Here is a 120,462-nt window from a genome sequence, read left to right on the forward strand (position 1 = left end):
ACAGACACCTGCCAGCTCTCAAAGCCAACACATTCCTGAGCCAATGGCAGGCAAACAAACAAATACAACAATGACTTGCCCCAACAGCAACGTGGGGCAGGAGTCCCGGCTTGTCTCAAATATCAATACGTTGTTCTTCGGAAGGACATGGGGCTGATCTGCTCCAAGAACACCCACACAAATATTCGGGGGTATGTATTTCTCCTTAGCTTAGGAGTTATTGTAAAGCTTCACCCTATCACCATCCCTAGGCTTGCAGCCCATGGCAGTACTCCCCTGCCACGCTGCACTGCTCTGCATGCCATCATGTCCCCATGGGATCTTCCAACCGAGGTGCCCATCACAGAATACCAGGTTGGAAGGGACCTTAAGGATCATCTGGTCCAGCCTTTCAATCTAAGTGTGACCTAGACTAAATGTCCATCACCCCACATCAGATCATCTTCCAGTCTGTGAATAGATGCAAGATGCAGCCATGGCCCAGGAAATCTTGCACCAGTACAACCTCCACAGCACAATACCCAGCTAAAAACCCCTTCTATTTTCACCCTTTAATGCACATTTGAAAACAAGTCAAATATCTAATGTGAAGGCCTCTGTTCTCTCGGTTTTCTCCTCTCAAGCACTCCATGGGATAGTTGGTCACTATTTTCTTCACCAAGTCAGTTCTTTTCCTCTTGCTTTGCCAAGGTTTATACTCAAATCTCAGTTTTCCTCTGAATCCCAACTTGTATTACCATTGTTATCTAACTCTTTTTCAAGAGAAAGGAATGCCCCTTGGTCTTTAAATCAGCTCAGATTTGTGACCTGAGTTTAAAGACATTCAGCTGAAAGCCATTAGCAATTACTCGATTGCCTTTGCTGTAAAATAGCTTAAATTACTCAACTTTAGTCCATTATTTGAAGAAAAAATATCAATTAAACCTTCAGGCTTAGAGAACTTACATCTCTACATTAGAGGCATTCAGCAGTATTTGGATTTTAAACTTTTTCCACCAGCTTCAAGAAGAGGCCTTATTCAGAGCACAACTTTCCCACACCAGAGTGTGTTCCCATCTGAGATGATGCTGGGTGCTGGGTGTGCAGCATGCTTGGCCCAATGCTAGATCTAAGTGTGCCATGGACCTGAGGTGATGCTGGGTCTAATAGCATGGCTGGAACCATGGATAGGCTGCAGAGCGCATAACCCCAGGTCCATGTGTCCTACCATGGATATGTGTACCTCCCAGCTGAGTCATGCAGCAAAAGCTTTATTCAGTTCCACTGAACACTTTGCCCTGATGCTGTTGGCAGCACGGTTAGTGCCAGTGAAAGAAGGAGGTTGAGAAAAAGAGTTACTAAAGAAGGAAAGAGTCAAACAAATGGTTTGGTGGCAGTGCTGACCAGAGCATCGTTTCTGTGTATGCCTGCCCTCCTGCTGCTTCTTGGCAGTGAACAGGGCTTAATTTTCTCCCCTTCTGCTCTGAATTTGACTCTCCTTCATGGCTTGGGATGTTGAAATGCTCAGGTCCTGGCCATTAAAATCATCGGTTGTACACAGCACACCCATCTGGCACCGGCCACAAGAAAGGGTGGCTCTAATTTTAATGCAATCTATTTGATTTCAGGAATTCGTATTTTATTACCCTTCAGAAACTCTGAGCTGCATTTCCTAGGAACAGATATCGGAATTTGCCAAAAGAGGGAGCATTCCCTAAACACTCGGACACGGCGGAGGGTGTACGGTTCCTGCCGCCTCCATCCAGCCCCAAAGCCTGTGGGGTTTTGCAACAGGGGAGTGGACAAAAGCTTACACCCAGACACCATCATGACTACATATTCCAGCCTGTCGCTACTGCAGGGCACCAAGTCATCACCCCGCTCGTGAGTGAACAAACCAAGCAAGGTCTGCCAGCCTAATTCAGTGTGAAAGGGGCACGGATTGAGCTGAGGACCCTCTGCCACCCTGATGGAGACATCCAGGCACAGGTTCACCCTTTAGGGCAGCTTGGGCTAGGTACAACTGTTTGTGGGGAGCAGCCAGGAGCAACATGGGGTGGATATAAAGCAGGAGATGACTCCCTGCATGAGGTTTTGGGCCAATAGCACCTTCTTCCAGAAAGTTGGTCAGAAACCACCTTGCTTAGATAGCAACGTTCCCCTGGATCCATCTTCAATGCAATCTGAAGGCAGAAATAGCCAGTAATGTGATACAGGGCTAGTGTTAAATCTCTTTTGAAATGGAAGAAGGAAAGAGCAGGTAGATGCTATTACTGATGCCACAAGTGATGCCACTGCAGAGAAACACTTGGCTCACAAGTGCCTAACTCAAACACTGGGCCAAATTCAGACGTGGATTCTAAGTGGCATGGATGGAGAGACATTAAATGTTCAGAGAGAGGGAACGAAGTTTGCAGTGTGCAAACCTCCCCCCGGTACCCTCCTACCAACTCCATCTCGGATATTTTCTGAACAGCCTTTTCTGAGGCTGACAGTCAGTGCTGCAGAGGAGGCCAGCAGGAATCCCTGCACCGCAGTGGTGGTTTGGCAGCTTCATGATGTTTTACATCACTTTTGCAAAGAGCACCATGGCTATAAAATTTGTAGTTTTCCTAAACCCCTAGAATCCATTTAATCAAAACAGTCCGGTGGCCACACCAGGGCATTATGCAAGTGCATGGCTGCTTCTCCTTCAGCTGCAGGAGGAGGAATTTGCTGACAAGTCAAGATTAAACTCTCAGTTCCTTCTGCTCGGTCATTATGTGCAGTTAAGAAGAAATTTCAAGTTAATTAAGTCAATCTCAGGAGAGGGAAACACACGCAGGGTTTCTTTAACTTGGTGCAGCTATGGAAGGGAAAGGCTGAGTGTGTTTACTGCCGAGTGAAAAGCAGTTCATGTTCTTCGACACTCCCTTCTCATCTTCCACTGCACAGGGTGTTGTCATGGGGTAGCCTGGTGGGAAATCAGTTCACTTGAAATGAGTTTTGCAGCCCCTAAATGGATTTGTACCACCAAACCCCTTGATTTCTGAGCCACTTGCTGTCCTGCATTTTGTCTTCTTCCCAGGAACTGCCTGTATTCGCATTCCACAACTTGGCACAAGCGCCAGGAGCTGCACCTTGCCTCCTTCCAAGCCAGAAACTGGTAGGCAGGCAAGAGAGCCCTATAAAACACAATTAACCTTTTCATTAAACAACAGCTCCCCAAGTGAAAACCAGGCCATATTGGAAGGAATGAGACTGCTTTATGTTAACGGCGTGTCTCAAACCTTAAAATAAAATATTTGTGCTTACATAAATAGTTGGAAAGGTAAAAGTGTCATAACACTGGGTGTTTGTTATTGGAGCCGGAGCTTGCCTCCTGCTTGCAACAGAATGTCATAACAAAGCCCACATTGGGCTCGCTGCGTTTACTCCTCGCTGCAGTGTTTGAAAGTCAAAGACAATCCTGAGCTATAAACAGATTGTGTGATAGCCCACGTAAGGGTTCCTATCACAGGGGGGCTTATTTTAGTATGATGTGGACTTAGCGTGCCATAGACCTGAGATGATGCTGGGTTCAACCATGCCGTGGACCCTGCAGGCCTGCAAAGCTTTGCAACATCTGAGATGATGCTGAGCCTGCAGCACACTTGGAAACATGGCCCAGCTTGCGACACAATCATCTCAGGTTCACAGCACACTTGAGACCATGGCCCAACTTGGGACCTGAACCAACATCATCTCAGGTTGATCCACCTTGACCCAACTTAGTCATTCAAAGCCTGGATAAGAAGCAAGGAGAGATTTAGTGCTGTATAATCAAGGCAGGAAAACCCATTCTGCCACGGTATGACTGGACAGAAGGCAGATAAATTAAAAGACATCTGTGTCCAAGAAGTGGATAGGTATCCTTTTTCTTTCAAAATGGCTTAGGTAACCTACAGCTTATGACCTGCTTTGCTAGCACAGATAGGTACTGATCGCTTGTCTTGTGTAAGCTGCATTCAAGTGGTCTTAGAGAGCAACTGGCCTTTGGAATGAACCCCAGAGCAGGGACAGCCTGTACATCTGTGCCTTATCATGCAGCAGAACCTGTTCTTGGCATTGTCCCAGGTGTTGCCTGGGGACAGGACTGGATGATGGATTAGAGGACCAGGGTTGGAGGCTGTACTTGTGCTCTCAGTGTCTCTCTGGGGTCATTCAAGAGGTGGGTGATGATCACCAGGTCTCCAAAGGCTGGATCCTTTGGCACAAGCCACACTGCTGCCCAGAGGCTGATGCTATGAGTGGAGCTGATACCTTTATGCAAGCATCTCCCCACGGACAATGAGGTCCTCCCTGAGCTGAAGCATCTCTGTCACCCACCAGAGACCGTCTTGGGTAGGCAAGAAGGTCACCCTTGTACCTGCCCCCAGGACTGTCACCTTTTCAGCTGTACCTTCCCACTCCTTTCCCAACTGCTGCCCTTGGCATTTACTTTCAGAAGCAGGTGTCTATCTGGAGGCTTTTAAATCCACACAAAAGCCTCTTAAATTGCCTGATTTCCAGAATCCTGCCCACTCAGCAATTCACTCGAATCCCTGGAAAGGCATCAGTCATGGGTAGTGAGGATCCTACAGCTGGAACCCTTTCCTTCAGGAAAGCCACTGCTGGTTTATTTGCCCCGTGCAATCTGCAGCTGCACCGCATAGACCCTTTGGCTTCCCCCCTGACTTGTATGGGGCTGGGGAGCAGCTGTATGCTCATGTCTGGGTGGGGTGCAGGCAGCAGCAGAGCCATCAGCAGAACAAGCCAAGGTTTCTGTTGCCCTCTCCCAACCCACAGGAATTCAGGGTCATGCCGTTCCCAACGGGAGAGAACACCACAGCTGTCCTCCCGTGGGGCTTCACTGGGTCCAAGAACCGGACTCGCTGCAGCAGCACTTCAAAGGGCTTCACTCCTCACCACTGAGGAGCTGGGATCCAGCAATCCCAGGCTCCAGGGCTTTAGTAAGTGTCCCCAAGGGATGGAGGGAAACCCAGACGCACGGAACACTGGTGGGTGAAGGACTTTCCCATTCTCAGAGCTCAGCTCCCCATCTGGGAGCACCAGCACCAGCATCACCTGGTGCCTTGAGGTTTATGGGTGCAAGGCTCTGGCACAGCATCGGGGGGCTCAGGGGCCCCCGGGGCAAACACAGGCGCAGGTGAGGCCATGGGATGCCAGCACAGCCGGCTCAGGCGGGCAGGGAGCCATGGCCCTATCACTGCAATCAAACCCTCAGCTCCAGCAGGCTGGCACCTTCCTATGGAAAAATGTGTTTGGAAGCTCTCCAGCCATTGCTGCTCCATGAGTAACTGATAACCCTGCTGCCAGCAGATACCCTGGGATCATCCTTCTTCCTCCCCACTAGAGAAGGACGTTTCAAACCCCATCACTTCCCGGTCCAGCCTTTCAGTGCCTTTCTCTTTCTCAAAAGAAATTCCTGCACAGCCAGAAGACTTTACCACTTTGTTCTCGGAATATCATAATATTTTCTTTTTTAATTAAATCGCATTCTCCATCTGCCTTGCATACATGTTCCGGGTAGTCTACTTTTGCCAAACATAAGGTCAACATCCATGCTACTAACTTTCTATAAAAGAGCAATAATACTAAAACACTGTTTTATCTAAACCCGATGTTCTGCTCACAATTCTGACCGCACCCAGGCTAGGGCTATGTGACTTCACTGCCCTGGATCCCCATCAAGAGCCTTTTAACATGAGTATACTCATTTAGCGGCATACATTGTCCTGCTTTCTTCAAGAGCAAACTCAAACCTCCCAAGAATGACTTATAACATTTCCGTAACAATTATGAACTCGAGGAGAGCGGTTGCTGTGTTTGATTTGAGCTGCAAGGAAATGAGCAGGGATCTCCCAGGCTTTAGTTTTAAAGCTCCAGAACTGACTGAAATCAAGGGAATTCAAGAAAGCAAGGGTATTAATAAGGGAGACAGCCAGGAAAAGCAAATCCCAACCTGCAGAGTACAGACCAACAAAGTCTATACAGTTGGCCTGAAAGATGAACCACATAAATACAGATATAGCAGGGCTTCTGGGATAGACCCACTCAAATGAAAAAGCTCTCAGTACTTCCATAAGCTTCTTGTCCAAAGTTCCCAAGCTTTTCCCAGAGAGATTGTAACCTCCCAACTCTCCAATTTACAGAACTGAAGCACAAAGATTAATAATTCATACCAGCTTCCATCTATATCCTGCAGCATGGGATGGACAGAAATGAGCTTTCGGCCAGTGCATTACACCAGTCCAGAAGCTCTGTATAATTCATAAGGGAAGGATTTTGGACAAGAGCTCACCCATTCACATGCAGTTGGGAAGCACAGAGCTTTCCCTCCCCATCCTGAAGCTGAAGAAAAGGCTGCACTCAGCTATAAATCTGGACTAAGATCTGTAAGGCTAAATCAAGATAAGCACAAAGCAGAATGTCTGCAAGTATAAACTCATCTTCTTCAAAGCATTTCAGGCCCCAGCTGCAAATTGGTTTATTCCGAGAACAAATTGTTGCTCAACTACTTGGAAGCAAGCTTCGCAAAACTTCAGGCTAAGCATCTTTGATTGAAAAGAACATCATATCAGTGATAAATAATATCACGTGAGAACACAGGAGGAGGCCTCAGCCTCCCCCAGGAGTGAGAGAATTAACTGCAAGACGTGTTCTATCATTTGCTGTTCCATTCCAGCCAATAAGTTGCCCAAGAGTCTTCCCCATGGTATCGTACAGAGTGTCCTTCTTCCTCTGTGCAACTCGTAACAACCTTCCTCCACCAAGATAAACTCGCATTAAAGAAGGACAAATAATTGTGCTCTGTTAACAGAGGGTTGGCTGGCCCAGGAATTCCATGTGAGCTTCAAGGATGCAGAGGGGAAAAAATACATCCTGTCAGTATCAACTCCTGCCCTTGCCAAGGAGAGCACAGTCACATCTCAAGTACATAGCTCCCTATGGGAAAGGAGATGCTACACAAGGTCAGCTCGGGTCATCTGTGAATTGTGTGATTGGTGGCACTTTGGCTTCAGCATCAAAAACACTGAGGCCCCCCCGAGCACCCACCACCTCCCACTTGCACAGGCATGACTCCACTTCGGCAAGAGGAGAGATGGAGACCATGTCTCACCTACTGTAGCACTCAGTGTTGTCAACTGGAATCGTCTGAACACGTGTTTGGGAAGGCATGGTGCTGTGCAGTCAGATGGCACGATACTCCTGCAGGTTAATGTCTCATTTTTCCTTTTATTTTTTTCCTTCAGACTTAGAGAACTGCAAAAGAATGTTTTCCTTCCAACATTCTCAGTTTAAGGTGATAAACAAGGGTCAAACCTGTTCCTAAAAACACAGCCGTCTCTTTCTCTTCTATTCTGCACAGGGAAGGGTTGTGAGGAGGGACACAGAATGAGGGAGGGCCATGGGCGGTGAAGAAGAGTGAGGAGGAAAACAATGTGTGAAGGCAAGAACATAAATAGAAACACATGAGGTAAAACATCCCTCACTTCATCACTAGACAGCTCAGCAGGGTCACAGATGACATGAGGAACAAGCCTAGCAACCTCAACAAAACACCATCCAGGTTGTGTTAAGACAAGAAACTTCCCCTGGAGGCCATCACATGCTTGGGTTGGTCAGAAGTGATGCTGCTGCTTTGGGGGTTGCTCAGTCATACGCATCCCCTGCAAAGCAGAGCATGGAGCAGATGCCTGTGTCACCAGCAAACCCAGGTACCTCAAGTGCTCGCAGCAGATCCATATACCAGGGTTATGTGCATACAGCTTGACATCTGGGTCAATACTCTTGGGGAGCCAAGGACCATACTGCAGAGACTCACCATCAGCAGATAAGCTATTTGCATGCAGCACCGCAGCTGAAGGAGCAGCCCAGAAAAGCCTTTCCTTGCATTTTGCTGCTTGAGTTTATTAATTGAAGGAAACAAACAAGGCCATCTCCTGAGGTCAGGCTATGGGAGCTTTTCAGAGCAGCAGAACACCATCTCCCTGGAAATACTGTGGTTTTTATTAGGGAAATTAAAGACACAACAGAGCTGCCTGGTCCAGGGTGTCCATGGAAGGCCAGGGGCCACATCTGGGGAAGAGCATCCACCTGCACTGGATTACTCTATTGCATGTTGACCTCATTTTGGCTCTCCTGCTCAGTGTTTGAAGTTCCTCTGCAGAATCAGATTTAGCAAGGTCCATACCTGGGCTGAGAAATATATGTCCCGGGGGCAATTCCTCAGCTGTCCTGGCTTTCATTAACCAAGCTCCTCCAGTGTCCTTTTTTCACACCCATTAAACAGCACCAAAGGGAGCTGGCAATACATTTTCCATTGCCCTTCTCTTTTGTGCTTCTCCTTGATGAATGGCTAAAGCAGATGCACGGTTGTCTTTGAAGGCTCTGGTGGATGAGCATGTTGAATCAATGATGGATTGGACCAAATGAATCACAGTGTGGGAGAAAGCGCAAGGCTTAGTTTCTTAGTTTCTTAGTGGCCTTCACATCTTTGCACTTCAGAACTTGCTTTAAAAGCCCGTTTTCTTCTTTTTATCTGGTTCCAGTTTCTGCAGTGCCTTTGCATATGTTGAGGGAGGTAGGGGGGGGAAGGAGGAGAACCTTTACATATAAACAGAAGATTCCACTTCTCCATCAGACAATAATGAAGCATTGTCATTTAGGGAGTTCAAATAGCTGGGAAACCACTTCAAGGCCATGCAAAACAACTGGGTAGCATCAGAAAGAACAGCAGTTGGCAAACTGAGCAGCAGTTTAAAACTCCAGTATAGCAAACTAGCAAAAAAACCCCACAGCTGGTTCAATGGCCCACTTCCCCTCACTGGGACGTAAGAATGCTTCAGAAAACAGCTTTAATGAAATGACATTTTTAGGATACAGTGGATTGCCAGAGATTACTGGATATGTAACTGCTGCTGCTCATTCCCAACGGAAACCCTGCACATTCAGACAAGCCTTGTGTGTCCTTACCCGCAGCGAGCGGGAGGTCTCCAGTACCCATTCAGAGCATCAGTCATTTCCAGCTTGGCTGCTCTTGTGCCCTCCCTGTGACTGACGACACGACTGCGCTCATCAGACGGATGTTTTTCTCCCCACAGATACACCAGGATGGATACAGGAAATCAAAAGCATTGATTCTGCAGTGCTGGGCACAGGAGGGAGGCAGAGTTTGTGGGAAAAGGGGATTGACTTTTTGGGGCTGACAGCGGACAAGAGGGAGAAGAACATGTACATACACACACACCTGCAGGCTCAGACATCTGAAAAACCTCCTGCAAAAATCATACCCCAGGTTGGGTATTGGGTTTTATGGTTAAGCAACAAGCCACACACATTCACTTCCAGGTCTCCACCACTTCATCCTGCAATGTGTGCCCAGATGACACTACCACGAGGAGGACACTGGTGGCTGATCTCTGCCTGGGCAGAGGTCTTCCCACCCACAAGCCTCTGTGGGATCTGCTTTATGTTACCGCTTGGGATGATGCCATATGTGGAAATACAAGTGGAAGCTTGCTCAGACCACAGGATTTGCAAAGCCTGCTCGACTAACCAGAGCTAACCATGAGCCAAGGACAGCTTGGTTTGACTACTTTATACTGGATGCCCCACATGAAGTGCCGTGGCTCCTGCAGTAGCATGGAGAGGCTGTGGCAACAGTGCCAGTGCTGGGATGAACCTTGCGGAGAGAGCCATGGTTGACACAGATGGAAGAAGGACAAACTGGAAGCTGCTTCCAAGACCCTTCTTGGAGACGGAGACAAAGCAGAAAGCAGAGGAAACAGGGATTCATTCCTCCAGTGCCCTCTTCGCAGTGCCATTACTCCGCACTTGGTTGTATTTGCATAGAAGCTGCCCATCCACCTACAGCAGCAGCATCACTGTGCACTCTGCTCTCTGCCTCCTCACCAGTGGATCCAGTGAGGTACAAATCCCTCTGCTGCAGAGATAATGGACTTGGATGCATTAATTCCTCTGCAGGTTGCCGGCTTGCCCCAAGCAAACAGCAACTGCCAGCACTGGGCAGGGACAGATCCAGCTGCAGCTTCCCACTGAATAGTCAAAATCTCCATAGCCTGGCAAACAGGGCTCAGGAAAGCACCTCCTGCTCTCTGCACAGGCAGTGATATTTATTAAGTGCTGTGAGGTTGGAAGTAGAATTGTAGCCACAGACAATGGAAGTGGGGACAAGCTGAAACACAATTTGCTTGAGACACTTCCAGTGTCACACCAAGTTTACAATTAAAACAGTGGAAAGGGATGTACGAGCCTGTCTGTGGCCAGAGAACAGTACTGCAGACTGCTGCAAAGGGAAATGTGTGAAATAAAGGTGCTTAGGACAAAGGGAAGTCTGTTAAGGTAAGGAAAGCCTGAATAAACAGGTTTTTTCCCCAATTCCACTTTCAGCTTCATCCAGCCAGAGCTTAAAGATAAAAGAACAAGAAGCTGCTGATTTTTCAGCCAGTGGCTTCAGGGATGTGTTTATTGAGCATCACACTTGCACAGCCAATCTGGCAGGGACTCAGGCCCTGTGAAGCCAGTGTCAGGTGTTCACAAGGGTTAAATCTCCCTTGCTTTGCAGATCTCTCGAGCATTCAAAGAGAAATTAAATCTCTCCAGCTGGAAACCCACAGGAACACACTTTCCCCCGTAGCCCCACAGACAGAGGCCAGTGTCAGGATGAGCCAGGGATGCTGTGAGCTGCACAACCCTGTAAAACACAGTATCACTGTCCCAAGGCATCATTTACAGCCACCCCATCACGTCTGTCACTGGTTCTCTGTGCTTTCAGATGCACACACTGTAACCCAGTGGGATGCAGGCTCTGCTCAGCAACGCCCCACGCATCTGTTGGGCTGCATGGCACTTTGAAGTGCTGCTCCTCCAGCAAGAGCTCTGGTTGGTAGGAGAGCTCACATACGTATTAGGAGGGGGAGATGATTAATTGCCTCTCTCCCCCCTTCCCCTCCAAGGGGGGGCTCCTCGATGCTGTCTCACTGACAGTGATTTTTCAGGACCATATGGCACTTCCACATCCCATTAGTAACGCGCCTGCTGCACCCCGTCCGCTCCGCGATGAGTTTCATCTTTCACTGGGTTGGGGAATGTGAAATACCAAAGCTCCAGCCGAAAACTTGAAGGTCAGAAGTTGGGGATATAGGTTTCATGGAAAACTAAACTTCTTTCCTGCTGTTGGCAGTGCTGGTGTCACAGGGCACTGACCTCACCCAGAGAAGGGACCCATCTCCAGCAAGACTTCACATAGGCGCAGTGCTGAGATGCCCTATCAGAGACTCAGCTCTCCCTGGACAAAGGGCTGTTTTTAATCTGTCATTACAATATACTTTCATAGAAGCAACTGAAACCCTACTTTTGGCTCTTTTCCCTTTACCCCCCACATTATGGAGCTTCCCCTGGGGTGCACAGGGCAGACTGGCAGCAGTTGCAGGGAACATGCGCCGGTGCTCACAGCTCCAGGGAGCAGGAAACCTGCAGACTTCATGACCAGACACAGTATGGTGATGTAGTGTCAAGGTGCATGAAGCTGCAAAGCTATGGCTGTATTAACAGGTAGATCTAGATTAAAATGGCCTCAAGTTGTTCAGGTTGTTTCTTTATGTTTGGTTGGGTTTTTGCTCCAAGCTGTTCATTATTTCATGTCTCCAAGCCCCTCTAACAGTGCTCACGCCTACTTGGAGCGCATGCATTCATCTCATCATGGATGGTATAGAGGGCACCTATGAAAGCAAATGTACAGCAAAAGCAATTCCCACTCCCTGCTGCTCCTCCAAGCACACCTCAGGGACTTTTCCCACCTCATCTGCAGCAGAACAAAGCACACTTTACAGCCAGGCACCTGCAATAATGTGGGTGCTCTGGTCCCAGGGCTGGTGCGTGACAAAGCCCAGTTCCCCAGGAGAGCAGGATGCTGCAGTGAGTGCCGCGGCCGGTGCGAGAGCACACACACTGGCTCTCAATCACTGCTCCACAGTGCACAGCCCCCCTTGGCAGGCAGCGTGGAAAATGCCAGCACTCACAGATACGGTCTCTAAGGAGGACAGTTTCCATAACCTAAAGCAAAGCAGGAGCGGCTGCCACAGTGGCTGGGGGCCAGCACCCACCTCCCGATCTGCTGGCAGCTCCTGGTGGCAGCGGGCTGCGACACCCTGGTCCGAGCCAGGCAGGCGCTTGCCCTGCAAGTGTTTTGCTCACTTATGCTATCTCTGGTGGCTGTTTTTACAGAAGGAAAAGTCCAGCCAACTAAAAAATAAATAAATACAAAAGCTAAACAGAGAGCAGCTTCCAAATGACATTATTTCGCTCGGTCATCCAGTTCCCATCACAGACGGGAATTGTTTTCTTCCAAGAGAAGAAACAGTTGTTCACCTCAGCCCCATCCTCAACCTCCCCTGCGCAGGAGCTGGGCACCGCCATTGCCAGAGCCACCAGCAGTGCTTTGCCACCATCTCAGGGACCCCAAAGCATCTCAGAGCATCTCTGCAACCCCAGCAGGCCCTGCAAGGTCCTGAACTGGGATCTGCACAGGGATTTCCGCCCCATGGTCACTGGGGGCAAGGAGATGGGGCCCTTGTTCCGCCAAGCACCTGGCAAAGGGCACAGCTCCTCTGCTGTGACGCTACAGTCCCTCCATGGGTGAGGCTGGGAAAACCCTCCCTCAAAGACCTTCATTGCTATGTAAGGGGAAAAGGAGACAAAGAGATCAAGGGGAAACCAGACCTCTGCTGAACCATGGAAGATCCCCGCGGCTGAACCCCAGTGCCCACAGGACACATACCTTCCCCAGCCCCACGAACATGCCAGCAAACCTCGCTGCTGTCTATCTAATGTATTCCATATGGAGCATGCACCTCTGAAACATTACTTAAAATGGGAATAAATCCTTCAGGAGACCTCCCCGTGACAGATACCACTTGACTGAATTGCCAAGCGAGGAACTTTTACTTTAAGGAAAAACCTACAATTAACCTATTGTCACTCTGTAGCAGGGGGGGAAGCAATAAACTGTGTATGTCTGCTTTCTAGCCAAGTCCTAAAGGTTTATCCGCAAGCCCTTCTTAGCAGATCTCCTCCGCAAGTTCTTTTGATACCTTATAGATTTGTTAAACATTTATAACATGAAAGCGAGATTATTATACACACTGCCCTGGCATAAATCACAGGTCTGATCCTCTGTATATGCTGGCGATGGAAAGAGGGACCTGGAAGGAGTAACAAGGTTCTAGGCTGCAAAGTGAGTTGGGAGAGGTTTCTCTCATCCCTTCATTCAGTACTAAATGCACACCGAGGTATCATAAGGAGGTTGTTCTCCCCCAGCCCCTCCAGCTTCCCAAGTTTTACACCTAGGGGAAGAGGGATGAACAATGGCTGTTAGACATCGGCGAGGTGAGTGTGCAGGGACATTTAAGAAGTGGAAAAACATCTGTTTAGTCCAGATAGAAACCAGATGGAACGGGGCGGGAGGTGGAGGATGGAGGAACAGTCAAGAGGAAAACCAGGAATGCACTCAGGAAGAAGGCTGCAGGAGAAAAGAGGCGCTTCCAGGATGGAGAAGTATCACCTCAACAAGACCTGTATGTCCTTGTAATGGTGATGGGCGAACAGCAGAGCACAGCTCTGGCTCATACGGGGGACTGGGGGCCACTCAAAGGAGCTGATTTTGGAAGCTCAGATGCTGCCTGGCCACCCAGGACACCATATGGCCACTAACACTGGGAACTGCTAAGCCAAAGTCTCACTGGTGAGAAGGAAGTGAGACATGGTCTCATTTCCAGCCACAGACCCCCCTCGGTGTCTCCAGCTCTGCCTTCCAAAACACCCCAGTGGTGCCTGGCCCAGAAGCATTTCCTACAAGGAGCACATAGGACACATTCTTCTGCAAGTGTGGTGCTTTTAAAAGGTCACTTGGCACTATTCTGCAATCCTCTGTACCCTCACATGCACCACAGCAATCAAGTTGATCTGTTCTGCCACAGCACCGCTGATGCTAGGGCTTTCAGAGACACCAGTGTCTGGTGTTTTTATGGCTGCAGTAGGGGCAGTAAATGAAAGCAATGCCTGGGAGACAGGGTGCAGCAAGCAAAACCTAAAAGGTTATGGCACAAGGCCATGGCTAGTCTTTGGGAGGTGCTTCTAGTGCCTTCAGGCAGAGAACAGCAAGTAACTTCAGCAAGAGGACTGGAAATCCCCCAAGCTGAACCACCAGGATGCTGAGGAGAAACATCATTGCAGCACCAGGGACACGTTATCCATGGATGTGTCTGCAATGTCGACAGCCAAGTTGGAAAGATCACTAAAACAGGACAGCGAGATGTACTGCAAAAGGCGCCCTCAATAAGCTCTGTTTCCTTCTGGTTTTGTGTCTGACTTTGCTCACAGGTTCCACTTTGACTGGCAGAGCAGATGTAAGAAAAAGCAGCGATAGTTCTTTTTAAGCAGTGAAAGGCATCTCCAATAGCATCAAATGGTAAAACTGATGAGCAGTTTCCTCGTTATTCAGTATTTTCCCACCGAAAAAAACGATTGTCAAAGCAAACTTCTTCATTTGCAGAAAATGCTCAGCTCTGAGGCCATTTTGATCCATTTTTTCAATCCAAGTGAAGTGTCCCATTTCAGGCAAGTGCCAAAATTGAAGGTCTTTATGTTGCTGTTCAAAATGCATGCATTCCCAAAGTAAGAGAGGGATCTAAATACAGCCCTCCTTTACCCCCCGAACAAACCCCAAGTGTTTAAACATGGCCACCATGCAATCTAAGAATTACACCGTTCAAAGGTCTCCAAAATATTCCCTGTTTGAGAAAACTATTTCCCACTCCATTTTAAAGGAATGCATTACAAATGGCCTCAAGCTACCTGTTCGCTTGATGAAATGCTTTGCATTAAAGGAGACATCAAATGTCCAGCAGCAATTTGCTAAGAGGTGAGAGTAAATGAGCCCTCTTCTGACCAGATCCTGCAGAGAATAAGGTAGTAGTACAAGACTGGGTCAGGGAGAAGGAAGGATCGATGACTGCAGCAGCCAAAACAGAAAGGGAAAGAAGGAAGAAGAATATACGGGTACCCCAGAAGATGAGCAGACTGTGCTCATGGAAAGCCTAATTCCAGCCCACTGCAGCTGATCACTGCAGGCAGGGCACTTAGAGAGGTGACACTTTAGGCTGTGGTTTTGGACCATGAGCTGGACAAATGAAACCAGAGTTCTCCAATTTGGCAATCTCCAACAGGAGCTCACCCTACCTAACCAAGAGCATGTCCCTGCTGTTAGTCCTTCATTGCAGATGCAATGCCGCTGTGCATTTATCTTCTTTACCAGAGACAGAACACTGACATTCTCTTCTCTGCCCTGCTGCCTATTTGCAGGAAACCTATGCAAACCCAACTTTCCTGGAGCCCGGCACACGTACAAAGCCGCTCTCCCGCCAGCTTCCTCTCCGGCCGGTTCCCAATTTGTCTGCAAACCACAAGTTTAATTGGAGTTGGCAAGTGTTTTGACTTCAAAAACGCCTGTAACACCTGGAAGACAACGTTCAGGTTTAAGGGGGGAGGAAATGGGGTGATATCCAAATGCTATTGTCACGCTCACAGCTGCCTGCGCAAGGAGGAATGAGTAGCTGCAGGGTCTGGTGCTGCATGCAGGTTATATACAGGCACGCACACAGCTCTGCCTTCCTCCAGCTTCATACTGAAGCAGACTTTTGAGGTTAAAAACTAGTTTAAAAGCCCTTTTGCTGAAAAATAAATAGACACACTCTATAATGGTTGTGGAAAATGAATTCAAAAAACTAGGAAGAGATGTTGATGTGCCATTCCTAGCCAAAACTAGAGATCACGAAGCAGATGAATGATCCAGCAGCTAAGGGTAGCAAATGGGAAAGACTGTTCTGCTGAAGGACGTGGTGGGGAAATGATGACTCCCCTCCATGTATTCCTTCAGCATCCTTCCAAGCTAGACAGTTTGGATCAAATCCACAATGGTGCGAATCTGCACCATCCATTATCCCACAAGACGCAAGTTCCAGCTGCCTGGACACCAGTTTTATGGTCCTTCCCATTATGGTCGGCAATGATGTAGGAGAAGAGGCATACAAACCAGCCCGTCAGCTGGAGCTATGCCCTGGAAAGCTGTGCTGATGGTCTGGGTTTTGGAGCTTTCTCTGAATGACGTCAATGTCCACAGCTTGTTTGACCTGTTGCAGGAGGAATGGACCCAGCTCCCGTTGGAGCTGCCTGGGGTGCTGGTGTACCTGTGACTAGAGTTGGGCATCCAGTTTACTGCTTTTTAGGCAGGAAGCATTTATAGCCAAGTCTTTCTGAGTCTTTTAAAGACCAGCTTTGGAGGAAATATTTATTGCCAGTGGCTTTACCTTAGCTGAGGGTGGAGCAGATTTCTCCTCATTGTAGGTTCTTGCAGTTCCAATCAGTGATGCCCTGCTAATTACTGTGACCCTTCTTGCCAGCAAGGTACAGCTGAAAACCCGTTCCTCTCACACAGCTTGGGGGGTAACAAATATTAACCCTTAGAAGAGATCTAAACCAGGATAAAACTGCTATGATGCAGAAGAATTCTGCAGTTACACCATTTTTTATCACATTACATAGACCTGAGAAGAACACGTCCACTTCCCCCCATAAGTTTTACCTTTTACTTTCAGATACTACATTGCTGAAAGCCCCACTAGTTTGTTTCAGGTCAGTTTATTTGATAAATACCTACACACAGAGAAAATAACAAAATCTGATACGAAAGAGGTGAATCGACCATTTCTGGAAGTCCTTCACTCAAACCGTTGATCAAGCCCTTAATAACAGGCACTAACATATGAGAAATGTTAACAGAGAATGAATGCTAAAAAAGAAAGTAAATGGTTTGCAGGGTGTTCCAACTGCAGCCCCAGGGACCAGTGTGATTTGTGTAACAGATTTCCGCCCCTTTCAGGGAACCAGTGACTTTTGCATCCTTGCTGCAAAACGGTACTGACATATTCCTGGTGTAAAAGCAATGGGCAGTATTAGAAGCAAAGTAGTTGTTTTATTTTTACCCTGTGCATCACACACTGCATCTCATCTTTTATATCTTGCTGTATACCTGTGCGGTTTTAGCTGTTCTGTATTATATTGAGTGACTTTCTGAAACCCGGGCAAATTCTTATGAGACAGATTTTTGGAGCAAATCCAATCTGGAAAATGTGAGTGCTAATTAAGATTGTGACACTGGCATGATTGCTACGTGAAGGGATAGACTGTTCTGTTCATTAGGAAAAGACACCTCAAGAACTTGCGCAAGCAAGAGCAAGTACAGCAAAAGCATGCACTGAGCTGTCTCTTATTAACAGCACAGATCAAATGAGCCAATACAACTGCTTCTGCTTTGCCTAAATAAATGCCTGGATCAGTCATCAAAGTAGGATTGTTTTCCACAATACACTTCCTTGAGCAACCCAGATAGCCTTTGTGTTGGCCCCAGTAATGATGTAATGGGAAAAACTTACAGGCATTCTGTCAAAGCCATGCAGATTGCTCAAAATACTATTTCCCAAGGCTCCAGCTTCACAGGTGCAGGCTCAGCAGCCATCAGGACTTGCTGTGATTAATGACTTTTTCCAACGTGTTGCCTTACATTAATACAGCGAGCTAACCTTTATTAAATTATGGATGATCTATTAGAGGATTCTAATCACCTGCAGGCTGCCATATGCAAGGAAACTGTCAGAACCCATGCGATCTGGGTATCTCAGAGACAAGCCAGTTTAAGCTTTGCATTACCTATGTGCATTGTGGTACATATAGACCTCCTTTTTATATTGTATTCTCCCTGTTTGTCTTCTGTACAGCGGCCAAAGGAAGACATTTAGGAGAATTACGGCTCCAGTCTCAAAGCCATCAGCAAAAGAGGCAAGGAAAACCATCAGTCCTTATGGAAACCATCTGCAAATGCCACGTGTACTGGAACTAGCAACCCCTCCTGAACACACCCAAGACTGGGCTTGGTGCAGAAGCAAAGGAGGTATCTCAAATCCCAACGAAACACTTCACTCAGAGACACCAGTTCAAACAATACAGTAGCTCAGACAGAGTCACCCAGCCATTACTAGCCAAACTGGAAATAAAAAACCCAAACAAAATAGCGCTTAATAAAACATCATTCAACAAGGAAGGCAATTCTTATTCACTTACCCCTCATGTTGCAGCTTGGGACCACCACAGGTATTTCAAGTGTCACAAGGCTCTATTGTGCACTGAAAAAGAACACAGACACATTCCCTTCCACCTGAAACAAGGAGAAACCCTAGGGCTAGGAACAAGGAATCACCTGAGGTGCAGCTCTGATGCTTCTAGGAAAATAGCCAGCAAAGTCACCACATAAAAAAGATAGCACCCATTAGCTGCCAGTTTACCCTCAAACATCCCTCACAGGACAAAAGCCTGGTGCCTGATTGGCAGTTGATAAGTCACAGCTGATTTTTCTCAGGTGCAGCCCATATGGGTATTCCCATCCAGGGAACCACCACATACAGAGACACATAAACCCCATAAATGTAGGGGAAAGCAGACCTTATCTTTGCTGCAGATAGTCCTGTTTCTGAAAGGAGGGGTAGTACAGCCCATGTTCTAGTGCGTTATCAGAAGGGAAGGAGTTCAGTTTCCCTTTCTCCTCGCAGCAAGCCTGTGCTTGGGGATATGACTACTTACTGCATTTTTGTCAGTTGGATTCAGTGACTACAAAGACCTCTTCAAGAGATTGGGGTAAGCAGGAAGCAAAAGTGATATTTTTCCCTTCTTCCACATTCTCACTTTGGGGTTTCTGTTGGAGGTTGTCTCTTTTCTAATCTGCCCTTAGTAAGAACCCTCTCTCAATGCCCTGGCAATAGGTGATGCTGTCCTAGCTAGGTGAGGAGGCAGGGATGGCTGGTTGATATCTTCAAGGTGTCTGGTTATGGAGCTTCCAAAATAGAATAGATGATGCTATTGTCCAGGGTAGGTACAATAAAAAGGCTCTGGCTAAGTGAGATGGAAAGGGACTAATATAGCCTTCTTTGAGAACAGTATGGAAGCTAAAGAATAAAAGAAAGCCTGGCTGAATTTAGCTCCCATCTGGAGCAGCACAGTTGTGAGGCTAAAAGCTCTATGCAGTTCTCTCTAACCCACGGGGCAAATTACATCATACTGCAGTGCTTTTCCTTTTTTAAAGCTGGATGGCAGGGGGCACGAGGCATCTCATGTCCCTTCAAACAGCGCTGCCTCCAGAGCACAAGTTGGTACCAGGTTCAATCCCGTTACTCCTGTGTGAGCTCTTGAATTGCAGTGTGCCTTACTGCCAAGTTGATGGAAACCTCATCACAAAGGCAAAAGGAATGTAATCCTCTTGGGATACAACAGGAACAGTCATCCTACATCCCTGCAGCTTCCCGTGGTTGCTCACATCTTGTGGGAGATGGAGAATGCATGTATGAAATGGGTGTTGCTGTAGGCACACAGAGCTCATATAAATCCCAAACATCCACCAATGCATTTATGGATAAAGCTCTCCAACTACTGCAGTGCTGGTATGACGATGCTAAAAACTCTTTCATATGCCATGGCAAGCTCTAAGACAACTTTGAGACAGCTCCCATCTACTTGTTTCCCCACCCTGTTTCTAATTAGTTATGCCATCGGCATAAACCAGGATCTGTGTCTATTAAGTCTTCATCTGCTCCTCCTTATTTCCACATGAAGTCATAATCCTTCATGTCATCCCAACTGCGCTCTATGGAAGTGATTTAGGATGTCTCAAACCAGAGGGTAATAACCTCAGGTATTGAATAAATAGAATAACTGTGGGGGAAAATAAGCCTTGTGTCACACACTGCTGGTCAGAAGCACATGCGTTAGAGTGAGACAGAGAAGGGGAGGAGAGGCTGATGCATCCACAGAAGAATCTGAAGAACAATCATGAGATTTTACACATGGCAGATGTCTAAGATATTTTGAGAGATTCTTCTCGGGGCCTCTAAGCCACAGCAGGGCCCTGCCACATTTTTTGTTCTTCATATAATGATGCTTTGCCATTTGTATTGCACTATTGATGCACTCCTGGGTGGTACCAGCAGGACAAGAAGTGTGGTTAATAGCTGGCTTCAAGGGCCAAACAGAAATATCAGCCTGCCGTTCAGTCCCTAGCCAAGAATGAGGCACTCAAGAGCGAGGGAGCAGATTTCTTTCCCTAAACAAGGGATCAAAGTATGATGAAGCAGCAGACAAATCTGAGTATCTTCCAGCCAGATGAAGCAACAAGAGTCAGTTTGGTCGTAATAACCCATGGTAATCACAGAGGCAGTAACTGGGTACCAATAAAAGCTGTCACAAAGTATCTTGCCCCATTTTCAGTATGGATAAAGATCAAGTACAACAGTTAGAACAAACTAGCTCTGACCTGCAAGGCAATGCTTGTTTGCCAGATCCTTCCAAAGTCTGGCTGCTGTGGTCATTCTGCAGTCATCTTCCTTTAATTGTTATATGGGATTTAGACCTTTGAGAACAGCCGTAACTTGTGCAACTTTTAGCTAAACTTGCCTTGAAAATACTGCCAGGCAGAGACCACCCTTGCTGATGGTGCCCTTCATCTGCAGTATAAAGTCTTGACAGTGAGCTACTAAATAAATACTCAGCTTGACTACTTTTCGAGAGGGCACCCTGTGCTTGCTTCGCTTGGGTTTTTCCTTACCAACCATCCAAGCCCGCAGAGAGGTATGGGTTGTTATTTTTGGTAGTTACCTTTGTTTGCTATGAAACTAACTGGAAGTCAACAGCCATCATCAAGGAAATACAAGCTTTACTTTGGAAACACTTTTACTTTACATTGCTTTTACTTTAAACGCTTTACTTTTACATTACTTTTATTAAGCAAGCTGGTTGCTCATTTTCCCACTTACATTGAGGCAAGGGTTTGCAGTAAAATAAAGCATTTACTACTTTCAGATGCACCTTAAACCTCTCCTTTTCCTAGAGGAGGCTTGTCCAGAGTAAAGAAATAGTCTCAATTTAAAGCATCCCTTTCTGAAAGGGAAGTTAAACTCCTCCTCCTGTATTTCTAAATCATCTTCTATTATCCTCTGAGCAGGGGCAGGTGGTTCCACTTGCATGATTTCATCTAACACGTTCCTTTGGGGCTGCAAGAACTTCACGCTTCCATCTCAGCCTAGAGGTGAAAGCAAGGAAAAGAAGTTGCACCACATAATTATAGTTATTATGCCAGTTAATAGAGCTTTTCTAGCATAAACACTATTAGTGCTAGTCACTGTCGGGAATAGCTGTGGCTCCAGCTCTGCTCTTGTTATCGGAAGCTTGTCACAGATCTGATTCCAAGCCCAGATCTGAAGAGCAAACCCTAATACCTGCCAGCTCCTACACGGGGCCAAGTATCTCCCTGGGCTTGGGGAAACTTCTGGATTTTGGATCTCCAGCATGGTTAAGGGAGTGTAATGTCATGCAGAAATGTGTGATCCAAGCAGACAGCATTCAGACTTCAGGTCTACCAGCTTTCTTCCTACTCTTGGAGTTAGTCCATGGCCTTGTCTACAAAAACATGTTTTTAAGCAATGGAGTGTAAGCTCCAGGCTTACACTCAGTTACACAGGTACTACAGGTTTACCCTTAAACCCTTTCGCTTATCATGCATTTTGCCCATCCAAATGGCAGGTGATATTCTAGTGCTAACAGCCCTCTTGCTTTCCCCCTTCTCTGTTGACCATAAATCGCTGTCATGCTTTTCTGATAGTCTGCTTTTAAAAGGAAGACATAAGTACACATATGTTTATACCAAAGTTTTAAAACAAGTCTTTTGGGAGAGAAAAAGAAAAGGATCAGAGGTGGCAGCGTTGTGACAGAACATGGATTTAGTTAATTGGATCTAGCTATTTGCACCATCTTTTGCTAGCTGCCTGTGCCTGTCCCAGGCTGGGAAAGCAATTCAGCTCCTTGCCTGTGAAAAAAGAAATGACAGCAGCTACTCGAGTGAACTTTCACATTAATGAAGCATGATCTGGGCTTGATCAAAGACTCTATGTTCCTGCAGGACAGGGTTCAAGCATCACTCTCTAATTTTAAGAGAGAAGGCTTATGTGTCATTGCAAGGCAAACTCTTCAGAGTCTGAGCCCAAGCTAAACTTTCATGTCAGCACTGTAAGTGACCCCGTACTGAAGCTTGATGTGATCATCTCTTTAATTCTCACTGTCATATGCTGCCTCCCGCAAAGCTGAATTGGCTTCACCCATTATCACAGTGAGAAGTGATGTTATCGTTAGTCGTTGCTGGTAGGCACTTTTGGATCACGTCATACATCTCGCAGGTTGTTCCAACAAAATGAGCTCTGTGGAGCAGGATTGGGATCCAAGACACACAAATACCAGCTTTGGGTGGCAAGATGTCATAAAATTGTCCTTGCAGATCTGGTGTAACCAGATCAACTAATAGACCTCTGGAATGCTGATGCTTTGGTTGATCTGGTCATACCAGAGAAACCATCCCTTGCAACTTGGATGCTGGAAGCCAAACCATGCAGCTTACTGTAAGCATCTAATCCTAAAGACCACTGTTAGCTATGTATAAATGTGGCTGTTGCGGTGTTGCATAATCACTGTGATCTTGTATACTGTCCCCACAACACACCCTCTGTAACCTTTTTGAGCATTTGTCATCATCACAATATAGATTGACGCCTCAGTGCACCAGGATGATAGTATAAGGAATTGTGACCATGAGTATCAGACTTCTTGCATGTCTCAATGCCATCAGTGTTGGGTCAAAAGCCATCATGAGTGTTATGAGAAGAAGATAAATATTGTTACAAGGAGATTTGTGGCCCTTCAGATAGAAGCAGCAAGCTGAAGCAAAGGAAGATTGTCAAATGCAAGGGTGGTCAACATAAGCTAAGGCACATCCTCATCCTTTTCTGTTACACTGCCTCAAACTTTCAGCCTGCCCCTGGAGAAGTCAAATACATCCCTTACAACTATCATTTTCTATCCAGTGGGTCACATCTGCTGGGGTACTCTGCAGCCTCACCAGGGCTCCTGTTCAGTGCTGGGACTTGTTCTGAAATCCAAGGACTCTATGGAAATTGACTGGAGATCCATCCAAAAACACCTAGGTTAGAAGTTATTTGGAACCTCTAGCTTGCAAATCAAATTACAGAGATATACTTTCTGCAGGAGCCAGGAGACAGAAAATAACCTGATGTTAAAGACGAAGGATGCCCTGTGCTTGGGGCTCGTGTGAGTCCTGGCTGCACCCCAGGTACACAGGGTCACCTAAGGTGAGCCACTGGGGCTCCAGTTTCCCCCGCTGTAAGACAGGGATAATACTTCTGTTCTCACCTCAGTTTGTCTTCTCTGTTTAGATTTCAAGCTCCTCAGGGCTGTGTCTTGCTACATGTATGTACAGTTCCTAGCTTAATAGTCGTGATCCAAACTGAAGCCTCCAGGCACTCCTGTGTCTTATATCATTACTAATTTCACAAGAGGTTGCAATCAAATCCCTTTATTGGGCAAAAAGAAAAAAAAAATCCTAGAAAAGAATAAAGCAGGCTATTAAAAACTGAGGAGAATCTTTGCTGAAGTGGAAATAATGGTACTTTGTCCCAAAATGCATGAAATGCGTATTGCAATTAAATTCTCTATTGGCAAATTGCTCTACAATTAAAAAACACAGGAGCTTGAGTGAGGCAATTAGAATAATAGTAGAGTGTTAATTATAGCTTGATGGATTCTGCATGCTGTCAGCAATTACCTTCCAAGTGTGCACTTCTGAACCAACTCCAAATCCACAAAAAGACACCGGCAGAATTAGAAATATCTTCCTTGTTGGCATGCCTTTGCCACTCTAAAATTTGTTTTCATAAATACTTTTGTAAGCTACTTAATTAGATTTAATGAGGTTTGAGGAAGAAACATCCTCTATGCTGTACACAGACTTCTCCCTAGCAGAAGGATTGACTCAGATAGGAGGGAGAAAGTCTTATTTCCTAGCAACTGGCCTCGTTCAATTGTTTCCAGTGCACAGCCCAGTTTCTAGGAGAGCTGCTTCTAGATTTCTGTTTTATAAAGATTATCCAAGGCTTTCAGGTCTCTCTCCATGGGAAACCCCATGGCCAGCTTCTCACCCTTGTCACAGGGCAGAGTCTTTGGGCATAGGCACTGTAATGGCAATTGCATGGTGCAAGGTGAGTGTCCTCCACTGAGTGGGTGAGATGAAATCAGTGGGGTTTGAGGTCACGGGGCACAAGAATAATTAAAATATGTTTAATTATTACAATTAATTAAAAAGCTTGGTTTCAAATTTGGAAATACCAGGAAAGAACCAAAAGTTTTTTGTTTGCCCTACTGAGCAAGAGAAATCTGCTCCATGAAAGTGCTTTGCGCTTCTGACACGGAAGAACTAAAGACATAGTTTTGATTTTTTAACATCACACCAAGGTTCTGTTTCAGCTGGTGCGATCTGTTCTGCAGATGACACCAACCCAGGTTTGCTGCCTTTCAGGAGGCAGCATGTTTGTGCAGCTTGGGTACCGCCAAGCAAACCTGAGTGTGATTCCCTTTGTGCATGCTATTTTATATGAAGATATGCGATTCTTGGATGATGAGCAGCATGATCATTGTGGTACAATGCCCCATCCTGTTACCAAAAGGGAATACTGCTCTGGCCCTGCACCAGGGAGAAAACTGCAACAGAAAGACAGAAACCTAATCAAAGGCAGTTGAAGCAGGATCAGGCTGTGGTATGTGTTTCTGTCCCTAAAAGATCACACCCTTTCTTTGCATATAATTCCCAGTGTAAAGTTAGGCTGATGCCTTAGGGGTTAAACCCTGCTCTCGCTCCACTGAGCCCACCAAGAGCTTCCTCCCTAAATGCTATGTGGACCACATCCAAACTTGACCAAAGCCAGTTGGATGCTGTCCACTGAGCTCTAAATTCAGTCTTTAGAGTGTATCAATGCTCTAACATTAATTTTGCCCGTAATGATCTTGCTGCAGCTATCTAATGAGTCATGCTTCGACCCGTGCTGGACTGCTTGCTCCCTTGCATCTGCTGTTTGCTGGGCTTTCAGAAATAGGGGTAGGTTTGGGAAGCAAACCTCACCACTTTAGCCTGCAACACGCGTGGATGATTAATCCACTCCTGCGACGGGTGTGTGGGGGGACACGTTTGGGTTCTGGAGAAGGGCACATCGGGGCGTACTCTCGTCTTGCAGCAGGTTATTTACATCTGCAGGAGGGAGATGTTTAAATCGCTTTCCTCGCTTCAGAGCGGGGATGGGTTAAAGCGAACGCGGCCCCTTTAAGAGGGGTAGCGCGGGGGGGGCGAAAGGGGAGGAGGTGTTCGCCCCCGTTCACACCTGGAGTGGGAAAGAGGGGCGGGACTTAGCGCCTGTGATTGACAGCCCGGGAGTCCCTCCTGACCAATGGCAGCGGGCGCGGGCCCGCCGGAGGCCGCCTGCCAACCAATTGGCGAGCGCGCAGGGGGCGGTGCGGCTACATGTTGCGGTGTCGCCAACGTGGGTCCGCGGCGAGCGGCGCTCGGGCCGGGCGGGGAGCGGCGGGGTGGGCAGCGGCGCGGCAGCGCTACGGGAGCGGAGCGGCGGCAGTGGTGCTCAGCCCCGCGGGAGCGCACCGAGGACACGGAGCTCCAGCGGCCGCGGGGCCGGAGCTGTGCGGCGTGAAGGAGGAGGAGGCGCTTCGGGACGCGGACCCGACCCGCCCGGCGGAGCCCGCCCGCCCGCTCGCCGGCGGGTGGATGCTGGTGCCGTGAGCGCCCCACGCCGCCGGCGGCCGAGGCGATGGTGCGGGCGGCGGAACGGCGCTGAGCGGTCGCGGGGCCCCGCGGCGTTACCGCTGCGCTCCGCGCCGGGGCCGCTGCTGCCGCCTTCTCCCGCCTCGGACCTTCTCCGGTGCCGGATACAAAATGGCGGTGCCGTCACGGGCGGGCGGTGGGGCGGCGGCGCTGCTGCTGCTGCTGGGCTCGCTGCTGGGCTCGGCCGCCGCTGACTGCCCCGCCGGCTGCGCCTGCGGCGGGGAGCTGCTGAGCTGCGGGGGGCTGGCGCTGCCCGCCGTGCCCCAGGACCTGCCCCGCTGGCCGCGGCACGTGTGAGTACCGGCGGGGACCGGGGAGGTGAATCGGGGCTTTGGGCAGCACCCAACAGCTCGGGAAACAAACGGGCAAAGCTAAACAGAACAGCCGCAAAGCTGAGATTGGCTGTTTCGGAGGTGCGAAACTTGGGTCGTGATCCGGTGTCCCACCGCGGCGGGGATGGAGGCAGAGCGGCCGACGGTGCCGTGCTCGGGGCTCTCGGCCCGGCTCTGCTCTCCGGCCCCTCTGTTGGGTGTCCCGGAGGAGGAATAGCTGGAGTGGGGTTGGTCTGTCGATCAGCGGAGATAGCGGCTGGTCACTACTCGGCCACCCGGCTTGGCACCCGAAGGCGGACTGCAGCTCTCGGCTCTCCCTGCTCTGGAGCTCCCAGCCAGTGAGGTGTGAGAGCCGGGGAGGCAGCGGCCGTGAGCAGAAACAGTTGTAGGCTTTGGGTGTCTCAAGAAAAACCCGGCGCTATTTTCCAGTCAAAGCTGTGATTCCCTTGGCACTTGTCTATGGAAGTTATTAACCTGCGGTGTACCGTATGTCGGGATGGCAGTTGAGCTTATAGCCCAGCACCTGGTGGTTAGTACGGTGCTTTTATTCCCTAGAAGCGTGTTTTAAAGTGGTCAAGTAGCCGCCCGAGTACAGGACAGTGCGGTTGCCGTTTCCCTTAACGCGCATCGGGTATGCTCCGGTTGTGTGGCCACTGCTCTGACCTGGTGGGATCCATAGCGCAGCATCAGGCACTTGAAGCGCAGGAGATTGGGGGGGGGGGAAGTATGCTCAGCTTTGACAGCTCAATTCATTCGACAGTGACAGTGCAGGAGTGCTGTGAGTGTGTCTGTGTGCTCATAAACTTGTAAAAGTAAGTGTCCAACTCATAGCTAGCCTCGGGGAAATAGGGATCCAGAAAAGGAGGTGGAAAGTGACTTTTTGGTGCTTCTGTTGCTGGGCCCTTCTGCTGTCTGAACAGATTTATAGATTATTGAATCCATAAAACTCCCGGTTGTAATAGATACTCTTTAGCTCTGCCAGAGAGAGAACGGTCACTGAAGTGTTGCTGGAGATAATCCAGCTCCTTATTAAGAAGAATTATTAGAGGTTTGTCAGGTTCTCCCGGTACTATTCACTTTTGGCTGCAGGAATGCCTTGTTGTACATGAAATTATCAGGTGTCTACTGAGAGGAACGTGTGGCTGGTGTTAAAACCCTGACTCATCCCATTCACCTGTTGCTGTGTGCTCTGAAGGAGCCTTCCTTCAGCCTTTGGGCACATTTCGGAGCAAGTTTTTAGCCTTCTCAGCGTAATTCCAGCATATCCCCATGGACCTCTTAAAATAGGACAGTGTATCTTTTTGTTCATGCAGAGAAATGCGTTAATAGCCCAGCCTGAAGAAATTACTTCTTGTGGGTTTTTTGGGAGTGCTGATACCCAGGAGTGTCTCTTTCATATGGAACAGATTTCCAAGTGTCACGAGTTCAGTTTAAATTTTATTGGTGAAGTAATAGCACGTATAAATCTGCTGCTATGGACCTGTGGGGTGTTGATCTTGAACCACTTGGACACAATATGGTTGGTAACTTTGAATTCTAAATTAACAAAATATTAGTTAATGTGGCAATTTGTGATGGCTTTCATAGCTGGTAATGTAAAAATAGGGTGGTTTTCCTTCTCCATAACTAGTAAGAAAAAGCAGGCATTTAAGCTATTGGAGATGCTTTTGTTTTTAAAGTAATATTGTTTCTAACTGCTAAAAATCATTTGAATTGCTTATTTCAGTTTAGGGGCACAAAGCTGAAGCATGTTTTTCATGCTTGGTAGGATCATAAATGCTAAACTTTGGTGCAGAGAATTGCTAACCTGTTGTTTTAGGGGTTGTTTAATGTCCTCTATAAAAGCACCATGTGCTGGAGTAAAGTTCTCTCCGTGCAACATGCGCATTTAAAGGAACAGAAGGGAAACATGAAGGTTCGTGGTGGCCCTGGGCTGATGGAGGAGCACAGCTTGCAGGTCCCATGGCCATAAAGCAAGGTGAGATGAGTGATGTCTGGGCTGCGTGTCCCGTATCCCTACACTTCTGGGCAGGCTGTGTCTCCCGCTGGGGTGATAAGCTTGGGCATGTTCGATCACTAATAAGAGACAAGATAAATCCTGTTTTCAGTGGCTGTGCTTTACACTTCATTAAAGTGCTATTGAAAAACCCCTCCTTAGCAGTTTATCTCTTATTCCTAATGAAGAGCCACAACGCTGAAGCAGTGCTTGGGGTCAGTTTTCAGTGTGCTGGAGATAAAGCTTTTGTTTGTAGGGTTGGAAATGTGGCTGAGTGCATTGGGGAGGGCTCTGGAACAGACTTAATCGCGCCGTATATTTTGTCAACAGGACTGTGAGTGCTGAGGAAAAGCATTGGGATCTTTGGAAACTATTGTTATTTCTCTATTGGCGGCAGAGCTTGCAGTTGTAATTCTCCCTAGCTTGCAGAAGACATAACTGATGCACAGAAGGGCTGGAGTGCTGTGGTTGCTCACAGTTAATGCAGTGTGGCATAGATGTCAGGCATCTCAATACTGTGTGCCAGTTGAAGTGTGTGGGACTTGCTGGCTGAGCATGTGTAAGTAGGGCACGTTGCAACACTCCAGCATGCCCCATACTGTCCTTACCCTGCTGTGAAAAGTCCCTGGTCCGTCTGGGAATGCCGGGAGAATCCAACTCTGCAGGGCAGTTGCTGTTCAGGACTCCTTTGGAGTATCTCACTTTGAAGCTGCTGGAGATGCTTTGTGTTTGTCTGAAATTTGTTTTTACATTAGCGTGTAATACGTGGTGTAAACCTTAGAGCTGAGCTTAAGTACAAAACACTTTGTGCCTGGAAAAGCCAGATGCAGGGATCCAGCAGCGTTGGTGACTTGGGACATCCCCTGCACCCTGTCTCTCCATGCCTCTTAATTTTTGAGGAGTGATAGAAGAGACATTTCTTCCAGGCATCGTGCATGTGAGAGGGTTTTTTGTTCCTTTTTAGTGATGGAGCAATAGTATTTTATGTACAGACTTTAATGATGAGAAGACTTTGGGGCTGTGGAAGTGCAGTTGGATAGCTGATTCATTGCTGGTGTGTCCTGGAGGGGTAGAAGTTGTTCATTTTAAACATGTGTTGTGTGTTTCTGGCCCGAAGGACTAGAGGGGATTTTCAGGAATACTGGGTATCTGTTACATGGACCCTTCTGCCTATGGATCAGTGTGTGCCTGGCATGTCTGGGAACAAGGCAGAGTCCTCCAGTGCCTGGGGTAGAGCAGGACTGAGTGCTGCTTTTTGTTTCCTGGGGAGCCTCTGGGGTTTGGTTATATGGATAAGCTGTCCCCAGGCACCAGTTCTGTGGATATTGGCCATTATATGGTGCTGCTGTTGTATGCAGAGAGCGGGCAAAGTGAATGCTTCTGAGAATCCTGTGGGTGCCTGTCAGTGGGTTTAGAGCCTGGAAGCACATTTGAACTAGGAGTTGGGAACAGATTCTTGCTGTGCTAGAGCGTACACAAAGATTTTCTCAAAGGCAATGAAACTGCTCAAAGTTGCCTGTTAAATTTGTTGCTAAACTGGGCTTTTAATGTGCCAGGTCTCTGATCTGTTCTCACTTAGGTGTAGCTTCTTTGCTTGCTTGGTAGAATGGGGCTCTGCAGAACTTGCTGTACCGCTGCCTGCGTGCGTGGTGCTCCATGGAGATGGACATAGTTGCTCTCTGTCTGTGGAGTAACTGCTGTGCCTCTGCAGATGCTGGAAGGGCAGGCTGCGGAGGGACGGTCCTGCTGACAGCGCTGGGAGAGGGGAATGCTGCTGGCAGTTCCTCCCCTGCATGTCTTGCTTCAAGCCCTGCTGAAATAATGGAACAAAGATTAAGTAATCGTCACCCTGGGCTCATGCAGCTGCAGAGCCCTCACTGTGCGCTGCCCGCCTGGGGGGCTTGGGAGAGCGGGATGGGGATGGCTGCAGGTGGCTGGTCCCCCTCCCTCCTCCTGGGGAAAGGGAATGGAAAGCAGCGGCTCCCTCCTGGGTGGTGGTCCAGGAAAGGTTTCCTGCCCAATGTTGATGGGAGATGGTGGGGCTTGTGAAAGCAGTCCTGCTCAGCTTGTGATACACTTGCGTTTGGTGCTTCCTGGAGCATCATCCTCAGAAGTGGGCTGCTTTGGAAGGTCTCCATCCGCTATGTGCCTGGCCCTGGTGGGGTAACAGCAAAGCCTGCCATTGCAAACCAGTGCCTCTTCAGGCCTGCTGCTTAAGCACAGATAAATGCATGTGCTTGCACCCTTCCTGTGTGAGCATGTGTCTGTGGATTTGCTGATTACCCTCAGCATGCAGTGATATTTATTAGTGCTTAAACTGGAGGACAGCAGTTAACGGCAAGCCCTTTGCAACTGCTGTCTGAGTTGCTCATCTTAATTCCTGACTGAGCCACAGCTGGGGCAGAAATTATCTCAATCAGACTAGCATTGGAAATACATGTGAGATTCATAATGAAGCCTGAATGGGGTGAAATGTCCCTACCACGAAGCTTTTCTGGCTCTTGCAGAAGCTCCTGGCTTCAAGTGAAAGGTTCTAGGACCCCCTCAGCCTCTGCATATTCTTCTCTCCTTTTGAGAAACTTCATGGCATTTAATCACTTCGAGACTTTTCCTCTCTGCAGTGACTGCAATTTAAAACGCAGGGGTCCCATACAAAAGAACTAAGTGCTCAATGGGCTGTGTTAATATTCAGTGCCTTTTACAATGGGTGCAGTTTGAAAATGGGAGAATGGATGGTCTGGGAGCTGGGGGAGGAGGAACAGGAGTGGGAAAATTCCCAGGGCAGGGGAACTAGCATCTCAGTAGGCAGCCCAGGAATCAAACACACCATCAATTGTTCTATAGGAAGATCAACCATTTCTATGTTAGATACAGCTTAGTATTTCTTTTCTTTGCCAGTGCAGACTGCTCTGCAGTTCTGTGGCTGCAAGGCTTGCGGTGGCTGAGCCTTGCAGGAGTTCCTACTTGGAGTTTAAGGAGTGAATGTGAGGTTGATTGCTGGCATTGAGAGGCTAGAGGTGGTAAACCGATACGTTTGGGAGCCCAGGCGCTTCAATAAAGCACTTGAGGTACTTAAATGCGTTCTTGAGCATGGGTGAGATTTCACTTCCCTGCTTAAACTGATGCTGGAGTCTTCTCTGATGGGGATTTAGGTAGATGCAGCAGCACTTTGGGATGGGGTTTAGTTGGTGTGAGCCCTTCCTGGTGCAGGGAATTCCAAGAGGGATTCTTCCTTGTATACAGCTATAACAGAGTGTGCTGGAAGGGTTCAGGGTGGCTTCATGTTGAGGTGCTCCCCAGGTGATGGAGAAACTCCATCCTGACTCCATGCATCCCCCTGGGCTTATGAATATACATGTATATACAGCTCCCACTGGCTCTAAAGAACAGCTGGGAATTGCTGAGGACTTGGCCATGCCTAAGCAGTGCCTGCCTTTCGGTTCTGGTTGCTTTGATCCCCTGAAGAGGGGTTAAAGTTGTGTCTTGAAGTTTGAGTAGCTGTGAAATGGGATGATGGCTTTCATTCCTCAGTGGCCAGCTCTGATAAGAACTTGTGTATTGTCCCTGGCTGTATTGTCAGCGACACCCAGGATCTCTGTTAGGGCTACAGGGCTTTTAATTGATCACATTGGCTGCCCCTGGAGACACCTGGGATTGAGTTAGCTCAGCTCATCAGCTTTTAACATAATCATTTTGTGCTGCTAACCTAATCACCCAGTGTGACTCCCTTGTTTTGCAATGTGGAGCTGGATGGGGTCATGCGGATGAATGAAGCAGAGATAATTTAGGCTAATGCTGCTGGGAAGAGAATCCAGGCTCCAGGTTCATCAGTTCTGCAGGACCAGGGCTGGGCAGGAATTAGCACCTCCTTCAGGGTGAGGGGAGTGGATTAACATAAGGATGGCTTTGAGTAACAGTGCATAAACACAGCCCCTTGGGCTGCGTTGTGGTTTGGTGCAAGCCTGGGCACCCACTGGTGCTCTCCTTGCTAGTTGTCAGTGACATGTGAAGGAAGGAGCAAAGTGTGAGGCTGCAGGAAGAAACAGAAGGCGAAAAAACCCTCTTTCCTATTTCCTGGTGTGCCCAGCTATTAAATGATGTGCTACAAAGGTGGGCTTTCTTCCTGCCATGCACAGGGGCCCAAGTCAAGGACCAGGATGCCGTTGTGCTAATGCACAACATGAAATACCCATTACTATTATAGCTGAGTCATCCATTAATAGTTAACCAAGTCCTAGAGTCCTTCAACCCCGGCCTCTTCCAGCTTCAGAGCAGGACCACAACACATGTAATAGGTTACGCTCTCTCATTATATTTTCAGCGTGTTGTCTCTCAAGCCACAACCATATAATTTTGGAGAAGTCTAGGAGCTGGCCCTGCTATTTTGGGAGCACCTCACATCACATCAAGACCTGATGACGTGTCGCGTCCAGTTCCAGGAGCGTGGCTCACTTCTACGTGGTTGTGTTTTTGGTTTGAGTAGGAATTGAAGGATGGGTCTCAAACTGGAGCCATCTGCCTAGTTTTTAATGTGAACCATGCTGGACGTGCAGGCAGGATGGTTAGATGCGCTTGTTGTGGCAGTTCTGTGTTTTACAGTGACTTTGCATGGATCTCAGCAGAAGTATCGCAGCCCCTTCTATTGAAAGCACCTGATTTTAGATGAATCCTTTCGGGTTAGAAAACATCCTTTGAGTTCAGTGGTAATTTGGCTGTGAAATCTTGAACTAAGATGCTTTTTTCCTAGACCGCCTCCTCCAGCTGGCAAATTTCTTGCTCCCTGCAGGAAGACAGGACAAGCCCTGGGGTGCAAAAAGGAAATGAGAGATGCAAAATGCAAAGTTGGGGCTGTGCTGTTTCCTGCTTCCCCACATATAGGGACATAGATTCATCCTCACCACCAATGTGCCTCTCCCTGGTTACCCAAAGCCTGTGCTTTTGGGGTGGGCATGTTCCAGGATGAGACCCCGTTGTCTTTCAGTGCTGGAATACTTATGCTCCCTGGAGAATCTACCAGCACCAGCTACTAATGAACCTCCAGCTACTGCCTTGTGAGTTCAAAACACATTTTGCCTAGCTGGCATAGACTGGGCTGTTTTATAACTGCACTTAAAATCTGTTTTAGCCTGCTGTGTGCCAACATAAACACAGGTTTTCTATGTTATCTATCGTCTAAAACATACTTGTCAGAACTGCCGGCTGGCCAGCGGGCTGGTGCTTGCATTGTGCATGGCACTTGGCTAGTGCTATTTGATCACTGGTCCGGATGGGTACCAGGGTTGAAGGTGCTGAACTGGATGTGCCCAGGGCTTAGTGGGAGAGAGTCTGATGGAGATAGCAGGTTTACTGGACACTGTCATGTTAAGGATGCGATGCTGGAGGTGATGGGACATGTGGGTAATATCCCTATAGAAGTGGGGAGGTGGGAGACCTCATGGATGGGGGGAGCTCTTGGTCTGTGTGTTCTATCATGGGTAATAAAATGGCTATTGTAGGAAACAGCCTGGCTGGAGGCCCTGTGAAAAATCACCCCCTAAATGTGTTCCAGTTGTCCAAACATTGGTGCCTCTCCTTCCTCTGCTGCATGTGGGGGGAGGCTGGAGCTAGCTCTGCACCACCACTGCCTCGGGAGCAGCCCTCAGCAGCCTTTGCTTGCTTTCTGCTGTATCTTGTTCAGCTGCAGTCCGTCCATTCTTGAGAGCTGTGAAAAGGCACCAGAAGCCTTCCTTTAGCACAGACCTAAATAAATACCCTTTAGCAGCATGGGCTGTTGCTGCAGCAGCCCAGCCTGCGAGCAAATAACCTGAATTTGGCTTCTCATCCAGCACCGGGAGGTTGGTTTGAGTTAGAGCAGGAAGGTGCATGGAGCCATGGGATTTCCTCCTTTGCAGCCCTGGGGGGACGTAGGGATGGGGAGTATGGGAAGAATTGTGCATGGCCCATGTCAGTAGTGTCCTCCTTGTCATTTGCAGAGGGTGAGGAGGTATCTCTGGGTCATCTGGGTGGCACCTGGACACTTCCCTTCTCTCATACCCACTTACTTCATCAGGCAATGGCATGGGCAGTGCAGAAATGCCTGCACTGCTCACACAAAGTGGTCTGGCCTGCTGGTGAGCCAGGAGAGCATCCCATGCTATCTATCCCTGTAACTTGCCATAAACCTCTTGTCTCCTGAGCCGGGGAGGGCAGAGTCACGTCCACAGTTGTATTTCATTTGTTTTGGCAGAATGGGGCAATTTCTTCTGTTTCAGGAGATTTAAACAAGCCATATGATGTTTTATTTTGAAAGGTGTCATAATACTTTCCACTTTTCCTTTGCTAAGCATATTTTTGTGCTGTTCCTGTCTGTTAGTCTATAAACAGCTCTGTTCCTCCTTTCTTCCCCCACTTAAACAAGTCTAAGTCAGAATTTGTGGCTTTCAAACACGTGGAATAGGGCACACGTTCTGCATTAAACCAATAAATAAGATATAATGTGTATTTTTAGACCTCTCTAATTTGGAAGCATTTGTGAGAGTTGCGCTGTCTTTACTGTTTCACATGGTTGTAAACCTTTTGTATATCCTCCTTCCTGCTTTCCAACCTTGTTATTGAGATGGTGACCACCCAAAAGCTGTTGAGATCGATGGCGTTAAGGGGTTTGGATGATGGCTCATAAGAGCAGATGAATGAAGTCTTCCTTTTACAGTAGGATATGCTTCAGCTCCTGCAGTTCTAGGAAATGCATCTGTTTATCTCCATGGGGCTCAGTCCAGCTCCCCAGTGAGGTTGCTTGGGTTTTGACTTCTTGGTGGGCTGCACCACTTCCAGGAGCTCTGTTTTCATCCTTATCAGCAGAGACATGTCCTGGCCTTTGAGTTAATCTCCTTGGACAGAAAGCTATACAGATCTGACAGGGTGTGTTTGGCTTTTACATTCTACTTAAAACAGCGGTTGGCTTTGCTCCTCTGTGGTTTAATAGTCTCTGAGGCAGGTACTGCTTTTTACCGAGGTTTCCTGAGATAGGAGGCTGTGTTGATGGTGCATGTGTCTGTTTTCTCCCCCAGAGCTTTTGATGCTGTTGGCCAGCTTCAGGTTGAGGAGTGAACTCCAATTTGAAATGCCTACCACATTCATAGGCAGCAGGCTGGGGAGAGTGGCTGTATGCCCACCAAGGGAAGGGAAGCTGTGTGAGTTGATCCCATATGAGACATCAAAGAATCTCCATGGGGGAGAGCAGTGCTATTAAACCATCCCTGCAGGAAGAGTGGATAACGGAGACCCAGTTATGAGACATGGCTCTGCCAAGCACTGTGCAGGACCAGGAAGTTGGTGAAGTTCAGAGTCTTACTAGGATGGTGCTGTCACTGGTTGATATCTGTAGGCAGGAGTGGAGGGTTTGGTCCTGGGTTACCCTGTGTGTCATTCCTGTGAGCAGGAGGTGCCGTGAAGACAGCACCCAAATCCTGGCCTCTTTGGGGACCAGCGTGGTCCTTTATGTCAGAAGTGGTGTCACCCATGTGGTAGGCGAGTGTCTCAGCCAAAGCAGCAAACTGGGAATTGGTTTTGGTGGCTCTCTGCTCCTCTCTTGAAGCAGTTTCCAGGAAGAAAGTGCCTTTGCGGCCTGATGGGCATTGAGCTGGTGGGAAGCAGTGGCCCTGTGTGCCTGCATCTCCCTGGCGGCACTGGAGCAGGGCATGGACAGCTGCCAGGGGCTCATGGTGTCTAGTCTTCATAGCAATGTGGGGAGAAGGCAGAACCATGCAGCTGGGCAGCATCCTTGGGAGATGCCAAATCGCAGCCTGAGCTGTTTACTACAGTGCTTCTCTCTCATGGCTCCTAGCACTTGTGTCTCAAGTACTACCACTTTGTGGTCTGCTTAACAAGAGCCTGGCGAGTTGTCCTTTCAGCTGGCAGGGACACGGATGTGCTGCATCCCTCTGTGTCTCCCAGGCTCTCCTTTTGTTCTGACTGCAGAAGGTTCATTCCAACACCCCCTTTGCCCACCCCATCCTCAGGTCTGGGACCCTTTCAGCAGCCCCGGTGCTGGCTGGGCTCCCGTTACTGCTGTTTACTTTGTTGGCTTCACTCTCCAGCTGCAGATGCTGGAGCCAGCTCCAAGGCGAGGTTTTCAGGCACCCCGTGAGCAAGTCGTAATGCCAGCGTGGGGCTCGCTGTGTGTGATTAAGCCATTTAGGCTTGCCAGACTCTTTCTTTAAAGTCAAAACAACAAAACAACACAAATCCACCTCTTTTGGGGAAGGAGGAGGTGGCAGCTGAACACTTTTGGGGCTGCGTGCTAGTTAATGTTGCTTTGTTTGTGAGAGGCATGGCTAAAAGAGGAGGAATTCAGTGCAGACTTATGGGCCTGCACATTTGGAAATAGAATGGGGAAGTTTCCCTGTCCAACAATTTCCAATTGCTTCCTCTATGGCTTCCTGAGTAATTCTGACCTCCAATTATAAAAGGCTCTGCCTTGCTGCTGCAGGATACATCATCCCTCAAAGCTCTCCTTGACCCACTGTCTCCTTGGGCTGCTTCATCCTCTTCCTTTTGGCTCCCTGTGCCCTTTGCAGCTGGTGGCAGGAAACATTCCAACCCCTGGGAAAGCAGTTTCCTTACTGTGATAGACAATAACAGCAGTAGCACTCATGGGACTGGGGTGGGATTGGGAGTGGATTGAAAACGTGCTTTGAAATGTTTCAAGGAGTTTATGGACTGTAACAGTTGAAATGCCTTTTGATGGTTTTCCTGCTTTTAGGTTTGAAATGCAGAATCCCTGCTGGCTTGTTGGGATGGCTTTGGAGACACCTGGCTATACCTGTCCTTGAGGAGCAGAGCTGCTCCTTCTCCTGGCACTCCGGCGGTGTGGGATAAGGGGTTGCAGGATGCCCGCTTAGGTTTGGGTCTACATGGAGCAAATGGAGAGGACAAGCCAGGAAGGAGCTCTCCGGCACCTCTCCCTGTGCTGGCTCTTCACTGTTCTCTGTGGCACCTCCACTGAGTGCTTTCAAGCCCATGTGAACCAACCATATTCCCTTTGGGAGTGTTTGTCATATTTGATGGTGTTTTGGGGGCAGCATGTGTCTGTTTGACCCATGCCCAGCCTGCTGCAGTGGTTGCTTTCCACTCTCAGTCTGCACTGGGCAATGCTGTGATGCTGGTGTCTTGCAGTCAAGAGTCAAAAGCATCCCTCCAGCCCTCGTCTCATGATGTCTGTTGGACCTCAGTGGGGAGCAGGGCAGAAATAAATGACAAGCTGATGTGGCCAGTGTTGTCACAGCAGGAGCTGGGCCTTACTTTGGAAGGCACTGGCGGATTGCTGGCTTGGGGAGGGTTCCTTGGCTTAAAAATGGCCCTGTAATTACAGCAGTTAAGATCTGTTTCACCTAAGGTAAGTATTAGGCTTTATGGTAAGCTAGGGGTCTAGTTTTGTCAGTTTTGTGGAATGCAATGTCTATTTCCAGAGGACAACTTAAGTATTGTCCTGGGAGCTGTGCAAGCAGAAGACCAAGAACATGCTTGCCCTTTGGTGCTTGTGGACGGGAAGGCATTGGGAAGTGGGTGGATCCTGTCTGGGGAGAAGCAACTCAGAGCCCAGAGCTTTTATTCACAGCATGATCATCTCTGTGAAGGCCAAGAAAACTTGATCTGAAAGTCTGTTTTATTTATTCATTCCTAACTCCAGCCCTGCTTTGAGGGGAGCACATGGAGGCCATCAGCCTTGCTAGGCACGCAGGCTGTCCTGGCACGGCCACGTTCCCGTGCTGGAAGAGTGTGTTGGGGCGATGCTTGAAATGCAGCAGAAAACCCACACTTCCGTCAGGGTTTTTGACTCTTGCATTCTTCATCTTGGGCAGGCTTTAAAGCTCTGTGCGGCGTTCAGGGGAAGGTTTTGGTTTCCCTTTGCCCACATGTCAGCATTCCTGAACAAAGCAGCCTCAAGATTTGTGGAGCAGATTCTTGAAATTCTGGGAATGTTTTGAGCCAGAAGATGCTTCCATAAACTGCCTGGCCTAACAAAAAGAGTTGGTAGGACTTGGGCACAGGTTGGGGGGGGTGGGGGAGGAAGGGGGGAGGCAGGGAAATGAATGAGGCATTTTTATCCCTCTTTAAATGAGCATCATTCCGATCAAAACCACCATCCCTGGTTTGGGAACTGGTGAGCTCTGCCACCTTGTTGCTGTTGAACCACAGCTGTGCTCATGTGGGCAAACCAGATAAAGAAGATACGCACTTTAAAACTGAGGTTTGTTGCACTGACTTCCCTGGTGATCCTAGCGATGTCGTTTAAGGTTAGAGCTGAAAAAGGGGCTTAGACACCTAAAGGTGGACCTAAGCTAAAGTGAAGCAGGGGTGTATAGCAGCTTGTGTACCTGCTTAAGCAACCTGGGGATGCTCTCCTGGGCACATCCAGAGGTGGTTAAGTCTTGTGGTCACCATCACCCCACAGTTTACACCCCACAGCACCCATGTGTTGCTGTTCTGGTCTGTTGTAAATGTTCCAAATGCACATTTACGATGAGTTTTTGTGGAAGAGCTTAGTGGGAGCTGCTGCCTTTGCCCAGAAATATGGAAGTGAATATGCTGCCTTTTCCCTGGGGCTGGGTAGCCAGCAGTGGCACTTTGAATGGGTAATGTGAGGGCAAGGGTTGCTCGATGCCTTCCTGTTCTGGTTTAACTGTTGCTGGGTTAGGGTTTAGGCATTGAATGTCTCTTCCCATGAGCATTTTATTATAGACATGAGTTACTGGGAAGGGGATGTGGAGTGTCACACCACCCAAGGCGGTCATGGGGAGGTGTTGAGAGGCAGGAAGGCTCTTGAGTCTGGGACCATTGACCCATGTATCTCATAACCTTGTTTCTGAAGGTGAAAGTGCAGATCCATTGCTAGTTTGACCCCAATATGGGGTTTGTGTTGGGTGTTCTGTTTTTGCTAGCACACTTCTGGTGTGCTGGGGGTTTGTGGTATTAACGTTTTCTCCTCGGAGAAGAGGTTTGACTCAGACCACAATTGCTGATTGATTCCCTTTTTTACCCTCCCCCTTTTCCCTGTTGAAGTCAAGAACCACTTCAAAGGCTCAGATGTGTTGGTGCCAGATGCCACGCAGTTATTGTTAGAGGAATCTGAAATATAATTGAAACCAAACCTTTGTTCAGCCAGGCGTATCTGGCTGTTGGCTTTCACTCACGGCAGAGATGGGTGCTCAGCCTCTTCTGCTAGAGTCAGTGTCTACAAACTTGTCACGGCAGATGAAATGTCTGTGAATTCTCTTGCATCTGGTAAATGTTTGCAAAACCCAGAAAGTGTGTATTAAAGATTCTCTTTTTCCTACCTAGGAACCCACTCTGAGGCTCCAGAGTTACCAGCATACTTGTGGAATTCCTTGTGGTAATAAAACACATCAAATTGTTCTTGGCAGGCTGATCTCCATAGAGATGCTCTAAGTCCAGGTTCCTCTGCTTGGCAAGCACAGGGTTGTCTCGCTTCCTTTTAAGACATGTCTTTTCTGTGGGATATAGGATGTTGTTTGATGTAAAAGCATCTATATGGTAGATGTCAGCATTCATTTTAGCTTTATTTGATGTGAAAGCAAAGGTTGATGTAGGAGGTTTGTAATCCAGCTCAGTTGGTTCTCTTGGTGAAGTCTATGAGGCTGTAGGCTTCTGAAGGAGCCCAGCAGACTTTAGGCGCTTAGAATCATAGAATGGTTTGGGTGGGAAGGGGCCTTCAAAGGTCATCTCATCCACCCCTCCTGCAATGAGCGGGGACATCCTCAGCTAGATCAACACCTGCTTGATGCTGAGTACAAGCTGTTTGCAAATGTAATCTCATGGGGTGTGAAGACATGGTACGTGGTTGCAGGATGCACAGTGTATTTCTGGTTCCTGTTTCTTGCCTATATATAGTTTTATATATATATATATATAGTTATATAATAGTTATTGCCTATATAGAATTTAGAAGAGTGCACCAGGTCTGTCTTGCATCAGAATTTGAACTACTGCTGTGCACGTTAACCCATGGTGTTGTCCTGGGACTCAGATGCCACCCCATTCTCTGTGCTATGCATATATGATCCTCTGGACATCACCTTGTCCCTCCTTGCTGCGGGTACCTGAGTTGAGCCGTGTTAGTGCTGTGGCTGTGGTCAGAGAGATGCTGAAACCACTGCTACAGCTGAGAGCAGGGAGCTGCCTTCCCTATGGAGATTACTTCTGTAGCCTAACTTGGAGAAGCAGGTCCCTCTGAAATGTAATAGGTCCTTCAGCTGCATGAGGGTTGCTGAATTTGGTGTTTCTTCTCCTTTTAATCTGCCTCCGCTACCAAAAGCACTAGCCTCTTTGCATATGGCTGCCTGTCTGTTGTTTATTATCTCTGTTACCCTGTGGTTAGTGCTCGCACATGATACGTCTTTGATTGCAGTACAGACTGAGCGGGTTGTCTGCCACTGGATCCAAAAAATGTAAACTATTTATAAATGAAGAATACTCTCCAGTTCTCAAGTGCTGCGTTGTCCCCTCTCCCTCCAGCACGTGCACGTTTGGCTGATCTCCTGTAATCCCACAGATGTAAATCCAGATCTTTAACAGTTTATGGGACCGGAGGCCTCCTGGAGAAATTCTGATGTGACCTTGTTGCTCGTGGAGGGGAGAACACAAAGTAATAGTGATTGAAGGTAATGGAAAAATGTTATTTGGCTGTGTTGCATTCTGCACAGATATGGACCCAAACTCAGATAAACCTTCCTTCAGAGTTCAGGGATTCTGGCTTTTGGTTTTCCAGTTGGGCTCATCTCCATCATAAGCAATCCCTAAAAAATTGAGACAGAGCTCATTACTGTGGCTTAAAATGACCTGAAACAACTGGAGTGGGTTTTTTTAGTACTCCTTACAATTAAACTGTTTGCTCTGTGTTTTGAGCGTGTACTTAGTTTTATATTGAGCTAGCTGCCGATGTTTAGTCTCCCAGGGAAGAAAAATAAGACAGGATTTCATAATGTATTAAGTGAGGCTGGGATAAGTTTTCCTGTGCCAGTTTGGAAAGCAGGGCAGGAGATTTTGATCTGTGGTGGCATGGTTTTCCATGCAACTGTGGTGACAGTAAATGAGGCAGAGCTGTGCTGCTTCCTGCTCAGATCTCAAGGATTAGAGGGTAGCTGAATAGACCCCAAAAGGTGGGGTTTTTGTGGGGGGAGACTTCACAGCATCCCATGAGCCATTGTGCAAATGGAAATAGTGAAAACATTCTCATTCCCAGTGCATTTGGGCGGTCTTTGCTGTGTGGCTGTTAGTATGTAACTGTGCAAAAACTTAGTAGTGTAACTGGTGCACAAAGGAGTAAGGCATGATGAGAGTAAATTCACTGTAGCTTCCAAGTTTTTCTCTAGGCACTATTTCCATTGATAGTGATAATTCCTTGTTTTGTAGAACCCAGTTGGTAGGAATATAGGGTTTGGGGCTGCTTTTGAGTATTTGAGAGCACCTAAACACATTTGCACTTCTGTGCCCCACAAGACAGCAGTGGCTGGAAAAGGCTGTTACAGCCTAGCTGGGACTGTGGAACCAAGCCTTTAATGTACTGATTGCATATTAATGAACAGCCAAGCAGGCAGGACAGTGCCAAAAAGCAGTGAGTGAGAAAGCCAACAATATCTGCGCGAACTTTGCACTCTAGAAAGTGTGAAGTGATGTTGGTGAAAGGAGTTTATTGCACAAGTGGAGCACTGTGGTGTCCTCTTTGCCCAAATTTCTGTGTTAATAAACCAAAGAAGAATAATTGGCCGTTGGAGCTCAGTGGGTTCGCATTAACCTGTTCTGCACCCGTTGAAATGTTCCCTGATCTCAAGTGTGTTTGCTCCCAAGTGCTGTGGCTGGCATATGAAGCTATAATGCCTCTTGGAGCGCATGGAGTTACTGTCCACATCTGGTTTGTATTGCCTTCAGTGGGTTTTATTGCAAGCTGTAGTGCTCGCTCTGTACCCTTCTCCTTGCCCGGTTCTGTCTGGCAGCACTGGGCAAGTGAAACCCAGCCTGGAAAAAGCTACAAAATGGGCTGCGTATGAATTAATGGCTAACTGATAGCGGTGTGCTTTTCCTGGTATTTGGCAGAAATTGGATATCTTGGCTCTTACCTCTTCATTAGCCAGGCTTCTTAATCCTAAACTCATTACCAAGTCCCTGGGATGTGTTTAAAGGCTCCCTGCCTGCTTGGAAGGGGAGGCTGGTTCTGAGAAGCCCAAGACCTGCAGTGGGTGAATGCCAGTGGTGGCATGTCCCCATGGGGGACTCGGACACAGACCGGCAACCACGGTGGTGTCAATTGCCTCGATTATGTCTTTATGCTCCACAGCTCCCTCCAGGAATGTGCAGTATTCAGCGTGGGGGCTTGTGTCCACGTTGCAGCCGAGGAGTTTTCCATCAGGAACATTGGGAGTATTGAAGATGATCTCGCAAATGTTCTTTTTAATTGGCCCCGGCCCAATTTTTGCTTGTCTCTGATGCAGAACGTGGGTTTGGAAAGAAATGTTGTTTCTCCCTCTCTCCCCCCATTTAAACATCTCAGGAATGTCAAGTCTTGTCAGCCTTGGCTTTGCTGGGGAAAAAAACTCCCTTGAGGAGCTTGGGGATGTGTGTTTTATGTGATCTCCAAGCCCTGAGGGAAGGTATGGGAGGGAGGGAAAGAGCAGGTCTTTAACAAAAGCTTCCTTTATCCCAAATTTTAACGAGGTATTGCCATTAAATAGCAGCAACCACACAAATTCAACCACCCTGACTTGGTTCTCCAATGTTGAGCCCCTTGGTTTATCTCATGCTCTCACTTTGCTGGTTCCTGCTGTTCCAGAGTTTTCTAAGGCAGATCACCCCCAAATTTGTGACATAAACCTGTTTGGTAATACAGGCAGATTGAAAAGACTTTTCATCACGTTTTCCTGCTGCAGTTACACATAATCACCAGTAATCAGTGTGGAAACAGGCAAATGAAATCTGATTTCCTGAGGATTTTTGTCTCCAGGGCGGACCGAGGTTTTAATTGACTTGTGCCGAGTGTTCCTGTTATCTCTGCACTGTGTTTTAGTGTCACCTTCCTTCCCCACCTCAGCTGCCCCTGATGTATTTTGGGAGCACGTGGGCTGCCTGTGTACCAAAGCAATGGGTGTAGGCCATCCCATCCAAGGGCAGATGCTGTGTGTTGGCCCCTGGCCACTCGCCTGCCCCTGGGAAGGGGAAGGAGAGCGGGAGCTTGCTCACCCTTCCCACTCCTTGATCTCGTCCCAGTTTTAGACTGTTGGGGTGACATGTGTCTGGAGCCTTGTCTTCCTTGGGAGCAAGGCTACAAACAAGTTTTCCCCCTTTCCTCATTTCTTCATGGTAAAGTGAGAGATTTGGTGCATTTATTCTTAGTGGAGCAGTGGAAGGGATGCTGAGGGTTTCACAGGACCCCTCTCCTATTGTCTGGGCTGTTTTCCATGGAAGGCTGCGGTGGATCTTGCATCCCCACCTTTCCTCTTGCTTCTCCTAGTGCTGCGGGGTTGGTGTGCCCTGTCATGACCACCAGCCATCCCATGGATGCTCTTGGAGGTGATGAGGAGTGTGCCGAGCTCTCTAAGCCCACAGTTACACCTCAGCCCCATGCCTGCTGCCCAGCTGGACTTTGGAGCTGAGCTCCAGACTTGGGGAGGAAAACCCTGAAGAAGGAGGAGGAGGAAATGTTTGTTTAATCCCTGACGTGTAGCGTACGGTTCGGAGATAGCAGATTGTGAAACAGCATGGCTGGGTAATCGCCTGGCCTGCAGCCTGCAGATAACACGTGCAGAACAGGCAGTGATGTGGGGCTGCAGTGGCTGGAGGGTGGGGGGGTGGTGTAGGTGGGCAGCAGTGAGGTTTATTTGTTTGTGCAGTTTGTTTTTAATCTAAATAACCTTTTAGAATCCCCCCTCCGTCTGAATAGTGATTCCTTATTTATAGAGGCCTCTCCTTATTATTTAGCCTGAAATACAGCCTGTGCTCCGGCTTTTACGATGGGGATTAGTTTTCTTAATGGGCACAGGGGGTGGGCAGGCAGTGAGAGCCCCCCTGCCTTGGAGTTTCCTTTGCTGTCATGGGGTTTTAGCTTCTCTCTGTGCATACCTGGGGCCTGCTGCCATAAACCAGGCAGCAATGTGTTCCCAGCTGGAGCAGGGCCGGTAATTGCTTTGGGCAGGTTTATGGTGGGGAGGTGCGAAGTGCTTGCTGTCTGTCTGCCCCCCATGGAAGCGGGTCTGCGGATGGGCTGGGAAGAGAGTGGCCAGTGTGGGAGAAGGAGTGTCTCTGCCATGGGGAAAGGAGAGGTGGTTAGGGAGAAAGCAATGCTGTTACCCATACTTAGAAGGATGCATATGATGAGGTGTGTGGCTCTGGTACCTTTGCACACACTGGAGTGCTCAGAGAAGCACACTGGGTTGTCAGAGTGCATCTCCGGAGCTTTAGGCTCTGCATTTCTGTTAAGGAGGAAACCAAAAAGTGCCAAAGCAGCTGCTTGCAGACTTGTCATAAATATCATAGGGATTTCACAGCAGAGTGCAGAGACTGTTGAAGCTGGTTGGGCGTACCAGAGACTTGATGGAATAGTTGAGTTTGATCAACACTTAATCACCCTCAGGCTGCTTGGCTCAGTCTTGCTCATCCTCTCCCCCATCCCGCAGGAGGCAGGGGGTGCAGGACTCAGCCTCCTGCCCCTGCTGCCAACTGCATGTGTCCGTGGGGCTGATGGCATCTGAGGGCATCTGTAAATGCCCCAGGTGAAATTGAGCAGGTATTTAATGTGTTCTCGCTGTAAGAGCCGTCGAGCTGCACCAGGTTGCTGATGCCCCTTTTAGGACAGTGGTAAGATGCTTCCTCCCCTCCTCCACAGAGCATTGCAGACATCCTGCTTTTGTGAGCAGCCTGGCAGAGCTGTTCTTGAGTGGCTTGTTTACCCGACAAGGGTGCCTTGTGTTAAGGTTTTATTTGATGCTGCCCCATCCATTGCTGTTGCCCACATGCAGGCAGCCACCTCCTTACCTGCTGCGCCACTGGCCTGTCACAGTGCCATGGAGTGAATGTAGAACCGCAGATGAATGGCAAAGGAGTGGTTTTACAGAGGACGATGCACTTCACTTTAATTGCCAGTAAGAGTATTTTGAGTGTATAGTTTCCTAGAACCTCTTGCTGATGCTGTTTGTCATCCTCATGCAAACAGCTTCCCTGTTGCTGGCTGTCCGGGCTCACAGCACTTCCTAAAGACCTTATCTCCTTGGGTTCAGAGCAGCTCTGTGTCTGTAGGCACGCAGATGCACACATAATTCTTACCCCAGCCCAGAGTTGCAGTTCTTTTGCATTACCTTGTGGGCCAGTGTCCAAATATTGAATACATGGTTTTGATTCTTTGTGCTGAAGAACAGCTTGCTTTTTCCCTAGCAGAAAACTTCACATATAGGTGGGAGTTTCCAATTAATTCCATGAAGTTAGTGCTAAACAGGAATGGAACATTTGCAGCAGCAGCAACACTTTAAAAAAGTTTGCTTACAAGCAGTTTATTGATCTAGCAAATAAGTGGATAACACAAGCCTGGAGGTGTATGATAGTTAATGTGTAACCATTAAATAGACTTATTTGGGCACTTTTTATGTGCTTGCATGGCAATTAAAGCTTATAAACCTGTGGAGAGTGTTTTTACGTGGAGTAAAATGAGAACCTTTATCCCAGAGAAGGTGTTTGTGGAAAAGGTACAGTTTATGCAATTGGATTCACGTGACTTGACGTAAGCTTGGGGCTAATTCCCGAGGCTCACTGCAGCATTGCTGGGTATTGGCTGCCCTCCCAGCAGCCCATTTGGTACACTGAAATCAGTGTCATTCCCTGATGGCATCTTATTGTGAGCCTCCTGAACAGAGGGTTATGTCCATGCTCTAGATGGATCTTTTGGCTCTTGCCCCAGTGTTTGTGGGAGTTTTGTGCCTTGCAGTGGTGGTTGTAGGGTCAAATTTGCTGTGAAAATCCCCCCCATAAAATGATTCCCCACTGGTTAACCTGATGAAGCAGTGTCTTGGAGCTCTTGAAGCTTGTCCTTGTTTAAGCAATTGCATAGGACCCCAAGCTTTGTGGGAATGTGGGAAAACTTTGATTTCTTTACCTTTTCCTTTCCCATACAGCGTATTTTATTAAAAGCAAAGACTGAGATGTTGGGAATTCACTAGATAGAATATATGTATATATATATATAATATGTATGTAAGCCACCTCCTTCATGGCTAAAAGAAATGAAGGCTGAAAACCAGGCTTGTTTCAGGCCTTTGCAACACCACCTTCTCCACACCAGAGCATGTGGATGGCGGGGAAGAAAGGATGGAGGGTAGCCTGGTTCAGCATGTATAATTGTGATTGCAGAGCTCCAGGCAAATATTGACACCAGCTGTCTTGGCAGACGTGGTGTTCCTGAGATGCCTTTGGAGTAAGTGATCCTTCACTGGTGCTTGCTGGTGCATGAAGCAGCCCCTCCTGCAGTGGTGGAGGTGGTGAGTAAAGGGGAAGAAGCTCAGTGAGTGGAGCTGAGAAATGTGGTGCTAGAGGGGGTTTCACCCAGAAATACTGTGGTATCACATTGAGGTGTCGGAGAATCCATCTGTTTGTTAGAGATGGGACACCTTGGTCCGAATGCAAGGGATGCATGTGCCTACTCTTTGCGCCACAGGACAGCTCTTGCCTTTTCACATCCTTAAATCCCTGAATAAACCCCAGCTGCCAGCCAGAGAAAGGCAAAACTGTAAAATGCTGTTTTCCATCAGCAGCTGGCTGCCTGGGCCGTGTGCCGTGGTGAGGGTGCTTTGCTGAGCATGTGTGAGATAACCTGCTTTCTCTGCTGCAGCTCTAGAGAATACACCGGGGGGTTGTTAACATCAGCCAGATACCTCTGTAGTATGGCTTTGTAGCACAGTCTGGACAGAAGGTTAAATCAAGCAGTCGTTTCTGCAGTGTTATTTCCTATACAACACTCTGGAGAAAGTTCAGTATCACTTAGTTAACTTTTGCAGAGCCATTTCCTGTAGGCTCTGTTAGAGAAAAGCTAGATTATGTGTTTCCAGTTGCAGCGCAGTTATTTTCCCCTATAAAATGCACTACAATTTATTTTTACACGGTTTTCATTGGTTTGCAGAAGGCTTTGGGGGGGAGTTTGTGTGTTTGGAAGATGGAGAATGTTTTTATTTCATACCTCGCTTACTGTGACAAATTGAGGAAAATGTGATGTTTAATGTGGCTGTAGTCAAGGCAGGCTTGGCATAGAGAGTACAATAGCATGTGCTCCCACTCTGCTATGGGTTGGTGGCTTCTCTAACACAGGGTCCTGCTTCTGACAGTGCCTGGTGTTAGGAAGGACTGAGAAGACTGCAGCCAACAGCTAAGTTGTGATCTGCCCGGAGGAGAGAAAATATATCCTCTTTGTGGCTTCACACGTGTGATAGGGAGCTGCTTGGGTGTTTCTTTTCTGTGGTTTTTCAAGCATATGATGTGCTCTTACCCTCTGGTCTCCTTGGACTTGTCCTCTTTAATCTGTCCCTTGACCCCACGTGTGCCGTGTCTTGGGTTCTCCATCGTGGTTCAGCTTAGGACTTCATCTTTGGTGCATGAAGTGCTGCAATTCTTTTTCCATTGCTGTCTGCTCTTAGAATCATAGAATGGTTTGGGTTAGAAAGGACTTTAAGAGCATCTGGTTTCAACCCCCTTTCCATGGGCAAGGATGCCTCACACTAGACCATGTCCCCCAAAACTCTGTCCAGTCTGGCTTTGAGCACTGCCGTTGTTGCTTTCCCGTGAGCCCCAAGAGTTCTCTTTTTCCTGATTGCCTTGTAATGGTGACATTTCTCCTTATTCTCTTCATAGAAGTTAATTTATCGACTCCCCAAAGGCCAAGGTTAGAATTCTCCAAGCTGTGAGCACACCTGTAGCCCTCCCCATGCAATAACAAACCTTGGGAGCACCTTGTGCACTTATGTTTTTGGGATAGCCACCTTTTGGAGTGCAAGGTGTTGGGTGCTGGTGCAGAGCCAAGGTGACTTTTTCCCCATGGGAGACTCAGTGTGAGTGGTGAGCTCCTTGGCACAGGGCCTGAGCTTGTGAGGACCAGTTGGAAGAGTGGATGGGGTCTTTCTGTTCCTGGCCTGACTGTAGTGTTAACTTTTCCATGATCAGTACAGCCGGGTGACCACCCACATGGAGTTTCGTTATGGGACTTCCTTTAAGAGGCCATCAGGTGATTTTAAGGTGGCATCTACATTGGGTTATGTCTGAAATGGGCTTGAAGCAAGAGGGAAGGATCTATCTGCCTTTTCGTGTTCCTCTGCAGAATTTGTTGTTCATGCAGCTGTTGTTCAGGTGAAGGGGTTCCCTGTGCTCGAAGCTCGTGCTAGAACATCCACTGGCATATACACAGCTGGTGGGTAGAAACTAAGACAGTTACACCAAAAGATCTGATCTCAAATGCAGAGTGGAGCAGTACTCCAGTAAGAGTTAAAAGAAGATGGAATGGGCTTATCCAAATACCTCTGAATCCAGCAGTTTTACAGAGACCAGCTTCTTAGTTGCTTCTTATAGCAAAGGAACAGAGGAATGTTCCCCTTCTCATCTCTGTACAATTTAGAAAGGATAAAAATCTATAGAAAAAGTTTGTTCCTCGATTCAACTTTAATAATATCCTCTCTCCTTTGAATTAGCTGTGCTTTTAGCTGAGAAATTGCACGAATCTGAGGGAGTTCACTGAATAATAAATCAAGGTATCCATCCAGAGAAGTACATCCCTTTGAAGTAGATGGAAAAAATACCTTCCTGATCTGAAGGCGAAACGTTTGCTCAGCTTTAGTGCCTGAGTGGTGCTAATGCAGGGTTTGAGCTCAGCTCAAGTGCCCCAGCAAGGAGTGTAGGGAGCAGGAGCAAGCCTGGCCTCATTGATTGTCTGATTCACCTTTGCTTTGCTCTTTAGAGACCTTATCCTGGGTTCAGCAGCAGCTGTCATTTTTCTCCTCCTCAGTAGCTGGTGCAGTGCTGTGTTTTTGACTTTCAGCCTGGGAACAGCGCTGATAACACCGATGTTTTTAGTTGCTGCTCAGTAATGTTTACTCTGACCAAGGGCTTTGTGAGTCTCATGCTCTGCCAGGGAGGAGGGGAAGCCGGGAGGAAGCAGGGACAGGACACCTGACGCAAACTAGCCAAAGAGGTATTCCATACCACAGCACGTCATGCCCACTATATAAACTGGGGACAGTTACCCGGAAGGGCGAGATCACTGCTCGGTCGGGCTGCGTATCAGTTGGTGGGTGGTGAGCGGTTGCATTCTCTCCCCTTGTTATTTCTCTTACCATTGTTATTATTGGTGGCAGCAGTAGTGATTTGTGTTATACCTTAGTTACTGGACTGTTCTTATCTCAACCCATGGGACTAACATTCTTTTGATTCTCCTCCCCATCCCTCTGGGAGCGGGGGAAGGAAGGAGGGGGAGTGGGTGTACAGCTGCGTGGTATCTGAGTGACAGGCTGGGCTTAAACCACAACAGACCTGAAGAGTAAAAAGCTGCAGCCACTAGAAACAGGGGCTGTGTTGTAATCCTGGGAAGTCCTGAGGTACCTGACTGAGGAAGAGCAAGCTCGTTTGAAGAACTTCCTAAATGTTATTGGGCTATAACTGTTCCTTTCTCTTTGTGTCTCTCTGCAGTTAGAGTTGCGCTAATAAAGAAGTCTGGCTTTGTAAGTGGAAGGAGTTGAAAAATAGCACCAATAAAAACTGTAAAGCTCTCAAACATGTTTAATAATAGTGCTTCTGTAAAATATGCAGCGTTGTATGCTGGGGCAGAGTGCAATAAAAGATTTTTACTGGCGCTCTTCACAACCCAGTCATAAGCTGTGCAGCTATCCCAAACTCTCCTCAGAAAGCCTGTCTACCTGTATACATCACTGTAGGTGTACTGCCTTGTGCAGGTATAGATGTGTATGTGCTTGTGTTTGTAGCTGCACATACGTCTGTAAATTCATAGTGAAAGTCATGAACATGTGCAAGTTATTTGAGCAAGAATATATGCTTATTTGTGACATCCTGCTGTATGTAAGGAATGTGAAGACTGGCACGTAATGGAAAGCAGCAAGAGATTTAACCATCCCCTTGACTTCTTTGTGGCATTCTTTTGTCAGAGACATAAGCACCAGCTTCATCTGCTTTGAAATCCTTGCTGGTATCCCGTGGCTGTCCCAGAAGTAAACAGCAGTATTATAGGAGTTATGCCAAGAAAGTATGAATGCTTGTTCTGATAGATGGTCCTGCTCATAACACTGAGGCAGGAATATAGCTTTCTATATAGCACATCATAAAATGAAGAGTGTCTTCTGGAGGAGCGTTGTATTCTAGGTCATGCTTATTGTAATTGCAGTGATCATTTACCATGTGAGGAGGGTGGCTGCAGTGTCAAACAGTATCTAACCTGATGGCTTTCTCGGGCCAGCAGGAAGCACGCTGTGGACCACTTTTGGTAACTCCAGTATCACACCATTGCCTGTACAATCTGCTACTTCAGCCTTTTGCTAGGCAGAGGTGGTAATACAGCTATCGGGTGCTGTAGTTTGTGATAATACGAGGGCAGAGGAAGCCATCTCTGCTGTTCTTGCGCCATGTGCAAAGAAAGAAGCTTATTGAGGAAAATTGTTTGTTTAGGACCTAAAATATGGAGTAAATTAACTTGAAAGTCTCTTCTAGCTTTTCATTGTCAACTGAAAGGTATATTTATTTGCCTTCTTTTGCAGCAAAAGCCTTCTATACAGCTTGGCTTTTATTTCTGTTGATCTAGGTGGAAATGTCTTTCAAATGTAGCTTTTCCATCCTTGAAGGTCAATTAAAACAGGTTGGAGGTCAGATAAAAGGGACAGAACATTTGCTTCTTGGTGTATCTATTTCTGTAATGTTATCAATGCATGTGGTTTTATTTCTAGCGTTTCGTTCCAGGGCTTCCTCTAAGACTGAACAAATTGAATCAGCTGGATGCAGAACAGCTTCCAATTTGGGGTTAGAAATCCATTAAATTGCTTGATGCTTTATTGGCAATGCAAAAGTGCTGGGAATGAAAGTGCATTATGATTGGACATTGATTACTTGAAAGGAGAGAGTGTGGATGCCTGTGTAAACCACACACCTCCTGCGAAGGATGGCCAGCTTAGGGGTTTTTTTAAGCTTAAAATATGTATGTTTTTCCCTTAAAATGCTGTTCTTTGTAATAAAGAACTATTTTTAACCTGCAAATGGAGAGCTGTCTGCCCCATGTTTTTTCACACCTCTGGAGGATTAGAGCTGGCACAGCATCACGCAGTGCTGCCAGCATGAACTGCTCCGTTAGCTGGTGCTTTGAGGTTGTATGTGTCATTCCTTTCCATGCACAAGGTCTTTGGGTTTGGTCAGCCTCTCAGCTTCAGACTACAGCATTGAAAACTGAAGGGAATGTCCTTGCTTGAGTGGGTTTTTTTATGGTGAGCATAGCAAGAAGTCCAATGTAATTCCACTTGGATTGCTGCTAGGATCAGAAAGGGATTTATTTCCACTGTGGAAAGCTGCTGAGTTCTCTGGGGATTATGTGAGAGTAGTTATTGCCACCAGGTGGGAAGAAGGGAGCCAGAGACAGGAGAGATGACCAGTGCCTGGGGTAGCTGCTTTGGCTCTGGTCAGTTAGGATCGTACAATAGTTTGGGTTTGAAAGGGTCTTAAAGCTCATCTAGTTCCAACCCCCCCTGCCATGGGCAGGGACACCTTCTTTGCAGCACAACGGGACAGAGCTTCAAGTCAACATACCTGCTGAGATTTCTCATAGATGATGATGCAGCAGATGTACTGGGTGAGCAGCAGCCACTGGTGATACTGGTGTAGTGCGGCCAGCCTGGGCTGGCAGAGAATGGGAGATGCCTCTTTGCTTTTCCAGTGTTCTGCTGTATGAGGGTGGGAGGTGCTGCAGCCCCTCCCTGGTGTTAAAAGCAGCATCAAGTGCGGGAGAGGTGAGAGCAAGCTGGTGATCCCCATGCCTGAGCTGCAAGACAAACCTACATGCTGTTTTCCCAGTACCTTTTCCCCCATCTCTTTGCCTGACTAGTTTTAACCAGCGCACAAAATTCCTTTGTGCTGCTTCCAAGTGAATGTGTTTTTTTGGGGGGGAGATCTGTCCTTCCCAATTAACTATTAATGAGAAGGATCAGTAGAGAATGAAGTGCTGAGCAAATACCATGGGATCAGGCTGCCTGCCCTTCTCCCTGCCATTAATGATTGACCAAGCTCTGCTCTGGCGTGGACATGTGGTGCTGTGCCCTGTGCTGCCATTGGAGCTTTCCCATCCCTGTGTGTATGTGAACATGGTGGTACTGTCAGAGCTGGGCCGGGTGATGTATTTACTCAGTGTTTCTGATGAACTGTGGTGTTGAAGCAGTGGAAAAACGCCTTCTTGGCTAGTGAAGCACTCTGAGCTTACCAGAAGTGCTTGCAGACATGATTGAAACCACTTGCATCCCCAAAGAGAGCAGAGCACATCACAGTTGAGTGTTTTAGGAGAAAACATATCTTAAAATACGGGTTATTGGATACTATTGAATGGTTGCTGACCTCGGATGTTTTCTTGTGGAAGCTTCTGAACAGTGTTTGGGGAGCCTGGATTATCTCCCTTTTCCTTCAGCACTCGACTTGTAACCCACAGCTGGATTTTGCAGTGATGTGGTGGCAGGGTTGGGTTGCCAGCAGTTAAACACACTGCCCTGGGTCTTTCCGAGCATCCGAACAAGCCAAAGGTTTAACGTGGTTTATCTGCTGCGAGTACTTGTGAAAAATTGCACAACTCTTAGATGGTAATATTTGCTTTGCAGGAGCAGCAGGTTTTGAAACGAAGTAGAACTTGGAGATGCTTTATCAGTGCAGCTCTTGTTATCAGTTGATGGAGGCTTAGCAGTTGTTCTAAGGTGGATGTGGATGGTGAGTTATACAGTTGTTAATCCTCAATAAATTGGTTTAGTATGTTGAATACACAGCAGGGAACCCTAGTTGAAAATGTTAGTAAAGAAGTCATGGCCTTTATTGATTTACTGGAGAAACACAGTGGTGATGGAAGCAGTAGCAGTTTGTTTGATAGGCATTTTGCTTGAATTAGGCCTCCAGCTCTTGCTTCAGCACTCTGAGACATAGTGTGCTTTGCCTTGTGGAGGCAGAATTTGCCATCAAATTAGAAGGTGAGTTTGTTCATGCAGTAGAGCAAACAATGTGCAGGGGTTTGGTTTTAGAGTATGGCTTTCTAATGACAGTAGGCAGCACTTTGATTAAATAAACACAGAACAAACCCTGTGGGTATTTGGGAGGATGAAGGGAAGAGTTTTATTTGTGGGTTAAAAACCAGTCTTCCACATCCTGCTTTTTTTGCAGCTCCTTACCTGTTGCAGGTGGCAAAACAGGGTTGCTCTATGTTAATTCAGTAGTTATTTCATGCCCATTCCCTCTTTGAAACGTGTTTGTGCTTTGAGGCGATCCTTGCAGCTGATGGCTCTGTGTTTTGGGGGGGGATCAGCCTCCTTCAGGCAGTGCAGTTTAACAGAAGCAGCAAATAAAGTGAAAAATTGCTGCAATTACATCCTGCCTGCTTTAAGCCTTGCAGCATCCCTGTTCCCTGCGTACAGTGCTGCCTTTTAGGAGCGGAGGAACATGCAATCCTGATGGGAGGGTTTGTGGTCTTGGTAGCGGTGAGCAAAGTGCTACTAGTATCTTCAGAGGCAGAGAAAGCCTTGTTGAATACCTTGTCATTTGTGCTTGCCTTGTCTGGCCATCCTCGGTTGGTTTGGGTCCCTGCTGGCTGCAGGAAGGGCTGAGGCCATTGGATGGCTTTCAAATTACTTCACTTATTGAAGTCTCACTTTTATTCTTTTTGGAGCATGGAGCAGTTGAAATGCTGAGAGAACAACTGTTGGGTGCACCAGGATCAGCCTTTGGTAAAATGAATATCCTGACACCTTTCCTGATGGTGCAGAGGCATAGCAAGATGTCTGTAAGCACCTGAGTTACCCAAGTGCTTTGCGTATATGTTGTGTATGTGCAGCTGTGTGTGATTATGTAGATTAAGCTGAAGCTAATCTTTCTTTAAGAAAAAAATAAAACATTTGAGGTGTTTGGAGGAGATGGTTTTCCAAGCAAAATAAGAAAAAGGCAGCAAAGAACTGCACTTCAGTTTTGCTAAGGTTATTAAAATAGCAGGAAGTGAGGTCCTAGCTTTTGTCAAAACACATTTGTGTAAACTGAACAGGACCTAAAATAATCTGACACTGCCCTTTTTGAAAGAGATAAGTGAGCCTCTGAAAGCTCCTTGTTTGTAGGAGATGTAGGAGCCCCCAGTATTAGTGTAGCATTACCCAATGCTGCTGCAACACACTTCTATGCCCTTCCTCAGCCAGAGTGTGGTCACTCTCTTGTGCTGCCTGCTTGAGCCAGGGAGCCAACAGTGACGGAGATACCTATGTTTGCAGCCCTATGTGAGCAGACCAGCTCTGGTAGTACCTTTACCCTTATGTGCCAGATGCGATCTTTGTACTAGTGAGCCGAAACAGTTGTGAGGGTAGAATGGTAGAAGAGGAGGAAGGGCTAGGGCTGAGAATACATCCCTGAGAGTTACTTGAAGCTAATTCCCTAACTCTTTGAATCATATCTGTCACATGTTTAAATTGTACTCCAGCACAATGCTTCTCAGTGATGAGGTTTTAATTAGTGTTCTTTGCATTAATGACTGCATGCATCTGCTGGAATCAGCGTGGTATTGATTCTTTGGTGATCATGCTGCAGGAATTTCCTTTAGACAGTATTGTTGGTCGTGACTGAGCGTGATTCATGGTGCAGTTTTCTTGGTGTCTGGATGACCTCTCAAAGTTTGTCTTCACTGTCAAATTAGCTCATATTATGGCTTGAGGGTTGCCCTTAGGTTGACTCCTTTCTACACATAAAGCCCCTTATATGAGCAGGCTATTAACCCAGGCTAATATGATGCTGCTGCTGCTAATTTGAGCTAGGGCATAAGTAAAGCCTGAGTGAGCACATTCACTTAGCTGCTAACAGGACTGCTCAGTGATGGGGCGCAGCTTTACCCACGTGGATGCTGCTTGTCTTTCCAGTGCCCTGTAGGGTCCCCTTCTTCTCTCCAAAGCACACTGAGCAGCAAGGAACATTCGCCTTTGCTGCCCTGTGTTTTGTGGATCTTGCCTGCTTTTAAGAGGCAGCTCTTGCTGATGCTTCATGTGAGAGACTTCTGTGCCTCAGCAGTGTCCCTTCTCTTGTAAGCTGGGTAGAGCAGAGCTCATCAGGGTGCACTGTAAAATCATGAGGGATTTGGCTTGTCACGGCCATGGTCACCCCAGAAGTTGAGCATTGTAGAGTCTGCCCAGCCCAGTCAGTCCAAGTATTGCTCAGCAGTGTGTGAGCTCATGCTTAAGACTGGCTTAAACACAGGATGTAGTATGGGTGCAGAGCCCTTCAGCAAGGATGTATTGCTGTTCTTTGTCATTACTGACCATAGGCCTGTGACACTCAGTTTGGGAGCAGTGCAACAGAGGTGAGGGTGATGAGGCACCTGAGGGGTATAAGAATGTGATTTTTCTATCAGTTTAGCAGGCCAGATTCAAAGGAAACCCAGAAATGGCTGGGTTGGGTTGGGTGGGTGATTTCCCTAAGTCCAAACTTTGGCTTCTGGCAGTGCCTGAGCCACTTCAAATGAATCTGCAAGAAATCCTTCAGAAGGTACATGAGGACTGTGCGTCCAGCATGTGAAAGCTCCTCTTGACTCTCATCACTGTGGTGGCTTGCACAACTCCATTTGATGGCCATTTGTTTTAGTGGAAGCTGGAAAATTCCCCTTTAAGGGAAGGTGTTGCTGTGCAGTGCGGATGTAGCTGGCACTAGCTGCAGTAGCTGTTTGGCTACTCTTTCTTGCCTTATGGAAGTAGATTTTGGACTTGTCCTGTGCACAAGGATGAAAAAATAGACTAAAGCTGCTTCTTTCCATCCTTTCATCCATACAACCACCTGAATCCTTGCAGTGCCTTTGATCTCTTTGTACTTCAGTGTTAAGCCTTACATGCCACTGCATACAAGGACTCTGCCATCTCTCTGGGAGCTCATGAGCTTGTTCAAAAGAGAAATTTGGGTGTGCTTGCTTTTCTGCACAGCTGTATACTTTTAGCATGAACAGCGTGTTCCCCCTCTTGTTTTCCTGGCCCCCATCCCCAAGCTAATTCAGCTGCAGCCATGCTTTTCATACCCAATCAAGTGTGCATGGGGCCTCCATTCCTGTGCTGTAAAGCCATCCACAAACATGTGGGAAGAGGATGGTGCCTATTCAGCAAGCTGCAGACTAGGCAGCTATCTTTCGACAGATTAGCCAAAGGAATTTCTATTGCAGGGCTCGATTGTTCTGGGCCCTCGGCTCCCTTTTGTGCAGGAGCAATGAAAAGTTGTGTTATGACAATGGTTGACAAAGTGTTTAATGAAAGCCACAGTTGGCAGTGGCAGAACTTTGAGCCATCCTCCTTTTCTCCAATGCCTGTCATCAAAAGGTGGAGAAACGCTTTTGACATAATCTTCTGCACTGACAGATAAATGGTTTTGATGTAAGAGTCAGAAACCTTCACCTCGCTAAACAGAATTCAGCCATCATCATGGTGAGCACAGACCAGGAGCTGCCTGTGTCTCCATTCCTTTGTATGGTGAGCTAGCCAAGCACCTCTGTTTTCAAGAGAGGTGACTCTTCTCCATGCTGATCAAGTTCCCAAACAAAGCCTTAACTTCTACATGAACTCCTGCTCTACCCTCCTCCTTGCCCAAGGAGGCAGGATTGGCATCTCATGGTTCAAAGAGCTTACTGATACCTCCTTGCTGGCAAGCAGAACCCTTTGTGACAGCATCATTGCTTTCAGGATGTGGTTTCAAGGCAGGCTGTGTACCTGGTTATTTAATAAGGCGTTCTTTTTAGTCTCTGCACTGTTCAGTGATCCACAGTGCCATTTTCACAATGCACACTGAAGGCAAGCCCTGCTTTCTTATTCAGTCTGGAATGGATGAATAGAACAGGGCCCTTCCCATATTGATTTAAAAACTCCTCAGTTCCTGATCACAGACATCTTACTGACTGGAGGGGGAAAAACCCTGCATTGTTGGATTAGCCAATACAAGGAAGACTTGAAGTATGCAATAGATAAATAACGTGCAGAGTATGTCTCATACCTAATGGTCAAAATAAAGTTTGCAAAGACCCACAAGCTTCAGAGCAGTGTTTCTATTCAACGGGGAAAAACCAATCTGAACATTTGAGCCCACTCAAGTTGGTGGCTCTGTCTTCTCTGCCATTTGTAGAAGCTTTTGACCTTTGTAAGATGCATCCCTGGACTTACAGCACAGTCCAGGATTTCTGCTGGCTGTCTGAATTCTGTTTTCTTTCCACAGTTGCCTTGGAGGGATCAAAATACCTTCCCATGAATAATTCAGTGGAAACATACCCATGCAGAGAAGCAGGCAGGACACTGGGCAGTCTGCTTTCTGTGTGGGTATGTCCACACTTGGGTTTGGCTGACTCCATATGGAGATGCAGGTGCCACGAAATAGACAGACCACACAAAGACAAGGTCTCTTGGGACTGGCATAAAGCATTGTAGATGATGCTTTATAAACTGGCACGTTGAAGAGATGCCCAGCACTTGACATAGCTCAGGTGGTTTAGAGGGCTTCTGATTCAGGAAAGGACAGGTTTTGCTTTGGGTTTTGAGGGCTCTTCAAAGACATTTTAGAGTACTGATGGCAGAAAGATGTGCTCAGTGATCCATTGCGCTGCTGCACGCCATCAGAGCAAGAGTCTTCTTGAGAAGTGATGTGTTCACTGCTATCGGAGAACAAGAATGACAGTTTTCAGCAGTGAGACAGCTGTGCCCCCAAGCTTGGCATCGCCAACCAGTCTGCATTGCTAGTCTGCTCAGCTTGATGAGGCTGAGCTGATGGAGATGTTACAGCTCCTGCAGTGCTTTGTGCACTGCTGTACGTTTGGGACCCATGCTTAGTGGTGGGGGAGTGTCTCATATGTTACCCATGACCTCAAGTTTTGAGTTCTCTTTATTTGCATTACTGGAGCCCAACCAAGACTGAGGCCTCATTTCATCGGCATCAGGCAATCCAAGACAATACTTACCTCAATTTTATTTACAGTCTAAATAGACAAGACAGACAAAGGGTGGCTGTGGAAACAAAAGCTCTGAAGAGGTGATGTGACATGACCCGGTCACCCAGCAGGAGATTAACAGAGACAGGAACAGACAGAGGTTTCCTGACTCCCAGTCCCAATGATGTATGTATTGGAGCATGTTGGTTCGTTCTCCTATTTGAATTCTGTGACTAGCATGCCAAATACTGTCTGGTGAGGGGATCCAAGTTCTGAGAAACACATTCTTTGATTGCTAATGCTTCAGGCTAGAAATTCTTGGGCATTTTAACATCAGTTGAAATACGTCTAGTCTCAGAAATGGAGTAAACTGTTTATTTTGGTGTATATGTTTGACTTCATCTCCTGCTTATTTTGCACTGACTCTGTATTTCTACCTTTCATTTCCCCCTCTGATTTTAAGTGTATTGTGTGTTTGTGGCAGTTGGAGTGGGTAGCATGGAGAGAACTGGAGACTTTGGCTCACAAGATGTAGTTCACCTGTGCCTTCTGACAAGCCAGCTACTTGTGCAGTGACTTGGATGTTCCAACTTCTTGAATGGTAGCAACAATAATCAGAAAGTCACTCTCGATGGTGTTAAACTGTGGCCATGAAATCCTTTAATTCACCAAGACATTTGTTCTTTCACTTGTGAACTTTTGAAGTTCATATCAGCTTAAGCACTGGTTAAGCCAGGCATCTGGTCCCTTGGACGAAGGTAAGGATGATCAGTTTGTGCCTGTGATTTTCAGTGCTTGATTCATAGATTAGCCTCTTAGCTTATTGCAGAGGAATGTTTCGAGAATAAATATGTTACCTTAAGAAATGCAAAGATTTGAAGCAATAGAAGGCATAGAAATACATGAAAACAGGTGGTTTCATGCACGGTCATGTCTGGCTGCATTTCCCCCTTGCGGTTTGTCACTAGTATTTCTGTGTCAGCTTTGTCTTTATTGTCTTGAGCCTATAGGACATTACCTGTTGTGTTTTCTCTTTTTGTCTGTACATCAGGCAGGGCAAGCTCCAACCTGATCTTGCTGTGTGGTTTAAAAAAGAAATAGTAATGTAATCTGTGGGCAAATTGCACTTTAATTCATAATTGTGCTATGAGTACGGACTTGGCTTTCAAACACACTCTGAGTTTAAACTGCAGTTTGACTTTTATTTAGATAAATGCCTTTGAGTTCATAGTGAAATGGATATCTGCTGTAGGCTGGTATTGATTTAAAGGTCTCTTGAGTCTTTTAAAAGACAGTAGGGGCTTACAGGACAGTATATTTTAAAGCTAGATGCTTGGTTAGGTTTTACAGTCCTGTGTAGCTTCAGGTCTAGGTTCTTCTTAGAGCCAGCCTGTGTTGTTGATTTGTGGAGCCTTCTTTCACAGCAGGTATTGGCATCAAATCGAACATGTCAGGCAAGATGCAAGGAGCCGCCTTCAGAGCTGGCTGCTCTGAGATGATGGGGAACGGAGTGTGCATGAGAACTATCAAATGGTTCCCATGAGCAGGGAATGCTTTGAGGACTTCCCATAAGTGCATTATAGGAAGGCAGGTGATCAATAACTGCTTTTTAGCTTGGAAGAGGTGTTTATTGCTTCCTGCTCATCATGCAAAGTTGGTAAGCTTTGTGGTCTTCCAAGTCTTGGTATTTGTAAGGTTGTTGTGGGGATGGATTTCTCTTCGCAGTACCATGAAGTGCAGTGGGTTAGCACAGGCAACTCAAACAGGAGGCCTTCATCTATGCTCTTCTGGCAGCTGCCCTTTTTTATGGGTCTTGTGTCCTCTTTACCATGGGCAAAAGTTCAGTAGGTGCCTTGGCGACTTAGGTCCTGTTTACCTGTGTGGCCTCCAGACCTGCTTGGGTTCTGTGGGCACAGCTTTAAAACAGCACAAGACACACAGCGCAGGAAAGATTGGCTGGTTTTCTGGTCAGACTGGCTTGGTGGTTTGAATGAGCAGCTGAGTGTTTGAGGGCTTATCTGAAATCAAGCCGTGAATCTTTTGGGTCGTGTTCAGAGGTGCAGTAAGAGGGTGTAACCTGCCTGCAGAGGAGACAGGAGGGTTGGATTTTACCCAGGATAATATCCTGGAGCAGGGTGTGGAGCAGGGTGAAATGAAAGTAGGTCCCCCTCACAATTACCTTACAACTTACTGTGGTTGTTCCTCTGCTACCGCCCATCTATTTGCCTCCTCCCTCTTCAGATTACAGGCTCACAGGAACATGCAACACTGCATACATCATGTTAATTAAGCCATTTGTTAATTTCCACATCATTAGTCACTTGGTTTTAATTGAGCTGTTCTCTCCTGGGAAGCCCATAGCTGCAGGTTTGACCTGTCGTGTGTGGTGTGCTGATAGTGCATATCTTGGAGGAGAGACTTTGTGGTTCTGCCGTATGATGCTACAGTAGAGCATGCCAAGGGTCTTACTTGTGGTTTTTTAGTCCAGCTCTGGTGCCCCCAACACAAGAAGGATGTGGACCTGTTAGAATGAGTTCAGGGGAGGACCATGAAGATGATCAGAAGTCTGAAGCACATCTCCCTTGGAGACAGGCTGAGAGAGTTGGGTTTAGTTCAGCCTGGAGAAGAGAAGGCTCTAGGGAGATCTCAGAGCAGCTCCAGTGCCTAAAGGGGCTGCAAGAAACCTGGAGAGGGGCTTTGGACAAGGGCCTGTAGGGACAGGACAAGGGGAATGGCTTTAACCTGCCAGAGGGGAGACTGAGATGAGCTCTTAGGCAGAAGCTCTTCCCTGTGAGGGTGCTGAGGCACTGGCACAGGGTGCCCAGAGAAGCTGTGGCTGCCCCATCCCTGGCAGTGTTCAAGGCCAGGTTGGACAGGTCTAGGAGCAACCTGCTCTAGTGGAAGGTGTCCCTGCCCATGATAGGGGAGCTGGAGCTGGATGATCTTGAAGGTCCCTTCCAACCCAACCCATTCTGTGATTCTATGAGTTGGTTCTTTATTTGCATTATTTTGTGCTTGCTGTCTCTAGCAATCCTTGCAGTGCATCTCTTCCAGAGGCACATTGAGCTCTGGCTGTGTTTCCAAACAGGAGTGTCCCACAAGGCAGTTCTGCTCTCCCACCAGGCTGTTTTCAGATAATACAACACAACCTGTTTGCCATCCATCAGTGAAGTGCTATAATATGATCTGGATTTATATTGTCAGTTGGTTCACGTTGTTGAGGACCAAAGCGTGTACTGCTACATGAGTGGCTTTAATCACTGATTAAAAAACCATGTAGTGATCTCAAATATCTGGGTAGAAAATGTAGAATATATGTCATGTTTATACCTAGTAAGTGTACGTACCTATGCGTATTTATTTTGTATGTAACAGAGCGGTCTGTGAAAATACTCTGTGTGAATACAGCTATAAAGTATTTAGCAGAAGGTTTGCTGATTGCTTCAGTTCAGACTCTAATTTGTCAGGAAATATCCTATTCATCTGTGATTAGTCTTGTGGTTGTGAATAACCAATAGAAGAATAATAAATGTAATTGTGCAATATAAAGACAAATTAAAACCACAGTAATGCAAGAGAGGAAAAAGCTTAGGGAAAGCTAGATAACATTCTGATCACCGAACTTAACTCATTCATGTATTGAATAGGAAGGTGCTGCCCTGCCATGTTCAAGTGCTCTGGTTTAAAACAAATCAAACCGCACCCTCCCAGTGCAATCCAGAATAATGAAGTCTGTGTTTTTGTGAGCATGGTAACTGCACTACGCTGATCCCCCTGTCTCTTCTTTTAACAGAAACCTGAGCTACAACAAGTTGACGGAGATTGATCCTTCTGCCTTTGCAGAGCTGTCGAACCTGGAGGAAGTGTAAGTGTTCTTTCAAATCATTTAAACCTGTGTCTTGCCAGTGTGCTTTGTGTGCCAGGAGGAAATGGTATGTAATTTCCTAAGAGAGTGCCTTCTTTTAGTTAACTTGAACAAGCAGATGTGACTTGGTGTAGTGTTTCATTTACTCCACGTTGTACCTGTGCTGGGGGTTTCTAAACTAAACAGCAGAACACAACAACCCAGTTGAAACAGCACGGCTGTTATTGGAAATCATTGGAGTTTACCTCCATCAGTCTTGTGCAATGCTCAGCTAACACACCTGAACATACACACAAAGCTCCTTGCTGAAAGGATAACCCTGAAGCAAGGCAGAACAGCCTGGATTGTGATACCTGATGCCAACCTAACCCAAATCTCCCAGGAAACAAAGGTGTAGTGTAGTGGATAACAAAGCACTTAACTGTGTCTCCTCCTCTCTGACATTTGTGCTCCTTTTTGGAACCAGAACAAGTTCTGTTTGAAGCCTGGTAGGTGAGGCTAAAACAACAGAGCTGTCTTCTCTTTTGGTGGGGGAAGAGAAGGAGCTGGTGATGGTCCCTGTGGCTGTGCCAGACCCTCCTTGCTGATAAAGAAACCTTGTTTAGGGAATCGCAGGATTTCCTGGCCATTGATCTTTGCTCAGCACTTACACTTGCGGAGGAGCCGTGCTTGTCAGTGGTTCCTGGAGCTCTGATTTTGGGGTTTGAAAACCGAAAGTGACTGAAATTGCAAGTGGTGGGTTGAGGTAATGAGCTTGTATTTGAATGGTGAATCGCTGGCATTCTTGAGGTTTGGGCTCTGTTTGGAGAGCTACTGATGCCTCATGGGAAACTGAAAAAACATTTCCTTTCTGAAACAATACTGTGCTCTGTGTATATCATGCATTTTCTCTTGTCCTCTGTTTTCATTAAAGTGTTGGCTCTGAGGCTTGTGGAGGGGCCAGATCCTGCTGTTCTTAAATAGGCAAAAGGGTTTCTATGGCAGGAGTTCTGCCTGATGGATGTCTACAGGATTGGAACATAGGGACCATGTAGCATCTCGCCCCTAGCTTCGCTGTTTACACTAATAGTAAGGATTTGCTCGGGATCATGAACAAGTGAGGAGTGACTACAGTGCTCTGAAATCAGTTCGTCATGAGAGCGGTCAGGGAAGGGAGAGAAAGTAATGCACGTCAGTGAAACCCTGCCTACAGGATCTGTTTTCTCAACTTGAAACTGTGGAAAGCCTTAAATTGCTCTGTGCTTAAAGAAGAGAATTGCAGACTTGATCCCATGAGACTTAAGAATTATCCTAACATGATTGTGGCTTAGCAATAGCTTTTATTTGTGGAAATGCCTGAAGGCATGTGACTTCAGGGAGCATGGGGCTGGGAAATGTGGGGGGGGTTCTGATTCCTTAGGCAGGGAGCTCCCTGTGCAAAGTGCTGCACGTGTATAGAGCAGGACAAGCCCTGCATGGAACAGCCACTCAAAGAAGTGTTTGGGGTAGGTAAGTGATGCAGCCGGCAAAGTAATAGTGCAGATAAGAGCTGCTTGCTGTGTCAGGGTTAGGTAGAAGGGAGAGAGCAGAGCAGTGAGTAGGAGGGAAAAGGGAGCAGTCAGAAATGGAAGACTGGGAGGGAGGCAGAGGTCTGGAGCACAGCCTGGAAGGCAGGCTCTGGAAAGTGTGAGGGAAAAGCTCTATTAAAAGCCCTATCTACCAATCTTGGTTGCTTTTGAATAACAGCTAAACCACAGGCCACTGAAATAAACTGCATTTCACAAAGAGAACCACATCTGTACTGCCTGAGCATCTCCTCTCTGAGAGTGGTTTTTTTTATTAAGCACTTTACAAACAGTCATGAAATAAGCATCATGCTGTAGCATGTCCTGAGAGCAAGCTGGTGTTTTGCTATGCGCACTGTGCTGGGCAAACCAAGTCACCCTCAGGGGAAGACATTGCCCCAAATAATAGATGCATTGATAAGACCTGAAACCTCCCATGATGCTACCAACATGGTGCCTGTAGTTCCTGAGCCTTACAGATAAGGCTCAAAGTTCTCTGTTTGTCTGCATGTGAATAATAAGTGTGATACATTTTGAAAACCTTTTGTTTTCCCTTGATTTTAAGGAAATGTCTGCAGACCAAAAGATTTAAACTCCATAGCTTATCGTGGGTGCTCAGGTTTTGCTTTACTGAGATTGTAATAAAGTTTCAGCTGTATTTACCCCACATTTTTCCCTTTCCCTGGGTGGGGTGAAGGCTTGGGAAGCTTTTTCCCCTTGAATATTTAAGTCTGTGGGATGAAATTTAGTGGTTCAAAGTGATATGAAACACACATGCTCTGAAATAAGTAGCTTTGTGCTGATGGAGGCTCAGGTGGTAGGGCTGGGGTGGGACATTACTTCAGGTCACCAGTGCTCCCCTTTTAATAACAGCCCCTGGGGTCTGTCCATTCCCATCCCTTGGTTGAAAGGGTGGGATGGAGGGTGCTGCTTGGAGGTAGACCCTGTGGTCCTTTCTGGGGGCTTCCTCAGGTCATATGGATCACGGGATCCATGAAAGCTATGGCCGCACAGCTCTCAGGTTTTCCAAGCTCATTTGTAACAGAGAAGTAGTAACTGTGCTGAAATTCCTCCCCAAACAACTCACCTTTTATTTGCTAAAGTGCCTTTCGCTGAAGGCTCTGGAGAGCTGTGCTATTTTTGAGCAGGCTCCATTTCAGCTTGACACCAGCCTGGCAACTGGACCGTAAATATTTTATACGGGTGGCCCCCCTCCTCCTCTGCCTCAGCATCCAAAGGCAGCGGGTTTGTGTCGTCAAAGGGGAGGGATGGGGAGGAGGAAGGAGGCTGACAGTTTAAATCTGTTGAGCCTGGCTGTTCTGTTTTGGCTGGTTTTTGCCCTCCCCTCCTTTTTGTTCCTTTATATGGGAGAAGGACAAGATGGGAGGGAAATCAAGGCAAACACTGAGTTAGCTGTTGTCTCTGTATTGACACCTGGTGCATGTGAATGAGGAGAGAAAATGAGGTGGGAAAACCACTTCTGACCTGACAGGAGGCTGATAGATGAAAATCACACTTACGTCAGAGGGGGGGTTCACCAGTTAGATGCCGGTTGGCACTAGAGCTGCAGAGCTGACCCAGGCCAGGGGAGGGTAAGCCTACCTATCCTTCTCCCATGCTGTTTCAAAAGATGCTCAGTTGGATGTTAATGAAAACATGGCACAGATATAAGCAATATAATGCTCTTTCCAGCTAGCTTTGTATCTTCGAAAGCTCTATATCCTTGCCATAATATGAGCAACAATGAGCTTTTAGTTGCAAAGTGGAGCTCCATGCTGCATTGCAATGCGTCTGGCTTTGTTTTTCCCCCTTACATTTTAAGGTATGGGTATAATGTCAGAGGCAGAGCTGAGCCTGAGGAGAGCTTTTATCCGAGAAGTGCCTGGAACTCCTCATGAAATCAAATCCCCTGCCTGCTCTCGGAGGAGTCAGAAGGAAGTTCTGGGATGGATGTACTGCTGCCATCTCCCACCTTCCAAAAATCATTTTAAAGGAAAGAAATAAAGAATCACCATAAGCTAGGATTGCCTGACTCATGCTGTGTCTTAACTGCACTGTGGTCCCCTGCCTGCTGTGGGGATGCTCTGCTTCTTGCACCCAGTGGTGGTCAGAGCAGAAGGGAATGGTTTAAAGGCAGTGTTGGGAAACCCAGCGAGGCTCTGCCTCAAGCAGTCACTGATCAGAGGTGGTTGGGGTCCTGGGGAGCTGCCGTGTGCTGCCGGGCTCAGCTTTAATCACTTCGGCATGTGGCAGTGGGGAGCAAGATGGCTGAGAAATTAGGTAATTCTCAAGCAGGCAGACAAGCGACTGTTACAGTAATTAATTGACTAATTCACCACACAAACAAGGGCTCTTTAAACCAAGGAAGAGCCGGTCACATGGCGAGGATCTGTTTTCAGTCAGAAAAACACTTCAAACATTAGGCCATTGAAGGGGACATTCTTATACCGGTTTCCAGCAGCAGGGCTCTGTCTGCAATTGCCATTAGCCCCGAGGGGGCTGCATGGTGCTCCCTGGCTGGAGCGGGTCACCTGCATTTGGTGGCATTGCTGTGCCCACAGTGGGTTTTATGTGTGTGTTTGTGGCTTTGTGGGACTGCCCTTGTGGGATTTGCTTGGTGTGGGGAGAAGGACTGAGACCACCATTCTGTGTGGCCACGGCATCCTGGCCTGGCATGGAGGGGCAAGTAAAGGCTGTTTTGTGGAGTGGGAGTTCAACTCATTGTCCTGAGGATGGCCATGGGTGCAAACAGTCTCCTATCTCAGGCTTGCCTCCATGATGACTGTGGAAACTCAAGTTGGAGTGGCATAAGGACCTTCCTTGGTGGCTTTGCTTAAGGAAATGGGTGGAAGGGGGGATAAAAAGCCTTATTTTTGTGAAGAGGATCCTGTGGGACCAGTTATGGTGCTTTTCCTTCATTAAATGGTTGGGTTTGGAGGATAAGGTGGGACCATTGCGGAGATGGAGACAATCCCCTTGGTGCCAAGACATCAGCATTCCTGGGGAGTCGAGGCAGATGGATAAGGAAGTGCTGAAGCCATCCCCTGCTCCTCCATGCCTGGTTTTAGGCTGCTTCCTTCAACAACTAATTTGTGTTTGTTGCAGGCGACTGGACAACAATGAGCTGACCACCATTCCCTCCCTGGGACCTGCTGCTGCCAGCGTCCGATCCCTCCACCTGTAAGTCACTGCTGCTCGTCTGGCTTTGGGTGGTTTATGGGGCAGGTTTAGGTGCCACTGACGGAGGGTTTTGTGTGTGTCACACCCGCTTCTGTTGACTCTTCGGATTTCATTATGAGGTTTGTGGGCACCTCAGTGAAGGAACATGCAGAGTTGTGTTGCTTGTGTGAGGTTGGGCTCAGTTGCTGCTGTGCTTACGGTCAACGGTGACATGTCAGAAGTTGTATCAGAAAATTTCCCAGGTTACTGCAGATTGAGTAAAATCACTTTTTTTCTCATCCGCCTTTGAGTTTCAACCATTATGTCATACTCGTGCTGTTAAAAGGGTATATAATTTTACCTCTATTGTTGTGGGGTTTTTTAACGTGGTCCTGTTCTGATCTCTTCTCTTAAAGCCATTCACATCTTAATCCTTCAGGGAACTCATTCCAGAGCCATTTTTATGGTCTCTTTCAACTTTTTTTTCCCTCCTTTTGAGAGGGTGATTGGTGATTGTAAGGGTATATCTGCAGAAGCTTTGAAGTTCCTAACTCTTTACTAGTTTAGGTGCCCACAAAGTGTTAGACATGTGAGAGCCTTTATGTATCTGGGCCAAGGTTCTTAAGGATGCTGCAGAAGGGAATAAAGACATTATAATATCAAACTACTTATACCTTAAGAATTTGGATTTCTAGAATTACTTTTGCATGTGCCTGCTTGTAATGCACACCGAGAAGGAATTTTGCTGAGGTATACCTGATACCTCCCATGTTCCTGGGAAGGGGAAGTGGTTATAGCTAATATGGACTCCAGCAAAGTGCTTGAGCAGTTCAAGTGATGGCTTCCAGTGTGCATGGCCTTGCAGTGTCATATTTGCCATGGATTTGCTTCTCCTTGTAGCGGAAGATGCCAGTGTCCATACTACCAGGTGATGGGCCTCTCATGCTCAAAAGGCTATGATTTGCTCTGAGGCACCAAAAGTACATTCCTATTCCTTAAATGAAGGACAGAATTGGGTGAAATAAACTGGCACTGTTCCTGCTCTTCCATTAGGCAATGTTAAAATATGCAAAGCAGACAAACTCCCTCACTGACTTAATTCACTTTAAGGATCTTAGCTTCAAATAGGTGTCCATATCTCACTCCTGGCCTGCAGTGAGTTGAACTTTTGTTTGAGATACGGCTCCTTTCATCTGGTTCTTGGGTATACAGTGTTCCTGCAGAGCTTGTGAAGAGCCAAAGTGCTCCTCTGCTATCACGAGCGCTGGATCTAGCAAGTGTTGTCTCTATTAAATGCATAAGTAACCACTTCACCTCCTGGGTGGAGGGGTGGCTTGTGTCTCAGCACTTATCAGACCTGTCAAAAAAGTCGTGTGCAGTTGGTGTGAAACCGTCCTGTTTGATTCCTGCCCCCTGATGCTGCCTCTTGCTGCTTGCATGACCACATGTGAAGCCTGGATGCGTGATCTGGGGGCTGCTGGCTGCAGAGCAGGGTGGTAGCTCCCTCCGAGCAGGGTCCCTTGTTTAAGGCACGATCCCCTGACGTGAGAGGCCATCTGCCTGCCACTTGAACTGAGCTCACCAGGCTGTGGCATAACCCAGTGTGCTATGCACTGGGACTCGAACTCCAGAACTCTGATTTATGAGTGGGATAGCCTGCACACAGTTTACCATCCAGGATATAGTTTTAGGCCCCCCAGATTGGCTTTTCTTTCTCACAAAGTCTATAAATGATCTGAGTTTCACAAGCCCCTGTTGTTATTTTTGCTATTAATTTAGCTATTGGCAAAGGCCCAAATTGGCAGAGCTTTGGGGTTTTTATTCCTGAAATGAAGTAAGCAGTTTGGAAAGGAGGAATACTGACTGGTGGAGGGCAGTAGATTTACAGCTCCTCTGAAATTTCAGAGTGGTGCAGAAGGAAGAGGAAGGTACAAAGCCAAATGATAAAAGGACAGTATTCTAAACAGACCTGCTCAGGATCGCTTTCCAGAAATCTGTAGTGCTCTCCTCAGCTGCTGCACATAAGTAACTCTGAGAGTGGGGTTTGTAATGCTGCTGTCATACCTCTGCAAGAAGGATCTCTTTGTTTAGCTTGTTTCAGAGAATGCCACTTCCCCCCCTTGCATTTCCTTTTAATTTTTATCAGAGGTAAAAATAATCTGAAAGCTGTTTTGAAGTACCTGCTTTCATCGATGCTGCTAACTTGCGTTGCAGTGATTTGCTGAGGAAGTGAAGCTTTCTCTGTCTTTGGGAGTCTTTAAATCAATCGGATGGCTTCTTAAAAGATGGTCCTTCAGTTCAACTCTGGGTTAATGGGCTTGATACGCAAATTGCTGGGTAAAGTTCTTTGGCCTCGTGTGATGTAAAGAATCAGATAATATTGGTCATACTGGTTTCTTCTGGCCTTCGAATCTGTGAAGTAATGATGGGGGAGGCTGCCAAACCAAACCCCAGGGTGAAGACTCATAACGCAGACTGTGTACTGAGAAACTGGTTTATGTTGAAGTGTATAGTGTTACAGTGTATTCTTACTGCTACAGAAAAATAAATACGTTTCCTCTTTTTTTTCCTCAGTGTTTAGAAATGTGTGAAGTGTGTTTACCTCACAAACCTCTGAAGTACGTCTTGTATATTGCATGTGGTTGAGTATTTCCAAAGGGCTGCAAATGTATTATAAAACCAAGGGTTGTATATTTGTCACTCAAAACAACCCCTTTGAGTGAGTTACTTCATATCCTACTCTTCCTAAAGTAGGGAAGAGACTTTTTCTCCTTTTCCAAGAAGGTTTCTTTTAATGAGCTCGGTGGCTGTTTTGGGGTTTCCCTTACCTGTCTCCATCACTCCAGTCTTGACCCCCGCATATGTATGGACCATGGGCCAGTTATGTGTATATGTAAGCATGTGGGAATCTGTTGTAGAGACAGTTCTCAAGGTTCTTTGCAAATCTTCGGGTGTTTCAGGCTGCAGATGGATGCAGACATATGTATCAAACACGCTATGCCCTATTATACTGCCGTGAAGTTTAGTTCAGCTTAATTATTCCTTGAAGAGTCAGTTTGTTTCCCTTGCACATTGAAAATACTGCCAAAGTTGTTCATCTCGACAAGAGCAAACATAAGGGACTTGATAAGGCTTTTAATAGAACAGAAGGGAAAAATAATCTTACGTAGGGGTTACCAAATAAAGACAGACATTAAATGCAAACATCTGTTAGTGCAAACAAAAGCCAGGAAATTCAGCTGGGAGGGGGAGAGACCGAGTCTGGATTCGTTCCGAAATTACATCGGAGTAGCTGAGAGGAGAATCTTGCCTGAAATTCCCACAGCATTTGTAATTTAGCTACAGTTCCTAGACTTGGGCACTTGGGAGTTGATGGCAGGATGTTTTCACTGACATGCTCTTGGCTGAGGATTTCCCTTCCCAATGTTCCCTTCTGCTGCAACTCAAGTGCCTTAACTCTGTAGGTTCTTGAGGAGGCTGTTACCTGATGTGGTGGGGAAGGGGAAGGTGGAAGAAACCGTTTATTTCCAGCAGAACTGAGTCTGTATCCAAACTCCTCAATAACTTGTGTGGAGAGTTTCAGTCTTGCTAGCATGCCGGGTAAAGAGGAGGACCTGAGCTGCAGTCAGTTCTGCGTGGGCACAAGCTCAGCCCTTACGCTGGGGCTTGCCTACCACTGCTTCATCTACCTGCGTGTGGGTCAATGCATCTTGAGCGGCATTTGGGATGCCTGCATGGGATAGCAGTGATGGATCTTTGTCCTCTGCCCTGACTCCACGCTGACCACAGTCAGCATCCACCGGTGCAGGCATGCCAGCACAGGCTGTTCCATAGCTAGGAGCTCAGTGGAAAGCTTGCTAACCAGCCCTCTGAAGCAAGCATGGTAAACAGAGCACACTGCTGCATCCTTAGCTGGCTGGGAATTAAGGAAGTTAACAGTTTAAACACTTAAAAATAACATTAGTTTCTTTCATTCTTAAGTCTTCTAAGCCCCCGACCATTTAGGAACAAAGGGGATAGTGACCCACGGCAGTCAGCTGTATGTTAGCAACAGTCAAAGCTGCTTTGAGATGCTTTGGCCCCATGATCTTGCTCTCAATAAGCACAGATAACAAGGAAGTCAGAATAGGGATTTTTGGAGCAAAAGAGTGTGAAATAGGATTAGCTGATTCACAGAGGATGCAGTGACACTCTGCAGCGTATTTACTGGGGAGAGTGAAATCAATAGGACTACTCTGCTGCCAAACTGAGCATAAAAGTCTCTTGAAGAAAATCAATCTTCTTTACAGGCTCATTAATGTGAAGATCAATTCACATTAAACTGTAATTAAACAGAGAGGGCTAATGGGAGAAGGGTAAGTGATCTACTGTGCCACAGGCAAAATATATCATGTAAAATCTGAAAACTAAATACATGGAGAACTGGAAGACTGGGGGTGACAGGGAACGTGCTATATCTGCTTGAACGGAGTGATGAGCTCAAATGTGGATTGAGGCAGCGTGGTCTTGTTAGAGGAAAGAGCTCAAAACTGCTGCATCTGTACTGTTTATGGAGCATAGCTCAAGCCTGAGCTGGTTTCTACACGAGGTGTGAGCTGACTTCATGTTCCTGATGAGGCCAGAGTATGAACCTCTGTGTAGGCGGTGTTGATAGTTGGGAAGTTTGGGCTTAAATGAAGAATTGAGGTTGGAGCTAATACAACAGTGTAGAGGTAGCCTTGGAGGCCACTTGTGGCCTGGGATCCTGCTGTGCTAATGCTGTACAAACAAAACAACTGCCTTGATCCCCAAGAGGCTTAGTCTGCAAGTCATCTTTGCTGGAGTTAAGAAAGGATGATCTAACAATTAGAAATAAGGAGAATACTCTGTTAATTCCATCTGGGTCACAGCAAGCGGTTTTGTACTCATAAGCACAAAATCCAGATGACTCAGATGCAGCCGTGTGCGGGGTCTGGTTGAAGTCAGCAGGCTCTTCTTGTGTTCAGGACGTGTCTTGGGCAGCTCAGAAAGCTTCTCTGCCTCCCATGCTTCATCATTACTTGCACAAGGAAAACTTTCTCTGGAGTGTGTCTATGCAGGTGTAGATCCATCAGTGGGAGCAGATGCACCCCCTGTTCCTGCTTGCATCAGTTCTTATGCAGTGTGATATCTACAGGGACCAATTATTTACTGTCTACTCGGGCAATTCCCCTCACATGCTGGATTGAGAGTTGCTTTCTGAGGGGATTTGGTCCATGCTACAAGGCTATGCTACTCAGCTTCTATTTTCGAATGTGAATATACTGGTGTGGAAAAGTGACTAGAAAGAATGCTGGCAATCAGGCTGTTCAGTATGCACGCAATGTACAGGCATAAGATATTCTGAAACCCACCTCCTGTTTGTTTTGCTCAGAGTTCATAGTAAGGCTCTGGTGAGTAAAGTCTGGCTAGTTTTTGAGGCCAAAGACTGCAAGAGCCTTTCCCAGTGGAGGAAGTTCTCATTAATCATGTGCTCCCAAGCAACAGAAGAGATGCTGTTTTGACTTCTCTGTTGGAATTATTCTAATCATTTGCATGTCCTCTTCAAGCTTTCAGATACAATGTGAGTGCATGGAAATGGCAAAAGATTTGAGGCTATTCCAGGGAAATGAGTAATCCTTTCTTCTAGAAAAGCAACAGCAGTAAAGCACGTAGCTATCAAACTCAACAGAAGAGCATCAGAAAACAATCCGGGCATGTACAGAGCAGTGTGGAAATCGGCCAGAGGAAAAAGATAGTGAAAGTTGGTGGCAGCTCATGGAATACCAGTTACCCCTTGAGGCTACTTTATTATGTATTTACTAGTGAGGATAAGTTTTGTGAAGCTGCTTCTGCAAGTAGAGAATTGCTTTGAGCTAGACTAGGTCTGCTCTGGATCTGTATGCTGCTTAGCAGGCCATGCTAGGTTTGTATTTGTTCTGGACAAAGGAGAGGACACAAGGGGTCCTGTGGGATGGAGCACAAGATCAGGAGTTGCAATACTGGAACAGTGTCTTTTTTGTGTCCTCCACGTATTCATTACACCCCAAGACAAAATAAACTCCTGTTTGGATAGGCTTGCTTCATCAGAAGAGCAGGTATTGCCCCAGGACAGATGGAACTCATGAATGTAAAGCATTTTCTGGTGTGTTTTCCAAGGGCAGGTGCTTTTACAATGCGCAAGTTGGTTTCCAAGTTCTGTCCCTCTTGCAGATCAAGCCTAGATTAGTTGTTAGGGTTATTTGCAACCATGATCTTTTGTTTAAGGTCAATACGGAAAATAGCCTCATATTTGAGCCTTAGAATAGCCCAAACTTGCTACTATTAATATCTGTGGTAGATTGACTGTCTCATTTAATGGCATATGGCAAATAAAGCACATGTCTACAAAAGCAATTCCTTTGTTAGTCTTCACAGGCAGAGCAGATTTCAAACAGAAATAGCTTGCTGAGTTGAAAGTTTTTTTAGCATATTGGAGTTTCCTGCCTGAGAACTGCTAGTAATGGCAATATAGGTTGCTCAGGGGTGAGTAAAAGCAGAGTTGCAGCTGCAATAAAGCAAGTTAAACAATCTCTTGGTAGAATTCTCGATGCGTTTTTTTTCTCTGAAAGCTTGGATTCAGTTTTGTAACAAAATAGCACAAACTCAAGAAGCTATCAGTATGTGTTACTGCGTCTGTGCTTTCCTTACTACAGAACTGCTCCGTCCTCATTATCAGTCCTCAGATTATCCTGTTAGTTAGACCAGTGGTGCTTCCTCAGAGCATCAAAAAGATGCCCAGTAAGAACGGGGTAGGGGCAGAATTACGGTTATTATTTAAAAGTGTGGTACCATAAAGCACTTATGAAAATATCTCTGTTTTGTTTACCCTCAAGTGTCCTGGAAGGTTTGAGAACAGACAGTGTCTTTTAGTGCCTCTATATATAACAAGGCTAAAACTGTTTCAGCAGAGGTGTTAAAAAACGAATCCTGCCCATGTGGTTCAAAGCCCAGTGAGTAAAACATCAGTTTTGCCATTTACCTTCTGCTCTGTGCGATGCTTAGCACTTCCATCATTGCTTCCACTGGCACCATCAGGAATAGTGTACAATTCAGAGTAAAGGAACACTAGTGTAAACAAGCGTTCACTAAAATGTGATCCTGCCATGTCTAGGTTATGACCTTACTCTTCTAGAAACAGGGAGGTGTGTGGGGGAAAACTCTGATTTCTGGTTAGGGTAGATGTTAGAGAGATCAATCATACCTTTAGATGAAGTGATCACTTAAGAGGCCACCCTCCCTTCCAAGTGTGTGCATAACTCTTGCTTGTTAACAGCAATTCCATGTGAATATTGATTGGGAATAAGTGGTTGGGTGAGTACATGTTCTGCCTGTCAAACCATTTAATGTTCAATTGCACATCAGGGAAAATAGCAACGGCAGCTGGAAAATGGAACAGGAGTGCAGGAGCATGCGAGTGAAAGGGCAACTGGTTTAGTGGTCAGAGCTGAGCAGAGAAAAATAAGTTGGGGAGAGGGGAAGAATTGGTGGCAGAAGAAAGAATCTCTAAATGGCTCATTGGTTTAAGACTTAAACTATCTTCTGTCCAGTCCGTATACTGCAGATGACAGGCTCCTCGGGAGCAGTTGCTGAAGAGAGGGGTGATGAGTGTAAATGACCAGGGAAAGGCATTGGACTTTGTCTTCCTTCAGGTGCCCTGGAAAAGGAAAACCTTTTGGTGTTCTTATTGAAGACTAGTTTATTTTCCCCTCCGGAGTATGTTCTTGAGACAGTTGTCCTGTTTTTCAAAACAAGAGGAACTGAAGCAGTAAATGGTCTTTTTAAAGATGCTTGAAGAACTGATTTGCTAAGTGGTGGTAAACGCTTGCCACTGAGTTTATAAGATCTGCTCTAAGGAAGTTTGAACAGGTCGTGTTTTACACCAGCCTGGCACAGCACAATAGGAATTCTACTTCAGAGCTCCAATTCTCTGTTCCCTTGGTCTTCTGACGCCTTGTTCTGCAGTTTCCTGAGGCCACCCTTCCTACTTGACACGTTTTATTAATAACAGGATGCCCAGGCTTGGGAAGAGCAGCTGTTTTCTCTGCGAACTTGACCACTGCTTTTCCACTTCAGAGCTATTCCTTCTTGCAGGCTCAACAGCCTCAGCTGAGCAGTGAAGTCTGCCCAGAGGCTATCCCTGTTCTGGTGACCTTGCTGACAAGACAGATAAGCCCTTTCAACAAAGCACAAGTGTGTGTCATGTTGGAGCAGGCTAACCAGCAGCCTATCTACATCTCTAAAGTGTTAACAGGAGTTTGACTGGCCAGTCAAAAATGTGTTTCTCAGACTGCTGCCTTCAAGAGGCAAGTCTCTTAGCAGCTTCTGCTGCAAGTTCCATGGGACTTCGAGACTTCGGTGGTCTGGAGAGTAGATGTACTCAAGCGTGTTGTCCTTTATTTACCTGCCTTGCCATCACAGTCACAGAGCTCTTGTGTAAATCCACCTGTCTTCATTGTGCTCCTGTCAAAGGTGAGAAAAACCTGTGTCAGATCATGGCTTTCAGACACAGTGTATCCTATCAAGGAGTCTGCTTGCAATTACAGCTTGGGTTAATGTTGCAGCAACACAGGCAGAGTCATTACATTTGGTTTGCACTTAAATTGCTTCTCTGCTTGTGTATTTTCTCCTACTCACTCCCGTGGAGAGACAAAAGCAAAACAAAGCCACCCACAAAACACATGTACTCACTAGGCTGTGTGGTGGATCTTCTTTACTTTGATCATTTATTACACAAAGAGAAACTAAAATCAGCATCAGGATTTAAGGATAAAAGTGCCTACATGCTCTGTGATCCAGGGCTCTATTGACTTCCAAATGAAAGTGTTTATTAGAAGCACAAAATTTGCCTGCAATGAAAATGAAAAGAGGCTGCTGCTGTCTGTGGTGGGGAATGGGACAGGATAGTTGCCCCAGCCCCTGCTCCGAGCCTCTTAAAATGAGCTGGATCTGATTCTTAATGTCTGTTGTTCCTCGTCACAAACCTGACTCATCTTTGAGGACGGTGATAAGGATGTTGGGGCGCGAGGGAGCAGTCCTGGCATGGAGTGACTCCTTGTGCTGAGTGCTATGCAGTTGTGGGGCTGGGGAGAGCAGGAACTCATCTGAGCAGCAAACTGGTGGGGGTGAATCAGGGCTCTTGGCTTCAAGGCCTGGCTTATGCATTTAATTTGTGATAAAAAATTGAGTTTGGCTGGCATATATCATCAGCAGAAGAAGAAAGCCCTTGAGGTAAAAGTGCAAGAGGAAAAGCCAATGGCAGAGCAAGAGAGTAACAGACCAAAGATGTAAGATGTAGAAATGCTGACCTGACTGTCATCTGCCAGCAACTGAATGACCCCTTTCAAATACTGATGCAGCTTGGCCTTTGAAGAGGCTCTACTGAGCCCCACGACCCCATTCAGAGAGCTGGCACAGAGCCATGTGGTTTCCTGCATTCTTGTATGAAAACTGCCATTTACCTTATATGACTCTCTTCCATCTGTTCCCATGGGACAGTTCTCTTCCTTCTTGGCAGAGCTCAGCACTCAGCAGGGCATCTCCTCTCCTTTGCAGCCTTTCTCAGTGCTTGCTCCAAACTGAGGTCAGGGAATGTGTGAAGATGGAGGGTGGCAAGAGCAGTGGTTTGGAATAAGAAGTGGAAGAGAAGGGGGGTGAAAGACTAGCATGGCTCACACTATCCATAAACTGGCTGTTTCAAAACCAGCACTGATTATACTCCATGACTTAGAGGTCTTCTCCCTCCCTTGTACCAGAGAACTGGCCAAACTGCATTACACGTTGGGCAGCCCTTGCTAGAGGTGCCTGCCCCAAGCCTAGCAGGTGCCTCATCCCATTGAGGGATGCAGGCAGTGACCCTGAAGGAAATTGCTGAGATGTTTTGTGGTGGAGCTGCACACGTGGTGATGAGGTTGTGCTCCGGTATTGAGTTCATAGAACTTCAGGGAAGCTCCTTGAAGAGGACATATGACAGACAATGAAAGATGCTTTGCACAGGCTTTCTAATGCGTCTGTGCCCTTTGTGAATACATCATTTAAAAAGCCTCTGTGGGGTACAACCTTAAAACATCCTGTGTAACCAGAACAGAGCAGAAACTCTGGTCCTCTTGGAACCACCCTGTTGCTGATGGGGGGAGCTGTGCCCATAACAGAGACTGTCTTGTCTTCAGAAATCTTAATTTGCTTCGATGTCATAGCAGGTTGTGTAATTTTCTGATGAGATAAGACAGCCTCTGTTTTAAAGATGACTAACTTCTCCTCCTGCCTGTCCTGCATGTTTCGCTCTGTTAATGGAACTGAATGCTGAAGGCTTAGGAAGTTCTGTATTGCAAAAAAAACCATCCAAAATCATACGGTGGCAAGTCAGAAAAGTCTGATGAGAGTAAATGCAGATCGAAGTGAGGGAGAGAGCTTTTAAAAACTACATCACATACCTCGGTGCATCTAACACACAGCATAAGGTCATCTAACAAGTCAGGAAGTTTCCTGCTAGTGCAGAAATACCCTAAGAGAATATGCATCTCAGTGGATGTGGCATTTCTGGTTACATCAGAAGAAAGGCTTTCCTTCATGCAGTTCATACTGAACTCAACAAAAGAGCTTAGTTCATCAGATCCAAGCTCTTGCTTATATCCAGCTGCTATGAAAGTCAGCTTCTAAGAAGTGTACATGATCTTTGCCTAACTCTTATCCATGTGGCTGCCTTATGAAAGAGCTTTGAGAGTGTGCCTGGCAGGAGAACATCTGCCTGTGATTAGGTGCCCAGGGCACAAAGATGCTCTGAGGCCACACTTGGACTGCACCGGGGTCAATGGTTGTGGTCCATTGGTGTGAGAGGCAGATGAGTTTTAGTCCTGTGGGTGGCCATAGAGCAGCCTTTAATAGATAGGGAAAACATAGCCCTTGAGTCACACTGGTCTCACATGAATAGTCCTGTTGACTTGCAGTAGAACTATTTGTATGAATAATAGTTTGCTTGTGGGAATAAGGAGTTCATAACATAGCCCTTTGCAGTGTCATGGACTTGACTTGCAGGTGGCTGCTGCTCCCAGGTCCAAAGAGATGAATTAGCAATTCTTATCTCCCACATTGCTTTCTGACTCTAAACATCAGTGATCTGGAACAGGAGATGCAGTTACTTCACTGTGAAAGGTTGCTTTCAAAAAGGAACAAAGGAAACTGTTGGTTTTGAAACTCCTGTCTGTCCCGGCCTGCATATATAGCTGTGGGTAGTTTGCTTCATGCTTGTCCATCCTAAACCAACAACAGAGGGTGAGAACATGACCTGATGAAAGCCCCCTGAAATAGATCTGTTTTGAAGCTGATGTACAGCAAATGGAGAAATGTCTGTAGACTTTCTGCCATAGTGTGTGATAGTTGGAATAGCTCCATCAGCTTCTTCTTGCTTTATGCTTAGATATGATGGCTTTAAGTGAAAAACAGTGTAAAATGGTCATGGATTTTGTTCTCTGCATCTTAGAAGGACCTTTTTCCGAAGGAGTGCTAGGGAGAGGGAAGTCCCTGATATACAGCCTAAGGCAGAGCATGCAAACTATTAAGAAAATGTGAGGATGCCTGTAAAAATCATGCAATGTTGGGGTTTTCTGGTGGTATGTGGGTGGTTTTTGTTGGAGTCTTTTTTGTGCCTGACCCTAAACTGCAGTGCCTGTCACTGCTCTGCTCTTGTGCATGCAGCCTGCACCTGAACAAACAGAGCTTTATCTGTGGCAGCCTGGGAATCCACCAGGACTCCTTGGGGAAAAAGAGTGATTCAGAGCATCTGAGAGAAGTGTGGGCTGCTTCCATGCACCCTTGCTTCCTGCCCAAGTGATAACCCATGCAGCCTTACTCTGCAAGGGCAGTGGGGCTGCTCCCATAAGCAAATACATGTTGTGTTGGACAAAAAATGTATATTCTTGTCATGGCATGAAATCTTGAGCCTCACGGATTATCCTGGCAAGGCTGACATGACAATGCCGAGTGTCAGGCAGCTAGTGAGGCTTTCCCAGAGCAGTTGGGAAGTGTGAGAGCTTACGGATTCTGGGCACTTCAGTCTTTCGGGGAAGGTCTCATGCAAAGTAGCAGAGGATGTTGTGCCATGGATTTCCAGGATGTCATCTGCATGTTTACTTCATCTGCTGCTGCAGCCATCTGCTTTACTATTCCAAGGCAGATCTTTCACAAGTTGTAGTACAGAAGAGGAACTTTTCTGGAATAAAAGTCCTTTTTTCTACAAGTAAAATATGAAAGTAATATAAATAAGTCTGTATTGATAATTCAAAACCCACCTGGACACATTCCTGTGTAATCTTATCTAGGTGTTCCTGCTCCGGCAGGGGGATTGGACTAGATGATCTTTTGAGGTCCCTTCCAATCTCTAGCATACTGTGATACTGTGATAAACTGTACGATCTTTGAGTCAAAGCTGATGTCCAGGTCCTAATGTCATTCTCATCTTGGCTTTTTTCTTACATTAATAAGGATGACTTGGGACAGATCTTCAGTTATTGACTGTAATAAGGTGACCAGAACAGACAAACATTTTGTAAAAACAAACACATCTTCCACATTGTCAACTCCTCTTCATCCTTGTCAGGAAAATTGCTCAGATGTTGTGTTCTATTCAAGGATAGAACAGTCTTTTATCATTTTTGCGTGTGTGTGTAGTGAGTGATGGGCTAAAATCAGCTAGTAGATCATTTAAGGTTGAGAGTTCAGGAACCCGTGCCCTGAATCTTCTTTAGCATTTCTAGGAGGATCAGCGTTAGATCCCATCTTCTCTGAACTGAGAAGGTGAAGGAGGAGGAGGGCAGGTAATTCCAGGCATGGCTTAGTCACAGTGTATGTGATCCATCTCCTGTTACAGTGCCTTTGATCTCCCTCCTTTTGCATAGCCTGCATCTGACACCAAACCTTACCTCTCCTTCAGCAGCAAACCCCATAACTCTTTCTGGCTCCAGCATTTAGTTTCTCTGATACTTTCCCTGTATGGAAATATTAACCAAAGCCTGAACTTTTTAATCTCTGTTTCTAGTCTTGTGATCTCTCTTGTATGCTAATGCTGAAAATGTGCTGGCATATGAATAGAACCCTACCCGAAGTGTGAAACCTCTCTTTTGAAGCTTGATTTTATTCCTGATGCCTCTAACAGGTGTTGATTTAATAGGTTTGCTGCATTACAGCTTGCCTCTTTCTTTCTTGTGTGAGCCCAGCCAGACCTGTAAGCTGACACGACATGAAGGCCAGGCATGTGACTTCTCCCTGCCTTTACCCTCACTTCACACCAAACACTTGCGCCGCAGACTGCTGGCAGTCAAGGCAGCTTTAGTTCAAGCTTTGTCTAAACCAGGAGGTTTTGTGCTGATTGTATTTAAATCAGCCCAACCAAAGCCCCCTCGCACATTCCCATCTGAGGGTCTGCTTGCTTTGATTTTCCACTGTCAGCTTTCTGAGGGGCAGCTGCTGAAGGGAAGTGAATGTGGCTTGAACAACAAAAGGAGGAGCGTGTTTGTGCTGCTCTCTGCAGAGATTTCACACGAGGAGTTTGAAGCCATGGTCTGTGTTAACACTGATTAGTGCTCTCCAAAGGACAGGCTTGCTGCAAAGAGGAAGGTGAATTCTTCTCCTATTAGGTCTAGTGGAAAATGTTTCACAGCCTGTTTATCAAACAAATAGTCACAAAGACTCTTCGAATGGGGAAACCCACGGGGATTAAAGTGTAACTTTACCTCTAAAATACAAGCCGAGATTCCTGGAAATGCTGAAAGCTTTTGACTTTGTGCCACCTGTTGTTTTCCTGCCATCCTGTTCGGCTCCCTCCCGACTCAGAGCAAACCCAAACACGCTTTGGCTTCACTGGAACATTCTGCTTGTTTTTCTGTCTCACGGCAGAGCTTCCTGATGTGGTCCTCGTGGGGCTGGCTGAGGTTAATCCCAATCTCCTGTAATCCTGAGGAGTCTGTTCAAGAGCGGTGCTGAGAGGCTGTGCTACCTGGGGGTGTTGAACCCTGGTGCAGGAGGGTTAAGCAGTGGTGGCTGGAGGGCAGGCAGCTTCCTTCAGCTCTTCTCTCTCCTTCTGTAGTTAGTGCTGACATGAAGGCGAAGCAGTTCCTCGACAAGCGCCATACATACGCACCTCAGAGTATGGCAGTAATCCATTGCTGACTTTGAGTTACCTTGGTTTGTCTCTAAGATGTTACAGTATGAGGTGGCTCTGGGAACGAGGTTGGGTATGCACTGTGAAGTTCAACTCTCATTGCCAGATCCTTCCATATTCATGAGCAAATCCAAATGGACTGTGATGGGCTCCCTGGTTGCTGTGATTTCTTTGTCACTTGGACTGTTTTCACTCCAGATTCGTAGTCCTCAGTGAAGGCAGTCCTGCATCTTCCTAATCCTGTAGTGCATTCCCATATACAGTTGGTAAACTAGAGGTAGAGAGGGGTTAAGAAACTTGCCCAAGGCAGATGAGTCAGTGCCAGAGCTGGGAATAGAAACCAAGAGACTTGGCTCCTGCTCCAGGCTCTAATTGCACAATCTTGCATTGAAACCCTGTCATCGTATACTCTTGAGGTAACACTGGTTGAAGTGAGATGGGGGAAGCTGTTTCCAGTCTGTGATACCTAAGGAGAGGGGAGGGGAAGAGACACCAGGAGCCAAATTGGTTGTGGAAGCACCAATAATTGGTGCTTTAAAGCCTGGTTTCAGCAATTGGTCCTAAAATCTGATCTGCCACCTTTGAAGCCAACAAAGTGTAAACTAAGGAGCTGGTTGGGAAAAATCCAGCCCTTTTCCAGTCACTGCTAAAGGGGAGAGGCAAAGGCAGAACGTCACTGGTCTTTTCTGTAGAACACCCTTGCAATGAGACTGGGCACAAAGGCAGGCGAGCTGGAAGGTTCCAGGTCACAACAGGAAGGGTTAAATCCCATTTCAGCTGTTACTGCAAAGAATGAAAAATAAAATGTAATCAAGCTAGTAAAAGGTTTGGATGATGTTGCGTTCATATCGCATGCTGTATATAGGAAAAGTCAGCCAGGCTGATTTTGTTTGAAGTGCAGTGCTTGAGAGGGTGCAGTGCTTTGCAGTGAACTGTCTGACATTCCCCAGCTGGGACTGGCTGGGAATGGTGTTTGGAGCTGAGAGTTCCATTTGGAGTTGGCCCATGTTTGAAGGAGACAGAGAGAGGGAGAGAAAGGAGCCTGTTTCTTTCCTGTATGAAACAATGCATCCATCTAATCTGCCAACTGTAGCACGTGGAAATCAAGGCAAATGGACAGAAATCACCTGGAAACTGTGAATATAGCTCAAACAAGAGTTCTTTCCTGTCCTTTCCTTCCTTTCTTCTGGAACAGCGGGGAGATCTGGCAGGTTGGATATACATTGACCAACTAAAGCACAGAAATATTAATACTCTAAAAAATAACATTGGCTTCTGAAGAGCGCTTCATGTCCAAATGCACTCTATGCTCTCAGTTCGCTTGCACAGGCATTGTCAGGTAATCTATAGATTCTCCACATTCATGTGTAGAAACGTTCATTTCCTTTTAATTTACAGCCAGATTCATCTCCGCCATCACAGGCTAGATGAGATCAGAGTTTAACTCGCAGCCCCTGCTTCAGGAGAGCTCCAGAAAACATGCTTGGGGTTTGTTTCCACTTATGTCTGTGGAGCTGTTTTCCTGAATCAGGGTCACACATACACAGATTCAATTCTTTTGGAGAGGAAAGAGATTAGAACTTTAGAACTTGCTGATGCTACCAATCAAGTTCATTGCAGAAGAAACTAGGCCTTGGGGAAAGGGAATCCCCTTGTCCATGTGTTGAGTTTATGGAGGTCATGAAATTCTGGGTGAATTTCCCTGTATTTTACTCTTACTTGTGAGAGTAAAATTAGAGTTAAATTCAAGTGAGAGTAATGTAAGAGTTAAATTCACTGGTCCTCAGTCCTATTATGTGCATGGATGTGAAAATTCAGTTTTCATTCCTAGCTGTAAATGAATATTGGTCATTCGGATAGTAGTCATATCGTCGCCTTTTATGCAGTTAGTGGTTGTAGAGACCTGTTTGCCCCATGGAATAACGAGTTTGGGGACATAAGTTATGACTTCCCTTTAATTTGGTACCTTTTGGATCGTATTAGCAGCATATTGCTATAGTGGTGTAAAATTTGTCCTTTTATGAGCCTATGATGAATTAATGAAGTAGCATTTAAACTCTTTAATCGAAGCAGTGTTTCTGTGAATGCCTCGCCCGTGTAAGTGAGGATGGTGTGCTGGCTGTTTAAAGGGTGAGTCTCCAGAAAGCAAATTGTTCTGGAGATGCAGTTTTTACCCTTTTCCTGTTACAGATGCCAGCAAATGTGGTGGTGAAACAATCTGGTTTTAATTACAGAGAGGGTAAAGGAGCAGATCACAGTGTGGGGAGCAGGTCCCTTGCCATGTGCTGTTGGTATTTTGAGGGGAGGGGTTTTCTTCACAGGAGGCTTGTCTGAACCTCTGGGAGAGCTTGAAATGGGAGTGAGACTGCAGAAGACAGCAGCTTCAGTGCCTGGAAGGCTGTGGTCAGCTCATCCATCAGTTTCAGAGAGCTTTGTCATGAGAGCTGGGATGTCCTGGTTTGCATTCAAGAGTGCTTTCACTGGCTGCTGTCTTCTCTTCTGTCTTCTCAGTAGGTAGCCAGCCGGATTAAGGCACAGTTCTTGTCTGAGCTCTCTCTACTATCTGTTATTATTCAGCAAGTTCTCAAGTGTCTGGTGAGCATCCCTGTTTGGAGTGCCTCACTCACAGCCTTGCCAGTAATATCAGTGACTGGTCTAGATTCACACCAGGCATGTGCTCTAGTCCTTGTGACTAATGCACAATGTATTTTTCTAGTTGATTACTGTTCTCTCGACTGATTCAGTCCAGAAAGGAGTCAGAGGAAAGGACTCAGGGTTTTCTGACTTAGACCTTGTTGAGTACAGGTAGGGTCTAGAGGTACTTGACTGTTTGATGGCTGTGGAAACCCTCAGGGCAGCTTGTGGTACCTTCTCTAAGGAAAATCATTAGGCTGAATCCTTCAGGCTGGGGCTGGTAAGGCAGCAAACACAGGCGATTGTTAGAGGGTCTGAGCTTGGTGCTTGGGCACAGCATTGGCACTCTGGAGTTTTCCTATGGTAACAAAACTAGCAAAAGATGAGGAATCATTTGTAAGCCCTCTTACAGTGTTTCTGTGCATTGCAACCACTTGTAACATAGTCTAAAGCTGTGAGCTTTCGGAAGGATCCATAGGAAGTAAGGAAACAATATTTTATAACTTGCTGAGATCATATTTACTCAACTGTTTCCCGCTTGGAAAATCCCATTCTCTGTGTATAACATTGGCAGGTTGCTTAAACCATTGATGAGCACTCCTTGCCTGTGGGTTTATGATCCAGCCCTGCATATAACAAATCTGTTCTGGAAGCGCAGTTTTGTGGGATTCTGATATTAAAACTGATGGAGTCAGTAGTTCTGTAGAAGAAAAAGGTCTTGTGCTATAACAGAAGTGTCTGGAGGCTTGCAAATATCTGTGAGCTAGTCTCTCTAACCATAGGAGCAGCATGGGGATTAGGGAAGATCCCTCTGGTGTGGGTTTCTCCTTGGACAGCCATTGAAGAAGCACCGTAACTCTGAGTGTACGAACTCAGGGGCTGGCCTCTGAGCCTGCTGCAACCTCGAGTATTCTTCCTGTTTCTCTAAGAGAACTAACTTGTCTCCGTTTCTCCTCCGGTCTGTTTCAGGCATCACAACAGGATCCGCAGCATTGAAGCAAGTCAGCTGAAGCCCTATGTTTCCCTGGAAACGTTGGACCTGAGTTTCAATGACATCACAGAAATCCGAAACGGCTGCTTTCCGCAGGGACTTCACATAAAGGAGCTGTGAGTTTTTCTTGTTGGGAACGGCTTTTGTTGAGTTACCTCAGCACAGGAAAGGGCCTCAAACCTTTAAAAAGAGAGGGAATGCACATACGAAGTATGGGGTTGTTCCTCAGGTTTCTAAGTGCAAAGAACAACTAGAAGGCAGCACTTTGCCCTACTCTCAGGTTGTTTTTTAAGCTCTGTCTTTTTGGTTTCTGATGGATCTGTAAAGAATACAGATTATTATTCATTATGTTGCATGGCAATGGTGCAACATAGAAAAGGTATCCTGCATCCTTCAGGTGTGGTTGTCTTCACACCTAGAAGCCAGAAGAACTGTTTTCAGCAGGCCTATTATGTCTCTGTCCCAGTGAGAAGTGCATATGCTGTTTCTCAGATCAGATGCTCTGGAGGATCTTAGGGGAGGAGGGAAGGGGGAATGACTATTTCATCATCAAAGTGACTGCTGAATGTAAACCAGGAATCTCTCATTGGTTATTTGAGGAGAACTGGGCGTTAAGCAGAGTAACACCTTCCTTATTCAGGGAAACATAAAATAATCTGGTTTAGGCACCTTTGCAGAGGTGCAAACAGATAATCTGCTTGCATTAAAGTTTGCACCTAAATTTCTGCCCCTGGTTGTAAGAGGATACAGAGAATGGTGTTGTGACTGACATTTTCGTGTTGTGACTGACGTTTTCCTGTTGTCCTGTAAAAGCAGCCTCTGTGGCTAAGGCTAAGTAAGAAAGAGCCCTGGGGCAGATGCTGGGGGGAAAATGCAGAATGAATAGAGCCATCCTGCACTGGAGTATTCTCCAGTTTCTGGCTTCCACTCCCGATTGCCTTGCTGAAATAAGAGAGTATCAAGGAGCTCTTGGGAAGTGCACAGCACTTCTCTGTCACATTGGAAGGGCACTGTGCTCTTTGTGCAGCCAGAAATCCAAGTGATCTGAAGCCCCCTCTGATTTCACCAGCCTGTCTGGAGACCAACTAAATGCTGATAAAAGGAGATTTCTGACTGAACTGTTGATTTTTCTCCTGTGATTTATTGCAGGTACCTGGGGAGCAACAGAATCAGCACCCTGGAGCCTGGTGCTTTTGATAGTCTGTCACGGTCCCTGCTAACACTTCGTCTGAGTAAAAACAGGATCACTCAGCTTCCTGTCAAGGCGTTCAGGCTACCCAGGCTAATACAACTGTGAGTAGAAATGCCCACTGTAATTAAGCTCAGGCACACTTTATGGAGAGAAAATATCCCTGAGGATATACACAGCAAATATCACCCTTCCTCACCTGCTATCTATAAAACTTAGAATACACTATGCAGTAGTCCTCTGGCAGCACCTAGTGCAACATGTTAGGAGAGGGTCCTTTTTGTCTTGTAAATACTGGTTTTTCAGGCTGTTCTTCTGATCAGTGATGAAGGGAGGGATGCTGCAGCAGACATCAGCATCTCGTGCACTAAACAGTGTAAGACAAACCCATTCTCTTGAAAGCTGCTGGTGTCTGTGGCACAAGAGAGGTTTGGAAGATGTTTGTATTGCGTGTGACAGAGCTCAGCTACTGTGTTAGTTTAAGACCACACGTATTTTTATGTGGTGGTAAAAATTCAGTGATGGAGGGTTGTTAAACTGTGATATATTTGGGCAGAGAAAACAGCACTCTAGATGAGTTAACACGCATTGTTGTTGTCCTGCCTGTGGTCCATATGGCAGGAGCTGCATGGGGATACATAGACATCTGCAGCTATAAATATGCTTTATGTGTAAAATAGCACTAATGGGTTTAGCTTTTCCCTTCTGCTCCTGGTGGAGAAATGGGCCCAGCCTGAGGCATGTTGCAGTTTATCCTTCAAATTTGATAGGGAAAAGGTCAACCTCTCTCTGTTAACAAAGTCCACAAAAGCTGCTGGAACTTGTGCTTCTAAATGGCAACCTCTTGACTGAGAGACAAATCCTTAAGTCAAGGCGTGCCTAAGGAGTAAGTGTGCATTTATGCTTGCATATATGTAGGATTTATAGCTAGTTTTGGATTGCACAGTGTGACACAATAGCATATGCATCTTAAAAGTCTGTTGCCTCTCAGTTGGAAGTTACTGTCCATTGACTGAGAGCTTGTAACCCACTGCATCATGTGCAAAATGAGAGTCAACTCAATCTGCTTAGGATCATAGTTTTCACTGAAAGTTGGAGTAATTGGCATTCTTAAAGACAGCCTCACAGCTTGTTGTTTAACCCTGAAACATGAATGAAATGCAAGCTATACAGACTTGGTGTGTTGTAGAATTCATGTTTCCTGGCAAAGCATAGTTAGCTATAGCCTAGGAAGTGCGTGCAGTAAGGCAGGAGTCTCTAGGCCTGTAAGATTTTAATCACTTACTTGACTTTAATTACACTCGAGGGCAAGTTCAACATTGGTTTTTTTTAGGCAGTTAGGAAGCAAGCTTAAAGTTTCTACAGCTTCCTCATCTTTTCCAATACAACTTCTGATGTTGTAACCTCCACTGTCTTCTTCCACATAAACACTGAATAGGGAACCACCCTTAGGTTAGTCTTGTATGTGCAGAAAGGTATCTGGTTTAAAAGCTCTGTCTTTGGCTTTTAGCGCATTGTGTTAAGTTTTCCACTGAATTTAGGGAACTGGTCTGTCTGGGTCTAGCAATCCATAGGATTCTTTGATACAGTTGGTAAAGGTGTTGTGAAGTTGTTCACACTGCTATTCAGACAAAAGGTATTCCCAAATAGGACCCCATCCTCACCCAGGGAGGAAAGAAATGAAATTTAATGAACCAAACTGGAGGTCTTGGTATATACAAAATACTAAGACTGTCTTGTTATTGGAAACAACTTGTTTCACTCTTTTTTTCTTATAATAGGAAAAACGTGAAATCTTTGAGGGGAACTGAAAGCTTTCCTTTCAAACTTAGCCATAACATTTCCTCTTGGGCTCACAGTTCTTAGGACACCGGCTTGTTTCAGAGCACTTTTTTACCGGGCAATTACAAGTCCCGTGTTTGTAAGGGAAATAATGCTGATGTTTAACTGTGTGGTTCTAACGGTGTCTCTGCCTGAGAGAAGATGAAGTGAATTCATCATTTTCATTGATGAAAAGGATAAATGGCTTAAAAGAAATGCACAGAGAGGAGGGATGAAGAGGGATTGCTGCACTGTGTGATTTCTCTATAGTGCAAGTCTGTCCCAGGGCGAGTTTGTTTAAGGGATCACACCCAGCTGACTTCCCTGCCTAGCTCTGGAATTGAAAGTTTCCTGTGTGCTTCTGCTGTCTCCTGGGAACTGCTGACAGAGGAGCTGTTGGCATTGCTGTCCCCATTGTATGCTGCACAGATGCTTTTGTGAGAAAGAGCTGGGATTTAATAAACTTGTATGGCCCTGGTGATTTTAGGGAGCTGAACCGGAATCGCATCCGCCTGATTGAAGGCCTGACGTTCCAGGGACTGGACAGCTTGGAAGTCCTGAAACTCCAGCGCAACAACATAAGCAAGTTGACTGATGGGGCTTTCTGGGGTCTAGCCAAGATGCAAGTTCTGTAAGTTGGGGAAATGGGCTTTTTTCCCTTAATCAGCCTCGACCTCTCTTATCATGGCCTTCTCTTATCAGAGAACACTTGTGCTTCTTTCTATGGCCTGCATGCACAGAGCTCTGACAGCAGCTTCTGTTTCATTAACCCCCATTTTACTAAAGCTCATTGCTTTACCAGGTTCAATAAAAGAGTTCTGTTTTTCAAGCTGTGGCATTAGTTCTTTGCTTTGAACATTCAGTAGGATCTCAACTGGTCTTTAAATAAAAGTTCACGTGGCTTCTGCAAATTTGGAGTGGTACGTGGAAACTCTGTGTTGCAGACCTGATTATTCTGCCTCTTGGGATACCCACAAACCAAGCTGGTCTATCTCAGTGATGTGTTCTTTCCATATGAGAGAACAAATTGAACAGTCATTGCAGAGAAATGCTTCCAACTTCCAACATGAGTGACTTTCAAGTGTGTTTGTGTGGTCACAAGTGATCAAGGCAGCATGTTTCTGGATGCTGCTGTCACACAACTGAGACTCCGCAAATACAAACCTGAATGGGATGCTTTAAGCACAGTTTACTTGCAGTGGAATGTACCTCTGCAGCCCCAGCTCATTCTGGGCATTTTCTTTGTGTTTTCCTTGAATTTCTCTTCTTCGTTTGCACAAGAGTTGCTCACACACGCACATATCCACATGGATTTGTAGAAAGGTGCGTGGGAATAGCTAAAATTCCAGTCCTTGTTGGAAATTCTTCAGTATTTGACCAGTGCTTACGTGTCAGTTCCTTTTGGGTTTTGTCTCTGCAGCCACCTGGAGTATAACAGCCTGACAGAAGTAAACAGTGGCTCTCTCTATGGCCTTTCATCTCTGCACCAGCTTCACCTCAGTAACAACTCCATATCCCGCATCAACCCCGATGGATGGAGCTTCTGTCAGAAGCTGCACGAGCTGTAAGTTGGTTTCTGTTGTGGTTGGTTGGGCAGAGTGTGATGCTAGTATAACATTGGTAGGAAAGGGGAAATAGGATTTTTCCCAATCATATGGCTTACAGCTCTCACAGTATCAACCTGTAGAAATGCAGGAGCTGCGGCCTGTTAAGTGATGCCCTTACTATTCATGGTGCTGTGACCTTCAGAGGACCTGATTAAAATAGGTTTGCACCAGCAACAAAGACTAGAACCCACTAAAAGTATACAGTGCCAAAAGACCTGGAGAGCTTGTGAGCTGGCACTTGCCAACGCTTTCTAACTAGCTAGTTACAAGACATGCACAGCCTGCCATATAATGACGGTGCAGCCTGAAGGAGGCTTTGCTTTATCCTCTGTATTTACAAAGAGCAATCATGGTTTTAACCAGCAGAGATTTGGCCCTTTAAGGCAGTTCTTCTTGTTTCTCCTGTTTACACTTTACCCTTCCTGTAAGGCTCAGTTGTTGAAAAGTAAATCCATTGACTTTGCTCTCCTGAGATTTCCAGCTGTGAATACAGTCTCTTTGATAAATGAAAGAAAGCCTCGCTGCTGAGGACAGCACAGCAAGGGTGTCTTTTGGGTCTGTGGCACTGCTTAATGCCTTTTTGAAGAGGCACACATGGATGCTTGCAGTATTTACAGAAGTAGCTGTCATCCCCTTGGTGGGCCTGTGGAAAGATTCACTTTTTTCTTCGGAGAACTTGACACATGTGGTTAACTGGACTGTAATTCATTCTGCTTGGTGCTCAGAAATCTCTTGTTAAACATTGTTAGGGGTTGTCCTATCCACCAAAAGGCAGTACAGTAAAACAGCTTCCTGCTTTCAGAGGCCTCAGTTCGGACTCAGGCTTGAAGGCCGGTATCTGCCTACCCAGCTGGGAGTCCCTAGTCCTTTGGGATGTGGATTCAGAGATAGGTGGACATGGCACATGTTATTCCTCTAAGTTTAGAAGCTGTAGAATTCATTTGTTAGCCAGGCAGGTGATTTTTGGGGGCACAAGAAAGTATGTTTTTTTCCCTTTAGTTAAATACATATGTGCTTGTTTAATTGCCTCATTTTCCAAATTGCTGTGAAACTGCCTGTGCCTAAAGGGCTCCTTTACTTGGCACAGTGCTGTAGACTAGGGAGAACTGTTCCTCCACATGCAGATCCTCGAGTGATGTTTTACTAGGTTAGGGCAGTGTCAATAGAGAAATCCTAAAGGCAGCAGATCAGAATCAGCACTATGCTATGCCTGTGGTCTGCTTGAATCTAAAGCATCATAAAGGGAGAATCTTCTTTCATAAAGCACTTGCAGTTGTATCCCTGGAATACCAAATTCAGATGACTACTGTATTAGTAGCATAGTTATGGGAGCTTTCTTGGGCACCTGCTATCTGGTGCCTGTGTTGAAGCTTTATTTCAGCCTAGGTTCAGATGGGATGGGTAAGCCCCATCTGCATCTTGCAGAGCTTATGTCAGAGCTGCTTAGAGAGACCCATGCTTGTCTTTACTACCTGACACTGTCTTTGCAAACCCTCAAGGTTTAGGTTAGAGGTTGACTGTCTTGCTGACATTCTGCATTTGTCAGGTATGGATTGGGATCATTTACCAACAAGCAGTGCTAACAGTGAGCTGTCCTGGCTTAGAGGCCATCCTCTGCAGTAACTGCAGAAACCCAGTGCAGCACTCACCTGGCCTGGTGCAGGATGGGGTGGATGTGGAAAATGCCTGCTAGTGTGAGGTGGTAGGAGCCATGGGGGCATGCTCAGCCTGACAAACAGGATTGTGCTGGAGTGTGAGGCCAGAGACGACATGGGCTGAGATTCGGAAGGCGATTAGGTGGGTGTTAGCACTGATCCCTGCAAAATAGTACAAGCTCTTGCAGGTGTTGCCTTTAGGGTAAAGCTGCAGGGAGCCATCAGATACTCCTAACTGGAACTCCCACAGCCAGGGAGCACTTGTAGGAGGGATCTGCTCTGAAATTGAAGGGTGAGGAAAGGAAGGACTAGATAGATCTAGGCTGCCTCTGTTCACTTCTTTGAATGTGTACATTTTTTTCCTTATTAAAAGATCCTTGCTCACCTCCGCTATTGCTAAAGCTCTACTGGGTTTCAGTTACCAGAAAACACTCTTTGGTTGTACAGGTAATGAACTTCAAAGTTCAAAGAGGGGTGGCCAGACCCCTGCTTATCTGTGCTAAGGAAGGAGGTGATCATCTGAAGGAAGAGTTGTCTCTCCTTCAGATGCTGGCAGAAAATGTGACCCCAAGGCTCTGGTCTGATGTAAAAGCCAACAAGGAAAGAGAGGTTTTGCCTTGCTATGGGCAGGATAAAAGGCTGATTGTATTCACCAGTCAGGTGCTAGGGCATCAGCATCATGGAAAAATCCACAGTGGGAGCATAGGATTTCATCAGAGGTAAATGATGTCTTGGCTGCTGGGTCTTTCTTTTCACTTTATATTTACAGTTTGGTCAATGGGGATGAAATGTGTTAGATGTGCCTGGTCCAGAACTGCCTGGCAGCAGGAGCTCCAGCTGCACAACAGGTTTCTATTTTAGAACAGGTGAACTCCTTTCTGTCTCAGTTTTGGCATGCTGCTCCGTGTGCTGCCATCCTGCTTCCTCACCAGGCCAAAAGGGCTGCGAAGGCAAACGTTCCTACTTGTTTGTTCCCGTGATTTCTCACTGGTGCAGAGATGATGAGGTAGGGGAAGCAGCACTCACTTCTCAACCCAGGTAATCCAAACTGCTGAGGAGGGAAACATACAAACTGGCCTGTCCTGTGGTGGGAAGCAGAACCCTTCCATGTTGAAGGGAGCCACTGTCAGGTGTATTAGCTCCTGAAACCTTCCATCTGGTTGCAGTCATTGAGAGAGCCCTCTAAATACTGCTGCTGTCCATCCATCCCTCTTGAGGTGCTGTCAGAATGAACAGAGGGGAACATGCCTTCACCAGTTGTGGCAGGAGCTGTTCCCTGTAGAATCAAAAGGAACTATTTTTACTTCAGCCAGGTTTAGGATTCCTTTTGAACACTTTTTTATTCAAGCAAAATTGTTTAATCGCAGGTGAGGATGTAATTTTGACTGGATGCCAGTTCCTCATAGCTAACACTGCAGCTTCTTTAGGAGTGAAAGTGTTTGTCCCATAGCTTCTGCAAGTTCATAATCAGTGATGCTTCTGAAGCTTGTCCTCTGCTCACTCACCCAGCTAAAAGACAGACAGCTCATTTCCCAGGTAAATGACTCTCAGTGCTCTGATTGTCTGTTTTGACTTAGGTTCTGGCTTTGCACTGACTTTTGCACCAGCCTTAGACCCATTTTTAAGCAGCCTCATTAACGTGGTACTAGAAGAGGAATTCAGAGGTTTGGAATTCAGTTGAGGCTTTTTTTCTTGTTGCCTGTACAATGAGGGATTTCAGTGCTTGTTCAAAGCTGCATAACTCCACTTTTTGAAGCTTAGCAGCCCAAATCCTCACATCTCTTGAAGTGACTTGTCCTCGCAGGTGACTGAGGTAAAAAATCCAATGCAGCTGCCACAGTATCACAGTATCACAGTATGTTAGAGATTGGAAGGGACCTCAAAAGATCATCTAGTCCAATCCCCCTGCCAGAGCAGGAACACCTAGATATGGTCACACAGGAATGTGTCCAGGTGGGTTTTGAATGTCTCCAGAGAAGGAGACTCCACAACCTCCCTGGGCAGCCTGTTCCAGTGTTCCGTCACCCTCACTGAGAAGAAGTTCTTTGTAAAGAGAGAAGCTTAAGAAAATGTGAGTAGCAGCAGGTAGTTGAATGCCACTTTTTATACCTTCAGTATGCAGGGAACTTAAAGGTAAGGCTGTTGCTGGTCACATTCACCTGCCGGGAGCCCTGCAGGGCTTACCCAGCTGCAGTGACATCCAGAGATCAGGAGGAATATACTTGCAGGAGGGAGCTGTGGGTGAATGCTTCAGGCTGAAGATCACTGACCAGTGACTGCCTGCTGCTGCCGCATGTGATGGGCCATGCTGGCCTTCACTGTCACCAGTGTTGCAGCTGTACTGCTTGCATAGAAGATGGTTGCATAGCGTGTGAAGTGTCTGCAGTGAGTTTTAGCTTCCCAGGGTCTGTCCTCTGTGTCAAATCTCAAAAAGCCTCGTCTGCATCCTGGCTACGAGAGAAAACCAGCTTTCTTCCCACCAGTTGCCAAACTGCAACAGGAGTAAGCACTTAAATATCTCCAAAACCCAGAGATAATACAGACAAGGGGAAGGGATGGAAAGTAGGAACAAAACCAACCCTCCAGTATTAGTCATTTGTAAGTGAAGATGATTTCAAGCAAGCCGTACACCCCTTGACAAAGGGGAGCGTGAGGGAAGACGGCTTTTACAAGGGATGCCTCTTTCCTGTGCATGAAAGGAAGCATTCAACTGCCTTGTGGTGAAAAGCTTTTGGGTCTTGACTGGGGTGGAGCAGGCTGTGGAGACACCCAGATGCCCGGGACTTGCTGTGCACAAGTGCAGAACGATAAGACACCTCCTGAATGCAGAAGTCCTAGGGCCTGCCAAGAACCCGTGTGAACTTCAGAGTCCATCTGTTTGACATCACTGCATCTCACAGGGTGTGGGGAGGCTTCTTCCTGTCAGCCTCAGAGGGAGTCCAAATGGGAGTGAGGATTGAACACGACCAGGACTAATGTCTGAGTGTTACCTGTACGTTTGGTGCTCCCAGACCCGAACCTAGCCATAAGAGTGGCTTGTCCCTGCCATACCTGACAGCATGTGTATTAGGTTATTGCTCTCATTTGCTGCTGGAGGAGCCTCTATTGCCTGTGTAGAAGACTTCCCTATAGCTGGGTACAAAATGCCTCCTCTTCTCATGGTTATCCGAGCTGCCTCATGGATATTTTGTGGGAATATTTGCAGAGTGCAGCCGTATTTCCTAATCAAGCTGTTATGTATCCACCCAGTACACATTGCCTCCTGTAAGGTGGCTGTGGTCTGCTTGGTGCAGAGGAGTTTGGCAAATACTGGTTGGATTGACAAGGGCTGTTGTTGGTTTTTTTCCCCTCAGAATACTGTCTTACAACAACCTAACCAGGCTGGATGAGGGAAGCTTGGCAGACCTTGGGGGACTGCACGTGCTACGACTGAGCCACAATTCCATCAGTCACATTGCTGAAGGTGCTTTCAAGGGACTCAAAAACCTGCGTGTCCTGTAAGTCGCTCTGTGAGCTAACACATACCTTCCCTCCACAGCTCATGTTCTGCCAAACTGTTCTACTTTGCAGTCGCTTTGGGTGCCTGTGGGACAGAATCTATCCCAACTGAGCAAAACCCCCTGAAGTTTCAGACCTTCAGCTGACAATGGCATTTCTCTTGCTATTTAATTGAACTTCATTGAATTCATAGAAATGGACCATTTCTATGGTCCATTTCTGTGGTTGGGTCATTCTGTGCTCAGGAGGAATAGAGAATGATTCCTACCACTGACAGTGCAGTCTTTTCAACCAAGGGAGCAAGAAGCTGTTGCAGGTACCATGAGAGTAATCTTTCTGTCTTTCTTTCTCTTTGGTGGAGAATTGGGCTCACTTGGGTCATGAAATGTTCTGTGGATCGGATTTTCATGGTAACCCCTGAACAACAAGAAAGTAGTTGCCATGGTATCAAAAGAAAAGTTTCATATGCCCTAATACTGAATTGCCAGATGATCCATCCAGCAGTGGCTATGGCCATTGACTAGAGACTTTCAAAGTCACTGACGTAAAGTAATACCTGGAAAGGAGCTTGCTAGTCTGGATACCAGCTTCTAAGATGCTAGGGCTAGTAGAGACCATTAGATCAGTCTGACCTCCTCTGGGTTGGCAGCTGTAGAACTGTACTATTACACACTGTTAAACCCAACAGTAGAGTGAAGAACATCTGGGCTTGCCTTAGAAACATGAGAAGATGGGGAGTCTGATTCTAATAATTGTCCATTCCTGCAGCTGTGTTGCCTCATTCCCCCCTGTTTGTAGCTGCTGAGCTGATGGCTGCTGTCCTCCAGGGGCTGTGAGCTCAGCACCTTCAACTGGCACACCTCAAAGTTCTCACAGTCTTGTGTTACGGCACCATCCGCGCTCCCAGGCTGGCTGAGTTCAGCCTGATTCAATTCTTTCTTCAAAAGAGAAAAGAAACCCCAATACTTCTATTCCTTTTCAGAAGCCCATTGTGGCCTGAGTGATTAAAAGGAAATGGGAACAGAGAGGTCTCCCCTCTTTGCAGAACATTTTGCATCTTACTCTTTCCTTTATTGAAGTCCACAGTGAAGGAAGTGACTGAAAAGTGAGTTTGGGTTTTGTTTGCTTTTTATTCCCCACCCCCCCTTTTCTTAAACTGAAGCCAAAGCCTTTCAGGCACTGGGCATTCAGAAAGGGACCTCTCTGAGGCAGCTGTCAAGACCGGAACTAAAGGTTTCCAAAGAAAAATGGAGGGGAAGGGGAGCTGGTAGTTCTCTTTGCTCTGCAGTGAATGTGGAGACTCTTTCATGTCTAGGGCAGAGGGGGGAGGCGGAGAGGAGGGGAGTGTGTGAGCGAGCTCTAATTTAATAAAGAGAAAGGCCTATTGGGTCCTGCACCTGGTGAAAAAGACCCGAGCATGCTTTAATTATGGGCTATTGTTGGGGATCCTTTGGTGGGTGTGAAACTGCTGAAATGTGGAGCTATTCAAATAGAGGTCAGGCCCGGAGACCTCGCAGCACAATGATTAACAAGGCTGTGAGCATTCAAGCTCAGCCAGCCAGAAAGAATAGGAAATTGGCAACAGGGGCTGGGAGAGGAGTTTGAATACAAAGAGAACCAGGCCAAAATACCCCACTCTTTTTTTCTCTTCTCTCTATTTTCACTCATTTGTTAAAAAGGTTTTTATTCCTCCTTTCGAACACTAAACCTTTGAGTTGCCTCTGGATGAACAAGCAATCCCATTTTCTTTTCCTTTCTCAAGAAAAGACAATGTGTGGCAGTCAATTAATAAAAGTGTGTGTCAGGGAGCTTCTACAGCCTGTTCCCACTTGTCTGTTCCTGCCATGGGAAAGCGTTTGTTGGCCCAAAGACCAGTAGCCCATGGTGGAACTGAAGAGGAGAAAAGTCTGAGAAGAGATTTGCGCCTGTAAAACAAACAGAACAACAGTCATTGGCTTGACAACCACAGGGGAAATGCAGAAACTTAGCTCCAAGAGGATGCATTTGCTCCTGCCCCGCTCAGATGGTGCTGAAAATGTCAGCACATCAAAGAGTCTCTCCTGGACTTGTCTCTTAGGCCACCACAGCATTATGTGCACCCATACCCCATGGGGATGTTGAGTTTTATCCATTCCTTTGGCATAGATCACGCTGACACCCATGAGACCAGCATTCCCCAGGAACATGAGAGTCAGGTCTCACGCTGAAGCCAGCTGAGATGCAGGAATTGTGGCTTTTGGCCATCTCCTTTCACATCTATAGTTCTCACACCAAAGCTGGGAAACAAGCAGAGTCTGCAGTAGCTTAGGTACCGAGAGCAGGAATCTGAGCCCCATCTCTGCCAATGCTGAAACTGGGGGAGTTCTTCCTTTTCTATTCTCTCGTGGGTTACTGTGTATTGGTGCTGCACAGCCCAGAAGCTACTCTATGATGCCCATGTCTGGCATGGTGCAAAATGCAGGGGGTTTGTTTCTTCTTTTTTGATCTTCCTATTTTAAACTGGAAACATTCTGATAATGATCTTCCAAAGGTGCAAAAGGAGTAGCTGAGGGTTCACAGGGGTTATCTGGGTGGTGAAGTTTACTTTTATTGTGGGGTTTTGCGGGGTTTTCAATCCGAGTGATGTAACAAAACCAACAGAGCCTATTTATTTTTTCTTCCTTTCTTTGTACTTCACACTAGAAATGATGAATTTCTGTCTGTGTTGCTGGGTGTTCATTGCTTGCTGGAATTAAAGCTGGGAGGGAAGGATTTTTAAACAGACTGTTTAAACAGCTTTTGTGGATCTCTGTGTTTGTTCTGGGTGCTTGTTTTTCTTCAGACCTCTTTGACTCGTGTAATTGATGGCCAATTTGAAAGCCAAAAGAAGCTCATTCTGAAAAAGGAATTCTTACTCTTTCTTTTTTGCTTAAAGTGGTTATACAGAGAGTTAGATTCCTGGGGGGGGTGATGGTGATTTCCCTTGTTGCGCTTTCAAGGTCATTGCCAGAAAAAAATGCAGCTTCATATAGAAAATACACCAAATCATCTTCCTCTATAGACCAACACATGGGAATAACCAAAATTATCTCAATTCGTGATAGTAATATTTAAATACAGCTGTTTCTTTCAGTTTAGTTTGGGGGACTTTATATATTCTTTCCTCCTTCTGTTCGAGTGCACAGAATCAGAAGAGGACTGAACCCTACTTGTTAAAAAGCAGCTATGTCCCACTGCTGCTGTCTCAGAAACAGGGTTTTAGCTAGGAAAAAGCCAAAACTCTCTTTGGAATGCGCCATCTCAGCATGGGTCAGTGCAGGACAAGTGGTTAGTGCTGCTTTGCTGCAGGACTCTGCTTTTTCTGGTAACTAACAGGAGAAAAAGGGAAGCTCTTTGTTGTAGCCTTCTCAATCTTTCTTCCATTTGTTTTAACTGATGAGCCTAGGAATGAGACGTTGATGGTGCGCTCTCTCTTGTCCTCTCCCCAGGGAACTGGACCACAACGACATCTCAGGCACAATAGAAGATACCAACGGAGCCTTTACAGGCCTAGATAACCTGAGCAAGCTGTGAGTATCCCTGGGTTTGAATTTGTGCAAAGCAGTTGTGTTGTGTGTGGGCCTCTCCCCTCCGATGCACCCCTTTGGAATAAGATAAAACTCATCAGAAAATCTGAGCCATAGTAATTTTGCAGGCTCGCTGCAAGAGTGCAGATGTGGTTATCAAGCACTTGTGTTTCTAACCAGATACGAAGCCATTATAGTCCTTGTAAAGCAGTGAAGAGCCAGTGCCACATACTGTAGTTCAGAGACACAGGAGAGAGAATCTTAAGTTGTTTTCATCTGTCAGATTCAGCACAACTGTTCCTTCTAAAACTAAACAGCAACAGAAAAGACCCCTCGCAGTCTTCAGCGAAGCACTGATTGATGCAGCAAGTAACAATAAACAGAGGAGAAAAATCACCCCACTTCCTGTTACAACAGAGGATTGAAACAGGATTCGTTTCTGTGGGGTACTCTGAGAGTGATCTTTTGGGCTTGCTTCCATGTGCAGCGACAATAAAAGGCACCATGGGGCACAGGCTCTTAAAGAGATAAAAAGAAACCTAAGGCAAGCATGCGCCTTGCAAATGTTTATAGCTCACTTGGCTTTCGCGAGTATTTTCACATTGCTCTGTACTTGTTCATGTTCCATTTGAAATCAGCTCTATAAATCAGCCCTGTCAGAGAAGTCTCTGATGGCTTGTGACAAATCAAGAGTCTCTAATCATTACCTCTTGCTTTTGTTTAAGTTCTCAGCACCCCCCTATCACGCTGTCTCTGATGCTGAGATGGCACAGCCAGAGGTGCAGTAAAAGTACCTCGATGGATAGCAGATGGCTAGAATGAATCCTGGCAGGCGGTATATTGTCATGCTCTCATTAGAGACTCCTGGGGGAGTGGGAAGAGCCAGGGCAGGATTCGTGGGGAATTTGGAGTCACAGACATAGCTGGCATTTGATCATTGCTGAAGGAAGTGCCTGGATCCAGGGAGAGGGGAGCTAAGTTGTAGCTGCAAGTGAGGGAGAAGGCAGAGGACTTCGGGCATGGAGAGTCAGGCAAGGAAGTAAAAGAATTGTGGGAGTGCAAGAGGCCAGTAGGAACTGCTGTGCACATGGAGTTGGGAAATCTTCCCATGAGTTGCTGGAAAAAAGGCAGAGGAGCAGATGTGTTGGGTAGGAGAGTCCTTGGCTGCTGTTGCTGAAGTTTCTGGTTTGAAGAAGGCAGTGAAGCCATGTGAGCAGCTAGAAGGGCAGTGGGAGCACAGGCTCCCAGAGGGATTTGCAGGCTATAAGATTGTGAGTCTGTAGTGCTGCTTTGGCAAGGAAAGAAGGTAGAGGAAAGGAGCAGACAGACAGAGCTCTCCTGGTGGGACATGCACTGTAGGGCATCCCTTCAATGTGGCCACTGACATGGGAGCAAAAGTGGCGGTCCCAAGACACTGAGATGTGTTAGAAATGCTGGTGCAGGTAATAGGGGAGAGGTGAAAAAGCCAGGGGAGAGAGCACTGGGGGAAAGAGTTCAGCAAAAGGGTTGACTCAGCAACCAGGAGCGGTGAGCACTGATGAGCTGTTGCGGGGGTCAGGCAGGGGCCAGGAGGTACTGCAAGGAGCGGGAGGAGGAAGGAAAGGAGCAGGGGCAGCCATGGGGTTGTGCAGGTTGTGTGCTTGGAGCTCCGGGCAGAAGCTGGAGCTCCTCTGTGAAATAGCCATGGCCTGATGTGATGTTTGCCATCTGGAACAAGGGACAGCTCCAGAGAGGGCAGGTTTTGTCTGCTGGTAGCAAAGGGATGCAGTAAGGGCTTGCTCAAGTCTAAAGAAGTTGGGTTTGTGTCTTTATTCATGTTTCCCCTGTCCTTCGTTGCACGTACATGTTCAGTCAGTTCTGAGTCTGGCTGGGCACAGGGAAGGACATGGTTTGTGGGGGGGATTGCAGCAGATTTCATAGCTTGGAAGAGCCTGTGGATCAGGTTGGTCTTGAGCAGATAGGAGTGAATCATAGGATAGTTGGGGCTGGAAAGGACCTTAAGATCATTTAGTCGGTTTGATTATCTAACAGAGCAAACCTGCTGTGGGACAGACAGGGTGCTGGGATTGTTCATTATCAGGCGGAGTGTAAGGCTAGAAAACCCCTTAGAATATGAGATTACTTCATTGTATTTCTTGAGGTGTTTTGGGGACACTTGAGAGTGGTCACTTTTAAAGGGATCTGCTCAGGTCTGTTTTAGCTCATCTGCATGTAAATCCCAAACTCTGAGGCTGAAGTGAGTATCCTTGCTGGTAAATAAAGTATCAGCCTTTACAGCAAACATTTCACTGTGTGATATAGGGCCCCTGTTTAAACTGTCAACCACCTTTAGCATTAGCATAGAGAAAATAAATGGGCACTTCAGAGGAGACCTTCCAATGAATTAATAATCACCTCAGCTCTGTGGAGATTGCCTTAAAAGCCGTTCCCCTTTGATGTGGCACAGATTAGCCTCTGAAAGCAGAGAGGGCTGTTGGCTGAAATGAAGGTGTTAAACTGAGAGGTGGGGAGGCCAGTCACGGCAGCCTTCCCTGCATTATATATGAAGCTCCCCGGGATGGAGAGCACAGCTAAATTAAAACATTGCTTCAAGAAAGAGGGAGTGGGAAGGCACCGAAGCAGAAAAAGCAGCAGTGGAATCGCCAGGGAAGGACAGGTTCCTTAATGCTTCAAGCTGCTAAATGTAACCGGTTTGTTGATGGCTCACTCAGTGCCTGAGCTCTTCCTGCAGGTGCAAAACTGGCTGGAGGAGAAAATGCTGCTTTCTAATGAACTGCCGCGTGCCTGGCGTGTAATTACACTTATGCAATCACCGGGAGAGCAGGCTGGTGCCCAGCTCTGCCCACAGCAGAGGAGCGTTCCTGGGCTGCAGCAGGCTAATTGTGAAGCTGCATACCACTGCCTTTGCATTCCAGCCTGCCACAGCCCTTTGAAGGGGGCCGCTGGGTTCAAACCATTCCAGAGTGGGAGAAGTGGTTAGTTGAAATTTGAAAGGTGTCATGATTTTAATGTGGTTGCTGGTGCATGGCTTTGTTAACAGTGTCTTATGTATTTCTCGTGTACAGAACCATCAGATTGTATGCACCTTGTATACAAGTGGTGTATACATTGTGTAGTCGCATCCCCAGACATCCTGCTTATCTCTGCGTGGGTAAATGGGCAGATATAATCAGTATCTCTGATTTTCAAACTCAGGAATCCACCATAAACAAGAAATAGAAATCCCCAGTTACCAAACCCAAGCTCAGCGTGACACCCTCATTTAGGAATATGGCTCCAGAAATTAGTGTGTAGGGATGCAGGCACCACCCAGCATTTGCATATAGTAAATTATTTACTATATTAATCATTTTAATGGATATTTCAAAGCCTTCGTTAATAACAAAATCCTTTTTAGCAAATGATGGTACACACATAATTGCACACATCCTTTTGGTGCTTAGGGTATTTCATCTGAACCAAAAAGCCACACACTCTGGTGCAGTAAATAGGAGTCTGCCTATAGGAAAGAGCTTCAAGTGTGTCTCACTATAGAGGCTGGGACATGGCTTTGGCTGAAGCCAAAGCTTTTGGTTGTGTTTTGCTCTAGATGTACAAGATTAGTGATTCTGGGGCTACAGACCCTTTGTGTGGAACTAGGAGTTTTCTGTCTACTCAAGCATTAGAGTGGTGGCTCATCTGATGATACCACCATCAGTGTGATTGGTTTTGTGAGGACCTACTCAGGGTCATAGTGATGCCCAGTGCCAGGCACCCAAATTCCTTCCAAAGGCAACAGGCTGCAAGGACAGACTGTGAAACAGTCTCAGTCCTCACTGTCCTACAGTGTGGTAAGCCCTAGTTTTCCTTTCTACCCATTGTGGCATCCACTGCTTCATCCACACAGAATCTGGGCTTTCTGGCTGCCAGTGCTGAGACACCAAATTACCCTGACATTGGAAGGGTGCTTTGTGGAAAGCCCCAACAAGCTCCTGGAAATGTATTTGCTCATGTAACGGCTGCACATGCTTCATCTTCTATCCCAGCCAGTAGCAAGTGGTGGGACCCTCATAGTTTAGAGCCGTTTAGGGTTGCAGATATAGGTTGCACTCTATATTGAAGGAAAAGTTTTGAAGGAAAACTCAGATGAAATGCGGCGCCAGATGTGCAGGTTTTAACCTGAGGTGTTAGCAGTGGCTTGCACTGGACACCACGTGGATGATAAAAGATGCACCTGGAAGCTAAACCTTAGAGAAAAAGCATGTCCTGATTAATGATATTGGTTGATGTTTTATTAAAGCAGGTGAGGACACTGTCCATTTCGCATGGGCCCTGCCCGCGGCCGATCACCACTGGTCAATATTTATAGAGAGCTGTTACTCTGCAGATAGCAGCTGGCCTGTGATGGTTCCAGCTGGCTCTTGCCTGCTGATAAGTCTCTCTCGTGCTGCTGCATAGCACTGTGCTGATTCAGAGGAATGCTCCCTGGTCACAGATGCAAGCAAGCGCTCTCCTCAGCTCTGTACAGTAACTTTTCTCTTCTTCCTTTCGCCCCACTTGGCTATTATTTATTGTGTTATTGTATATATCATTGTATATATTGTATTATCAGGTCAGATATAAGGAAGAAGCTGTTTAGTGTGAGGGTGGTGAAGCACTGGACCAGGTTGCCCAAAGAAGTGGTAAATGCTCCATCCCTGGCAGTATTCAAGGCCAGGTTGGACAGAGCCTTGGGTGACATGGTTTAGTGTGAGGTGCCCCTGCCCATGGCAGGGGGTTGGATCTTGATGATCTTAAGGTCCTTTCCAACCCAAACCATTCTATGATTCTATTACTCTGTTATTGTATTTATAATAAGCCAAGGAAGGAAGTCAGTAGTCACTTCAGTGAGGTGCTGTATGAACATGCAGCCAAGAGCCAGCCCTCAGCCCTGGTGTGTGATGTCCGTTCAGGCCAAGCAGCAGTGAATAAATTACCACTCTTTTACTATCTGGGAAGAAGTCAGAAATGAAAAGTGTTGCAGGGAGAGACCAAAATCTTGTTAAACTGTCATTGCACTTAATCCTGTCCGCAGCCAGCCTCCGAAGAATAGAGGGGACCTTCTGTTACTCAGCAAGCTGGTTTCCAAGCACTGCAGCAAACCTGCCTTTTTACATGATACGGCACATTCCCTTTTGTGCTGTCATCACTATTAAATTCAAATACAGATAAAAGGGTTTAATTTCAGCAGCGAGAAAGTGAGTGTACTTCAGCCTTCTTAATCCCCACACAGTTCAGATTTCCCAGGACTTACACTGAGCGCGTATATCAGATAAAGCCCCACTAATTGTGTCCCTTCTTTTTTTCTGCCCCCCCCCCCCCCCCCCCCCCCATTTTCTTTCTGTTTATCTGGCACTGGATGTTTGGAAACTGCAGAACTCTGTTTGGAAACAAGATCAAGTCCGTGGCCAAGAAAGCGTTCTCAGGGTTGGAGGCCCTGGAGCACCTGTGAGTAACCCACCATGCCGCAGAGCTTGGGAAAGGGGGGGTCTGCCAAAAGGAGCTGCTTGAGAGGATCTGCTAGCAATTTAATAGTGTCTTTGTAAACTGAGAAGCCAGTCCATTTGTGGGGGCCACCTGCTTCCTTCTCATTATAAGTTCGCCTCAACTTTGGCCTTTTTTTGTGCCAGGAACAAAGTTACAGAACATATGGCAAATCTGCGTGCTCTTAATTTTGTGATTTGTTCCTGGGTAAATATCCCCCTGACTTGCGCATTGTAGGCTGTTAGCAGTGAAAATACTCAATTGCAGATGTAGCCCTCTTCTCCTGCCTTGCCCCAACTTCCTCCTGACCCTAGGGTCTCTGGCAGTGACACATCTTGCACATGACTGCTTATGGTGCAGGCACCGAATGTCCCCATTCAGCACAACTGCGTTACAGTGATTTGCATTTTGGCTACCAGGATGTCATTTCTTTCCTATGTCCCAAGGCTGATGACTCCAGCAGTAATTCATGGATAATCTCCTTTCTGAATGAAGCCAAGTTAAAGTATATGTGATATTGCTCTCGATGTTTTATTGGCTGTTGATGGTATGAAATGTAATGACCATTGAGAGCATACTGAAGGGTTAGGGCTGCCTGGCTTGGGGGATACATTCCCAGATAAAGGTTCCCTTACTTTAATACTCTGCTGAGATTTCCTCTGCAAGCAATGCTTGTCTGTCCTGCATTTGAGCCCTAAATCTGACACTGTCCTTTTTCAGAAGACAAGTGAGTTTTTCAGTCAGCAGTGGTTGTGAGGGAAGCCTGTAAGAACACCTTCTTTTGGAAACATTGCAGTGGTTTCCAGACACAGCAGAAATGTCACTTTCAAATAACTTCTCAGATGCCGTTTAGTGCAAGTATTTGCTTTCTTTATGTTTGCTGAAGGTCTAGCCTGGGATACGACATTCCTGACTATCTTTGGTTATCGAGGGGCCTGAGGAATTTCTGAGCTATGGGCGATGGAGGTAGCTGAGACTGAGGAAGTGTAGTGAGAAGATGGGGTATGGAATGACTTAGTGATTCATTCCCATCATTTTTGTTGGTTGTCTATTTGTTCAACAATACTCAATATTGAAGTGTTTTGTGGAAAACCATTTGTATGAGCTGCAAGTGCATATGGCCTTAAGAGAGCTACTAATTTACTTGGTGCTGGAGTCATTGCTTAAATCTGGAGAGCCTTTGCTATAGGCATAGCACCCCTTTTGTTCACACTGCCTTTGGTTGTGTTGTGCAGGAACCTCGGGGATAATGCCATCCGCTCCATTCAAGCAGATGCCTTTGCCAAGATGAAGAGCCTGCGGCAGCTGTAAGTAACTGCACTGTGCACACCATTAACGTGCAGGGATCCTTCTTGCCCTGGACGTGAGAGGTAGCACGTTGTTTCCAATGGGGAGTTAGCCACTTTGCAGGGTATTTTTACATGAGTAGATAGATGTCACGGGAACATCTTGCATTTAATAGTGAGTGAAATTAGATCATTGAACAGGTTCTTCCAGCATGTTTGCATCTGTGCAATTATTCACCTCTGCTCAGGAAGTCCAGCCCTGGTCCCATTGGCCATCTCCTTCTCACCCTGCCACTGATTCAATTCCCAGTGGTCCCTCTGCTCCTTTGCTGTACCTGTGTTTAGGTTTCACAGACAGCACTGACGTTTCAGTGATAAGCACCGTTTGAACTGGATGCACTTGTCATCCAGCCTTCTGGTGTAAAAATACGGATGTGTTATCAGAGCTGCTGCTTGTGCTCCAGGCCGGGGCTCTGCACTGTTATCAGACACTGTTTCCTGTCTTGCCTGATTTCCTTTTCTCTTCTTCTCCATGAATATTTAATCCACTGTCAGCGCATTGCTACACTCTGCAGTAGTGCAGTGGCTGTGGAACAAGAAATGACTGATTTGGTATTTGGGAAGGTTCAGATTCTTCTTCCCAGTGTTGGAAATGGGAATCTGACGGTTGCTGTTAGCAGTGACATTTAATACCAGTGACTCGGGAATGAGTAAGACAAACATTGCATGTCCAGTGTTTGTTTAACCACCTTATCTTTTGCAGTGGCTCTTGAAGCAAAATTGAGGTGAAAGATTAATCTTATTAGAGAAGAGCTTGTGGGATCTCACATATTGTGAAGGAACCTCTATACCATGGAGAGGGTGTCAGATAGGGGCATATACATGCAGAATGCATTGTACTGGTGTCTTAAATACTAAGGGTCTCTCTGACCTTTCCTAGCTATGAGCAGTGTTTATGCCATCATGTGTACTAGGGGCTGTACACCTTTGTAGAAGAGCAAAGTGAACAACTTTGGAGAATCAGATCCCTGTGTTCCCTCATTCCCTCCCTCTCCAGTCCGTTTCTTTCTTTTCCCCTTTCCTGGCTAGTTTCAGACTACAGGATTTCCTGAGGTTATCAGGTAGACAAATCGGAGACTTGGATCTTCTTAACAATGCAGTGCTGGGATTCTACTGTGCTCTTAATATCCTGCTGTGTTCAGGATGACTGTTCAGTAGCTGAGTCCTGAATGCAGTCCTCACCAAATATGCTCAACCCACAGAGGTGGAGAAGGAGCATGAGTGGTAATTAGATACGAGAAGTGGGAGCAGTACTGTTGACTTGTACCTCTGCTGTGTGTCTCCTTTGTAGATGACCTGCCTTAGTTTCTCTCACTTCAGCCAGGGCTGGCATTGCTCATCTCTTCCTGGGGATCACTCTGGAAATTGGTTAATAAATATAAGGCACTAGGGAGTGTCACTGGAGAGCAGGAATGGGATGCTCCGTGCGGAGATGAAATGCTCTTTAAATGTGGTGTGCATTTAACATCATTAGTGCCCCGAGGACAACCCTCCAGTCCTTTCCTTCCTTCCACCCATGCTGGGAGGGGAGGGAGGAATGTGTCTAACACGAAAGGGCTGTGAGCTCTCTCCGTGCAGGACTCACAGCAGGCTTGTGTTGGTTCTGTTCCCCTGCAGCCACATAAACAGCGATAGCTTCCTCTGCGATTGCCAGCTGAAATGGTTGCCCCAGTGGTTAGTGGAGAAGGAGCTGCAATCCTTTGTAGTGGCCACCTGCGCCCATCCCGAGTCACTGAAAAGCAAGAGCATTTTTGCCATCCTGCCAGAAAGTTTTGTGTGTGGTAAGTGCTGCCTCTGTGTTCTGAGGTTGTACCAGGGGTAGGACTCACTTGGGAAGCATTTTCTTTGCCTACTGGTGTGTTATTCCGAGAGGGATTCTGTTTTGGTTTGTTATTCCCTGGGATCAAAGCAAGCCCAAGCCTGCACTTCAGAAATTTGTCATTGGCTACAGTTTATTTCCCACCAAAACCACACAGCCCATTGCTTGCATCAGGGTATTCCTTACTGCGCTCCCGGAGTATTCAATCAAAAGGGACTAATGCTTGTTCCAGTTCCAGATGGGGCTGTGCAGAGATTTCCCTTGGTGTGATACTACCAAGACTGCAGCTGTAACTTTTGCACTCTGCAGCGTTCTGAGCTGCTTCTGTGGCTTTGTGTTCCGCACTCATATTTTGTCCTTGTTGGAAATAACAAAGGGTTAGAAAAAGTGAAGGAGAATCTCTCCATCATAGCTCCTTTTTGGACCAGTAAAGCATTAACATGAACCTAACAGCTGACATTATAATCTTCTTTTCTTTTCTCCTATGGTTGGTTTTAATTCTAACCAGCACCTACTGCTGTTCTCCCACCCAAACACTGCAGTTGGCTCTGCACCTGAGCTGTGGTTGCAACGCAGTTTCACTTAATACCCAGCACACACAAACCTCTGCTACCTCTCTCATAAAGAAATGTAAGCGATCAGAGGAGGCCACAGTGCTGCTGCTCATGCACCCAGCTTTTGGGGAATATAAAGGCCAGGTTTGGTGAGCCATACCCTGTGCTGTGGAGGCAACCAGTGTGGATCCTGGGTGGAGCTGTGCATGGCTGTTTGATGAAGGAAAACCGAGCCTTTGAAAACACTGTTTAACCAAGTGGAATGCATGACTGGCATTGAACATGGAGCAGAAGCTTTGTTCCAGGTGTTGTCCCGTATCCTTCTTGATCCCAGAGTGGCAGGGCTCTGCCTAGGTGGCCTCTGTCTGAGCAAGTCTGGGAGGCTTGTGGTGTTCATCTGGAAGAAGAGATTGTGAAGGCTCCATCGCCACAGCAACATCACAAAGCGAAGACAGCTTTGCTTCTCCAGCGCCTGCCAAGTCCTCCAGGCACTAGTACTCCTGCTTCCAGAGGCCTGGCTGCTTAATTAAGCTTTAGTCAAATATTAAATTACACCATTTGTAGAAATCTAATAAATGAATCTGCTTGGAACCTTGCTAAAACCAACAATCTTCAGGGCAGAGACAGAGTGTGCAAACCTTTCCACCCCAGATGGGTGACAGGCAAATACAGCTGCTTCTGCTTTGGCAGTGTGTGCTGACTGGAATCACAGAGTCGTTTGGGTTGGAAGACACCTTTTAAGATCATTAAGTCCAACCATTAACCCAGCACTGCCAAGTCCACTACTAAACCGTGTCCCTAAGTGCCACATCTGCCCATCTTTTAAGTACCCCTGGGGATGGTGACTGCACCAGAGCAGCCTGTTGCAATGCTTGATGATGCTCTTTTCTTTCAGATGACTTCCCTAAGCCACAGATCATCATCCAGCCTGAGACAACAGTGGCTGTCCTTGGGAAGGACATCCGATTCACTTGCTCGGCCGCCAGCAGTAGCAGCTCCCCCATGATGTTTGCATGGAAGAAAGACAACGAGATGCTGTACAACGCTGAGATCGAGAACTTTGCCCACGTGCGGGCAAAGGATGGCGAGGTGATGGAGTACACCACCATCCTGCACCTCCGCCACGTCACCTTCGCCCACGAGGGGCGTTACCAGTGTATCATCACCAACCATTTTGGCTCTACCTACTCCAACAAGGCCCGACTCACTGTTAATGGTGAGTACGAAGCTGCTTTCTCATTGCTTTCCTCAGCCTGAGCTGGTACAATTCTCTGGCACCCACTTTTGGACTCCCGAGGGTCCGTTCCTGATGGTGAGGAGCTCTTAACCCCTTCACACAGCTGCTTGCATCTCGGTGGATGCTGAGAAATGCCATGTGAGGAGCAGATGCCAGGCTTGTGATGACTGCCATCCAGCCAAGCACTTCAGCACATTCTTAGTGGCTTTAGCTGCTTCTCTTTGGCTGTTCTGGTAGAGTCTTTGCCCAATGAAATGGCAAAATGAAAATACAGAAGGGTACAAAGAAGAGGGACTGCAGTGATTGAAAGTTCTTTGTAGGAGAGATGATGGGGTTTCTTTCCAGGTTAATGGCAGAAGGAAATTAGCTTTGATCTCAGCTCTAATGACCCTGGGGGGGGGGTAGTCTTGGGCACTGCAGACAGGTATGTGCTGTAGTCCCCAGCAGTTTAGATCTATCCTGTAAAACCAGCTCTTGCCTATTGGTAATAACGATGCCCAAGAAGGAAAACTGTTGCCCAGAAGCTGTGTTTTCCCCACGGAATTGCTCATCCCTTTGTCCTGTTTCTCTCCATCAGTGCTGCCCTCATTTATCAAAACCCCCCACGACATCACGAGCCGCACGGGGACCACGGCCCGGCTGGAGTGCGCGGCCGAAGGACACCCCACGCCGCAGATCGCCTGGCAGAAGGACGGGGGCACGGACTTCCCCGCGGCCCGCGAGCGCCGCATGCACGTCATGCCTGACGACGACGTCTTCTTCATCACGGATGTGAAGATAGAAGACATGGGTGTCTACAGCTGCACGGCACAGAACTCTGCGGGCTCTGTGCTCGCCAACGCCACCCTCACTGTACTGGGTCAGTGCTGTGGAAGCGGGAACTGGAAGGGATTGATGTTCATCCTCTTCAGCAGTTGCAGATACAGCAAAGGGATAAAGAGGCAGTGCTCTGCATTGAATCATGGAATGGTTTGGGTTGGAAAGGACCTTAAGATCATCCAGTTCCAACCCCCTGCCATGGGCTGGGATGCCATAACACTAGATCGTGTTGCCCAAGGCTCTGTCCAGCCTGGCCTTGAACACTACCAGGGATGGGTAACCTGTTCCAGTGCCTCACCAGCCTCACAGTAAAAAACTTCTTCTTTATATCCGACCTGAACTTCCCCTGTTTAAGTTTGGCCTTGTTTTGTTCTTTTATGTTGTAGTTAACTAATGAGAAATACCTAACCCTGACTGTTAACGGGAAGGCCTTGGTGGTGATTGTTAGATATACTGTGGTTTACAGCTGCCATGCCCCTGGGCACGTGGCCGCACATGTGTTGCTTTGTATTTGTCTGCAGGAACATCAGTTAGGTTCAGTACTGCTAAAAGAAACCTGTTGTTAGACTGTGGCCATGAATTAATGTCTGTGTTTATTCTCCTGCAGAGACACCATCTTTGATTCATCCACTGGAAGACCATGTGGTGTCTGTAGGTGAGACTGTGGCTCTTCAGTGCAAAGCCACAGGGAGCCCACCTCCCCGCATTACCTGGCTGAAAGGTGACCAGCCCTTGGTTGTGACAGAAAGGCATCACTTCACCTCTGGCAACCAGCTGCTGATTGTGAGGAATGTTGTCTTGGAAGATGCCGGGAAGTATACCTGTGAGATGTCCAACACACTGGGGACCGAGCGCGCTCACAGCCATGTGAGCATCCTACAGTCTCTGGGCTGTAGGAAGGACCGCACCACTGTGGGGATCATCACCATTGCTGTGGTGTGCAGCATCGTGCTGACATCTCTGGTCTGGGTCTGCATCATCTACCAAACCAGGAAGAAGAGTGAAGAATACAGTGTCACCAACACAGGTACCTCTAGTTTCCTGTTAAGGCTTCCTCTGACCCTTTTGTGCTGTCTGGCTTACCACTGAGGCTGGATCAGGTAGCTGTGCAATCACACTGGGAAAGCAGTTGGCTTATCTTGGTGGTTCTGTTGGCTCAGGAAGCCGGAACCAGCTTTCACTTGCTGTCGAAGCATGTTCAGAGCTGCGTTTCTGCCCTTGGCTTGCTCTTCAGAAAGATCTGTTCCACTTGGCAGTGGTTTCAGCCATTGCTTTGCTACACTGATTTTTCCATGACCATAAATGATAACTCTTGAGACAGTCTGGATCATGTCCATGATGCTGGGAACCTGCCTGTCTTCTTGGGAATCCATATTTTCAAAGACTTTGTATTCAAAACTTAAGAAGACTTTGAAGCTGGAATCCCTTTTTCCATGCTGCCTGGAGGAGCTGTTGTAGCCTTGCTGATGAGAGGTATCCCTCTCATTTTGTTGCTTCCTCCTGATAATTCAGAGGCAATAATTTGGTGCTGACATAGGTGTTGCAGTGAGAATAAACTCTCCTGCCCTCAATGGGAGGCAGCCTCTGAACAGACGTATGGAAGAACCATAATTCCTGAAAATCTAGAGCTTCATGCCTGGTATCATTGAGTTTCACTTGGGAAACTGAAATTGCCTAATGTAAAATGGAGAAAGAAGGATAGCCAAGGGGCTCAGCCTTACTTGCCTGCTTAAGTGAATCAAAGTGTTCTCCACAAGTCTTTTACTCATGACTTAGGAAACAGAGGGCTTGAGTCGCACAAGGTACTGTGAATTTCAAGGTAAAAAGGAGGGATTTACGTGTTCTGAAGAGACAGTTCCACTTCCACCTACCTTGTACTGGCCATGCCAAATGCAAACACTCCGAATGGCTTTATCAGCACTATTAAGCTTTGAAAAACCAGGAGTGGGGCTTCTGAGGGGAATAGAGTATTTTAGGCAGTTTGGTTTCCATTGCGTATACAGAGAATGCCAGTTACAGCTCTGGTTGCAAATCCCTCTTAAAAATGTGATTTTACATGCCTTTGAAAACAGAAGCCTTTATCTCTTAGTGGGAACTGATATTTCTGTGCTCCCATTCCTCTAGATGAGACTATTGTGCCTCCTGACGTGCCAAGCTACTTGTCTTCACAAGGGACTCTTTCTGACCGGCAGGAAGCGGTCATCAGAGTCGATAACCAACAGCCCAATGGGCACATCGACAGCAACGGTGAGAACCGCTTCCATTGTTCCTTCTGTAACACCTGAACTTGATGGGAGGAGGTAGAAATCACAGTACAAAGTACTTCTGTGCTTGTTAGGGGTTATCTGAGAGATCTGCAGAATGTAATTCTCCAGCTACTGCAGTTATGCAGAACGAGGATGTATCTCTCACTGCACAAAGCTGTGCTCTCCCGGTAATAACAGTGTCCCTACAAGCAGACAGCTTCAGAAACTGCTCACTCAGGCCCTAAGGACTTATTTTTTTGCTAATTTTGGATTAGCTTTTTGGCACCAGAGTTACTCCTAGTTAAGCTCTAGTAGAAAATACATCAGCATTGCCTGGCCCTGCCTTCAGGCTTAGAAATTAAATGTTGGGGTTTTACAGCAGTTAAAGGCAGCACATCGGGAAGGAGCAGCTCAGTGTTCTGAACAAAGATTCTCCTCAACTTGTACAGCATTAGTTCTGTTAAACATTAGCTTAACATTATCTGTTATCTCTAGTGCTGGTTTTCCCCCCTTTCACAGCTTTTGCAGTAGAAATAAGACTTAACAGAGGCATTTAACTGAGCAGATGGTTGTCATCTTTAGCCAGATGGTTCGTTTGTTACAGGTATGTGTCAGACTGATGCTGGAAGGTGTCCAGATGTTGAAGCTCCTGCTGTAGGTTGCAGACAGCCAAAGCTGTGTATCGGCTATAATAAAGACACTTGGAAAACCGAAGACATGGCTGATGGAATGCTTGTTCCAGATAAGACAGGTACAAACCCCATCAATCTGGAAAGGTATTTGGTGTTTGTACAGCTCAGAAAGCCCTCCCAGGTCAGACAGCATTAAGACAAGAGATTATTCCCTTCAGAGAAAAAGGCTCAGAATGATTCTCAGGTGTGAGCACACTGAATTTACTTTCTCCTGCTCTCTTTGATCCCGTATGGAGCTTGGGTAGCTTGAACTGGAGGAACTGTCAGAAGGAGGCAGACTGAAGCTCACAGTTGCCGTTCCTTGCAGCTGGCTGATCGGTATTTTGAGTTGAGCTATTCCTAAAATGCGAGAGCACTTTCAAGCTGAAGGTGTTAAAATGTTCCATGCTTTCTGAAGGGTCTGTCAGCTCCAGAGCTCAGCTTTGGCTTTTCATTCGCAAAACCTTAACGGTTATTTTGGGCACTACACCTGCCTCTGCTCTTTGCCAGTTTCTTGGGTGTTACACTTGCACTGTTCTATTTGTGGCTGTGTTTTCTGTGCTCATGCTGTATTGTAATAACCACAGGGAAACAGCCAGTGAAGCACATTTTCTCTCCAGGAGAAACTGTAAAGTTTAATAATGGAAAGTTGTGGAGTGCACTGAGGAAATTAACTTTCAACAGTTAGAAACTCCTTCCTGCTTTGAGTTCTGTTCATCTGCTAATGCCATGGACTGCAATAACATATCTTAGGGTAACTGTGTGAGTTGACAGTGATCCCTGTAAAGCAGCAGCACAAAACTAAGAAAGGTAACTCTGTGTTTTAAAGCAGGTACAGGGAAGTTCCACTTTCTGTTTCTACCCTGACTAGAAAGTCTGGAAAAGGAGATATCTACATAAAGGAAATAAAAACATAAAATACAAAACCTTATTTTAAAGAAAGTCACAATTTTTTTTTTTTTTGAGTAAAATAAAACCCAACCAAGTAAATCTATTAATTGGAACTACCTTTAGTTATAGCTGGAGTTCTGATAGACGCAGGTATAAACCCAAGAAAGGTCTGTATTAGTGACAGAGATTCCCCCACTGCCTAAACTAGAGCTGCCTTTCCTTCCCGTCTGCAAGCTGTGCCTCAGAGCTGACAGCTTCCAGCTAGTTAATGTGTTTGTTGCTGCTCTCCCTTCCAGGCTATGGGCTGCCTGTTGTGTGCACGGACTGCAGTGGCAGTACGGACAGCACCAACGTCCACATTTACCCCAAGGAGGCCGAGTACTACTCTGAAAGCCTTAAGACTCTGGAGAGCACCTGCCCAAACGCACTGAGCAGCAAGGAGCGCAACAGGAAGCGGGGTGCAGGCACCAGCCTTCTTCATCCTCAGCCATGCAACGGGATTGCCAGTGGCAAGAGGATGGACACAGATGGGACCCTCTACCCCAGCAACCACGACAGAATAAGACCTGTGAGCACCACCAGCCCGCTGCTCGCAGACAAACAGGGTATGTGATCCCTTGGGTATGTCTCTTTCCCCCTTCATGCAATGTAATTCCATCTGGGTTTTAGCAGAGCCCTGTTTTCTCCCATCAGCATTTTTCCTGGCTCAAGGGCATAAATCATAGAATGGTTTGGGTTGGAAAGGACCTTAAGATCACCCAGTTCCAACCCCCTGCCATGGGGACGCCTCACACTAGACCATGTCACCCAAGACTCTGTCCAGCCTGGCCTTGAGCACTGCCAGGGATGGAGCATTTACGGCTTCTTTGGGAATGACAGTGGCAGGGCTGGTTTATGGGGTGTGCTGGAGGCCGAGCCCCAGCTAACCACACTGCTTCCCTGGCTTGTTTCGCAGCCTCTTCACAAGCAGCAGCAAAGCCTTCAGAGCTCAACAACCTTAACTTAGTGAGGGCTTCACCAGCAGGAGGGTCACTAAAGCAACTGAACGTGCTTCCGGAGATCCCCCCAACACTACTGGATTTGCAGAGCGAAGCAGGAGTGAACCAGGCCCTCCTGTCCAACGGCAACGCACCCGAGCCCTGCAACTCCCACCCTGAGCTGAAGCCACCCCATAGAGCGCTGGACTGAGAGGACACAGATTAACACACACACACTAGTTTATTATTTTTCCCTTTTTTAATATTTCTTTTGCACAGAGTATAGAGGCTACTTACTTCTACCTCAAATCTTGAACTGATGACCTGTCAGAGGCAAACAAACACCTGAGGTATGAGAAACAAGCTTGTATGGGGAACAAACTCCTGTTCGAGCGTCATCTGTTTGTACATAGTTTAAAACTTCCCTGAGAAGTATGAAGTGTTCAAAAGTTGACTTGCATATGAAGCACATAAATGCAAGGGATTATTGTGTAAAGAGAAAAGTATTTGATACAGTTGTACATAAGAGTTTTCATATATAAATATATATATATAAAAATATATATATATCTTTTACAGAGGCTATTTTAATCTTTAGTGCATGGAAAACTGAGTGAAAATTTACCATTTTGGCAATATTGTTTTCAGTATCAGGTTGCTGTTAAAACTTTGTGAGAGAAAATAATTCTGGTGCCTTAAATGCATAAGCAGAACTGTTCCAAAGGGATTGCCCTCTTTTCAATGGAAGTTCCTTTAAATCACATTATCAATTGGGTTAACTTAGCACAAATTTCCTTCCCCTCTGAAATTTATTGCACTTACATTTAGAATGGAGATTTTCAACTGTTTCAAATGAAGTTTCTAGGGAAAAAAATGTGTGGTGAGGAATTACAGAGCGACCTGATGTAGTCCTGGTGGTGGAAGAACTTAAATTCCATTTTTGTTTTCCAAACAGCATAGAAATAAAGTGTTTGAACTGTGACGTTTGAGCAGACCACACAGGAGGCACTAAATAATCCACCAACAGCGCAGAGCCCCAAAACAACCAGGCAAAGGCATTTGTGACTGGAGAGCATCAGTACAAAAGCAGTAACTCACAGAGTAAATGTGGGGTGGTCACAGCCACTGCACTGCTCAAAGCACCTCGCAGCAGAGGCGTTCTCTGCCCCTAATACATTGGGCACCTCCAGCCCTAACACAGCCGCTTCCCTTCCCAGCTGGACACAGCTTTGCCTCTGGAAGGTGCATGGAATGATGGAGCTTGGCCCTGTTTGGAAGGAAGAGCCTGTGCCAATAAATGCATTTTCACACCCAAAAGAAATCCATCTGTTCTGGAGGGGGTTTGAAACCATAGAGCTGTTTTGACAACAAAGCTAAACTCACACTCCTGAGCTGACAGCTGTACCCTTAATTCATCTGATACTTCTCTTTCCTGCAACACAATATTACATTTTCTCATTGAACACCATTAACCCAACCCGCAGCCAGACTCTCTATATGAAAATATCCGCTTCAAATGAATTAGGCTGCCTTGTGTAGCAGCCCTGGGCTGCTCAGAAATACACTCATTTAGAAGGGAAACTGTATAGTTATGGTTGAAAGGGCTCTGTTAAATGGCAATGTCCCAAGTATTTTTATGTGGTCTTTTTAAGTAGTCCATGAATAGAGGGAAAAAGAACTACCCACATTGGTCACACAGATCTTTGTCACTTCTGACTTCACGATGACGCTTTGTACTTATAGAAAGGCTGCTCTCTGTTGGTACCTGTGGATGGAGGACTCCCAGTTATTTGTAATTTGAGTTCTGCTAACATAAGGTTGCTAACTCTGGTGATGACTACTTTGGGGGAAGGTTTATTAGGGGGTTTGTTACAATTTTTTCCCGTAGGAGCAACTCAAACACCAGTTCCACTGAAGCCAAGTGGTGGAAATCCACCTGTGTTAGTTCGGTGAAGCTCAAAACAAGCATCATAGGTAAGGGCAGACACATTTCATTTGTTTTTCAGTTCCATCACTTTGGGCTCTGCCTGTGGTGGTGGTTTCAGTGTGGACCAGCTGAACCTGACCTTGAGGAAGCGAGGCATAACTCAGCCAGATGCCTGTCTGTATCAGTTCCTGACTATTGACACGTTTGCACTTTGGGGCAGGTGGCTGATGATGGTGAGTGCCAAGTTGATTCAAAGCAAAGGAAATGGATGTTTGGGAATTACAAACCCAGCATCATTTTCCCTTTACCAGAGGGCAGACTGCGCTGCGGAGCCCACTTGCAAGGTGCAAACATTGGGAATGATTGGGAAAGATGGGAATGATTTACTGAGCTCGTTTTGCTGGTGGAAATGTCATCACCATTGCGGATACCAAGCATATTTGCCACATTAACATTGGAAAGTAATGTTTCTGAATCAAGTTAACTGCCTAATTTTCTGACTTCCACTAAATATGTGAATTTGCTGCTTCTAAGAGGCAATGTGAAAGAGGAAGTATTACTTTTGTGTACAAAGTTATTTATTTATTAGAAAAATTTGGTACAATGTTGTACATTGACAAACATGTAAGATATTGAAGTGTCTAACAAATGGCATTGAAGTGTCTTTAATAAAGGTTCATTTATAATATTATAGCTGTTTGGTTGAGAGTGAGCGTTTGGGAGTTTGGGTTGAAAATTCAATAAAAGTCTAATCTGTTGCTATACTCTTTTCTGTCTTTCTCTGACAAAACACCTGAAATCAGATCCAAGACTCTACCGTGAGATACTGTAGATGAGCACAAGATGCTGGCAGCCTGAACTGGTGGATGGCGTGGAATTTGGGGGCTGGATTGAAAGATACAATAAAGAATTCATGAGAAATACAGGTCTAATATATCAGCTTGCTTAAGTATCTGGCAAGGCCTCTTATCTTGGCACTGAGACCAGACCAGATGGGCTGTGTGCATTAAAGAAAGATGGAAGAGAAACAGGGCTGGGATAGCACCGGCTGTGGTTGCATTTGTGAGCAGCTTTGGTTTGCCCTAAGTCAAGCCTAAACCTCACCCTGCACGGAAATTCCAGAAGTAGCTTTAGAGATAAGCTGGAATTTTTCTTTTATGTTGTTTATGTAGGGGTTTTTAAATTAAAAACCAGTATTTCCTGCTCCAAATTGTAATTTTGGGTATAAAGCAGATTGCCCTGTGAGGGTGCTGAGGCGCTGGCACAGGGTGCCCAGAGAAGCTGTGGCTGCCCCATCCCTGGCAGTGTTCAAGGCCAGGCTGGACACAGGGGCTTGGAGCAAGCTGCTCTAGTGGAAGGGGTCCCTGCCCGTGGCAGGGGATTGAAACTGGATGAGCTTTAAGGTCCCTTCAACCCAAACCAGTCTGGGATTTTCTGAGACTACTCTGATACCCTTTAACACATGTATGAGTTTAGAGGGAGCCTTCAAGAGGCCAGTGCCTGGGCTGAGATTCATGTTCTGTTCTGCATTATCCTGGTAACTGCCTCAAATTTGTCAAGTTTTAGTAAACTTGAAATAAAACATTTCATATAAAACAATTTCAAAACACTGCTAAAACTTCAGGCAAACAGGAAGCAGAGGAAAAAATAAACACAATCACAGAATGGTTTGGTTGGAAAGGACCTTAAGATCATGCAGTTCCAACCCCCTGCCATGGGCAGGAACACCTCACACTAGACCATGTTGCCCAAGGCTCTGTCCAACCTGGCCTTGAACACTGCCAGGGATGGAGTGTTAACCACTTCTTTGGGCAACTGCTACAGTGCCTCACCACCCTCACAGTAAAGAACTTCTTCCTTATACCTAACCTGAACTTCCCCTGTTTAAGTTTAAACCCATCACCCCTTGTCCTATCGCTACAGTCCCTGATGAAACACCTCCAGGTCTTTTCTCCCACATAGTCCCAAACTAAAAGTGTCACTCCCAGCAGAATTAGACAGCTCGGTCTGTGTGGAACACTTGCCTGGTGCTGTTCCTGAGTGTCCCTTGTCCTCCCTGCTGCAGTCTGAGGTGCGCAGTCCATCCATGGGCACACGCCTGGGTCCATCTCCCCATGAGGCTTGGCTAGTTGTTTGTTTGGGGTTTGGTTTTGAATTAAAAAGAGCAGTGATGACAAAAAGTGATTATGCAAATACTGAGTGAAACCAACAAAAACACAGCACTTGGACCCAATAATTTACAAGGCACAGTTATTTTCAGCTCAAGTAATTAAATGCACCAAGTGCAGTGCTAACCCACTCACCATGCTTAAAGAGCTTTAATAGAAAATATGCCAGCTTTTACAACAGAGAAATAAATAACCATCCCTTCCCCAAAGCCCCTAAAATTGGTTCGGAGATTTTTTTTAAATATATATATATCTATGTATATAAAATTTCACAGAAGACACAACCTTACAAGTGGCAGGCAGCACTGCTGCACCATGCCATGAAACTGAGCAGAATTAACCAGCCAATATGGGCCTTGGCTGAAACTCCCCATTTTAATAGAAAATTAAGAAGTACACCCTTTGTTCTTACGTTTTACTGGTTTGCTGTCCTGGGTTCAGCAGCAGCAGTCATTTTTCTCCTTCTCAGTAGCTGGTGCAGTGCTGTGGTTTTGACTTTCAGCATGGGGAACAGCGCTGATAACACCGATGTTTTTAGTTGCTGCTCAGTAATGTTTACTCTGACCAAGGACTTTGTGAGTCTCATGCTCTGCCAGGGAGGAGGGGAAGCTGAGAGGAAGCAGGGACAGGACACCTGACGCAAACTAGCCAAAGAGGTATTCCATACCACAGCACGTCATGCCCGGGATGTAACTGGGAGTTACCCAGAAGGGCTGGCTCACTGCTCGGTCGGGCTGGGTTTCAACGGGTGGTATTGTATTCTCTCCCCTTGTTATTTCCCTTATCATTATTATTATTGGTGGTAGCAGTAGCGATTTGTTTTATACCTTAGTTACTGGACTGTTCTTATCTCAACCCGTGGGAGTTACATTCTTTCGATTCTCCTCCCCATCCCTCCGGGAGCAGGTGGGGAGGAAGGGGGGGAGCGAGAGAGCGGCTGCGTGGTTCTGATTTATGGCTGGGCTTAAAACCACGACATTTGCCAATTATTTTCTAAGTTTTTGGCCACAAAAAAAATGGCTTATCACTATGTCATGGAAGGACAGTGTAATAAACCACCCAGCCTTAGTAAGCCTGGCCACTGAGCCTGAGCAGGAGGCGGTGTCTGTGCAGGGGCTCAGTCTCCCCCAGTCATGCACTAACCTGGTTTGGTATTTGTTCTTTCTCTCTGCCTCTGTACATCTTCCAGCTGGTGAGAACAGCCTCCCAGTTACAGCACGGCACCACCGGCATGAGTTCAGGTAACACAGGAGCATTGGGATGACCTGGAAGCTGCATTCACTGCCAGTCTGAGGCCGGTGCTGCACAAGCCCAACCACAGTCACGCTGCACCGTGTCCCAGCACACAGCTCCCCCCAGCATCCCAATGCCCAGGAGCCCCTCGGCTGAGCCCAGGGCACACTCGTGAGCTGCTGGACCCAGTCCCTCGGATCCCACCATACCGGTGCAGCATGAGGAGGGTGTTCGGTGCATGCCAAAGGTGCTCCCTTCAATATAGACAGACTTCCTGTGTCAAGCGTTAATGTATACAGTAGTACCTATGATGTTTTGGCAGATGAGTAACATGGATTCAAACAACAAACAGCCAGAAAAGCAGGAATATAAAGTGTTCCGTATTTATGCTCTACTAATGCTTGCCCTTTCCAGTAACATTCACTCTCATCCCTTACCTCTCTTGCCAAGAAAGTTCATTATGATCATACTGCAGAAGCCTAGCTGCTGGGCTCCCACCCCAGACCCTGGTGATAACTTTGAGTAATTTCAACAAGGCTTTTCCCTGAGCTCGTCCCTGCACCATTTTGGCTGCTACAGCATCCATTTCCTAACACGAGAGCAGCAGCAGAGGTTTTCTTTGCCTGCCAGCATCCCCCTGAGAGCCCTCAGGATCTATCCATACACCAGCACGAGAACCTGTGCGCTCTCCCAGCCCAACCTTCCTCAGCTTCCTCCTGAGCTTCTGCTTTTCCAGCCTTCTGCTCCTCAGCTGCTGTGGGAGGAAGAAGGCCGAGCTGCACGTCTCTGCACAAGCAGAGCTGTAAAATAATACAAGCCCATGCTTTTACTGGAGAAACGTGAGTCCCATCAATGAAGCTGCACTGGCTCCCACACAGGAATGCTTGCTGAGCACCTGTAGGTATCAACAGGAATATAAACTTCCACAAAACACAGCTCAAATCAGAAACAAATGGATTATTGTCTTTTACAAAGAGCTCTCCCAACCTGGACCACTCGCAGTGCTGTAACT

General features: G+C 46.6%; 1 protein-coding gene across 4 annotated transcripts; it reads left to right on the forward strand.

Annotated features, from left to right (window-relative positions):
- The first annotated feature begins 25,568 nt into the window (after positions 1-25,568).
- Positions 25,569-116,814, forward strand: LRIG1 (leucine rich repeats and immunoglobulin like domains 1). Of its 4 annotated transcripts, none has more exons than XR_013957676.1 (20): positions 25,723-26,145; positions 62,155-62,226; positions 66,876-66,950; positions 84,724-84,861; positions 85,895-86,038; positions 88,243-88,386; positions 89,176-89,319; positions 94,371-94,514; positions 97,983-98,063; positions 103,455-103,526; positions 104,798-104,869; positions 106,526-106,689; positions 108,177-108,497; positions 109,096-109,377; positions 109,945-110,364; positions 111,462-111,584; positions 112,188-112,334; positions 113,442-113,750; positions 114,101-114,472; positions 116,129-116,814. XR_013957676.1 is itself a non-coding variant. In XM_080625711.1 (20 exons), the coding sequence occupies exons 1-19, from the start codon at positions 25,964-25,966 to the stop codon at positions 114,440-114,442; spliced, it is 3,075 nt and encodes a 1,024-aa protein (XP_080481837.1). In that variant the 5' UTR covers positions 25,723-25,963; the 3' UTR covers positions 114,443-114,472; positions 116,129-116,814. The 4 variants fall into 4 exon arrangements, 3 of the variants coding, with proteins under 3 accessions (XP_080481835.1, XP_080481837.1, XP_080481836.1); XM_080625711.1 differs by having other exon boundaries at positions 114,402-114,472; XM_080625709.1 differs by having other exon boundaries at positions 25,569-26,145; positions 114,101-116,814.
- Positions 116,815-120,462: the final 3,648 nt, after the last annotated feature.

Source organism: Psittacula echo (assembly GCF_963264785.1).
Source record: "Psittacula echo genome assembly, chromosome: 9".
Taxonomy (NCBI): domain Eukaryota; kingdom Metazoa; phylum Chordata; class Aves; order Psittaciformes; family Psittacidae; genus Psittacula; species Psittacula echo.

Excerpts from the sequence above, each read along its gene's own strand:
- LRIG1 (XM_080625709.1), top strand. The coding sequence starts at position 25,964 with ATGGCGGTGCCGTCACGGGCGGGCGGTGGGGCGGCGGCGCTGCTGCTG. Across the intron at positions 86,039-88,242 it reads CTACCCAGGCTAATACAACT|GGAGCTGAACCGGAATCGCA; the intron begins GTGAGTAGAAAT and ends TGGTGATTTTAG. Across the intron at positions 89,320-94,370 it reads TGTCAGAAGCTGCACGAGCT|AATACTGTCTTACAACAACC; the intron begins GTAAGTTGGTTT and ends TTTTCCCCTCAG.